We start from the raw sequence: 143,450 nt of genomic DNA on the forward strand, positions 1-143,450 counted from the left end.
CATTATCTCACCAGGGTCTTGTTACTCACCTGGGGCAGGCAACAGCAAAGGACTGGAAAGCTTGGTCTTAAAGCAGAGCTAGCAGTGCAGCTGCTTATTACAACAAATGCTGATTTTCAATATTTTTTTTAGCTGGACTTTTAAAGCTCTATGTCTTTTATTTAGCAAAATTAATATAGTCTGGTGTCCACCAATGTGGAAATTTTAATTTGTATTTTCTAAACCTGTTAATGGCTACTTAGTTACTGTATTTCAGCTCAAGTATTTAAACAAAATTGTGAGCACCTCTTCAGCTGCATGTTTTTTTCTTACATTCACTCCCAGAACAGCTGACATATTCCAGCATGAACAGAGTGGCCTCAGATGGCCTCATCAGAAAACAAAAAGGTTCAAGGTATGCAGTAATTGAGTTGTGCTAAGGGAACTTCTTGTGAAGCTGTTGCACAAATCCACTAGAGAAAGAATGACAAGAAATGAAGAGAATAAGTGATATTGACCAAATTTGGAGTAGGCTTCTTAGAAATATGTTTAATACTAAGTTGCTGGGCTTAAGCAAGAATATCTAGTTAAAATAAGAGGTGTGAGGGAGAGGGGTAACGCTGGAGCACTTCCAGAATAGGCAATGTCCTTATGATTACTTTATTCACCTTGAAAGAGGTAACTTAGGATATTAATCTGGAACTAGAAGTAAGTAGGGGCTACAGATAGTTTTATGATTTCTGTTTCTGATTACACACTTGCCTCTTTCTTTAAGTGGAATTGTTTAATTTTCCACTCACATGTCAATGTACATTCGTGCAAAGACTGCCAATTACTGTTTTTACTGTTCCAATGAAAAAATGATCCTGTGGTTCTTGTAGTTGGTTTTGATCTGGACTGAAACAAAAGCAAGCATTTCAAGGGGTGGGGGAATGCAGAAAGCCAATAGGTGATGGAAAAATGTTAGAAAATACAGTAGCCTTGTGACTAGTGAGCTGACCTTGGACATGACATCTTTGTGTTTGACTCCCTGCTTTGTATCACATCTCCTAAAGAGCTTCCTAGCCACAAAATTCCTAAATATTCTGCAGTCTTTCTCTCATTCTAGTTGGTCATTAAAAATTTTGATTTTTAATGGTTTCATCTTGATGCAAGTGGAAGTACTGAGTAATACCAATTTTTCCAACCAAGTCTGCTCCTTTGCATTTACTTCTAAACACATCAGGCTCTGGCTGGAGTGCCAGGTTTGGGATCTGGTTTTCCTGACTGAAATGGCACAAAGAGTTTGTCATGTCAGTACTTAAAGTGTCAGCATCCATTTATGGATTTAATTTTTCTTGAGAAAAGCACAGCATGCTCTAGACTCAGCAGTTCACTCTCTTCCAGTGCATCAAGACAGACTTGGAACTTACACAGTGGCTATTTCTTTAAGTACTTTTTTTTTGTTGGAAGGTAAAAACCACACTAAAATACTTCAGCCCACCTTTGCAACTTAAGACACCGCTGCAAAAATCAGGCAGTGCTGTAAAAGTGCAGCAGAGTGCTTGAATGTTTGCTCAGAAAGGAAAAAGCAAGTTGGCTATGCATGGCCTTTTGTTCTGCTGTACAACCTGTAGCCCTGCTTTTCTTCCCTCCCTTGTTGTCCTGCCCTGGCAATCCACTCCTTGAACTGGAATTCAAACCCTGTTTCCTGCTAACTATTACATTGTCAATGTTCTTCTTCACAGATCACAACCTAGAAAGCCAAACTTTGTTCTGGTTTGGTTTTTTTTTTTGGTTTGTTTTGCTGGGGTTTTTTTTTCTGCAGGTATAAATCGGTGCAAATTGCTGGAGTTATGGGATTTAAGCTGGAGAGTGCTATCAAGTGGACAGTGGCAGCACTACTTAAAATTTGCTTTTCAGATTTTTTTTCTTGTTTTGTCATTGTCCAGGTCACTGGGTCTATAGGAAATTTAAAGCAGCCACTTGAACCTCTGAATCCTTAGTCCTTACAGAAGTCAGAAGAATGGCACTTTAAACATTTAAACATGTACTCTCATACATGTCCTTCAGAAAGGCTTAGGATTGATGGAACATTGCTGAACACTCATTTTTCTCCATAGGCTAATCTGTCCAAAGTCTGAGCAGGTTATTTAAAATTTCAGCCCCTTCTAACAGAATGGTCACTCCTGCACCACCGATAGAAACATCTGGATTTTATTCAGAAGCATTTCACAATTCCGGCTGCTAAAACACCGCTTCTCGCCGGAAACTAGGCTGTGAAGGTTTAATTCTGTTCACCTGCAAAATTCCATTTGTGTGACCTTCCCATGGAAATGCACATGCAGCAGCCCTCAAACTGAGAGGGACTGACATGGAAATAAATCACAGAGAGAGGCGAGTACATCACTGCCACACTGGCGGACACTTGGAGACCTGTTGAGAGCTCTTCTCTTTCAAAGCAAAAAATACAAAATGCGCACAAAATCAAAGCCAAATGGGCAGAGTTCTGCCCTCAGAATCAATTAGGAGCATATAAATACATGTTCTGAAGTAGTCCCCTACTCTTTTCCAGAAGAAACTCACACAGTAAGTATGTCACGCTTGTACTTGCAGTGATTTGAGACAGATGGCAAATTCAATGCATTAGCCCCACAAAGAGATTAAACTGGTGCCAAACAGGAAATACAAAGCACGTCTCGCATTTCACACAGGCAGAACCATATTCATGTGTGTATATATTTGTAGATATACATTACACATAGTAGACATTTTTATGTACTGTTTGCTATATATAATTTTCTAATTTTTTATATATTTATATATATTTTTAATATATTTATATACATATATTATAAATACATTTAAGTGTATTAAGTGTATATATTTATATAAATATATAAATATTTCTATTTATTTTATATTAATATATATTAATATATTAAATATATACATATATTGTATATATTTCTATTATAAATGATATATATTAATATAAAAATATTTATATATTTTTATATATTCGTATATAAATATAAAAATATATAAATGAATATATATAATTTATATATATTTTATGAGATTTTTAATATATTATTCGTATTTTTATATATTATATATATTTAAATATAATATATATTTGTAGTATTTGTTATATAGTACAATATTGTATAGTGGACCTATGGAGTCCACTGTTTGAAGAAGTTGCAGAACTTTTCTGTCTCTGTGGACACTGTTTTTTCCGCACAGTGTCAAAAACCTTGCTGAAGTCCAGGTAGACAACATTTCTCTCTATGAGTCTGTCTACGTTCGTGTATTTAACATTATTTACGTATTTAACATATGTGCATATCCCATCTCCAGGCGCACGGAAGGATGCGCCTCAGTGTGGCGTTGTGTCAATAGTCCTCAGTCTGGCTAAAGCACGGGGAGCAAAACGGAGAGGACATGTTCCACGGCAATTCCCATCGGGATTGGGCATCGCACGGTGCAGAGGAACAGTGTCCAGGTACGCTGGCGGGCACTCGGGCAGCTGCCGGGCCCCTGCGGGCCCGCTCGGCCGTGGCCGCTGGTCGCGGCTGCCCCGCCCCTCACGGGGCTCGGCCCCTCGGCCGGGCCGCCTCGCCCTTCCGGCGTTGCCGCGTCACTTCCGCCGGGCCGGGCAGGAGGAGATGGCGGCGCTGGGCGAGCCGGTGCGGCTGGAGCGAGGTGAGCGCGGCCGCGGCCCGCACGGGCGCTCTTCCGCTCTCCGCTCGGCCGGGCGGCGGCAGCCGTGGAGCCCCCGGCCCGGCCCGGGGCCGCGGGGCGGCGGCAGCAGTGGCCGTGCCGCCCTCCCGGCCTGCCGCAGGAGCCCGGACGCGGCTCTCCGCCGGGCGCAGCCGCGGCTCGTTCGAACAGCTGATGGGATTTGAGCCGGGTGCCGTCGCTTCTGGCTCTTGGAAGCGTTTCGGTGGGGCCGACCTGTTGGGCTTTGCTTTGTGCAGCCCCCGGAGGTTTTTCTCCGTTTCGGTTTGCCGCTGAGTTTCCGTGGGGCACTCGCCTGAGGCCTTCTGTAGCTATGTTTGCTCTGCCTTGGCTGCTGTGAACGCTTCAGCCTGCTCTTACTCAGCCTGCTGTCTCTCGGTTTCTGCTTCTCTCATGGCAAAACTTCATCTGAACACAGTAGAAGTCTTAGAGTTCTGAGTTCAGTCGGTTAGCTGTGTGTTGGGTATAATCGTTTACTTCTTTTGTAGAAGACGGCTGACACATGCAGGGATCCTGCTACATTTGTTCATGGTTGTCTTCTGTTACCCTCTCATATTTGTTTTCACCCCATTTTTTCTAGTATGTAGTCTTAATTTGTATTGTCAATACAAGTGCTGTGTAACTGAAATGAAGAGAGAATTGAAGATCAAGTATAGAACCTAGTTGGGTACTTTTGTGTAGTATGTTTGAGAGATTTATCCACGGTTTTTAGGAAACAATTATAAATTTCCTTCAGTGTGATGATCGGGTACTGTGTGAGGCCCACAGATGCTTTTATAACAATATAGATGATGGGTTTGTCGGTATGGATTTAGGACAGTAGGGAGTGGAAAATGAAATTTCCATGGGAAATGATTATTGATAATTAGAAATCATGTTTTTGAAAAGGAAAACAGGTGAAGTAGAGGTGGTTGATTGCTCTGACTTTCCCCCCTACCATTCCCACTAGCACCACCGCTTTTGCTCTTGCTGCTAGATGTGTTTCTGTAGGCGTATAACACACTGTACATACCCACTTCATTTTTCTGCTGCTATTGTGTTACCTGCTGAGGAGCTCAGTTTTTCTTTTTTTGCCAGCCCTGCTTCCCATCCCACCCGGGAACCCCTTGAGCTGTGTGAGTTGGCCTGTAAACAGTGAGTTATGTAAGGTCTCTGCTTCACACAGCTCATCTACTGTCTCGGCTCAAAGCTTGTTAATTAGGGCAGCTGCTGCAGCAGTGGATTAGTCGTGCTTGGGAGGTCTGCAGATTTAAGGCTCAGGTCCCATCCTTCAGCTCATTACCCTGCCACTGTGCCCTGTCCCTGAAAGCAAACAAATCTGCAGAGTTACTTCGGGATCAGTGGAGCAAAGGAGCTGTTTGGTCTTCAGGCATATTGGTCTTTTTAAGGAAAGAAGAAAAAGAGAGCCTTATTTAAAAGCAAGAGCCTTATTTACAGAAATAGGTAACTGTTAATTGTGTGGGGGTTGACTGCACCTAAACTAATGATGAGTCATAATTAGCTAGAAAGTGAAAGTCGCTAATGTTGTTGGCATATAGCACGAGAAAAGAGAGAATAGTATAGAAATGAGCTGATTTTAAATCAGTACCTTATGCTTACCACGAGGGCCACTGGAGATTCTTGTACAGCACCTCCCCAAGTCACCAGAGGGCAGGAATGAAACCAGAGTTACCATTTCAGTCCTTCTTACAGTGTAGTGGTGATGTGCTAGCTCTACACACAGCTCAGGAACCTAGAATGCTTGCACATAAGCAGTGCAGCTAATTAATCAGGAGTGTCTGTGAGGGTGCTGTGTTTTTTCTCTTTCTGTGTCTTGGTCACACACACCATCTTGCTGGCTTTTCCCCCACCACATTCTTTTAGTTTAAATGTTTTCTTTTTTTCAGAATTTCCATCTAGCGATCCCAAAAAGTGATTTGTGAAGAGCAGGCAGTGTGGTATAAAAAGGAAGAAAAGGTGAAAAGAAATCCATTATATGTATGGATTGTTTTTTACAGTTATTTTTATGGTTTGGGTTGTTTAAATTATCCACCTCTGGAGCTACATCTGTGTCGATCCTTGTTGAAATCCATCACTGAGCCACTTGTGTGCTGTTCATTTTGGTCTCTGGTGCTGAACAGTTGGCTGAGCTCTGGTGTCTGTATTGTGAGGAAGACAGCTCTCAGCTGGTCACTCAGGAGGAAGCAAATTACCTCAACACAGTAGTCAGCAGGCTTTTCTTGAAAACTGAAAGAAAGTGTATTTTGCTCTTTATTCCCAGCAAAACACTTTTTTCCTAAAGCAGTATTGCTGGGATAGATAGAATATTCAGCTGTTGACTGGTGGTGCCCAGTGCAGTTCAGTAGAAGAAAGCTGTGCTCAGTTGCACTTCCGCACTGGTACAATGGGATCCTCTCAATAACACACAGCAGAGCAGCTGCTGGGAGCACAGTGTCCTGCTGGTGGGATGTGCTGTCTCTGTCTGCCTGAGCAAGAACTGTGGTGTGATAGATGGTTTGAGCACTGAGGATCTGACTCTCATGCCGTGTCTGACTGCTCTGAGTTTTTACTTTATACCAATACTTTGGTCCTTTGATCTGAAAACACTTTTTTTATTGGAGTGTGTCCTCTGCTTTAGTTTCACCGAAAATGAATCCAGTTCAGTGTATCCTAATCACTTTTTGAAAAGCTGATTCTGTGTTCTTAGTCTGTAGTTAATGAAAGACAGAGCTGGTTCCCAAACAAACCAATTTTACCTTAGGGTAAAAAGTGCTGTGTCATTAATGTTTTAGTCTGTTAAGAGATACAGGTAGGAGGCATATCTAACTTAATGACAAAACATGAAGGTGGAAAAAAGATAAATTATCACTTGGAATTCTGGTGCCTTCATTTCTCCCGCTACTCCTTGTATCAGTTCATTCTTGTCACCATTTAAAGTTTCTTCAGAATCCTAATCAAATTGATAGCAAGTTTGTACATCTTACATCTTCATGTGGTTCACAGACCATAGGCTCAGGAGTGGCTACATGTAGCCTCTATGTGCATGTAATAACCATTTGTCTGCAGACATCTGCAGGTACTGAAATGATAGTGGTGCTGTAGTTGGTAGATAAGTGACATTGGTCATTAATCCATGGAGTGCTGTCAGGTTGGAAGTGCTGCTGTTTCCATTTGATCATAGCTCTTCAAGTTGGTCAGTGGGCTACTTGATGAATTAAGTGTTATGTTAATCAGTACTGCTGGTGCTGAGCACAGGGGTTACTAAGAATGTTGGTGATTTTGCATCATCTGGAATGTCTTTAATTTCACCAACTGTTTTGGGTTTCGAATGAATTGCAAAATGTATATTGGGAAGTAAGCTTTAAATGTGGGGGTTTTTTTAATTTTGCAGTTATACAGGTAGTAACTGTGAAAAATGTGTTCTCTGTAGAACGGGGGATTATTAGTAGCTCATTTAGGTTTTGGTATTGCATTGCTCTGGATAGCTGATGCTTATAAAGCTTGGAAATGCTTGCCAGAAAGCACCAAGTGCTCATGGCAATATATGGCCATGTTAACTATCATCAGAAATAATTTGAGTCTTGGGGCTGTGGTACTTGAGTGTTTTCCCATGAGGGATTTGTTTCCAGTGCATGGCTGAGCAGTCTGTGTGCTTCAGGTTTGCCTTGTTCACTCAGCTGCATGGCCTGGGTGTGTCTGATAATTCATGCCATGGACAGAGCACTGCTGTGGGCTGTGTCCTGATTTCAGAGCATGCTACCTTCTCATCCTGTTACAGAACTGGTCTCTTTTTACACTCCTGTTTCAGAGGTTCATGGCTTTTGCACCTCCTCTGTGCTGCCGTGGTACTGCTGAGTAGGTGTGCATTCACATGAAAAATGAGTACCTAGAGGTTAGTTACAGAAAAAAGGAAATAGTGCCTTTGGGACTAGCAGTGTTCCAGACTTCATCCTGTTCTAAAATGATCTATGCATCATTTTATGTAGTAGATTAATCACTGCTTTTTTGTCTTTGTGATAAGGAAAGCAATCCTTTCGATCTGCTTTTCCAAGAGACTGTCCTAGTTCTGTTCAAGGACTCCTCTGTGTTTCAGAATAATCACTAATGTAACAGTTTGGAAGTACAAGTGAGGGATGTGAATGTATTCTGCTCTTCTGGTGCTGCCAAGAGAATGTCACATTGCATTTGGTGCCTGTCCTGAGTCATTCTGGTCTGGAGTCAAATCCTTCATGGAGTTCATTACACAGAGCAGCATTTATGAGAAAATGGACAATGCCAACTCTTAGGAACAAATTTCAAGGGACTGAAAGAGGCTTGGGGTTCAGGATTCTAGACTATGGAGATGTTCTCTCTCAGCTGAGAATATAAAAAGGAGTTCTGCTGGTTTTATAAGCACTTGAGGAGGGAAAGGAAATAGGCCAGATGGTTTTCAGCCCTCTTCTATGGGCAGTATTGAATATACCTTATTGAGCTGATTTTTGAATATAAAAGGGATGTTAGCATATTTGTTAATATTAAAATATTATAATATTTCATAATGAGCATATTTGATAATATTAAGTGTGTGTTAACGAAATGCCATCCATAGAGTATTTTGAAGAGTACACTCCCAATACTTTAATACACATGCCAATATTTCAGTCCTTTGAGGACAGATTGGATTGTCTTTGCAATATGCATGTCAGTGTTGTCCAGATATGTCCAGGTTGTTTTTGTGGCTGATTTATAACAGGCTGAAGTAGTGTTGTATTGTAGCCTTTTGTAAAGACATGGTTTTATGGGTAACAAAACTTAAAGCATAGTTTTAAAGTGTATGCAAGTGCATACACACAGACTGCTCCCTTAATTAAAAAAAGGTACCTTGAGATTCCTCAGGCATTCCTCATTACTAGTGCTTTATTTTTTTCATAGACATCTGCAGAGCAATTGAATTGCTGGAAAAGTTACAGAGAAGTGGAGAAGTGCCACCACAAAAGCTACAGGCTTTGCAAAGCGTTCTGCAGAGTGAATTCTGTAATGCTGTAAGAGAGGTAAGTTAACTTGATGGAACAGTTACCTTCAGTCAAAGTCCACTATGATTTACTTTTTGCTTTTTGTGCTCACTGCAGTAAGCTGATTTTGAACTTGATAAAGCAGCATTTAATTTACAGAGCTTAACAGAACAAGCCTTACTTTTAAGTAATTTCAAAATAAAATAATTAGGGACACCATAGGTGTATAAAATAATGGCTTAGTAGCAAATCACTTCTTAAAGGTTATTTTGAGAGTCTGTTCTTACTGGCAGCTAGCAGGATATTTTCCAGTTGGTTTGTAAGAACAGACCAAGTACCAATTGCCTATGTAAGGCAAAGTACCAAATGCTATTTTTAAGCCAAATCCACACCATCTTTAGGTGGAGTCTTGTGCCACCTCATCTTCATCCCAAGTATTGTTTGGGAGACTTTTAGGTGTTTGGATGTGCCTTGCTATTGCTGTTGCTTATGTTAATACTGATGATAACAGCTGGAATGATTTTTAAAGAACCTGTTTGTAGACACAGGTGTCATCTTGATGTTTTCATGCCATTGAGGACACTGTACTTGTTGCTTAGCAGGTACAAGTGGTTGGCAGGGAGATGAGATGTGGGTTAGCCTGCAGTGGAAGCACCTCCTTAGCATTAGTATCCTTATTGTCTCTGTGTTTTCAATCCTTGTTTTTCCCTGAGATGCTCAGTTAGTTGCTAAAGTTGAAGGAAACTTTGGGAGCTTTTGGGGAGGGATGGGCAATCAGCAAAGCCTTGAAGAGCAGCCCTGAAGTGTTTTTGTGTGCATGCATGTTGAACAATTCCACTTGAATCCAGCAAGAGAAAATACCTGGAGTGAGGTGTGGCAGCCCAGCCATGAGCATTCCCTGAATACTGGTGGGGCCTGGGTCCTGTGCTAGGGGGGGAGCCTTGGGCTGAGACTGAGCAGCAGAAATACAGAGAGGTGTTTCTTCAGAGAGTGTTAGATGGCCTGTTCTTGTTGTGAGTCAGGGAGCAACGTTAGAGGTGTGTGCTTTTAATGTACACAGTTCTGAGTTGCACCTGATATTTTGTTACATTACCTAAGCAGGAAAATTATCTGTTTTACTCATGCTGGAACTGTTTTGTCTCTAAAGGTGTATGAGCATGTGTATGAAACTGTGGATATCAGCAGTAGCCCCGAAGTCAGAGCTAATGCAACAGCAAAGGTAAAAGCCAAACCATAACTTGCAAAAAATGCAGTAGTTCATTACTTTAGAAGCAGAAGATGATAGAAAATTCAAAAGGCTATTATCTAGATGGCTGATAAAATGGATAAGCTTAACAGGTTATTAAAAGGTATAACAAGACTCGTGGTTTTTCATTTCTTTCATTTCAATTTTATTCTTGGAGTTGTGAATTTTTCATGCTAGTGTTGGTAGGTAGGGAGTTAATTGTCTCATTTGTCTTAACATGTGAGTACTTTGAGATGAAATACATTTTCAGCCTGCTCACTGTGCCTAGCTAAAGGGACTGTATTCAATTTCCTGTAAATGACAAAATCTTGTTTCTCACAGGCCACAGTAGCTGCATTTGCTGCTAGTGAAGGTCATTCTCATCCCAGAGTGGTTGAACTACCCAAAACAGAAGAAGGCCTTGGCTTCAACATTATGGGAGGCAAAGAACAAAATTCTCCCATTTATATCTCTCGGATTATCCCTGGAGGCATAGCTGACAGACATGGAGGCCTGAAACGTGGAGACCAGCTGCTTTCTGTCAACGGAGTGGTAGGAGCTGCTCTTCTCTTTCTATGTAGCAGTGGCTGCTTGTTTCCACTTGAGGGGGCACAGAGAACACATGGCACTAGCTCCTTGTTCTTCTGATCTTGGCAAAAGACTCTCTTTTTGCCCTCCCAAAACAAATTTGCTTAGGTTTCTGTGGAGTTGTGTGCATTGAGAGTTTTGGGGTTGTGCTTTGGTTACCTGTCTCAAAAAGGAACTGTACTGTCTATATCAGTATTTCAGATTCTGAGGGGTTATATAAATGTAGTCAGAGGATTCTGTAAAATACAAGCTGCCTTCCTTTTTAATCCATGTTTCATGATGCAGATTTCTACTAATAGAGTTTTCTGCACCTTCTAAGGTTGGGAGTAAATTATGCTATGTTGCTTTTGGCTGACCAGATTCTCATTTTTCCATAGTGAAAATGCTACTGCATGATGAAAGCTGTAATGAGATGGAACTACAAGGTGGTGTTACCTTGTATGGTATTTTTCTATCCTTCCACTTCACTATACTGAGCTTCAGAAGCAAGCTTTTTACTGTATTTTAAGAATTGTGTGTCTGAGGTGCTGATGTGAATTTTTTTTTTGGTAAGCATCCTCTTCTGAAGAACCAAAAATATAAAAAGTAAAAGGGAGACTGGAAAGGAAAGGTTATGGGCAGGCTTTGACTTGAGACAGCTTTCAGTCACATGCATGTAAATAACTCCCAAGCACTTGCTTTTATTTACAGAGAGGATCTATGCAGGCTTAAAATTACTATTCTTATTACATCTGTAAACCAAGTTTTATCTTAGGACTGAGGGTCAAGCTAGATTCTGGGGGGTTTTGACTCCTGAAAGGAACAGTGCCTGGGCACAGATCCTGGGTGTCTGTACTCAGGAGCTCCTGGCTGGCACAAACCTCTGACATACCTGACTGTCACCTGGGACTCCAGCTGTCCTCTCCAAGAGGCAGGAGAGAAATCAGCTCTACTGATGCAACTGTGCTTGCCTTTGCCTTCTGTTATCGGGGAACATTTTGGCACTGGTGCCAAACTGCCCTCAGATGGGGCCTTCCTCACCCGCAGAGTCTCTTAAGGACAGCAAAACCACCACCCCACCCAAAACTGAGCCTGATCAGCAGGCAGCTGGGACAGCTAGCAATGGCTCTCTGTGTGCATGCACGTGTATAAATATATTTGTAGCCCTGGTAAGAATGCAGCAAGTGCAGAAATTGCTGTCAAGAATGCTGCTGTATTCAGAAAATCCTTGCCATCTGGTATTTACAGGTGGAATCATCATAATACATGACAGGCATTTTCTTGTGATTGTAATTCATACTTGAGTAATAATAATAGAAAATGCCACTGCCAAGACTGCAGGGAATATGACTGAAAAACAAGTTCATGTTTTTCAGGTGGGAGATCTCTGGTGTACTTCAGAATTTAGGTGTTTTCTTAGAATTAAACAGCTCTACAAACCTTTTATTACCAGTTTTAAACAGAGCAGCCGAAACATCCGCTTGAATAACAAAAAGGAAAACTTTCAGATGTATGTGGTTGTCTAAGTCTGGTAGAAGAGAAATAATTTGGGGTTTTTTAACTGATGTTTTTCTTTCTGTAAGTAACTTTATAGTAACAGGGAAGCCCTCCAGTCAACAGGTGCATCACCTGCCCTCTAGCTTTTAATAGCACCAGTGGGAGGTGGGCTTGGAGTGGTCCTGTCATTGTGTTTGATAAGTTTGGCAGCAAGAAGTGTTGCTGATAAAATACCTGCTGTGCAGGAACGTATTGGATGCCATTTTTGACAAGTGTTGCTTATAAATTCTAATGAGATGAATCTAGATAACAGGTAATCTAATATAATCTAAGAAATTCTGAGAGTTGGTATAGGAAAGCATTTTTATTGTGGTCTTCTGAGTTGGGTCAGGCTATTGATAATGAGTTGAGAGGAAATGATCTGGAGTGGTGTGGGTTTGCTGGGAGACAAGTGGAGCAACACACTGCATGTTAGTTGCTCCATTGCAAGCAGCCAGCATGCACTGCTCTCCCTTGTTGTGATACCAGGTAGCACCAAGAGGGGCAGTTATCTCGCAGCTGGCTGTGTCAGTTTATTTAGCAAATTGAGGGTGGCTGCTAAATTTAAAATGCATGCAAAAAAAAGAAAATTAATATCAAATTTTAAGTAAGCCTTCTCCTGAAGCTTTTGGTTTTTGAGTGTAATTTCATAATCAACTAAGGTTATCATTGCAAAATTTTCAGAATTGTTCAGCATAAATTAAAGATTTTTGCACTATTCTTTTGCTAATATTAATTAGCATTTTTATCCTCACCTCACTTGGTTTGTTCGAATGTAACTCCTGAAATTGTTACATTGTCCTTATGCAGTCTTGAAAATAGAGTACGTATAAATCAATACATCAATAGAATGGCTTATGCTTACATAGAATTGTACACAGAATGTAAGAATCAGTTTCCAGTGTGTGCCTTAGTAACAGTAGCTGGTTTGTGCTTCACAGAGCGTGGAAGGGGAGCACCATGAGAAGGCAGTGGAACTGCTGAAGGCAGCTCAAGGCAAGGTGAAGTTGGTTGTGCGATACACACCAAAAGTCCTGGAAGAAATGGAGTCAAGGTTTGAAAAGATGAGATCAGCAAAACGAAGGCAGCAAAATTAACACTGTGTGCAATAACTTAAAGAGAAAATATATATTCCTTTTGCATTTTGTAGTTTCTTTGTGACTCGGTTGATCCAATGCCTGTCCTCAAACCCTGTCCTTTTCATAGCATCGTGGAACAGTTGAGGTTGGAGGGACTGGATCTAGTCCATGCCCCATTGCCCAGCTGAGAGGAGGGCCAGCTGGAGCAGGTTGCTCAGGAGTGTGACAAGCTGAGTTATTCAATATCTCTAAGGATGGAGACTCCAGAAGATGACTGGGCAGTCTGTTCTAGTGTTTTGCTCTCCCTTACACTATGAAGATCCATTCCTATGTTTAAGTAGAGCTTCTGTTGTTTCCACTTGTGCTCCCTTCCTCTTGTCCATCCCTAGATTTACTGGGAAGAGTTAGGCCCTTCCTTCACTCCTCCCTCTCAGGCATTGGCACAGACTGGTGAGATCACCTGAGCCCTCTCTTCTCCAGGTGAGAGAGACAATCCCAGCTCTCCCAAGTTCTCCTTGTCTGTAAGATACTCCAGTCACTTCACCACCTTTGTGGCCCTGAACTGGATTCACTCTCGTGTGCCCGTTTCTGTGTTGGGCTGGGGAGCCCAAAGCTGTCCCAGTGCTCAAGCTGTTCTTGGCAGGACTGAGCAGAGGTGAAGAGTGCCCTCCCTCAGCCTGCTGGCAGTGCTCCTTCAGTGCAGAGCAGGGCACTGTGGGGTTTCCTTGCTGCAGGGGCCCCTGGTGCCTCATGGCTCGCTGCTGTTCTCTGCGAGGCTGTCTGCAGCTGCTCGCTCCCCAGTCTGTGCTGCTGGACAGGGCTGTTCCTCCCGTGTAGGACTTTGCACTTTGCTGACCTTTGCCCGTTTCTCCAGCCTGCTGAGTCCCTCTGAAGGGTTTGCTGAGGGTGATGTGTGCCAGCCCCTGGGCTGGTGTTAAAAACCTGCAGAGTGTGAACCCTTGCAGGGCCCTGGCTGCTCTGGTGGGGGCCGGTACCCAGCAGGACACTTGGCCCCTGAGCACAGCAACCCTCAGCAGCTCAGCCAGTTCCAGAATGTCTGCAGTCTCCTTGTGCCCCACGGGTTAGGAGGAATGTGTAGGTTTAGAATGGCCTGAAATGCCCTGGGGAAGCATACATGGTGATATTTCTCTTGGCTTTTTCTAGTAAGTCTTGTGTCAGACTTTTAAGTGACAAAGTGATTTTACAGATTTTTTCAAAGGCATTTAATAAGACATAGTTGTACAATCAGCATCCCTTTTTTCCTGCTTTCTTTTGACATTGCTTAGCTTAGAATTGGCTGGGGGTTTTGCTAACTGACTTTTTTTTAAAAGAAGAAGATTCTTATGTAGCAGTATTTTGGCACTTTTCTTAGGGATATGTTGTATGTCAACTACAAAATGTAATCACAATCTACTGTGTAGCTGGTAACAATACCAGATTTTGTAATGGTTTTGGTAAGTACATTGTTTTTACACTTCTGCTGAATTATAATTCACTACTCTGGAAATTGTATTACCTCTCCTGTAAATAATTTACAGTTGGTGTTCTTATATAATGATGTTGTAATAGCCAACATTTACAAATTTGCAACAATCATTCCTGTAACTTACATTATTTTGTACCAATTTTAAAGCAGTTATGGGGAAAAACATGATTGCTGTTTGCAGTTCTGGATTGACTCTCTAGATGTATTTTTATATTGAGAAACAGAAGATATGTAAATGCAGTGCAAAAGAAGTCCAGATATTCCCCTGACTTTCTGCTGTGTAAAAGAATTATTCCTCTTAATTGTCATACCATTCTTGTCTTTCTATTATCTTCTGTTGTAGTCTTATTTTCATATTGAATGTATTGCTTCTGGAATTAGTACCTAAATTACTGATTGCTATTGAGTCTTATATGCCAGGTTACTGTGACATGTCAGCTTGTCTGGGGTTTGAGTACTGACTGCTTCTGACTTGGGGGATTCTTGTTTGTACTGCACAATCACAACTGCTCAATGAGGACATCTCCATCTGTGGACAACTGCTGTCTTAGCTCATGGATGTTTGATGGTGCCATGGGTTTTGTGTACCATTTGGAAAATTTCTGGACACAGATCCACTTTTGGGAACTTAGAAGGTTTGATGCTGTACTTGTGTAGTTCAGGTTCTGGGTTTGGGTCTTTAACTACACCTTTTGAAGAGTTAACTTCCTTGTCTACTGGGTATCAGTTCACTTGTATGGCAGCTATGCATACATCCTAATTGACTGTTAGTAATATGATTTTTAGAGGCTTAAACTGACAAGTGCTGTTCTTGCTGTGTGGCTAATCCCTAGTCTTATTTCACGTGAAGCAATATGTGAAAGAAGGGAAAAAGGTTAATAATCTAAAAATGACAGCTTGAAGCTTGTGCTTTGTCAGTTGATCTATTTGAACAGAAATTGTGGTTGCTATGGGCAGGTGAGAAATGTGACTGCTTTCTGCATGTCTGTAAGCATGGTAAGCCTGCAAAGAGACCTTTGGGAGATACTGGTAATTTGAAAATGCAGTATAAATATTTATCAGTTAGATGACATTGAGCACTGAATTGCATGGTTGGTTTTATGTCATAGGCCTCTTTCACAAGGCCTCATGTTGCTGATACAACCATGTTGTTGAATTGTATATTTTTATGGAACAACTTATGTTTAAAGTATTGAGACCAAAATCGCTAGTTAGACCAATTGTGGATGTGTTTTAATTTAATTGTTAATTAGTAGAGATATGTTTTAGAGCCATAGATAAATATATATATTACAGAAAGGTATGGATACAAGATAGGAATGTTCATTTTACATACCATGTCCCTTGTATTACTGAACAGGGTGTGTTTTGTTACTCTGATGAGATATTTACTTCACTGCACCTAGAGCTGCTAAATGCAGTAGCATTTTGATTCTGAATTGTAGCATTTGGTCTGGTTTGGCAACTACTACAAAATGTGGAGAGGCGTACCTGGGCATATAAATAGTATGTATATAGAGTTTGATAAAATGTTTTTAAATTGCAGTAACAAAAAAAATAAATAACAGCCAGCTAATTAATAATCATTTTTGATGCTACAAGAACCCTTTATTAATAAGGAAAGGGTTGATTAAAATATGCCTAGAAACCTGATCTCTGTTACTACTGAGCAGTGCCTGTACTGTGTTAATGTGCAGTCCCTACACACTTCTCACACATGGGTATACCAACATATTAAGAACTGTCATTTCTGCAAGTGACTTCTGCATCTGTTGCTGCTGTGAAGGATCTTTGCGTTTATCAACAGAAAAATAAAAGTTCAGTCTCACACCACTGTATTTGTGTGTTTTTCTTCTGACTGTCCATTTTGAGTCCAGGTTCCAGACTGCTTTAATTGGCTGTTTATAGTCTCTAGGGCATAGCATAAACACCTTGGGGGTGTTTGGGCATCCACAGAGAGAAACTTGAAATCTCTGCTCTGTTGTCTCCTGGTGGCTTTTGAATTGTCCCTTTTCTACCCAGTGTTTGGTCATTGGCTGGGGAAGGAGTGCTATAAAGCATCTGTAATAGTTAGAACCTTTTGCATTTTTGAGAAGTCAGCTACATAAACTCAAAGATGCATATTATTCTGAGTCAGATATTACCTTTCAGTTGTTTGAATCAAGTATCTCATTCTGGGTCAGATATTTTAATTGTTTGAATCAAGTATCTTTAAAGTTACGAGATATTGAATTTCTGTAAGTCCTTCAAAGGACAGTTCCTAACGTTGTTGGTAAAATGTTTCAAGAGTTATGGACTGAGGTTGACGTAGAGAAAATGTTTCAGTTTTGAATGTAAAACAAGTTGGGGTGTTGTTGATTTTTTTTTTCACATTTAAGTAGGCTGGACTGTGATTTGAAAATACATGGAGAAATGTTATGTGAACATTTGATGTTGATGATAGGAAATAAAAACACATTTTCTGTTTTATTTAAAAAACAAGTAGTTACAGTGCCCTGACTTACAACAGTGAAGTAAGTCAAAAAGCAAAGCTGGAATTAAATTGGTACAAGGAAAGGGTGGTAGGTAAACACTGGAATTCCAGGGGAATGGTGGATAAGGTGCAGTTGGAGTTTCTGTGATTGTCTTCTAAAATCCTGGTGAGAAGCTGATTTCAGAGGTAAGTGTGGTCTGCAGTGTTCACTTTTACAGAGGAATTGTCCCAAGTCTGGAGAGTCTTGTAGGCACAGAGTTTGTGGTGATTGGAGTGGGGCTGTGGCTGATCCCAGATTGGTGCAGCTGTGCAGGACAGGTGAATGCTATTGAAGGTGAGGGGCCATGGAGTGCCCAGGGGTGCTGAGCAACCACACAGGGAGCAGAGGGCACACAGTTTTAATTCTAAACTGCCCTTTAAAATTAAGTTAGAAATAATTTCAAGCTTTGATGCGTTACTGTTTCCTGTTGTTTTAGAGACAAGTCAGGTTTCGAGTGACAAAATCATGAAAAGTAAAACAAGCTCTGTATTCATCTTTGTTGGCATTAATTGTGTGGTTGGTTGAGATTTTTGGGGGCAGGGATGAGTAAATTGGGCGTTGTATTGGTAGCCAAAGGTTTAAAATAAGTCTGCACAGTTGCATGCTGACAACTTCTTTCCCACTCCTCAAAACAAATCCCTTCCCCAGCGCAGCTGTGCAGGTGCCTCTGCCCCTCAGGTAAATGAAGTGCCACCAGGGCAGTGGTGGCAGGTGTCCCTGTCCCTGCCTTCCAAACCATCCCACGGTCAGGCTGCCCACTGCTGCTCGGGGTTGGCTGGGGGTGGGAAGCAGGGGAAGGGGCTTGATGCTTTCTGCCTTCCTCCTGCTTTCATACGGGAACACTGAGGTGTTTTGTGCTGTCTACTTACACTGCAGTGCCTCTAAAAGGTGCAAAATACAAACGAAAGCCTGTTCTTTTATTACAAAAACTTTGTAGCTGGAATACAGACTGACATGAATATTGGACTGAACCCTGAATTTAATTTCCAGTAGTTTTGTCCTAAGTTGCTTTTTAATTCCTGTATAGCTACCTAATTTCAGCCGATGACTGGGTTAGAGTGACAAGATAAAGTTAATTTGTTATGATGCTATTACTGTGTCCCTCTTTTTTCAAGGGGAACACATGGTACTGGAGAAACTCCAGAGTAAACTCTAGACAGCAGAAGACCTGACCCATCTAGGCTGAAAAAACTCCAACAACAAAAAAAGAACAAAATAATACAAATAACAATCCTCCACGCACACTTTTTGAGCTGTCCTCTCTTTTGGCTTTGCTCTATCCAAGTGACAGAAGGTTGGAATAAGTTGCCTCTTTTAGCTGTGGTACAGTATCTCATTTCTACTGGCAGCCCAGCTTGCTGCATTTCAGAGGCATCTTTTGGAATAATGGAGCAAGGATACAATCAACAGGCCAAACTACAAAATACTTTTTGCTGTGGCTCATCCAGGTAAGGCATGCACAGGGACAGGTAATAGAGACTCTCTACCATTGGAAGTTAAGCATTGCTTACATAGAAAACTGTCATATTTATTCATAAGCAATCTTTCAATTAATTTTCTCTCAGAATTCTATTTAACTTGTATGTTTTTTCTTCAGTCTCCATGTGCTGTTTCTAAACTGTGGATTTTAGTGGTCTTGCTTGTCCTCATTAGTTTTTCTTGTTTTACAGAGGCATGAAGTAGGTATTGGCAAACAAATTTCCTGGGCAAATTTTTGACTCTACCAAATTTTTTTTTTTCCCAATAATTTTTCTGAAGCTTTAAATTGCTTCTGTATTTGTGCTATACTAAGGTTTGGCTCTTTACTATCATTTTCTTAACAAAGCTTTGAACTTGACTGAGCCTTTCTTTTGCCACTTGTTTCCAGAAGTGACTTTCAGTTCTACTTCACCTGAGTAAAAGTTTCAGCCTTTTTTGTGGCAAGAAATGTACTTCCATTTTAAAGAGAGCTTGTTTTGTCAGTGCAGCTATTCCAGAGCGATCTTTCTCCACACACAGCAGCTCTGTGTCATGTTCTCAGCATAACTAATTTCCTGGTGTCGTGGTTTAACCCCAGCCAAAGCCAGCACACCGTGGAGGCAGAATCCAAGTGCTAATTGAATTTCCCAGCAGTGTGGGGCTTAGTAGCAGCAGCAGCAGCTTTTGCTGTGATGCTTCTTTCACAGTTTGCATGAATCCTTCAGGCCCATTTCCAGCCCCTTGGAGTTTCTTTTTATCACTAGACAGATAAAATTTAAAGCTTCTCTGAACTGCATACATCTCTGTGTTTACATCTGCATAGTGAACCGGGTCTGGGCCGTCCTTAGGGAGGGGAACAGCCCTTGGGGCACATCCTGCCACATCAGCATTTCTGATGGAGGATGATTGGGATGGGTGAAACCAGGGGTGAAACAGCTCACCTTGCAGGACTGACACACTGACTGCGTTTTTATCCCAATTTAGAAATTAAAACCTCCATGCAAATCCCTGTTTTTTTCTGTAAAGTCAAAGAAATTCTTAGAGGAACACAAAGTTTTTATCACAACTATGATCTTCACATTCCCGTTCCCCTGCCATCCTCTCCCCTGCACAGCTCTAGCAGCAGGAGTTCTGATGCTCCAGACTACCTTCACTTTGTGTTTATTTTTGTGTCCATGTTTCAGGTTTTAATCTGCATGCTCTTCCACTTCAGACTCCCATTCAATCCAAATGAATTTGTGTCTCTGAAGCAGGGTTTTGTCAGAGGCAAGTACATTGCTGGACTTGATAGTATTGTGGCAATAGAAGGAAAAAAATGCCATGTCCATACTTTTGTATTTTCCCTCTATGTTTGTCAAGCTTTCCTGATGCCTTTTCACCAAAGGTCTGACAGAAGTTTCAAAGCCCTGTGCCTGTACATCAGGCACCAAATCCTGGAGATGTTTCACAGTAATAAATCAGTTTATGGTGCTTCCCATTTTCCCTGAAGAAGAACAGAGAATAGTTTCTCCACCAAATAGTTTCTCCACAGCTCAACCAAAATGAGCTAGTTTTATCTATTTTTTATTGACTTGATAGTTTGGCCCTCATCTTCTTCACCTTGTTTAAAGCATGCCTCAGGATTTTTCTCTTTTTTGCAGGTTTTTTGAGTTGTGGGTTTTTTATTTTTTAATTTAATTTAATAAGCTAAATGTTGCCTTATGCTGTATTTTGGGGGATGCTTCTTGGGATTTGTGATATTAAGGATTGCTTCAGACCAGATTTTTAAATTATGGTAATTTCAAAATCCACAGTATAATTTTTAGTTAAATAGGTAATTTAGTAAAATATGGCCATATTTTTTAAGCTTAAAAATATCTTAGCATGTAGATCTTTCTTACAAAAATAAACCAGCTTTACAGAAGATGCTAGGGTTTTATTTATTAAGGAAAATAAAATCAACAAATGCCTGCAGGTAGGTGTCTGCCTAAGCAGAAAGTGAGAGAAATGGGAGTTGTTGATGGAGAGGAGAGAGCAGTGATCCATCATCAGTACCAGCAAGGGAGAGGCAGAGGTTGAAAAACTAAAATTAATACTTTGCCAGTGTGAGTTCCAGACTAACTGGAAGCAGCAAAGCTGGATAAAAAGGATAAAAAGGGGAAGTGGATTGCCCCTAGGACAGGAGTTTCAAATGTGGTGACTTTTGAGAGCTGCACTAAGGAAAGAAATGTGAAGTGGTGCTGCTAAAAGAAAGAGAAAAATTGAAATCAGGCAAGGATAAGGAGGAAAAGCTAGACCACTCCAGTGCTTCAAAGCATGCAGGGAAATAAAAAAGCTCTGCTATTCTGCTTTTACTGGGGCCCTTTTGTCCAGAGAAGTTCTGGGGACACTGTAGGGTACCACTGCTGCTGTACAGAGTAACTCCATGCTACTGTTTGTCTTCCAAAATCCAGGCAGGCACCGAGGGCCATTTCTGCTCCCATTATCTTTGCTTAGTGAAGTGAGACTATTTGCAGAGTGAATGTAAGTGCTTTGCTATTTTTCTTTGCCAGTAGTAGAAGAAAAAGGTCACTTTTTCTTGTGGGGATTGGTTTGGATCTGTTTTGTTGCAGGAAGTTGAGAGAACTCCTTTGAGTTTTTTTTTTTTCCCCCTCTGCTCTGGCTTCTGCTCCTCCTCTGCTATCCCTGAGCACAGGCACAGAAAGTGACATGAATGCATGGTGGCTTTGGCCCTGACATTTCTTAGAACAACATGGCTTTGACAGCAGCATTTCTCTGCCAAGAGCAGCCAGGGAGGACAAAAGATAACCCAGTGTCTGTACTTACAGCAAACATTGGTACTTTTATAGCACACAGGGGTAGCTTCCACTTTGAGAACTTCGTATTTCTAACAAGGTACAGGACAAGCACACAGCCTGGTATTAAAGGGACCTCACCTTTTCACAGGTAAGTGATGATGTTCATGTAAAATCAGCACATCAGGAACAGGATTCCTAAATGCAAGAAAATAACCATTTTTGCAACGAGATAAAATAATCATAACACTTTTAGAAGGGTTGAAACACTTCAGAAAAGTTGAAAAATGATGAGAAATGTAGGAGATGGTGGTGGTGGCTGGAGGATCTGTATTCCTAGGGTCCTCACTGTGCGCTGTACTTTCTTGGGCACAGACAATTTTAAATCTTCAGGTCCTTACCATTGACATGCCTGATTTTTAATTTTCACCAAGTGACCATTTTTAAAGCAGAGACATCTTGTTTTTTTTTCCCTTGACCTCAGTCAGCTCAAGAAAGGTGTGATCAGCACAGAGCTCAGCCCTGCATGGGGTGTCCTCTGGGATGGCAGTGTTGTCACAGGGAGCCCTTGGAAGGTGAAGTGTGAGGGATGAGCTCCTCACCTCCTGGCTGAGCAGCAGTGCCAGGCCAGGGCTGCTGTGGACACTGTCTCTGCACTGTGTGACGGGGCCTGCCTCATCCCTGGCCTCTCTGCCTTACCACCTATTTGCAGGTATTCAGGATTTCTCATCTGCAACTGCAGGAACTTGAAGTGAGTGCCACCATGTGAGACCCTTGGCCAGGTGCTTTGACTATGGACTAAGGCTCAGTTACCACTGCAGATCTGCTCCTGGCTTTAGGGGAGCTGGCAGAGCTCTGTGTGTGCGGGGTGGTGGGGTTCAGCCCATTTCTGCTGTGGCAGGGGCAGGTGGTCAGCCACTGAGCCCTGTCTGTGCTTCTGTCATTTATTTACCTGCAGGATGGACAGAAGGGTGTTGTGGGATCACATCTGCAGGAAGATGGACATGTATTGAATGAACCAGCCTGATCTGTGCGATCACATCTACAGGAAAATGGACATGTACTGGATGAACCAGCCTGACCCTGTGGGATCACATCTGCAGGAAAATGGACATGTACTGGATGAACCAGCCTGACCCTGTGGGATCACATCTGCAGGAAAATGGACATGTACTGGATGAACCAGCCTGACCCTGTGGGATCACATCTGCAGGAAAATGGACATGTACTGGATGAACCAGCCTGACCTTCTGCAACTAAAGAACAAGGTCATCTTTGGGGATAAAAAAGCTGATGATGTAAGAAGAAGAGTTGCTGACAGACAAAGGGGTGTCAACCCAAGTGAAATGACACTTGCAGCTTCTACCAATTAGAATAAGAGAAAGATGTGTGCTGCCTGGTGGACAAAACAGAGCTGCCAACCAGGAGATGAGTGGACAAAGCGGAGCAACAAATCGAACAACGTGTGACCGTGTAGACCCAAGGTAAGAAGTAAATAACATTTAGAAGCACAACAAACAGCTTTTGCTTGATTCACATTGAATCTGCAGCATCCTTTGCCTTCTCTCCTCAGGGTCCCTGCCTAGCTGCTGGGGTCTGGGGGCTTTTTGGGCTGGGCTTTTTAGGCTGGGCTTAGCATCCAGCTTAACACGTGAAGCAGGTGCTGTGGCTGTGCACCAGAGCATGAGCCTGTGCCTCAGCCGGGCTTTCTCCAGCTGGATCTGCCGGCTCAGAGCAGGCCAGCACTGAGAGGTTACCCGAGGACTGCTGTGACATCCTGTCCTGGTTTAGGGTAAATCTGGGAGAAAAGCAGTGATTGTGGTGATTGCGTGCGGGGCATGGTGCGTGAGTGAGCGAAGCTAAGGCAGTAGGCTCATTGCTGGTGGTGGCTGCAGGGTAGAAAAAAAAAGCGTTTAAAAAAAAGCCAGGTGATGGAGGGCACTAAAGACGAGGTTAGATAGGGTTTCCGTTTTGTTTAGTGCTGTTTTTAAGGTAGGTAGGGGAAAAGGAGGCAGACGGGCACAGGTTTGGTAGCGATGTGTGAGCTGTACAGCAGCAGGTACCACGGCAGTGCTTTGTGCGGGAAGGGAACAGTTCTTTCACAGCAAACCGGTTCTGAGGAGAGCCTGTGCTCAGTCACCACAGCTTTGGGAACAGCAGTGAGAAGTGCTTTTGTGTCCCTGGGGCAGCCGGACGGCATGGCCCCCTGCTCCCTCCCAGGGCATGGGTGGGCCATGCTGGGAATCCTCCGGTCCCGGGCCCTGAGCGGGGCGGCTTTATCTCCTGCCGTGCATTGTCTGGGCCCGGCCGGGGTCGGTGCCTGCCGGCTGCGGGGGAACGCGGGCCCAGGCGCCCCACAAGGGCTGGAAATGGTGTCCTGAGGTGCCGGGGCCCGGTGCTGCCCTGGTTCGCAGGCCGGCCCTGCCGCGGCTCTGCCCCGCTCGCTCGGGTTTCCTGGGCCCGGGGGTCCCGGGGGTCCCGGCGCCGTGAGGGAGCGGCCCCGGGGGGCGGTGGCCGCCGGGGAGGAGGGCGGGGCTGCCCGCGCCGGCCCCGCCCCTCGCGCCCGTTGGTTGCGGCCCGGCTGTGTTTTGCATATTGCCCACCCCGCGCCGGCTCTGCTCCAATGGGAGCGCGGGTGCGGCCGTCTCATTAGCATACGCACCTCTGCCCTGGGCGCGGAGCCGCCGCGGCCGCAGGACCGAGCTGCGGGAGGGGCGGGAGCGCCAGCGGATCCACCGGGGCCGGGCCGGCACCGCCACCGGCACGGCCTCCCCCGAGCGCTGCCTGCGCGGCTGAGATGAGCGGTGGCGAGCAGCGTTGTGGGCTGTGCACGGGGCAGGCGGGCGGCGGAGGGCTGACTTCCCGCTGAGGCAGCCCCGGAGCCGCGCCGGACGGAGGAGCCCCTTTATTTTGAATTTTTTTTTTGTCGTTGTTGTTTTTGGTGGTTTTTTATACGTTTTCCCGGCGGCCGGCCGGGCTCGGTAGGCGGAGGGCGCCAGCGCAGAGCCGCAGGCCGAGCCGGGCCGGGGGGGCTGGGCGGCCGGCGGGGTCGGCGATGCGGTGCCTCGCTCTGCTTGGCCTCGTCGCCTGGGGCCTGGGGAGCTGGGCCGGACACAGCGGCGGAGCGTCCCCCCCGCCCTGCCCGGCCCCGTGCAGCTGCGACGGCGACCGCGGCGTGGACTGCTCCGGGCGGGGGCTTGCGGCCGTGCCTGCGGGACTCAGCGCCTTCACGCACGCACTGTGAGTCGGGGCCGGGCCGAGCCGGGCGGGCAGGTAGCCGGGCGGGGGGAGGCACCACCGGCGGCGGTACCCCCGGTAATTGCGGGTGTGCGGGGGTTGCTGCGGTGCGGGTCTAATAACGCGGCCGGCTCCGGCGCCGCCGCGCTCCCCGGCCGAGCCGCGGTGCGGCCTCCGGGCAGGGCCCGGCGCTGCCGGGGCAGGTGAGCTCGGCAGGGCCTGGGGCGGCTCCGGGCGGCCGAGGGGAGCCGGCCGAGCCCGAAGGGAGCGGTGTAAAGGCTGGGAGGAAGGCGCTCGGAGCCTGCGGCGGTGAAAGGCGAGGCTCGGGGGTTCGGTGGGGCCCGAGTCGATGCCGGTGCCGTCCTGAGGCGGGGGGGAGCTGCTGCCCTCGCTCGGGTGTGTGTGTGCGCCTCAGCGTGCGTCCGCGCCCCGGGTCGCCTTTCTCCTCGTTCCTCTCTAGAAACCGGTTGCCATTGCTGGTCATATTGCTCCCAGAAGTTAAAGGCGTTTTCAGCCCGAAGAACGCGTAAATCTGGTTAAATACGGTGCCTTCGCTTTTACAAAATCTTCACGATGGTAAAGCACAGGGGAACCTTGGAAAAAGCCAGCATAGCCAAACATCGGGGGTTTGTCGAGTTTTGCTCGTGAATGAAGAAAAACATGAACTCTTCCAAAAAACCCACCATTTTATCCCCTATTCTATGGTAATGTTGTAAAGCAGGCAGAAACTGGTAGGTCTTGCGTGGCGTTTTGGTAACTTTAATAATAGAATTTTAATTGAGGAATGAGCACGGTTCTGTAGAGACATGACCGGGGAGGGATTTGCAGCTTTCAATACGGTAGCTTTGCTAATCCACAAACCTGTTAAGTTTCACAATAAAACCTGTCAGTCTTGCCCCACTTCTCAGCGCAGATTTCACAGGGTGGAGCAAGGTCTGGTATGGGCCAGTGGTCAAGTCTGGTATTACTAAAGCTTTGCCGTGTTTACAGCGTGTCATCCAGCACACTACGGCAAACGATAGTGCGACGTTTCACATCGGTACTGAATCGCTGTTTTGTCAGAACACAGCAGAGGTGTATGCCTTGGAAAATTGCATTCTTTTCTTTGTCTTTGTTTGCCCACGCTTAATATGCAGAGGGAGTCTGATTCATAGTTACTGGGTGTTTAGTTTACTGAGGAGGTTTCCAATTTCTCCTACATATTTGGATTGTTTCTTTTACTTGTTCAGGCTGGGTGGAGAAAGATTACTGGGCCTTTTTTCTTGTGTACTAGTTGATGAATGGTAGAAGTTGTATCTGGTCTCAGTTGTTATCTGTGCTTAAATATTTTGTTCCTTTTTTTGTGCTTATAAGGTGTTAAGTGGGAGCTCGATTTGTGCTATTTTTCCTGTGGAAGAAATGGTGGTTTCTGAGTGTTTGGGGTAGGGAGTTAGACGCTGCCGTCATGAACCCTTGGAATTACTGCTAAACAGTCTTCTCTTCACAGAGAAAACAGGGAAGTTACCCAAATTAATAAGGTGCTTGAAGTCTCTCTGGTAAAAGCTGCATTTAAGCATAAGATTTTATGGTTCCTACATTGTCTGGCTGTCTTATAAAATAGACTGGTACATCCCTGAGTGTCTGCAACATGACATAAGTTGTCTAATGGGCACAAGTCGCCATAGCCAACACTCGTTAGAGAGAAAACTGCCGAAGAGTTTCATTTTGTAAGTTCCTTCTTACTGTGCAGGTAAATTTCATACAACCAGCTCTAAGTTCCTCCTTACTGTGCAGGTAAGTTTCATACAACCAGCTCGAAGTTCCTCCTTACTGTGCAGGTAAATTTCACACAGGCAATGTGACACTTAGGGCTAAAGTGAGAGGAGGGCTGCACACGCTGAAATGTGCTTTGGAATGAATTTTTGTAGCTTTTGATTTTATGCTCTTAAAACTTGAGAAGAATCTTTCTTGAACTTGAGAATAATCTGGTGCTGTGGCAGTGGAGGATACTCTTGATCCCTCTTTGCATTCAGTTCCTGCTTCCTTATTTACAGAAGGAAAATAATTGGTGGCTTCTTGGTGCTTCTGAGCTTAACCAGTCTCTCTTGAAGTCAGGGCACTAGAAGTTTAGGGTATGTAGAAGACAGTTTTGGAGGCAATAGAAACTCACTTCTGACCTGCTTGGACTGGACAATGTGTAGTTTTGCCAGAGATGTTTGGTTGGTTAGTGTGGAAGAAGAAGACACAAAAATAAAATCACACTCCTACGTGACATGTTTGTCTCATGGCAAAGCACCTTAGCTATGTGAAGAGAAGAAAACTTTTCTGTTCTCTATGTCAGGCACCTTCATGATGTCAGGAGAGCCCCTCAGCATTGCTGCTGGGCTAGTTTTTGATTACAGCCATGGCAGCAGAGAGCCTGTAGCACAGAGGCGGCTGAAAGAATGTTACAGGTGATGTTCTGTGATACTAAAGCAAAGGTATGCCCAGATTTTTGCTTTGGCCATGAGAGAAGAAAGCTGCTCATGACTGAAGTTGGCAGTGAATGAGTTCCAAGGCAGTTTAGAATTATGGAAGGAACCTGGTGTTTACTTTTTACTGGTTCTGTTTTCCTGAAGTCCTAATTTCTTTGTGTTAAGTCTAATCATTTAGCCTAACTTCCCAGGTGCTGCCATGAATGGTCAGACAGGGGTTTCTGTAGAGCCTTAAAGGCATATCCTTACAGAATACCCTTCCCATTCCTTACTTCTGTTTATTCAGCTCTTGATTGATCCCCTGCTGCCTCTTGCTTACTGTGGTGGTTTGAAAGCAGGGAGAGAGGGGCTGGTGTGATAGTGGGGGGTTTTGTGATTACCAGAGAATGGTGGGATCTCTTGAGGGTAATTCTCTCAGACTGAGCAGCTTGAAAACATGGAATATCTGCTCACTGCTTTTGAGTCATTGGTGAACTTTGGGTGGTGGAATTTGAATAAAGCTGTCCCAGCTGCAGTCAACTCAGTGAAGAGATTACTGGGAGATGTACAAGTGCTCAGGAAAGACAGATGACAGCACCAGGTCAGACCTTTGTGAGGGGATGGGATTGATGGGGACAAGCTCACAGGGAGTTGGGATGACATGAGCAAGGATAAATGCTTGATACTTTTACTGTAGGCAACCATTTGTATAATTTAGGTAGGTGTTTATGTAACTCTTCATTGCCATCTGCCAGTTCTTCTGTTTATGAAGGTTCAGTTTGCTTGGTTGCAAAATAACTGTAGTCTGTGCACGTTGTGGGCACAGGGTGAGTGGTGATTAGGAGTGGGGCTGTGCAGGATCCCTGATTGTCTCCAGCTGTGCAGGACAGGTGAATGCTATTGAAGGTGAGGAGCCATGGAGTGCCCAGGGGAGCAGAGGGCACACAGGGGCAGGGCATTCAAGGTGAAGGTTATAAAAGGTTGCTCTGAAGAGGAATAAGGAGCAGATCCTTTGTTGGTCATGGCTCCACCATCCTTCTGATATGAGTAAGTGGTGCCTGTGCACCATATAAAGCATATGAAAATGGGTTTTGTTTGGTTTTTTTTAATGCTTTATGCTCCTGATTTTTTGCTATGATGTTTCACATGCCATGTTCCAGAAAACTTGATGCTAGTTGAGAGGAAATTGTGGTAAGGCATGCACATGTGCTTGTGCTTCTCATGGATGTCAGTTTGAGAACTCAAATTCCAGTTAGCAAGGTTTAATACTTGTATGACTCTTGTGCAGGAGATTAGAGCAAGGAATTCTAGATAATTACTTTTGGAGAGATTTTCTATGAGCCTGGCTGACTTAGGTCTTGCCTGACAACCATGAGGAATACAGCCCCTTGTCAGTGCCTGCTATTATGTTTTAGGCAATTCAAATAAGAAAACAATACAGATAGTTTTCATTCTAGTGCTTCTTGTGTGCATTTTTGCACAAAGAAGGAAGGGTAGTGTCCCTAGCTTTAATTTTGCTTTCTTTGAGTGTGAAAGGTGGGGGGCTTGGGAGCTCTGGCTGCCCTAGACTAGGGGATAAACCTTCAGGATGAAATTGTCATATTGATCTTTTGGGTTTTATTGCTCATTTAACCTGATAGTGCTGTATTTCTGTGTGCTTTTGTGCACTAGCTTTATGAGGTTGAGATGTGGCAGTTGAGATCCTTTTTTCACTTGTTCTTCACTAGAGGTTGCTTCAGCAATCACAGAGAGCTGTGGATCTCTGTTTTGGAATACATTCTATCTGGAGGTACCTCCATGCTCTCACCATTGAGTGAGATCCCTTGCTCTGTGTATAAATGGCAAAATGATGTGGTTCTGTTTGGGGTGAGCAAAGCTTACCCATTTTTTTGTATTTTTATCTGTCACTGTTATTTTTTTGTAGGATGATGATAAAATGTAGTAGGGAGGTGTGAGGTGTCTTCTCCTGATACATCTGGTGCAAAGATAGAGATATTTAGTGTGCTGCTCTGGTCAGATGTCTTAAGTATAGAAGGACCTGGCTGAGTTTTGTTAATGCTGTCTGGTAGAGTTGTTATGGTGAAAAGTGAAGATGTCCAGATGTGACCTTGAGTCTGGAAAATGTAGCATGGTTGCAATTCTTCTGAGGTAGAAAAGCCTTATCTAATTACAGGTTTGAAGGTTTTGCAGGTAAACCATTTAGTTTTTCATTTGCTTGTGCTACCTACTGGTGATGTGATGGCAAGCAGTAATTCCATACTTCTTTTAGAAAGACATGGTCATGTCATTTCAATTTGGATAATCCTGTAAGTCAGCAGAAATACTGTTACATTTGTACAGGCTCGTGAAATCCCACAGACAGGAGGAGTATTTCAGTTTGGTGAACATTCAGTGATTCCAGCAACAGTCTTTCCAGCATGTATCACCCAAGGATTGGAGTCTTTATCTTCATTTTAAGCTGGCCAATTTATCTGTCAGTCTTGTAAAAAAGTAGATGCTTTTAGGTAGTGTACACAAAATGAAGGTGTTGGTGTTTCAGTGTTAAATATTTTTGCCTTTTTAATGTTTTTGTTGGTATCAAATTTGGTGTTTTCCTCTTCACCATTTATCCCCCCCCAGAAAAAAACCCAACATTTTGCCATAGCAGGTAATTCTCAGGTATTTGGCATTTATTTCGTACATGGAGCTGATTTGTATCATATGTAATTCCTTGTTTGATGTGTGCTGGCAGAGGCTTGTAAGTGTGATTTTGGGGAATAAATACTAAGATAAGTCTGCAGCATAGAATCGAGCTTATGCTAGTAAGGAGGTAAATAATTACCATTTCAGTTCTTGAGAGAAATTTGCTAGTAACTATCTCCTTGAGAGGGAAAATATGGAAGCTGTAATATAAGGACTAAAAAACAAAACAAAACTAAAAAAACCTCCTCTGCAAGGATCTTTGTTTGTTTTGTACTCTACATCTAAGCCAGCAATTTTTGCAGAACACAAGCTCTTATTTACCCAGAGAAAATTACTGGCCTAGATTTCCGAAGGGCTGAGCACCCATATCACATTTTAGAGAGCATGGTGGCTGCAGGGCTCTGGGAATAACTCTGGATGTCAGAGATCTTCCTCTCAGCCACCCCTGGGCCTTTCCCAAAACCTTGTTCCTAAAGATGAGCCTCTGGTTGGGAATGGGTAGGACCTGGGGTTCTGTTTATTTTGTGTGGTGACTGCCAGCAGCCCGGGTTTGCCTGCCCCTTGTTTTACAAACGTGCAGGGGAGCGAGGTGGATGGGACTGGTTCGTTTCAGCAGGGCTGCAGTTACTCTGCTCAGGGTGAGTGTGCTTCAGGCAGCAGCTCTGTGCTGCCAAACTGTGGTTTTGGGTCTCTCTATGGAAGAAGCAGAATGTCAAAAATAGCTTGAGGAAGAATCAGAGAGATTTGTATGATCCTAGAAATAGGAGACTAAGGTAGAAAGAGCAGAAGCAGCCATTCCTATTTGAAGAAACTTGTAAATTGAAGCAGCAGAGTTTTAAATGCTACAAGCCCTTTGTTTACAGAGATCTCAATAGTGTGTGATGGATTAGAGGCCCTGGCCATCCTCTCTACCTGGTGGGTTCACCATCTGCTTCACCAGTGACCGAGGATTTTGCACTGGAAAAATACTCTTCTGTAGATTTTCATGTCTGCCTTTCAGGTACTGTTGCAGTTTGGGATAAGATGTTCTCAAGCTTTGGTCTGACAAGAGCTTTGCAGTCATGTGGTGTTGGTTCTCAGTGCCCTGCCACCCCTAGCTTGCCCTGCTGAAGAAGTGGAGGGTGGCTATTGGTATTTCCTTTGCTGAGAGGTGGTCAGCTGGTGGTGTTGGCGGGGAATTGTGTGCAGGGATGGTTGTCACAGGAGCTCACACAGAGAACAGGAAGATCTTGGTGTTACTGTGTAAATACTGTCCTCACTCTAAATATGTCTGTGAGCTTTTCTTCAGAATTGCGCCCGGATTCATTCACTTTTGTTCCAAATAAAGCTGCCATGTCCAAATTGGAAAAACATGCAGCAGTAGATATAAGGGTACTTGGGAAGTATAATTAAACAATGAAAAAATGGCCTGTGATGTACCTGCAAAACATTTGACCTTTTTGCCTTTTTTTCTTTTTAAAGTTCTAAGTTCCTGTCAGTGAGTTTCACTGGAGCTGAAAGTTTCCAGTATTTTCAAATCGTGTGTCGTTTGTTTTAAAATACATACTTGACATAGCAGGATCCATTTTACTTTACTCTTGAATGATTTAACTGTTAGAGGATTGTGACAAGGTCAGCACTTTCCACTTCCCAGAAACATACTCCTGTTGCTGAAAGAGTAAGGGAAATCTGTATTTCAGCTTCACTGAAAATTTCAAGGCACAATGATGATATAAATCTCTTACAAAACCACAGAGAGGACTTGTAGTGATCTCAAAAATAACAGTTTAAAGTTGGTGTCTGAAAACTGCTGTTGAATTTGAATGGGTAATAGCCAACTTATGGCATTATGCATAATGTCAGCCAATATGGTAACATGTTTTTAAAAATACAGATAGCTATTTTTGACCAGGTGATGTTGGTATTCCCTGGTGGACTGTGGTCTGACATATCCCTGTCAGGGATATGGTTGATTTTGGGAGATAAGAATATCACTTAAACATTTTCTTAGTAAAATATGAAGGCTTTTTGTTTTTTTTTTTCTTTTAAAGTGATGTGCCTCCTCCTTTTCTCTCTCCAACCAGTTGTGGTAAAATGCTAGGTCTTGCAAGGACTTTTTTCACCTAAAACTTTTAATCAGATGTGTCTGGACTTTTAAACGGCTACAGGATTAGTAGTGAATCATAAATGAATGTGCAATTTCAGAGGTACACAGGGAAGGCCTAAACCTGTTTAATTTAGCTTCATAATGCTGCAGATTGTACATTTGGTAGGGTTGCTCTCCGAACGTGTTTAACTGGGGGGTTTTGCTGTTCCCTTGTTGGCACGTGCAGGGTTACAGATTGACAGGCTGCCCCAGTGCCCAGTGGGGAGAGCAGCATGGCTGTGCTTCCATAGCCATGTCCCTGACATGGGACAGACGGACTGCTTCACCCCATCCTGGAGAGCCCTCTGTGGGGCTGGACAGCCAGGGGGCCCAGGGGTGAGGTTTGCTGCGAGCACTTCAGCCCTTGCTGAAGCTCTTGTGCTTTGCCTGGCACTGCTCAGTGGTGGCACAGGAAGCCCAGATGTGGAACAGTGCTGGGTTGGCATTGCACTAATGCAGTGTATTGCAGGGACCATGCAGCACAGCTCACTGTGGCTGTGTTTCATTCTTTTGGGTGTGATACTGTGCAGTGCTTCTTTCTGAACCGTTTGGGCACTGGGGGGGTTGTGTTTGGTGTTCAGCAGATGCAGAAGACATGAGTGCAGATGTGGGTCCTGCTGGGATGTACCTGGGCTTGGTGTCTCCTGTGCCCATGGCTTCCTCTTTCAGAGCACAAAATGCAAATCCTGTTCCCTGCTGTCCAAGCAGGACGTGGCAGTGTGTTAGCCTGTAAAGGGAAAATTTGTTTTTCCTGCACTCAGGGCTTTAGGGTTGTGGCAGGAAAGCAGGACAGTTAGCTCCTGTTGCTGGAGGGGGAGATGGTGCAGGTCAGGAAAGGAAGCTTGGGGAAGCTGGCTGCCCCTTGCCAGTCAGAAGGAGTCGGGGGTGCATAGGCTCAGTCCTTTCTTTGTTATTAGAGTTTGATAGGTGGGATATCCTGGCTGTCCTTTATTAAACTTAGTCTCATGTTATTTTAAAAATATCTCTTACTGGAGAAGTTTCCTTGCTGTTTTCTAAATGCTGATCCAGATTAGTAGTGGATGTAGTTTGCTCATCTGGAAAAGTGAAGAGACTGAAACCTGTGACTGTGGAGTGCAGGCCCTCTCTGGTGCAGTGGGACACTGTGTCTGGAAACACGCATGGTGCTCTCCATGTGGCAGAACTGGTGCATCTGACTTTCACTCCACTCCACTCCTGCGTGTAGAAGCTGTGAAGAGGTTGCCATCTTTTTCAGGTGCCATGGTTGGAAGCCCTAGAAATATGTTGATTTTTTTTTTTGTTTTAAACTAGGGGAAACCTTTCCCAGGACGTGCCTGTAGTAGTGCACTCAGCAGTTCTGTGAGCTACTCCTGCAAATTAGGAGTCCTTTAACCTACTGCCAGGAGCCCTGCACCGTTTGGAAGGTGGTTGCTTGAGTTACACGTTCTTTAAGGGAATTTTGCAAAGCCATTGTCAGCAGCAATCTACGTATATCTTGTTCACCTCCTTTATTTACAGTTTCACTCGAGTAGCTGCTCTCTTGAGACATGAGATGTTCACTGTGCTGGGTGTCCTCTTGGGGTCTTGGTGGCCTTCCTGGAATTAGCTGGGCAGAGAGAAGGGAAATGGTTCATTGTAAAGAGTCCTACTCTGAGAACGATTTGGGCCTGCACAGGCTTCTGCCTTTTGGAAATTTTTTACTGCTCTTGGCTTTAACATTTGGGTTTAAAAAAACCATAATGGAAGTAGATGGGCTAATATTGACCAAACTGTTAATATTTTACAGAACCTAGTGTGAGTCTTGGTGGGTGTAGAAAATCCATGTCTTTTGCAAGGGCAAATCTGGTTCTGTGTTACTATTGCGAAGTGTTTACTGGAGGCATTATATCTCTTCAATATCAGGTCAGTCATTTATTTAGCATTTACTCGCTCTTGCTTGACATTTTTCTCAGAAATTTCAACTAGTTTGTTTACATGTTCTTTTTCTGTAACCTGCTTAGTGCAAAGGCAGGTCTCTAGTTTTCAGACCAAAAATTAACAATATCTCGAATGTTCAAGAGGATTAAGCAAGGATTTGTTTTTGGTATAATAAGTGGCAGTTGTTTACTTCTTCAGCAGAATACTTTGCAGCATTGCAGCAAGACCGGTTCTTCCTCCTTAAAACTCTTCAACTCTCCTGAGTAACCACGCCAGTAAAACAAGTCTGTGTATTCAAAAGAGGCTAGCATGAAAACAATAATATACCTGAAATCCCATTTAAGAGTAGGACTGCTTGCACTGTGATTGTATCTTCACTTACACAAAATAAGTTGGGGGTTTTTTTTGTCTAAAAGCATGAATGGGAGAAATTCTGTAACAAACATCAGATAAATATTCAAATACCCTTGGTGTTTGCCTCACCAGATATATTCTCTATGTCCTTCAGGCAAAGTGCATCACCTGGTCTGGGTTGGTTCAGTGCCATCAAGAACAGAGAATAGCAGAATAATAATGTAAACATGAAAAAATTTGTCCCTCGTACCATTTGTCATTGAACTTGCCTCAGTGAATTTGGTGCCCAGTCTGATTTATTTTTTTATGAAAAGGTCAGGATTGATACTGCTGGCCACTTCACTGTGCAAATTGACTTTCCCACCAGTTTGTCCTTTGGCATCTTTAGTGGGAATAGGCATTCAGTGGGAGTGTTTCGTCTCTGGCCTGCAAGTGCCCATCAAGAGATACATTTTAGAGGTACTGGAGCAACTGAGGATTCTACAGTGTTTATGATATATGTACCTCTTTCAAAAAAATCCACTTCTTTCCAAAGAGCATGCATTAGTTGCATTGTGCTGTTACTGAGAAACAGAACAAGAATTACATAGTGTCTGTCATCCCGTGTACTGAATAAGTTTTACTTGTTGGTGCCTTCCTTGAACTATCAAATGGAAAAGTAGTTCCTTAAGAGAACTTATGAATCTCAGTGTGAATCAACAGGCAAAGTGTAGAGGTAGTTTTGCACATGACCATTTCCAGCCTTACAAGTTTTTTGCATCTCTAATTTAAAGAAAAGCCATTGAGTAGTAGCACCCTCCCTTGGGATTTGAGCCCTGCTCATGTTTGTGTTGAACTAGAATGCTCCTCATGTGTGGTAGTGGTGAGTTCTGTTTAGCTCTACTGTACATCAGTGGAAATCTGCAGGAGCCCGTGGATATCTGGTTTAGCAACCTAATCTGAGGGCTTTCCTAAAAGAGTTTGGAGTGAGTGACTTGCAAAATTTTAAAGTTTGGTAAAGGAGGCAGGTTCCTGCAGCAGAGCAGTGCTAGCAGATGCTTCTTTTGAGGCTGACAGCAGATATCTTAACAGTTCATATTTGCAGAACTGTTGGGAAAGCCTTAAGATCTGTCCATGTTATAGATGTCATTTAACTCCTTTGGGAGCTCAAACATACAAGTGTAGCCTTAAATGGGATTGCTTCTTAACCTGTCTCTGTGAAATAGTCACCCTTTGGTTTATGTGTCTCTGAAGTGTACAGGGTGCTCGAAATACAGGATATTGCTCCCTATTTGCCTTGTATTTTAAAAGCAGTTAACCCATGGTATAATTTCAGAGAATATGTGCAGATCACCCAAGAAGCCTCAGCAGAGCCTCACTGCATGTGCAGGTGAAAGCACAAACAGGCCCTGTTTTTGTGCTGCCATCCTCTCAGCAGCAGCAGTGTACTGCAGATGCCTTGGGAAGGCTCTTTCACCAGCTGTGCAACTCCTTGGAAGGAGCAGATTCTATTGCAGCTCTTCTTTAGCAGCTTTTCACTGCAAATAGCTTTCATTCATTTTTCACAGAGTAGCCCAAGGCTTTTGGGGAAGGACTGGGCTGGAAACTCAGCACACTTATTGCCATATGGTGCATGCGTTTAGACAAGGTGGTGAATGAAGCACAAGCGGCATCTGAAACATTGAAAATCTTGGTCATATTTTAAGTTTTTTTTTGCTGTTACAGAGATAACATCTGTGGAGAGATTAATGAGCAATAAGTAAACTGTGTTGAATCCAGGATTGCAGAATGCAGTTTAACTGCTTTAGGTTTCAGCACACTCATTTAATTAATGGGTTACTGTAGGTTTTTTCTGCTGTGGGGAGTGTGTGTGTGTGTAAGGGAAAATGTGAACGTTTATGCAAAGAACTGTGAATGAAGTTTGGGAATGTTGCCTTTGTGTTGCCTACACAATCCCACTTTATATTATCCCTGCCTTAATTTCTTTTCAAGAAGATTGTAGATAGATTGTCTTACTATCACTTACACTCAACTATTTCAGTGTCCAGTTCCCCACGGGATTTAACATACACAAGTTTAGTTATTCTTTTCTGGCCTAGGGAGAGATTTCCTTCCAATAATACCTTTACTGCCCTTTACCCTTCTGCACATAAGTTTGTTTGGAGAAAGATAGTTGCTTGGTAAGCAACTCCAAACAAGGCAGTGCCTGGAGCTGTCTTGGAAACATAAATTATACCTTTTAAATAGCATGTTAAGCTTCATGTGCAGAAAGTAAACAACTAGATGTACTGAATAAGCGAGCTCTAAACATTTCTCCCTGAGCTATAGGCCCTGTGAGTTCATCAGGAAAGCACCAGTTCACTCTGCCCTTCAATACTCTACTTGCAGGTACAAAGACATTCAAGTTACCTAATAACATCCATTCATTCAGCCATTGCTTTCTACTGGCAGCTGTTTAGCCATATAGTATTCAAATGTATTTATGAGATGAATGTGATGCAATGCTGCCAGACAGATTGCTCCTGTGGTAGCAAAGAAATACATATTTAATCTTGTGGAAATTTCTCAGGATTATATCCTCCTGTTTGCCTTCCATGATGAACTTCTTAATACAAAGTACGGATGAAAGAAAAGAAAATATAGATAGTAAAGACCAGCAGGGACAAAGTGCATACATTCTTTGTCAAAACCATTTTTGTTTTAATTCAGTGGTAGGTAGAGAATTTCTTGAGCTGGGTGGTACAGAATTACTTCTGAAAGCTGTTTCATTAATTAATCTATATGCTGTACAAAATACAGTCTGATATGTAAGGGATGGTTGCTTCACTCTACTATGTTTACCATAAATAGTCCTTATATCTAACTATTTTGTGGTAAATATAATGAAAAGCAGGAAAAGGTTCCATTTGTCTTGAACCTTTGAATATTTAGTGTTCTTATTAAGATGGAATAATCATTTAACTCTACTGTTAATGGCAGTAAATATTTGTGAAGTTGACTATCTTTTTGTATGTGGAAAAAAGAAACTGTTTTAACTTGACAAAGCTATGGATCTTTTAAAATAAAATTGCCTTCTTCATTCTTTGTGTTTGCTGAAAAACACAAATAGTGATCACGTTTTGCCCATTTCCTCACCTTTTCCCCTAAGGTAGTCTCTTAAATCTCTAATCTGATTACTTGTCCCTCAACTAAAAATTAAAATAAATCACTGCATCTGCTCTACACTTTTTAGATTGGGTAGTGAATATAAGATAGATTGTTATTTATTGTGTCATCTGACAAATATTTGCAGAGCATAATTTAATTTGTTGCATTAAAAATAGTTTGCCAGTTTCAATAGAGATCTTTTCACTCTGTGAACTTTCAGGGTGTTTATTTTTTTAAATGTTATCTTCATAGTTTTGCTGGTGATAAATTGGAAAAAATGGGTGTGTTAATGGAAGCAAATTATTAAATTGGTAATGAGGAAACAGGGTGTCAATAGCTTAAAGGTGTCTGTGTTAGGAGCAGGTTTCAAGCTGTGTGGCAAGTTTTACTGGCCTTGGTTTACTGAGCCAGTAAAATTGAGTCTTTCAAGGTAGGAGGAACCAGACTTCTTCAAAATAAGCAAGAGCAAGACAAACCAGATCATGTTATTAAGGGAGCTTAGCAAGGATGCGTTTTGTCTACCTTGTATCGATTTTAGTTGTTTCTGTGTGAATTTACATTGGTCAGTGGTCTTTAGTTAGGTAAGAGCTGGGGTGTACTTCCTTGCCTGTGGAATAGCTGTGATGATGTGAAAAGATGCCCATGTTTGTCCTGTGGAGATAACCAAGAAGACAGATGTTCATAAGCCAAGTTTGTTTGTTGGAGTTCATCTGTAAAATGCATATTGCTGGGAAAATGCACATACTGTTTCTGTCTATAAACAAGCTGGAAATACATGCAGGTTTTGCCTTCTGTGGGTTGCTTCTTTTCACTCACACATGAATTAGGTGTGTTTGTGTAAAAATTGATTCTATGTACATGATCAAAGTTGACAAGCCTTAATCTCTGTTGCAAGGAGTGTGGACCAGCTAGTCCGTGTGGTAGGTCTTTGTTTTTCATGTGAATACTTGAAATGTTCTGTTTGCATTAAGTAAGCTGTTTTTTTCTTGACAGCTTAGTGATTAAAATCTGATTGGTTTTAAATAAGTGTAGTCATTTAAATGCTAAGAACAAAGTTAAACTGAAGAGATAACCTTTTGAAGAAAATAACTAGCAATGAGAGCTTCTTTGACCTCTTTTTTATAATTGCAAGTGAGGGCTATCTGTTCTTTTTGGTAGAGGGTTCTGTGAACCATTTCATATGTTTGTATACATTTTCCTTAAAAATTAGTAAAGACACTAAGTTTTTTATTGGCTTATATTGTTGTGTCAGCAATAGTAAATATTACTAATTTTATTCGTGTTAGGGCAGAATGCAGAAGTCCAGAGCTGAGTGTCCTGCTAAGTTTGGTTAGCACAACTATCCAGTTTGGGGTGCAATTCCTAACCAACAGTCATGTTTGTGAGTGCCTCTGATGTCTGAGCGGTTTTGGGGCGTTTGTTTGGTTTCATTTCTTTTCACAGAATTGTTATGTTTGGAAGGAGCTCTGGAGATGATCCAGGCTAACCCCCCTGGCCAAGGCAGGGTCACCTGGAGCAGGTGGCACAGGTGTGTGTCCAGGTGGGGTTTGGATGTCCCCAGAGGGAGACCCAGTGACTCCCCTGGGCAGCCTCTTGTAGTGCTCTGCCACCCTCAATGTAGAGAAGGACTTCCTCGTGTTGCTACCTCAGTGAGACTTTCTGTGTTTTAGTCTATGGCCATGTTTGCTTGGTTTGGGTGGTTGTTTTTGTTTTGGTTTGTTGGAGGGTTTTTGTTGGTTTTTGTTGTTGTTTGGTTGGGGGAGGTGTTTGTTTTTTGACAACAGCAGATTAGACATTGAGCCGTGCAGCTAGCGAGAGGCCAAGTGTGGGCCTTGGGTGGACAGGGTCTTGTTATGCTTTTCTACATTACATTGCAATGGCATATTCTCACGCTATATTGCAGTTTTACCAGATATTCTAGCAGTATTTTTATCAGCTTGATGCAAATTGATTGTTGCTGATGCATTGGATGCACTTAGGATGAGCTTTCATGCTTGGTTTTAGAATGTAAATTACTTCTCTTGCTCTTTGCTGCTAGGGAAGAGTTCCTCCTGAGCTGCTGTGGTAAATAATCATAGAAATTGTCAATAGTGTAACAGAATTTGAGTGCAGTTAGTCCTTTATCAGTGTTGAACTCTGCTGAGGTCAGGGATACGAGACATTCTGATAAAGGCCTGTGAATAGGCTTTCCAAAAATATATGCTTGGACTTAGGCCTTCAAACCAAGCCATGCAGACATTGCTGTGGGTTTTTCCTCTTATTTTTTTTGTATAGTTACATCATATTTTCTTGTAGGAGGAGGAAACAGGCACGCCATTTAGGACAGGTGGTCATCAGGTATTATTTGTTGTGGCCTTATTTCAGTGGTCTAAGGTAAGATTAGAAGGAGATTTTGGTGTATAATACCCAAGTAGACCATCTTATCTTTGAAAAGCAAAATCACTGAGTACCATTAGATGACCATTGCTGAAAGGAAAGTTGCTTCTTTGATTACGTGAACAGAGTTACCAGCAGCTGACTCTCTGATGTATTTAAAAAAAAAAAAACACAAAAAGAGTTTTTATTATTTTAAAAATAATAGAAAAGTCCATGTTGATTTGTACCCAGTTGGATTTTCATAAAATCATAGAATGGTTTGGGTTGGAAAGGACCAAAGATCACCTAGTTCCAACTCCCCTGCCATGGGCAGGCACACCTTCCACTAGACCACGTCAGACTCCCATCCAACCTGGCCTGAGCAAGGGATGTCCCAGGCACGGGGCACGCACAGCTTCTGTGGGCAGCTGGTTCAGTCTCACCACTCGCACAGTAATGAATGCCTTCCTGATATCTGATGTGAGCCTGCTGCTTTCCCTTTGATCCCATTCACCACGCTTCTGCCACGCCATGCTCTTGTGAATAGTCTTTATCCCTTGCTGTTCTAGGCTCCCTTCAGGTACTGGAGGCTGCAGTTAGGTCACCCCAAAGCCTTCTCTTTTCCAAGCTGAACAATCCCAGGTTTTGCCTGGACACAGTTTTCTTTATAGCAATATATTTCTTTATAGTTTTCTTTATAGTGGTGCTTGTGCTTGTTAAATAGTGCCTGCCTGATCCGTAGGTGGTGTAGAGGGGATTTTAAAACATCACTTTTTGCATTCACTCAGATTGGTGTTTGTAATAAAAATGGCTTTTTCTGTTCTTCATGTCAATCACAAAAAGGCTATTCCAGTTTTCTCTCGGGGAGGAGGTGCTTTAGAGATTACCAGAGCCTCAGCCTGTGGTTCTTTAATGTGAAAAATATCCTCTGGTGATGATTCTGGTAGCTTTTGGCTGGACTGGCTGGGCCAGTCTCCCACAGGGGGAAGCTGCTTGTATTCACAGGACAAGGGCATTTACAGGATAATGGAGTGAGGCAGCAGCAGCTGGAAGGCCTGGACCATCGTTGGGCAAGTGATGGCTTCAAGTGGTGCTTGTACCTGGTACTCCTTACCCACCCCTGAGCCCTTCACCACGTGCACTGGATGCCTCCCAAAAAACAGTGGCCACGTTAGTCTGCTGCTTTGGCTGGTTTGGAGTGGGAAGGGATTAGGAGAAGGAGACTTGGTCTCCTCCAACCAGCCTGCATCTGTGAGGATGATATTTCAATGGTGTTTTCTTAAAACTGTTTTGTTTCGTGTTTGTAGCTCAAATATTTCAAGTTTCTATAGCATTTCTGTCAAACAATCTGCCTGTGCTGCTGAAAAGCAGATATAATCTTCAAATGTCCTGTTTAATACACAACCATCAGTATGACATCAGTTTGGTCCTAAATAGTGAGTACAGATTCTTTATTATTTTAAATAATGAAGCAAGCAGATATTTAATTGTACGAGAGGCCAGTTAGATAGCAGGGTTTACACTTGGGCCTTGAGCACAGCTGTATTTTCAGAGCACGCAGATGTGTCATGTGCAGTGTCAGCAGTTCTCGGTCCTTTCTCAGCTGTGTGCCTCGGGACGCCCAGGGATGTTTCATCAGCGTGCCTTTTCCACATGCTTTCATTTCGGGAGCTGCTGTCTGGTGATGGCTTTGAGCGAGCTGTTGCAGATAGGCTGGGTTTCTGACTACCTGTATTAGCAGGGAGTGAGCAGAGTAAGCTTGAAGTTCTTGTTATTGATGGTAATATTTAAAAGCTCAAATGTAACAGTATTTCAGTTGTGAATACGTGGAAATTGTGTGTACTGCTTAATGTGTTTCAGAAATCCCTGTTACTTTTCTTCTTTCAATACAAGAAAACAGGCGTGTAATGCCTCATTGAAAGAAGCCTGTAGGGGTGCTTTGTGAGGGACTTAATTAAGGGCTTTGAAAGACTAAACAAAAGGAAAAAGAAAATGCTACAGGGTTATTGTTATTCCAGCCCATTGGCTCAGAGAGCTGACCATCCATTGGTGCCTTCTATCCTTTTGCGAGCTGAATGACACTTTTGTTCATGGTTAACAGAGGTGAAAGAAGCCAATTATTGGCTGTCTTTTCCACAGGGCAGCTGCAGACGGATTTCACTGCAGGCAAATATGGACTCTTCTACCGCAAGGATGGTTGTGATGACAGTTATTTTTGTGTAATTGTACTAAAGAAAACAGATCTTTTTTTTGCCTTCCAGTGACTTGTGTAGATGTTTATTGAAAACTACTGTGAATATGCTGGCAGGGAATGGGAACGTGTGAGGGACTGGATTCCCCATGCTAACAGTGTACTCAGCTTTTTCTGTGAGTGTGTGAATGAGTGAGGGTTTTTTAATTTACTTTTTTCCTCTTATTTTCTTTTTTTACCTTGAAATTGCAGCTGATTTGAACTGTAGAGTTTTTCTAATTGGTGTACAGTGTGCATTTAACTCTCTTATGGCTTGCCAGCCCAAGCTGTGCTGGCTCCTCGGTACGCAGTAATGATAGAGGGACAACCACTGCAGGTTAGTGGCAAGCCCTACAACAGCAAAGCACACCATTCAGGACCCAGAAAGTGTCTGTGCCTGAAACTTCTGAAACTTGTCACCCCTTCTCCCACATCACTATTGCTTGGTCTTTCTTTTATAATTAAAAACGTCTTCTTTTCCCTGCAAATTTCCTTTGTTTCAGTGGTTGTAGTTTAAACGTGTAAAGAGGCTCAGTGGACTAAGAAGCAGGTTCTCTGACTGCTGGGATTCTGGACAAGTCCCCTCCAGTTAGGGACAGTTTTAGAGCAAGGGCCAATGTCTCAGTCAGAGCTGATGTGCTTTTGTTACACAGCAGACTTCTTGCCGTGTTGGCTCCTCCTTGGCCTGTCACTGCTTGAGCCTGTGCCGCTTTGGAGGCCTCTCTGCATTTAGGCATCGTGCACAATTGTTAAAAATAGGTTAGAAACTGTTGTAAAGTAGTTGCTAGATAGTTAAGCATGTACCGTTGGTTTGGTTATTATATTGTAAAAGGGATTAAAAGGGTAGTTATAAGAAATGTGGTACTCAAGGTACCATAGCACACCTCAGGAAAGTGCAGCACCCCCAGGGGAAAGGAGCCAGCCTGCATAGAACTGTAATGGCCAATTGAGCGCCTTAAACCTTCATGCAGATGAAGGATCCGAAAAGAAACCAATCCAGAGGGACAAAATACAGGACAAAAAGGGGGCTTCTGACCCACTGAATCCGTGCTGCTCCATCAGGACCGTCCATCCTCGACAGGAGCGCTCCTGCTCGGCCCGGACCCCCTTGCTTTAGGCTATTCTTTTTCTTATAATAAAAGCTGAAATCACTTTAGTACCAGGAGCTTGCTCTCGTTTTTATCAACAATAACAGTATTAAACATGGGGGCAAAGGTGATGCTCCTCAATTTGTGTGGCTTTCTGCTGCAGGTGAGAGTCTGCCTTTTGTCTTCAGACCTTTGGAAGAGGAAATGCTGAGTACATTCCCCCTTCGTCTCTTGGTGAATGAAGAGGAGTTTTGATGCTTTCCTTTGGTTTCTCTTTAGCCAGACTGAATTTTTTCCTTTATAGATTTTTTTTTTGTGTGTGTGTGGCATGGCCTGTTAGCCACAGATGGGACTGCTGCTGCTGCTGCATCCTGTTGTGTTGCTCACCCACATGGAGTGAAGTTCTGAAGTGAGTTGTGCCCCCATGAGCTTAGCCCAGTGCAGGCAGCTTTGTCTGAGGCTCAGAGAATCCTCAGAGGATGTGACTTGGAGGCACTTGGCATTTGTGGGGTGTTTTGAGTTGTGGGGCTGTGCTCTGCAGACTCCTGAGAAGGAGAGATGTGTGCCAGCCATGCTGAAGTGACTCTGCTGGGGCCGAGGGAATGGGCAGGCAGCCTGGCTCTCAGGGAAGGAACCAGCAAGAGTTGTGTGTTTTTTCATGAGGCAAAAAGCATACGTGCATTTGGCTTCTTGAAATGAAATAATTAGCTGTGTGAGAAATGGGATAATAACAAGATGATTCCTAGCACTCTGTGTGAAAAGAAATAAAATGGGGTTTGAGGACTCCCTTGATGTCCCTTGTTCAGTCCTATACTATTGAAATAGGAGGGGACCCTGTGGCTCTTCTCTAAGAGTGTCCTGGCAGATGATTTGGGCAGCTTTCATTTTAATTCATGTCTAAGCTTCACTGGAAGCTAAGGTGGATGCTTAACCCATGTCTTCATGTGTATCTATAAGGAACTTGGACATAAATCTCCAATCAGGAAGAGAAATGTAGCTGAAACCATCATAACTGGACAGAGCAGGAAGGCTGCTGAGGCTGTTTGGGTTCTTGTATTCAGCTCCACTCCTTGTCAATAGGCAGCAGCTTTGCCATTTGTTCAAGGCACAGTTTCCTGAGAGAAACACAGGGTGTGTGTTAGCACCCATGAACTCAGCCACATGGGAAACTTCAGGCAGACTTTAATCCTTCAAATGTCAAAAAGTAAAAATTACTCTTATGTTAAAATGCTATGCAGTAGTTGATGACCAAAAATGTTCACAATTTAAGTTTTACATCTTAGCAAAATTGGTTGGTTTTCATCATTTTATTTAAGATACCTTGAAAATTACTACATATAAGCATGTTTGGTTCTAAAAAGGTCCTTCCAGGTGCTGCCATGAAGTCTATTTTGGCACTAGGAAGTTCTACTATGTGCTTTTAGTTTTCCCACAGTATAGATATTTTGAGTGCTTTTTGCCAGAAATAGTTTTTAGTTACATCCAAGTTACGTGTTATATGTGATTGAAAAAAAATGCTTAAATGCTAAAGCTGTTGTAGATAGGCTTGGACTAACATTTAAATTTTGTCATCTGGCATCATTGTATCAGTGACTGTGTTCATACACCAGTTTTGTTTTGCTGTTTTTTTGGTTTTAGCCTTCTAAAAATGTAGGTCTCTCACCCAGACTTTTGAGGCTCTGTTTGCTTTCAAAACATTGGGTGGGACAGACTAGAACACCAAAATAAACCAGGAAAAAAATGAATAAAATTCAAAGGACTTATAGTTACTAAAGTTGGCACTTCTATGAAATTGGATTTATAGCTGTTTATGTTCTCTTTTTGCAGCAGAGCAAAACCACACAGAGTGAAGCTGCAACAGAAGGTTTTTAGATGAATATATGTGTGAATTGGTATCACAGCTCAGGAACACGGGTAGCTTTAGCCTTCTCCTACCTCGCAGAGATGCAGAAGTGTTCTCCTTTGGACTCAAGAATTGGGAAGGAAAGGAACCTGTGTAAACCCAGGAGATCTCTCTCTGCTGGAGCAAGGCAAGGCGCTGGAGCTGGCTGGGATTTATGGTGTGAGGCATTTGTTGTTTAGCGTTGCTAGGTGGAGAGGGCTGCGGTGTCCTTAGAGTCCAAAGGGTGAGCGTGACTCCCCACGCTCCTGCTAGGGCGGGTTGGGGTTTACGGCATTGCCCTTGGAGCTGATCCTGCAGTGAAACGTGCCTGGTGGCTGCTGGGGGTTGTGCAGCAGAAACCTGAGACTCGGGGGCGGGACAGACAGACGGACCCAGATCTCATGGAACTGGTTTGGTTACATACTGCCCTCGTGTTCGTGGAGGGCCGTGATAAGGGAAAAGGGCTCCAGAACTTGCTCAGCGCTGATGAACACAACTGTGGCTGGGTCGTGTGGGAAGTGTTGGTGTCGAGTTTTGCAGTACGTTTTAACTTCAGACACAGATATGGATTAAACCTGGTACTGACAACTCAATAAAGACAAACCAGATGGCATTGTTGAAAAATGACCTAGTTAACCTCAGTGACTGGTGATTCCATTATGGTAAGGACAGTTGATGCAACTGGCAAGGCTACCCTGTTTTAACTTAGTTGCTGGTGTAGTGTTAAACTTTATTTACTTACAACATAACAAATACCCTTCCATAAAACTCCTTTAGGTTTTCTGTTGTTGATTTTATTACAGGCATGAGCTACATGTGACATTTCTTCTTAGTGTCTTCTTCAGTACTTTCCTCTCCTACTACCATGGGAGTCGCCTGCTCCATAAAAGGCAGCTAACACCATCTGATTACAAAAAAAAAAAAAAAGGCACAAAAATATACAGTTGGTTGAATTCTTAAGTGTGTAACCTGTTGCTGGATTCCCCTCTTCCCTATGTGTGGAGACTTATGGGTTAAAAGAAATAGAAATATTTCTGCTTTCCTTTACTGGCAATTACAAATAATGTCAAGTCTTCCCAAAAATCTTATTTTATGGTTTTTAGATGCATATTTTTTGAGCTAAGATGATCTTACTTCGTATAACTTATTCTTAAAAGGTCTCGAGTCGGAGGGTAGCTGTGTGTAACCATGCTGAAAGCTTTCCTGTCAGGAGTTTTGCTGATAGCAGGACATGCAAATTGGTTCCAGATCAGGGATATGCATGATGTGAGTTCCCACCTGCGTTTGTCCCTGGACCTCTTTGTGGTCTCACTGGTTATTCACATTTTGTGATGAATACTCATAGCTACAGGAGGAGTACCTTGGTGCAGATTTGCTCTCAGATTGCTGGATTAGTGTGCCTGTCACATGGTTTGATTTTTTCTGTACTCAATTCCCTGTCATTACTGTATTCCTTAGAGTAAATAATTATGAAACTGTGAACAATACATCATTTTACTCTCTGCTGTAAATCATCTCTAACTGTGTAAATCTCTGTATAAAAGAAATACTCCTGCACTGAAAGACATTTTGTTCCCTCCACCAGTTTAGAATAAGCCCTTCCTTTAGGCTGTAATCTGCTCTCAAAGTGTGTCTCTTAAAAATTAACTGATGATCATGTTAACTTGCACTATATTCCTATTCCGGGACGGGATCACTTTCATAATAATGCAGTGGAATTTTTTTCTAGGTTAATTCCCTACCATGTGTCAACAAGAGCCATTAACTGTATGTGTGATTGCTTAATGGCTGGCCCGCAGTGACTCAAATACCAGTTCAGAATAGGGCTTTGCGTGCAGGTATTGTTCTCGCCAAGATCTTGATGATGGCTTGACTGGCACATGAATAGGGTACATTAGAGCTAGTTACTGTGTCTGAAAGAAAGCTAAAACACCATGGTGGAAGGAAAAAAGCCAACAACAGGTTGATGTGACACGGGAAGGAGGAGGCAGGAGAAATAACTTAGAGATACGGAGGGAGAAAGAGGGACATGTTACTTGTCTTGCAGGAACAGGCCTGCCTGAAGTTTTGCAGGTTTTCAGTTGCTGCCAGTGAACAAGTTGCAGGTCCTGCTTCAGCAAAATGCTAAAAGCTTACTGAAATCTACAGGATGTAAATGCTGCTTTTTAAATTTTTTTAAAGGGTTCTGTGTACCACTATTTACTAAAATTTATGATAATCAAAATCTTTGTAATAGCCAGGGGTGGTAGGTGGTCTGAAGTTTGATTATTTCCAAAGTTTGATTATTTTGAAAAGGTTTTATTATTTCTGAAGTTTGATTATTATGAGAAGTCAGGTCAAGTGCTGTCACTTAGTTTCCAGTTAGAGCCACAGAAAAGTGAATGGAAACGTTGCATATAAGTCAGAGCGTAATTTCTTTCTGCTGCTACCAAATGGAGAGAGCCTACGTATCTAGCCAACAAGAAATTGTCAGAACAATCTCCTGTCCTGTTTTCCTGTTAGACAAGCAAAAGGGGCAGGGGAAAAAAGGTCATTAATTTGTTTTGGAAAGGTCATGATAGGTGGTAGCTGGGCATAGAACACGGGAGCAGCCTTGGTCACCTGGAGGGGGCTTCAGGCTCTGTAGGTGACTTTTTTTGTAGCTTACTTCAGGTAGCTGTGCACACTTGTATTCCTTGCCCTGCTGTTTGTTCAGTGCATTTGGGCAGCAAACCCCTGTAGGTGAGGAGTGTCTCCAGCTGTGTATTTGTACAGCACCAGTCCACTGACGTGTTGAGCAGGGCCCTCAGCTTCTCCTGCAATGCAAACAACAGGTGATAAGACCCGGTGCTCATTAGTGAGATAGCACAGGTACTTAGGAAATGGCGAGTGGGTTTGCTGGGAGGGAATGCTACCTGTGTCTTACTTAGCCTCGCTGCAGGTACTGACTGAGGCTTCAAATATTTGGATATTTTCTTTCTTGTAAGAGTGTTTTCCCACTTCTGGAAGAATTGGAAAATGAAGCATGCTTGTAAAGGATGTCATGTCTCATAGGCTTTCTGTTACTCCAGAATGGCCTGTGAGTACAGAACAGGTTTGTGTGCCTTTAAGTTTTGGAGGTCTCTGTGTTCTTGTCAGAGGCAGTAGAAACACGCTTAAGATTGCTGGGGAGAGATGGAAAAATAAAAAGAAAAATCTGTATTAATTAAAATATTCCCTTTTGCCGTTAACAGCTTTGTTCACATGAAAAGCAACAGTAGATAAGTATCAAAAGGAAAAAATGTGTTGGGACAGGCAGTAAGGATTGGAGATGAGGGATGGTTAATACTGCAGAGTTCTGGCTGGTGGAATACCCAGTGGACCCTTCCCACTGGAAGATGGGCACAGGTAGTTGTGACTGCCAGAAATGGAGAGAGTGCTCACTTTAAATACAATGCCAGTCTGATACTGGGGTCCTCTCACCATAGAAATGTTAGGTAATAGTATGGGTATTACACTATCATACTACTACCTTGCAGTAAGAGATGTAGGTAGTAGATAAAAGGTAAGAAATTAATTTCTCAGCATGTTACTTAAACTTTATTTTGAACTCAAACACTTTCCAAGTGTAGTTTGCTCTGTAAACATCATCTTTCCTGGTATTTCTTTTCTTGCTGTTGATGATTTCTCACTGCTGGGGCTGGCATGTCTGTGTGTAATGTGTATCCCCGGATTTTAGCTGCACTCTTTAGATTGCTAGTGCAGGCTGTTACCGTTCCAAGCATTAGTTGTGACGTGGTGCTTCTGGAAGAGAATTGTTGGCTTCTTGTCATCAGAAGGATAGAATTACAAACAACACCCTACTACCAAATTTGTTTCTTTTTAATTGAATTGAAAATTTCATGCCGATCCCCTAGGCTTTCCATGCTTTCATTACATACTGAATACAATTAAGACATAGGGCAGTATTAATGTGACTTCATTTATTCTGTCCCTTCAATAGTTTTATCACCATCCTGAAGGAACTGGCTAAATGGGAAAGAAGATCTAAACCAGAGATGTAATTCAGTTCCTTCTCTCCCATGAGACTGGCTGCTGAGGGGTGTGATTTGGATGGAAATCACATTGGTTTTCATCATGTGAACATGTTACTACAAGGAGCTGGGCACTGAATGTATTTCTTCAAGACTGTAGCATTGCAATACAACTTTAATATTGTCTCAGCTTGAGTTTCTCTGATTTCTTCTCTCCCCCTGCCTACTCGTCTTGGCTCCAGTGTCTCTGCCTCTCCCACTGCCACAACACCAGGAAGTTCTCTTGGTTAACCCCTGGATAAAACTTGAAGTACTGGCCATTGCCATGATGCAGCTGTATAAGGGTCTTTTTTGTTTGTTTCTTTGTGGGGTTTGGTTTTTTGTGTTTTATTTGTTTCTGATAACTGGTGAAAAGCCGTTGGTCTCCTGTGCTTAGAAAAATCCGTGTCACTTTGTCTTTATCCTCACCAGTGTTACTGTAATCAGGTCATGATCCATGTTATCAATGGTCCAAATGGGAAAGGATGGCTGATTGCTGCTGGGTACTTCCCAGCATCATGTCGAGGTGCTTTTGCAATATCCTGGCTTATTTAATGTACTTGCTAAAAATACGAACAGCCTCAGCTTTTCCTACTGCTGAAACTGGATCATGGGTACTACCTGGGGAATTTTATATAAGATTGAGACCTATTACCTAATGGTTTTGTACAAGTAGGTAGGAGGACTTTATTCAAATATAGATAGCTCTGCCTAAGTAATTTTCTGTGTGTTATAATTAAATAACTCAGTGGCAGACGGCCCAGACATTGGAAAAGACTGAATGGAGCCTACAGTATTACATGCTATTATCTATCAACAAACAGGTTAAGCTTGCTCAGAGGCAGCATTTTATAGGAATTTAAAGGTGCCTTGTTGAAACATGATCTTCTTTCCTTCAACCAACGCTCCCCTCTCTTTTTCTAGCTCCTTCCCTTTCTCTCTTCTTTTCTAAACTTGACAGAATCAAAAAGCCAAAAAGTAGATAGCTATTAATAAAGTGCTGGGAAGCACAGGGATGTATTTTGATATTATTTATTTTAAATTGCCAATCTCAATTTGGTTTTGTTGAGATTTAATTTTGCTTTTCTGTAGCTAGGTATTTCATGGTTTGGCTTAAGACCTTTTTTTCAAAGCAGAGATTTTTAGGCCATTAGCATGTAGTGCATGGATGTGGTGGGAAGGTGTGTGTGCCCCCAGTGGGGTGCAGAGCCAAGTGTTGAGGGAGGAGAGTGTGAGCTAGGACAGAAGGTGTAACACTGGCATCTCCTGTGGGTTTTAGGAGACATGCCAGCACAACAGAGCTGTGCAGAAAGTTTCTTTGCACAGTTTCACAGCTGTGCACACATTTGGAGGAGATGCAGTTAGGAATGGTAGGTATTGTCTTGACAAAAAAAGAAGATTGTTGCAGCTAAACGTCCCTCAGTTCACAGAGACTGGTGTTGTTTTCCTTTTCAATACCCATCAGTTATTTTGGGTCACTTGCTTTTATTCTGTGCTTATATCTTGGGCTAGTCTATCTATCATTTTGTTGTCCTCTCTGTCCTACAGGAAGTCTGTACTTCCCATTTTGTTGTCCCTTTTTGTTGTTGCAGCTTTTCTTCTCATGCCAGAATTACTGTCCCACTCCTCCCTGTCCGTCACCTCTAGTCATCTGTTCTTTCCAGCCAGAGTCATGCTCAGGCAGTTGGTGTAAGAGAGAAATCTGACAGGGCTCAGGCTCCTTTATGGCAGAGGCAGTGCTTCAGAATGACAGAGAAGGCTACCTGTGCCTGCAGGAGACACTGGGACATGCTGTGCATTGCATCGAACGCTCTTTTGTCTGATGCACTTCTGAAAGCTGGGATTGAAGCCACTATTTAAAGATTAGAGTTTCTGTTTGTAAAATATGAATCAGTAAGTTGCCGTCCAAGAGACAAAGTATTTCTGCTCATCCTGAAGCCTGGGGATGTTTGACTTTGGTTAGTGGTAAAATCAACAATCCTTTGCAGAAAAAAATAAATCCAAGTAACTAAAACCTCACATCAGGAACTGGAGTTCTTGCAGAAGGAGTTTAATGAAACGTTTAGGTGCGTTATGTTTTCTAGTTCAGTGCTGAAGTCTCCACTGCTGGTCAGTCTAAAAGTGATTCAATATCTGGCATTATGCAAGATGAGATTGTGTTTTTTGCTATGTCCAGCAAAGCTGCTTTCCTTTTCCAAGGAAAATAGACACAACAGCTTTAAATGGGGAAACCCCAACAGTTTCATATTCACAAGAACACAGAAACCTCATTTGATGCCTATTTTCAGCAGAGGGAGGGTTTCATTGCTTTTACTATGATTGCCAGTTTGTATAAGTGTTTTTAATGACTTTAAAGTGTTTCTTTGTTAGGTGAAAGCAGGAAACTCTGCTAAACTCAGCTGGAAGTGAATATTCAGGTAGTTGTCAGAATACACTGGAAGGATCTACCTGAGCAGGCTGGAGACAGCAAATGAGTGTTGGAGTACCTTGGCTTGACTTTGCACCTTTTGCCTGTAAAAATTAATCTTTGTGTTACCTGGGATGGCGAAAGCACATTCATAGCTACAAGCTACTATTTTAGCTAGTTTTATTCTTTTCTGTAGTACCTTCTTGGAAGAAGGACAGAGCTTCTGTTGGAGTGTAAGGAGCCTTATTTATCATTCAAAACTGCAGCCATGGCACTATAGGAGGGAGTGCAGCTGTGTTTATTTTCTGTGTTACCTTTCTCCTCCCTGAAATGGACATTAACTGTAAACACAAGGCTGTGATTTATGTTACCCCCAGAGATCCAGCCTCTTGCTAAAGAGGTTACCACCTTTGGCAGCTCATATCTTAGTTTCAATGCCAGCTTCTTGGCCATCCTTCTAGTTTCAGTGCCAGCTTCTTTGCCCCATCATGCCCTTCAGTGTTTGCAGGAATGGGGCATCTGCCACCTCTGCCTTGGTAATGGTTGTCAGTGAGTGAAGAGTTAGCCTGGCTCTTCAGTACAGATAAATCCAGTTAATGGCTACCTGGTGAAAGGTGCAGGTCTGCCCATGGTTCTCCTTTTTCCTGATGAATCTGCAGCGTAAACCATGGTATTACCATTATCTTAACTCTCTTAGAGCTGTTGTGTCTGTTTGGCACTTCCTGGGGAAAAGGAACTTAGCAAAAATTTCAGCTTTTTAGCAAGGCATCATGATAAGCAGTCCCTGAAGACTGATGTGATGAAGACAATCACAGTTGATATTTCTGTCTGTCCCAAGCATAAATGTGGGTCTGAGCTTAAAATTAAGGCAGAGGTGTAGTTTGCTGGGCTGACAGACCATACTGGGGACTTGTTGGAAGAACAAGTAAACTGTGACAAGCCTTTTAGATACAGAGTTCACCAGTAAAATTTAGGGCAAACATATGGAGGTTTTGGTGTTTTATTTGTTGGGAGTTCTGTGTGTTTGGTGGCAATTCAAAGGTTTGCAGGTGTTGTGCTGCTTTTAGGGCACTTAGATCTGGATGTAGTACCCCAATCCATAGCAGGTCTTCCAGCCTAGCCCTGCTGAAAAGGGGCTTTAGGCAACTCCTGGAATGATCCTTCTGTTGTGTGATAACATCACTCCCATGAACTCTGCTAGGGGTTGGGATAGTACTATTAATGGTCTTTTCTTCATTCTAAGGAACTTTTTTATATATTAGCACCCTAAATGATTTCTGGGTTTATATTCCTGAGAGATTTTTAGTAGAGAAGCAGGTGGTGTATGACAGCTTCTCAGTGGAGACTTCTTTGACATGTCAAGGACATACTAATATTGATCTTTATTAAATGGACAGCCTTCTTGATACTGCATTTTTTCTAAAGTTTAGGAGTAGTAAAATGACTATTTCAAAAATGCAAACAGTAAAAACTTAGCAAGGGCTATTTTTGTTTTGGACTGTGGTTTTGGGGATTATTTGTCATTATTTTGTTATAGTATATAGTGCTCTGCCATTTTTGTTGCTATTCTTCTATTAATTATGTGTTATGAAGAGTATCTTCACAAATTAACTACGTAAACTTTATAGAGACTAGTTATTAAGTAATCTAATTTTAGTGTCATGGGTGTTCCTAATATTGTTTGAAAATTCTTGGTCATGAACTATTTAATATTTTATTCCCAGTGTCTAGTGCTTGTGAACTCATTCTTTGAGGAGATTCCGTAGGGTGAAATGAAAAGAAAAAAACAATTATATATATCTGCAAAGCTGCTTTTACATAGTGTTCTTCATTAAACAAGAATTGTTTTACAACTTGTATGATGATCATTAGGAGACTTTCAGAGCTGGTGCTTGGATATTGCCCAAAGTTTGCAAATCAGTGCTATAATGATTGAGTTATTTATTTAGTTAGAATTACTACCACATGTAATGAAGGCAAATGCAGTAACTTTGTAAAACGTTCAGTTTTTTAGCAAGGCATCATGATAAGCAGTCCCCGAAAATTCATGTGATAAAAGACAATAGCAGTTTGATATTTCTGTCTGGATTTTTTACAAATTCAGCTTCACTGAAAATAGACTTCAGTAGAATTTGAGAATATTGATGATGGTTCTCATTATTAAAGCGATCTGTTTCATGCTTACATCCAAAGAATCTACTTCCCGAATTAAAATTGTAGAGCCTAATCCTTGAAGCTACAGGGGAAAACCATTTTTAGTTAATTTCAGATCCCAGAGAAAGCCAAAATTGCTTTGAATTTGGATGCAGCCATTCTGTGTGTCTGCATGGTTTCCATTGACTTTGTTTAGGATTGCATAGGGCACTTTTGAAACTGGGCGTTTATAGCTCTGGAAATTTCAAGACCGTTGCTTTCTGGTGGATGTTATTTCCTTGCCTCAGCTGTCAAAGAGCAACAAATGTGTGTGCAGCCACGATCTTTGCCAAAGTGATGCATAAGCATTCACACAGTGCTTTCTGATGCCATATGCTGTTGACTTATTCCTACTCCCACTATTTATTGTGGTGCATGTGGCAGTAGGGTTTTGATATCACCTGGACTCTTTTGTCAGAGATGGGATTTTCTTACACAGGTTACTGGTTCTTAAGATGAGGGTCCTCACTCTCTTCTTACTCTTCTGCCCTATTCATAAATGCTTCCCCAGCTGATAACAAAAGTGGATTTGCAGTCTTCTAAAAAGGAGAGGACAAGCCTGGATGTGTGAATTGTGTGTGTTTATGAGAATTTGAAAAATGAGTGAGAATAGGTGTTGCAGTCTCCCATGGAGCAGACAGATGAAAGGTCATGTACCTGATACATTGATTTACTTTCCTGCACAAGAAGAAAAACATCCTCAACAGCAACATTTTACTGTGACCCCGCTGCTGCCAAGGCACAAAACACTGCTTAAAGCATGAGGGCTGTGGAGTCTGGGGATGAAGCATTTGCAGTTCAGCTCCTTCTGGAGCTTGGTGAAGGAGGCTTTTGTACCATAGTGGATTTGTTTTGGCTCTTATCACAGTTGGGTTTGTTTTGTGTGTGCTGAACCTTATTTTGCTGCTCTTGAGTTGGGTTAGTGTATTATTAGCAGCTGCTGAGGACAATCTCTTAGTTTATGCTGGAAAGTGAGAAATGAAGGTTTTGGACTACTATTTCATTAACACTGATTTTAGAGAAATGGCTGCCTCTAGATTTAGTGTAAGAGTGCAGTTTTACAGAAATGGGTGTCTCGATTTAATGTGAGCATAGTTTTAGAGGAATGGCTGTCTCAGGGTTTAGTGTGTGCAGTTTTACAGGAATGGCTGTCTCTGGATTTAGTGTGAGCACAGTTTTACAGGAATGGCTGTGCTGTCTCTGGATACAGTGTAAGAGGGCAGTTTTAGAGGAATGGCTGTCTCTGGATTTAGTGTAAGCACATTTTCACAGGAATGGCTGTCTCTGGATTTAGTGCAAGCACATTTTCACAGGAATGGCTGTCTCTGGATATAGCGTAAGCACAGTTTTACAGGAATGGCTGTGCTGTCTCTGGATATAGTGTAAGAGGGCAGTTTTAGAGGAATGGCTGTCTCTGGATTTAGTGTAAGCACATTTTCACAGGAATGGCTGTGCTGTCTCTGGATTTAGTGTAAGAGGGCAGTTTTAGAGGAATGGCTGTCTCTGGATTTAGTGCAAGCACATTTTTACAGGAATGGCTGTCTCTGGATTTAGTGTAAGAGGGCAGTTTTAGAGGAATGGCTGTCTCTGGATTTAGTGCAAGCACATTTTTACAGGAATGGCTGTCTCTGGATTTAGTGTAAGAGGGCAGTTTTAGAGGAATGGCTGTCTCTGGATTTAGTGCAAGCACATTTTCACAGGAATGGCTGTCTCTGGATTTAGTGTAAGAGGGCAGTTTTCACGCTGGCAGCACCTGGGGGTCTCAGCTGTGCACAGGTGGTGTAGCAGATCGGCTGCCAGTCACTTGTTAATGTCAGCGAGGAGCTTCAGTGGTACTTGCTGGTCATTATTGAGATAAAAGGAGAGTTTGGCTTTGTTTGGTGGTGTTTTATCTGCATTGTGTAGGGGTGGCATGTAGGCACTAGAGAACAACGGGGAAGGCAGCAAGCAGGGAAGGCTCTACTGACAAGTGTTACTGAGTTGCTTATTAACTACATACTGAAAAAACCCAAACCAGCAACCCAGTGGAAAGTAAGAACTTGGATTATGTCATAAATTGTTAGGCAGTTAAATATCAAACCAAATTGTTTTCATGCTGCTTTTATTCACATTGAGCAATAACTTGCTTTAGGAGTGGATAATCTGTGATCGTTGTGTAGGTGTGAAGTGAGGTGATGGCACCAAGTTTGCCACTTACTGCTGCTTTGTAAAGAAAAAAGCTGAGCAGGTCCGCATACCTATCATGTAAGCACTTGCTGCCAGCTTCCCTCTGCTTATGGACTGAGAATGAAATCTGCTTAAAACTATTACCTCGAGGACTTTATAGGTTTTGTAGAAGGAAAACAAAAGAAAACAAAAAAAGACTGTGGTAGAGCTAGGACATGTTTCTGCTATTCTTGCCAGTTGTTCCAGAAGCGTTGTTTGCCAGAAGCTATTTATTAAGTCCTAATGCATGTATTTTTTTTTTTAAAGACACTGTGGGATGAAAATTTGCGTGGTGGGTGGTCACAATATTTTTTTTCATATGCTTGTGGTTTTAGAGTATTCTTAATCATCTGAGTTAAAACTGTATGTAAGTGTAAGTTGGTAAAAATTAGTACTGTAGATAACAATACTGTAGGGCCTCTTCCATGTATGCCTTCCCTGTAGTTTCACAATAATTATTTCTGTTTAGAGGTGTTGGAAAACATTATTTTGTCAACTTCCCATTTTCTAGGTCTTTGCTGTAACCCGATTCTCAAATTACAGTGACTTGAAAGTTTAGCATGCAAATTTCTGGAAAGAGATACTACTGTGTGATACTAGAGTAGGTTTTTTTCTGTTACCGTACTATCTGATGAGACTTGCTTTTTTGTATCCTTCTCATAAGATGTAAAAATCCTTTCCTGGTTATTAATGCATCTGTATTTTTTCTTTTCCAGAGATATCAGCATGAATAACATCACGAGACTACCAGAAGATGCCTTCAAGAACTTTCCCTACTTGGAAGAGCTGTAAGTATTCTACACATGTTCAAGTTTTGCTGCAACATCATATGGCTGTATAAAGTGGAAGGTGGGTGGAGAAACACTGTTAAGTTGAGCTGTGAACAGAAAAAGCAATTATACTTTGAAAATATAATCTTGTACATGTTTGGAAACCAGGACAGTAAATGCTACTTACAAGGGACTTTTTATAGTGATTATTTTAATCATGGCTGGAGTGATGACACTAATTACAGTGTTATCCAAAGATAACACAAGAGTTGTGTAATTACCATTGTTTCTGAAGGAGCTACAGTATAGCTGTTGCATAAGTTCCATAAAATAGGTGTTGCTTCATTTACTGAGCAGCTGACTTCCATTGTCCTTGTAGGCTGCAGATGCAATGCTCACAAGCCCATCCTGACCTATATCAGAAGTTCTGTGGTACAGGGCTATTGGAATAATTGTTGCTTCTTTTTTTTAATTTCTCTGGCGGAAATTTTTTTCCCACTTCCCACCTTCCTTTTGTCCTATTCTCATTTTAGCTTTCTTTTTTTATGTTTTACTTGCCTGATATTTGGATTTCTGAATCCTTGACCTCATGTGCTCAGTATTTTGCTGAAGTCCTAGCTAAGATGCCTTTGCAAAGCTGAAACATGCTGTCAGCAGCATTGTCCTTAATTAGGTTGGGTTTCAGAGTCAGTACACAGGTTTGACATTCACTTACTGCTTTAAGTACTGTTAGGTGACACGTGCTTTCTGTGTGCCTTAGAGTTTCCTTATCTGTGAAGAGAGGGTGAGGGTAATGGTTCAACCTGTGCAAGAGAGCTTTGAGAACTTCCAGTACTAAGCAATAGATAAGACAAAACCCCTGCAACTTGCTTTGCCTCTCCTATATTTTCAGTGACAAGGTAGGACTTTTTTTATTAAAGAGCATTTAAAGTACAAATTAAAGCTGTCTCTATTTGTGACTTTGGCAAGACTAGGACTGTGAATGCTGCTGCATTGAGAGGTTTTTCAGTAAATCACCTTAGGGAAAGAACAGCTTTCCTAAAGGCACCATCCTTATGAGGTAGGGAAGTGTTCTTCTGACTTCACCAAGAAGGAAACAAATAAAGAATGAAAACCATTTGTAGAGGGCAAAAGAATAAATGAACCCTGTAGCAAAACTGCAGATAAAGCCCTGAACCCTTTGACTCTGGTTATCTGTTATAACCAGTACAACCACTGCACCTTACTGGAACAGAGATACTGAGAAATTGATAAGAGATGGATTGCTTTCTTCTGAAGAAAGATTTGGGTTCCTGAAGGCTGCTTCTTTGCCCTTCTGCCTCACTAGTTACTCTAATAAGGTGTTCCACCTCTCCTTAGAATTTTGGTCTGTCTTACATCCTGGTGACGTAGCAGCTACCATTACCAATGCACTTAACTCCATTTTACCTGGTTTTTAAGTAGTTTTGACTCAGGTCAGTGCAACTGGGAAATGCAGTTGAGTTGATTTATGCCAGATAAATTGTGTGTGATATCTCATATCTCATTTAATGTTTAACAGGTTCTGGTTTATTCCCTCTGATTTAAGGTATTGCTTGCATCTGTGATATAGAAGAATAGGAAGAATGCTATATGAAGAAGAATAGATTTTCAGATGGTGCTTTTGTGTAATTGACAGAATTTAAGAAAGGCTCTATGGCATGAGTAGTCAGCTGGAAAAAAAAAGTGGCCTAGGAAGGCTTGGTTGGCTTCAGAATATATACTAGCAAACATTCCATATGTGCTTTATAATATGTGCTTCTGTATGTCTGTATCTTTTGTTAGACTAGATCTGTAACCCTCTTCTTAAATTTTAATTCTTTGTAGGCATGTTTCACACGAGAAGTTGAAAAGCCCAAACAATTCTGTTTTTCCAACTTAGATGACTGTGGGAGACTTCATTTTCTTTCCCCAATAAGTAATTAAGCAATAAAATCTAATGGGTGGGTGTTATTGTGTAACTTCATAAACCTTGGGGTGCGTCAGGAGATAAAGAGCAAAGGCAGAGCCTTCAGCCATCATCTGTTGTGTTTATTGCCTAAGAGCCATTTGCTGCATGTACCTCATTGCTCCCCTAAATTCCAGGTTTTCAGTTTGAAAAAAAAATAGGCTAGCATTAAGCTCAGAATTATGTGTGAACACCAAGAAGCTTTCAATCATTCTTAGCATGCTTACTTGATGTGATGTGTTAAAGCAACTTCTGGGGAAAAAAACCCCAAAACAAAAACACAATTCCAGATTCCCTTGTTTCAGTTCAAGTTATTCTTAAATGGGAATATAATGAAGTAAGTTCAAACAAAACAGCTTTGCTCCTTAATAGAAATGACCAGCAGCAGATATGACAGGTTTCTGCTTTGTTCTCCCGGTTGCCTTTTCTCTATGGGACAGGGTACAAAAATGTTTCATTCTTTATTTTTGCTGGTTATGAACAGGAGCAACTGAACTCTCATACTTCCTTTTATACAACCACAATTTTTCCTTTCTATGATTGTCACAGTTGCTTCCTGGCTTTTATTTGTAGCTGAACAGATCCGAATTCTGACTGCCAGGCCCTAGCAAAGTTGCCTTTTTAGCGCGCAAACCCGGGAGTTAGTGTCCATGCCAAAGAAAAGTGATTTAAAGGAATGACCTAAAGTGTTGGAATGTGTGCTATAAGTGACTTCTCATTGAGAAATTCTCCCAAGAATTACACTGAAGAAAACGAAAATCCCACAAACTAATGGGAATGCAGTAGGTACCCACACCAGCATGCAGTTTAGTGGGTCTCCATCAAGGAGACAGCCCCAGACACCTTTATCTTCATACCATGACACAGTCCTGCCACTGTCAAATGCTGTGTTCAATTAGCCCTTGGCAGAGTTGGCTAATTAATGTTGCAAAATAGTATCATAGAATTTAATGGAATGGAAATAGGAGACAATTAGAATGTATTATTTAGGCAACTGAGTTACATATGTGGAGAGGCTGAGATTAAAATGTTCAGTAGGAGCCATTTGAAATGGGGGTTGTCATTTCTTCAGTGAAATTATTTGGTAGTCTGCAGAGGCTTCAGAGGATCATTTTCCAAATCCTGAAAAGAACACTAGTGGAAGAGCACCAGACATGGAAAAGCTGGCTGCTCAGTTCAGAAATACATTCTGCATCACTAAAGAAGAAGCAACTCGGGTGCTTCAATTATGCATCCTGGGCTGGTTTTAGATGTTCTGGATTATCCAAGACACCTGCACCAGACTGACAGGTCTGACACAGATGGGAAACCAGTGGGTGCTGTGAATGGCAGTTTTGGGGCCAGGTGGAAGAGGACATCTGAAACGGCACTAAATGGCCAAGTTAAGGCAACTGACTCCCCAGCAAAGCATCAAATTTGCAGGAACAATCTGGGATTTTGTGACTTTGAGGTGATGTGCTATGGGAGCATTGCTCCCATCACAGGTCCAAGCCAAGGGGTTTTGCCTTGTTCAGGGGCAGGATGTGCCCGTTGGGTTGAGTGCTCCATTCACAGCCCCGTTCACAGGCTCATCATGCGCGTCCCCACACTGGCCAGATGGCAGCAGGACTGAGCACTGTTTATAAATGTTACACAAATTCTCCCTGTCTGTGTAACTGATACCCATCTGGAAGTCATTTGCAAACTATTGGAATGGCAATGGTCAGAGTCAGGGAGAAGCAGACCACCAAGGGTTTTGCCTTAGCAGTTAATGATGTGTATTCTTCAGAAAATGCTAACATAAACATGCTGGAGCCTTAAACACGATATGGAAACTAAAAATTCTTGAAGAACTTGGCCGTGGTTTTCTAACCACACCTGAAGTATTTATAGAAAGCTAGAAGAGGAAAATATAACTAGATAATGCAGTGTTTTTAGAAAGTAAAAACTATTTTCCAGTGTGAATTTTTAACTAGAATATCCAGGTTGTGTTATGTTTTGATGGCCTTTTTAAAAGGTGACAGTCCCTTCCAACATGTAAAGTTATCTAAAGTAGTTTGAAGGATTTTACACTTTATTTGTGAATGATCTGCTAGATTAATAAAAAAGGCAGTTTCTAATTGAGGAAGGCAAAATTAAAATTATTTTTATTCTTGGCCAGTTTTCTAGTCCGTCTTCAGAAACTTGAACCACTTCAATAATGCAAAAGTACCTTTGACTTAATGACCTTTTAAGCTTGTTTTGATTTCCACTCTTAAACCTTTAGAATGTTGTGATCTTGTTTGCCCTGCATTCGTGGGCAAGATTTAGATGATCAGCTTTTAGCTGTGTGGCTGCTGGTCTGTGTGGGAAGCAGAGGACTACAATCTGTTCCATGTCTGTCTGTGGGTTACTTGTGCCAGAAGGATGTGATTGTCCAAAGGGGACACAGGTAATTTCCCAGCCAGTCAGCCTTGGGCAGGGCCCTGACCTTCTCCTGCAGGGATCAGGGAGCAGGGTTTGTTGTCCTCTCCACTCTTGGACTGTTGGGTACAAAAGCCATATCACAGCCAGTAATGCTGCAAGGAGAGGAATCCTTCCTGAAAGCACCGACAGACACCAGGGCTCAGTCAACTTCCAGATGTGTACTGATACCAAGATCTGTTGTGTTTTTGTTTTTTGCTCATACGTGATATGCACTAGTCTCTCTCCTGTGATGCTACCTTCAGATACTGTTTGTTTTATCAGGCAAGGGAAAAACGTTCTTATTTAATGGCTGGTTGAAAATAATTGGGGAAATAAGTAATAAAAGGAAGAGTTAGCTCAGTCAAAGTCTTCTCTTTTCTGAAACACAATGCTAATCTGCTTTTTGAGAAATGAATAAACAGTGAACAAGAGACCACACACGTGCAACTAATTTTTGCAAGAAAATAAATAGTGCGACTGAGTATTTGCTTGACTATTTAATTATATCCATGTTGATTACAAGTCTTAAGAGGTCTTGCTTAAATATCTCCAGAGTCTCTGCTCATGGCTTTTAGTTGACAAAGTATATTTTAAGAACATAAGGAGTAATTAAAATGTATACTAGCAGTGAAAGTGAGGTGGGTTTTTGCCATAAGGTTGTAATCAGGAAATATCTGTAAGGGAGTTGTCTAGAGTTATTTTCCCTCTTGACTGCAGCTGAAGATGACCACCTGGCTGAAATGCCACAGCTGCTTATTTTTGTAGTATCCGTTTCAGTGTGTAATTTAGATGGTACCCTTCCTCCTAATTTCTCAGTCAGCCCCAAGTTGTATCATCCTTGGACAGGGAGAAGGGAGTATCGTGTCTTTTTTCTTACCTGGGTTTTATGAGTAAGACCTGTCTTGGAGCTATGCCAAGGCTGGACTGTTAGTTTAAGCTGCTGTGTCTTTTCTCACCTGGCTGTGGAACACTTGGTGGAAAGGCTTGCCTTGTCCTTCAGTGCTAGGTCTTTCAAGAGCAGTATTTTCAAGGTAGTGTGTGAAATGTGGATGAGATGGTGCCATTCTTTTATCTTTCATGGATGTGAGACATCCCAAGGTTTATAGTTAGAAACTGGTGGTGAAGACTTGCTTTGAGTAGAACAGGTAAGAATGAATGTTCATGTTGTCCTAATGCCTTGTGTTAGCTCACATGTGATAACTAAAACTGTGATTAAACATCCACTTGTAAAACAGGCTGGCACAATTGGAGGCATTACTGCCCCATTGTGGAAACCCAGGGCACTGGGAATATTTCTCTGTCTGCTCTGGGTGCCCTGACCCCCAGGGCAGCACTGACTCTGACCCTCATCCATGGAGAAAGTTTCCCAGACTTCAAGATAGACTGGAATCCACAAAAGTGTGAAATAGATTATAGAGAGCAGTGTAGGTGTATCACTGGGTGAGAAATTTAGGTTTTGGGAGTTTTAGTATGTTGTGGATGGAAGCAAGATGGAGGGCACAGGGTGTCGTCCTGGGTTTCTTCTTCATGCTTCTTCCTTGTCCTCCATGGGTTTGGGTGGCAATTTTGTAATTGGGCAGAAAAGTCTGCATTGTGGGCTCTGTGGGATCAGTTATTGGGTTAAAAGGGAGAATAATCCAGGTGTCAGCTCTTAATTGGATAATTTAGTCTTAAAAGACCTTGTAACAAGAGACTGTTGGCCATTTTGTGCCTTCTAGTGAAAAGCTGCTGAACTCAGAGTAGTGAGACTGTTTTACTGATAAGAAATAATAAACACCTTAGTCTGAACATGAACTGCTGTCTCAAGTGCCTTCAATCCAGACCCAGAGAAACCCACAACTGGAACCCCCATACCCCATATCTGTCCATTGAGCCCCCACCAGCATAGTCTGAGGAACAGGCAGAGATCTTTCTCCAGCTGCTTTTTTACAAAGGCAGCCAGTGTAGATAGCAGCTGTTGGTTCCTCAGGAAGAGCCATATGACTCAGGGTTGGAAGCCAGTGAGCGCCCTTCATCGATCTACCAGCTCTGAGTCTTTGAACAGCTGCAGGAGGTGATTTCCTCAGTTGATCCGGCCTGAATTCCAAGAGGTAAAATGTTAATGAAATAAATGCAAGGGGTAGGTTTCTCGTGTGGTAGCAAGTTAAAAGCCTAACTTGACCAGCCTGCTCACATTAGGAACGCTTGCTGCCCTGTGTGCACTGGAGCTTTACAAAGCCAGCAGCGTGTTGTAACTTGCACCTTCAAATTCTAGTCAAGACAAACCTTTAGGCAAAGACTCCCAAGTAGAATTAACCACAGTCAGCTAAGATATTTTTAAACATCACTTACTTGGTCTGCATTAAATGCTAAATGATGTTTCAAAACATGTTGGCCAACCTGTGTTTAATTAGTGTTTTCTTATCTCTGGGAGTCCTAAATCAATTTGGTTCTGGATGAGTTTTAATCATGCTGATACAAGAATATTTCTGTAGCTTAGAAGGTTCTTGCTCTGCTTGACAGCTGCATGTTTTTTCCTGTTTGTGGGGATAGATGCTAGTAGGTTGAGTAAATTCCATTGTTTTTTGGAAGATAAGGAAGTTCTTTCTTTACAGTTTCTGTTTCTACATGTTAATTTCCAAAGTTGACATGGTTGTATATAAGGATCCCGAGACTGGTTATTCTGCTGCAAGTACTTTTAGAGGACAACAAAACCTTTTGCTTGGCTGTAGTTGGTTTTTTTGAGTTTCAGTGTTCTGCTCACATGCACACACGCAGCAGCTGGCTTAGCTGAATGGCCTGAAGGCTGAACTTTGCTGTGTTACATTTCAAGACCAGTCTTACAAGCCTTATTTATTATGCTGCCTGAGTTGCCAGGCTGGGCCTGTCTGAAGGTATAAACCAGATAAGAAACTTCTGGAGGCTGAGCAGTAACTTGAGAAGCTCTTAAGCTGTGTCTCTCCAAGTACACATCTCCAAATGGTGCTCATGCCATGCAGTCCTCCCTGCTTCTCCTTTCAGTTTCAGAAGCTGGAGTGTGGAACAAAAGGTGTGTGTGTGTGTGTGTGTGAGTGATCAGGTAGCCAGTTTGAGGCCGGGGTCTCAAGAGTCATCACATGAGCTCTGAAAACCTTAGACAAAAAAGGAGAAAAAAATAAATCCTGTGTGTTGAAGGTGAATGCCTTATCCTCTCAGAAAGTAACTGGGTATTTGCTGTCATCATAGTTTCATAGTAGGATGCTGTGTGTTACCATGAGATGTGGTGATGCCATTCTTTTAGCTCCTTTACTCCCCTCTGCTTGAATGTTTGTGTTCTTGTATTTTTTTGTTAGTACAGAGGTATTCCTGGCTAATTAGCCTTGGCAGATGTCCTGGCACAGAAATAGGAACCAGACTCATAAAGTTCTTTTTCCTGCCCTTCTTATATAAAATAAAATTCTAGATGATTCTGTTAAAATATTTGGTTTTATTTTAGCTGGAAAAAAGCTAACAGTCAAGCAAAGCTGAATCAAAGAATCATACTGAAAATTACCACAATTTTTCTAAGGTGAATGTGAATGCAGAACCTGTCTTGCATGTACCCAATATGCATCTGAAGTGGTTAGAAAACCAGTAACAGAAGTTTTTAATTGCCAAATACATGTAGACTTTGCCATTTTGCAGTGTCACTCGCTAGATGCATGGTCATTCAAAGATTCCATGCCTGGATAGCCAATCAATGCCAGGAAAAGAGATATGGCTGTATGAACAGACCAAAGCAACTTTGAGAATTTGCTATATCAGCAGCAGTTTTTTCACCCTCTCTTGTCTCACCATTAACATATTTCATGATCTTGGAAACCTTCTGAACATCTGGATAGCTAAAATCACAAATCTGTAGTTAATGGAGTTGTTGCATCCCAGTTGATCAAACCCAAACATGGTGGTTTTCATCTCTGTCTCTGCTGTGCAGACCAGGTAAGTAAAATGCATTATTACCTGATGTTGAGATGGCTATCAAGAGAAAGGTCTATCTGGCCAATGGTAAAGCAAAGCAAAGTTACCACAACATAGTACAAGATGTGCAAAGGCAAACAGGGAGAGGAGAATGTATTTATAAAATATATTCTGCATTTTGCTTTGGACGTGAGAGGTAACAAAATTGCTTTCTGCAACAACTCAGCATTTCTGCTGCACACTAGGTGTTAACCAGTTTTCTAGATACCATGGTATTGTTGCTTATATTTACAACAAGTATGTCCATGTTAAAAAAGTTATGCAAACCTCTGAGGTTTTTTGCTGCAGAATACTAATTGAGATTACCAAAATCACTTGTTTCAACAACTTGTAGTGTATAAGAATTGTTTTGTGTTACATTATTTCTTTTGGTGCATGTGTTGCAGTCTGTGGGTTCTGCTTCGAGGTCTTGCCCAAATACAGATACTGCTTGAAAATGAAAGGATAGAGCATATTTTGCATGGTTGTAAATGCTTTCTTTCCTGAACATTGTAATTTATTTTTGTTTTTGATAGTCCATGAAAAGCATTACCATAGAGCATATTTTGTCTTCTGGTAGATGCTGGTGACTGTTGCTGACAATTTAGTCATAGAAGTTATGAACAAGCTTTAGACTTTTTAATCAGTCCCTTTCGTTTACTTAGCTATTTTAGCTTTTTAGACCAAAATGCATTTTGAAAACAAGCAATTATCTTAAAGCTCATTAGAACTTTGAGAAAGCTGTAAACGCTGGAAAGGGAGAGATCATGACAAGAAGTGGAGTTGGTGCCTTTTCAGTGCTGTTGTAGTTGCAGTTCTCTTTCTTCAGTCATGATGTGTCTTGGTGTAGTACGCTCACAATTTTATAAATAATGGTGGAGGTTGTGTAATACTAAAACTGCTGCAAGAAAAGGAGGAGGCAAAGGCATTTTCTATTAGCAGCAGGGAAGTAAAGTATCCATTCAGTTTTGTTAAATTGGTGTGGAGGAACTTGGGGTAACCTGGAGGCAATAGATTGGCTTCCCAGCAATGCGGCAGGCTGCAGCTGACACAAGTCCCCAAGGGGCTGTTTGCTACTCCCAGATAAGCAAAGCCAGCTTTAGTCTGGAGACCCAGATTCCATTTCCCAGCTCCTCCTTTCTGCAGCTGCCCATCTGGGCTAGGAGCTGTCTGCAGAGGTGTGTACCCTCACCAGGCAGGGCACCCAGCCCTGCACAAGGCATGCAGCAAAACCCTGTATTTTCCTGCAAATGACTGTATACCTCTCCTGTAGGGCTTTCAGCCTTGATTAATAAATTATAGCATATAAATAGGCATCATCTGTTGAGAAAAACATTCTGTTTTTCACTTCGGAACAGAAAAAAATTCTGTTCCAAAGTGGCTGCTATTTTGGCACAGATGGAAACTGAAGCTCCTTCCTTCAGAGGAAACACTTGCTGGATATTCTGGATTAAGTTATCTATGAGGCATTTCCAAAGATGACTTTCCAAAGATGACTTCGTCGTGGGAGAAACTTAAAGTAAAATTCAAGTTTGTATTTGGAAAACACAGAGAACCCAGAAAAAGTGGAAGGCATGTAAAGATAACAGAATAGTTCAATGTAAGACAGTACAAAAAGTACAGTTTCTGAAAGTACAGGTGGAGAAGCAGTGCAATATTTTCTAATGGGATGAAAATAGGTAGCTAAAAGTTGGATAGCTAAAAGTAAATGTTGGCCAGGCTGAGGAGCAGTGGTGGGTATGGAAGGCTCAGGCTTGACTAAACCTTGAACTAGGAGTCTTGGCTCTTACCACAAATCAGCTAATGTAGAAGTAAAAATAATAAATCAGGTGTTTTATTATGACATGTCAGGGTTGCAGTCTCTGACACTCTTTGAATTTGTTCAGTGTAGCCATTATATTTTTCTCAGAGACAAGAGAGACAAAAGGTTAGGAACATACTACCAAGAGGAAAAGAAAACCAACCCAAAATCCACAGCAAAAACATTTACTGCATGAGCATAAGACCTTCAGATGGATGGAAGGAGATGAAACCCTTTACTCAAGTATCCTTGGGTTCACTGCCATCTGGGATGCAGGACAGGGACAGAGGTTTCCAAGAGGTTTTATTGTGTCCTGTCATAAGAAGAGTGATGCTTTTAATTGTTACAGGCAAAAATGTATCCTTGGAACACCCTCCATGACTTTTGGAGTCACACCAGTGATTAACTTGCCTTGGTTAACATGCAGCTGGGTTGCCAGACTCATAATTGCAAAAGTTTTAATTTCCCAAAGGAGAGAAAACTGTATTGGCTGCAGCTCAGTGCAAGGACCTAGGCTTGGTGTGTACTCTGGGAATGAGACACTATGGAAGGCTAGTCTTCAGCTACATTGCATCCTGATATCTGTAATAACAAAGTGTTCTCCACATCTGGAGATTATTTACTGGGTCACTAAAATAATGATTAAAGGATATTGCTCACCTCTGTATGACAGGCTTTGTTCTCTGTGTCCTGTTCTGTTATACTGCTATGTTGAAATTGAATCTGTAGATTTGAATTTGTTGAAATTTACCATTAAAACACTCAATATTTATTTTTAAAGTAAAAATAGAAAACTACAACATTTAATGCTAAGCAGTTGCAAGAAAGATACCTACTGTGGCCATACATTGCATCTGTGACTCCACTGGAGAAACCTCCAAGGTTTAACTCAGATGCACTGATTCCAGCTAGAATTAATAATAATAATAATAATAATAATAATAATAATAATAATAATAATAATAATAATAATAATAATAATAATAGCTGCAGTCTTTGGCAGAGTCTCCAAACAAGGGGAGCCAGGACAGAGTTAGCAGAGAAACTCATGGTCAGTGTGATACACATTTATACTTCAGATGGCGCCTGCTGCTGTGTCTGTGCCTTTAGAAGTAAGAAATAGCAAAGTTTTTTGTGGCCTTATAACATGGCAGGGCACTTTACACTTGTCTGTTTAATTCAGTTTTTTTACTGTCTTTGTGGGTGAATCTGTTTTGCAGCCTGCTGCCTTTTGGAGAAAGAGCTCTAATTAATAATGATGTGCTGTGGTTCAGTGGCAGCAGGTGGATTTCAGACTAGATATTTGTAACCATTTCCACTCAGAATGAGGGGAAGCATAGGCACTCAGCCCTTGATAGTGTAAATGTGGGGCTGCCTTAAGGTACTGCTTTGTGACAATGTGAAATTGTCCCATCGTAGAGCAGGAATTTCCAGGGCTGCTCTCGAGCAGGATAGTGAGCCTTGCTGCAAGGAGATGAAAGTTGTCTTTTCTGTTGTGCTAGAGTTTTGGCCTTGGTAAAACTGTGATTTCCCTTAGCCCATTTAGAGATGTGTGTGAGAGAGAGAAACAGAGATGCTTTTAAATTATTTAATAATAAATATTTTTAAGACTTGCTGAAAGAAGGTAACATGGAAAACCTGACTGGATTATTTCAATGACAATTTATAATGCTGTACATGTGCTATACTGCATGCTATTTATTTTTCACTTCTCTCTTTAAAATGAACCTGGTTGTGTAAAGAGAAGCATTTCCATCCTTCCAGCTGCTGGAAATGTGTTGAGAGCAGTGTGTGATATACTGATCTTTGCCTGCTTGGGAGCTGCACTTGGAACCTCCTCATGAGCAGCTCCCCAAGGCTGGGATGTCAATGATAAATGTGCGTTTGGCAAACTGATGAGTAAAGCCTGGAACACTGCCAGATAGTGGAGAAATGGAAATGTAATGGATCACAAAGGTTGGGATTTTTCCGTTGGTTGGTTGGAAAAAAGGTGAAGATGCAGGAGCTGCCTTGAGGAAAGCGGAGTCCTGCTCTTTGAAGTCACACAAGTCTTGCTCTGGCTCGGCTGTCATTTGTTTCCAGTGCTCTCTAGGTTGTTGTTAGTGCCATTCAGGTTGAGGGAGACTATTCAGCTGTATTTAGTTCAGCTTTTTTAAAGCTCAAGTAACAATCCCCAGTCTCTCTGGGAGAGGGAGCAGATGCCTGACAAGCCTCACACAGAGCAGATTAATGGGGAGCCTTGGCAGAGCTGCAGCCTGAGCTGCCTGACACATTTACCAGGGCTGCCACTCCTTGAGTTGTGTAATATGTAATCATAGTAGTGTTTGCATGCAAAATGATGAGGTGCAACAGCCTCAGTTGAATTTTGTTTGATTTAAGGGTTTGTGTTATGCTGTTTCAAACACATTTTAACAGAAACGTGTTTTGCAGATTACTGGCTCTGCTGTAGAGACCCAGCATGTTTCATCAGTACTTCTTTCTCTTTACAATGAACTTGTAAATCAATTATTAGAAGGAAAGACATGAAATATTGCAAACTTCCCTCCACATCCCCCCAGATAAAGTTAATCAAGTTGATTTGGACAGCTACAAAATGAATGGCAACAAAATGAATTTTAGGGGACTGTTTAGTTGCCATGTGGAAACTTCCATTAATGTTAAAAATTCAAAGTATTTGAAAAATTATGTCCCAGCTCTGAAATTCTGAGGTTGCTTGCAGACAGGAGATTGCAAGAATACATACATAGGTTCTTCTTATTTTCCTTCTAGTTTCAGAGGTGTTTGATTATACTCAAGCATGCAGACAAACTTTTCTCAGCAGTCAGCAGATGTGGGGGTTTTTTAACATGCTTGTAGTGATGTCAGAGCAATAGCAGTTGGGGGGTGTGTGAAAATACCAGGACTAGAACCCAAAATCCACCTTAACAAGCAAGGGTAACAGTTTTCTAAGAACAAGAAGGTTCTTCTGCTGTCACCTTCTTGTTCATGAAGGTGTTCTTGTCCTCTTCTCCCTTGGTTTATAAATATAACCATTGGCATTTGAGAAATGGATTTAATAAAGATAACTAGCATCCTCTCTATCAGGCAGCATTTTATTAAGTCACTAATTCTGTTGCAAGCAGATTTATGTAAGCATTAAGTGCTTTGGTAATCTCTTTTATGTAGTTAGAGAAGGAGATAAATATGTAATAACATTGCTACGTTCTGGCAAGCTGATCCTTTAGGTGTTGCTCTTGTTATTTCCTTTGTTTGCCTCTTTGAAATAATGTTTTCCCTTTGCTGTGTCTAGCTTGCTTCACAGTGCCTTGTAACAGCAGGGATGGGTTTTGGTATTCTGTAACCTTTGTAAAAGCACGTTGATTGTTTTTTAATTATTAACACTTATTGGATTGTACATAGTATTTCCATGGGTGATTTCATTGCACAACCTTGTCCAACGTTGCTTTTGCTTAGCTGAGATATGAAACCCAAGTCTAAAACCAAATACTTTGGCTGAAACTTTTGCATCTTTTGTCAGTTATGGATTACCAGGTGTTTTGCATTATAGTCTTTACCCTTGATGAAATACAGCTATTAGCAGCTCAACCAAGGCTGGATCTGCTGGGCAGGGGAGAGGTAAAAGGTTGGAGGAAGAAAAGGAGTGGGGGAAGGGGGAATGAGCTGTTTGGAAGCAGCTGTTTTGGCTGCTGCTTCTGCTTTCCTGCTTTGTATTCTGCAGCATCTCCCATTTTGATTACTTTCAATATCACATTGATCTTTATCATTTACTCTGTGTTAATGTCTAGCAGTCCAGATTTGAAACCAGCCACATTTTGAGAGAGAATCCTATTCCATTTCTCCCTGCCCCGAAAGAGTTTCCTTTCTTCAAAAGTTCTTCCAAATAGCTGACCAAAAAGATGAAATATTGCCAGTATTATGTCTTGGTCATATCAACAGGTGTCCTGTCAATTATCAGCACTGGGTGAACATACCACTTGCTTGTGAATATTGTTTTCATATTTGGGATTTTCATAGAGACTTCTGCTGCTTTGCTGTAGCATCTAGCACCTGTTTTTACTTAAGTTCATACTTAAGAGACTGCTGTATAGATGAAAAATACATGGGAACCAGAGGCTGTTTCAGTGGAGCAATGCTGAAAGCCAGAGGATTGTGTTGGTAAATGCACTTTCAAACCTAGCACCATAAGAAGGTCCTTCATCATTCCAAGGTGTGCTTTTCCTAGCACGTTTGCAAAAGAATATCCCCAAGGCTGAGTAATGCATCCTCATTGTTAAAATGTGCTGTAAGCAAAAGAACTGTTACAAACTTGGAAGATTGTGAATGTAGTGTAATTGAATGCAAAATGCATAATTGCTGTCAAGATGTGATACTGTAGTGATTTTCCTTGTTAGATGGTTGCAGAAGTACTGTATTTTGTGGCTGAAATTATTATTGCAATTTTTTTCCAGGCGACTGGCTGGCAATGACCTTACTTTTATCCATCCAAAGGCCTTGTCTGGGTTGAAAGAACTCAAAGTTCTGTAAGTAATTGGGTTTTAGAGCTTCATAGCTTGTTCTATGCTTTCTTAGTGCATAGCCTGTTTACTGGTGGGCTGGAGGAAATTTTTTTGCCCTCTGTCCTCCTAAAGTAGAGCTCTCCTACTTTCTACTTTTTTTTTCTTTACAAAGCCTGCTGCATATGGTCAAGATGACAATGATGAACTTGACTAAACTAGAATTACTGTATTTTATTAGAACACTTATGTGTTTCTGAAGTATATCTTGTAGCAGAAGAAACAGAGGAAAAATCCTGAAAAGGACATGTAAGCTTCTGTTTTTCTCCACACCTTCAGCATACTCTGTCAGGTACCTGACATTACCAGGTGGTACTCTACTTAGAGGTTTAATACACTGCTTGACTTATTCCCTACTGGCAATAGAAAAAATTGCTATAGCTTGATGCTTCTCTAGGTGAAAACGACTTAATATTAAAAGAAAATCTTTTGTTTTTCCTTCTGAAATAAAAATTTTTATGACAGCTGTTTTTCCATACCTGAGGATAAAAAAAGCTTTCTGTTGTTTAAGGTTTTAAAAAACTCTATTTGAAAGCTGCAGCATTTCTGATGATGTAAATACTTCCAAATGCTAGCAGGGTAATAGGTTGTTAATTAAAGAGATATTAAAAAAAAACCAAAAACAGACCGTGAGGTTTTGAAGAAAAAAAAACACAGACACTATTTCCAGGGTACAGATTAGGGAGCTGCCCATTTGCAATACTATTTAATACAATATGCTGTGAATTGAATGCAAATTGTCAAAACTCTTGAAGACATATCCATTGCAACTCTAACACTGGAGGTGCCTGAAATTCTGGCAGTTCTTGGAAAAATGTGGGACGTTTCTTAATTAAAAGCTGTGACTTGAATTTTTACCCCAGTATGCACCAAAACTGAGTAAGATTTTACAAGGTCATTTACTTTCTCTTTCTAAAAGAACTCACGTGACATACATTGTCCTATAAGAGCATTTTGAAGAAACCCACAACAGTATAGCTTAATTCAGCTTGGCCCAGTGGTGCTTTGTTGTGAGCACACTTCATAAATTAGGTCGTTGATGCATTGTGTATTGATGCAACTTCAGGAAAAATTAGAGTTTGTGTGTTTTCTAGCATGTGTAAGATAATTCCACAAGAAAACAATAACATATCATCTCTTGTAGCAAATTTGTCCTAGTGCTGTTGTTTAACCTCTTCAGTGAGTTCCCAAGGGAATTTCAGCATATTGTGTCAGCTTGTTCTCTGCAAATTAATGCTGTTAATGAATGAGTTGTAAATAAAACTGAAATAGACCATTGTTTCATTGTTGCCTTTGGGCATCTGGTCTTGAGAATTCTACATGCATTTACATACACTAGAAATCTGAGAAACCATAAATAACAGGACTGTGGGGTTTTGTGTTACCTATAGCTCTGATAAAGATGATTGTCCAGTTCTACTTTATTAACACAGTGGATTTTTACAGAACCCTCCAGAACAATCAGCTGAAGACGGTACCTAACGAGGCCATCAGAGGATTGAGTGGCTTGCAGTCCTTGTAAGTTGCCTTACTTTGCTTTTGGTCTGGGATTGTGTTCCAAGTTCCACTTTCGGTCACTCTGTCACCTTTGCTTCATTCTGTAGAGTTATGAACTATAATAATGTATGTGTCATAATGTACCTGGAGTTTCTGAAAGTGCAGTTGCAACTGGAACCAAGTTTCACAATTAAAATTCATGAGGAATTTTATTTGTCATCTTTGGTGGAGTGACCCAAATGCAAAACTCTTTCAAAACTCCAACACCAGGTACAAGATTGCTGTGTGAATGCGGCAGTGTGTAGTTAAACTCTAAACCCTCTTGCACATCCTAAGCTATTTGAGCAATTCTTAAATGTTGTGCAAAAATGAATGATGCCCAAGCCTGTTGTATCCAGAGGAGGAAAAGGGATTTCTGGGAAGAAGTATAACTTGAGACATGGAGAGTATTGGTTTTACAGGAAGGTGTTGAAATCTCACAGACAGTTATGAATACCTCAGCCTTGATTGCCAGTTGCACATGAGGTATTTCATATGTGCTTATCCTATCTCATGGCTTATTATGTTTTATAAAGCATCTTAATCAGACCTTAATAGTTAGTTACAGCTCTCTAGGTGGTAGATACCTATCACTGTGAGGAGGAGGAGGTGGGAGGGGCTGCAAAATATTTTCTCCTTCCCACTTACCTCCAGAGAGAGAGGGAGGGGGAGAGAGAGTGTAAATTATCTATTCTCTCTGTGCCAAAGTTCAGGTTTCTGGCCCAAGACCTTGATTGTTTCAGATTATGGATTTTTGGAAAAAAAAAATCAGTTTTTAAAATAGATTTGCAAACTATTGCACAACTTTAGCAAAGGTGCATTACCTAATCTTGGATCTTGGCCCTGCTTGTTGCAGCTGCTTGGATATTCCAGTAAGGAGGGAATTCAGTGTCCATATTTCACTCTTGTTTTAGTCTGTGCATGGAAGAGAAAATACCTTGGTCTTGGTGCAAACACTATGCATTGTAATAAAAGCCCTTCAAATTGCATGATAAGAATAAACCTTTAGTAATTATTTAAAACAAAACAAAAACTTCTTCTTGGCTTCCAGCATTTCTTTGATGCCAAAAAGAGAAACTGCTTTAGTAAAAATGTTTGTCTACAAATCATCCATTTCATTTTCAGCGAACATTCTTTTTTCTATACATATTTACAGTAATGTTTGTTCTCCAATTAAAGTTTAAAATATTAAATCTCCAGTTGCTGGAGATGATAATTTTATGTGCAAAAGGGAAGGAACAAAATTTAAGAGGAAAAATAATGAATGTACAAATTAAGTCATTATATATTTTTTTTAAAAATCATATGTTTTTTAATATTTTTGGCAAGATGACAATGTTAGAGTTATTTTTAAAAAGGAAAACGTTTCAGTTTTGAAAAAAATGATGATTATGTAGGCTTGTAGTATGTAATCATTATAATCACTTGACCAAACATCCTTACAATTAAGATACAAGAGTAACAGTTTAAAATGTGGGGAGATTCCCCTTTCTAGGAACTTCATTCTTCAAGGGCAAATGATAAAATATATCAATTTTAGGATGGTGAAAAAGGAGGAAATTAGGTTAGTAAGTGGTAGCAAGCTGCTTGTTACTTCTTTTTCTGAGGAAAAGCAAATTGAGATTTCCAGATAACCAGTTGGAAATATGGTGGGCAAGTCCATTCTGGAAGTCACTGGTGTGAGTCAGAGTCCCAGACAGTTGTGAGCTGGAAGGATCACTGCATCCAGCTCTCTAGTGAATGCTCAGGGAGTTGAATTGAGGAATAAATGAGTTACACAGGGGTTGGAGCCATGACCTTGGTGCTATCAGCACCATGCTCTTACCAACCGAGCTCATCTGAAGCTCAGGAGGATTTGATCTTGGGCTTTTTTCCCCCATCCACTGACGTGACTCAGCCTTTGGTTTGTAATTTGTTAGAAACGGGCAGGAATTTGAGAATAAATTGGGTTTTGAGACAAGTGTAGTGAGAGATCAAAAGTATTTTTTCTATGCAATTTGTTTACTTCACCAGAATGCATTTCTGTGATTTTAATGAATTTCAGGAAAACTTTGTTAGCATTATTCATGCATAATTACACTGATTATGCATATCCCCTAGTAATGCAGATAGCACCTTCTGGCAAATGAATGTAAGAGTGATCCTCTGAATTTTGTGTCTGAACATGGAAACATAAGTGTCAGCATCCTGCTTTATTGTATGAAGAAAAAGGAAAAAAGTGATTTATTCCCCTCCCTAAGGAATTTTTGTTAATTCAAAACTCCCAAATTGCTGCAAGCTTCTTTTAAAACAAATAATTCATTGCAGAATATGTTAGAAAAACCTGCTTCTACTCTTCTATATGATCTGCATCCCAAACCTGCAAGTTTAAACATCACTGAACTGTCCCTCTTTTGGCAATTTCCCAGTTTGCTCTGAAGTATGGTTCAGGGCTATTTTTTTTCCTTGGTGAAGGCACAAATTACTTCCTCAAAACTTTACAGTATATTGATAATAATTTCATTTTAAACAACTTTACAAGTGTTTTCTGTCCTCATGTGCTCCATTTTTTAGCTCCATAGGAAGGCAGTTGCCACAATGTGGTATGTATTAACAGACTCAGTAAACATACCTGGGTGGAAATAAAAAAGATGGTTATAGGGGCTTCATGGTCTGCAGTGTTTATATTACATCTGCTGAGTAGCCAGCCTGGTTCAGAATACTGAATGGCAGCTCTTTATTTTCTGTTAGCATTGAATATTTTTTCCCAGCTCCGGCCTCCAAAAGAGAGAGAGAATAGGGCTCTTTATATGGAAGTAAAATTTAGCAAAATTAGGAAGTACTGAGTAGGGTTCTTTATATAAAGGTGAAATTTAGCAACATTAAGGAGTTGTACTGAGTGGCAGCTTGCTGTGTAGCACCCCAGGCAAGTTCATCTGGCAGGATGTGTGCTCACACTGCAGGGTGCTGTGATAGGGGTGGCTGTGGGACAGCTCTGCCGAGGGAGGAGCCACTGTTTGTCCACCTTGTGCCTCTCTCAGTAGCACAACAACCTGACCAAGAGCTTCACAAATGTAAACAATGGCCTTGGTGCATTTTGGTTACTGCAAAGCATCAACAGCATGGTTTTGTTACTATGAGGCCGTGAAGTACTTTGTGTTTTAGGTCTGCAGGTGGTGTTGGGGAGGTTTGTGGGCACTCCCAGGGTCACACAAAGAGCAGGAGGTGCAGCAGCACAGTGCTGGAGCTGCTTCCTGGGAACCACCAGGAAGCCACTGAGGAAAGTCTCTCCTCTAAGTGCCTTGGTATATTTGACTGATGATTTATTTTGTATTTATTCTGAACTTTGACCCAGAATCTGGGGATTTGTAAAATGGCAATGTGAGCTGCAGCAATCTTTAGGCTGCTCTGATTGACCACAGAAACCCAGCTACGTAGGACTAGTAGGAATATTCTGGTACAGTCCCCAATGTGTGACAAATATTGGAATTACACTATTTAAACCAAGACTTTCAGATGCTTTACAAAGGAAAGCTTTATTCCACTTGAATAAAAAACCCACAAACCGAATTGGCACCATGCATTTGCCATCAAACCCAGGAGTCTTCTGCAAGCCTGTCAATATCTGCTGATGTATTAAGTATGATTTACTGTAATTGTAGTCCCAGCACATGTGCACACTTGTCCACATGCAGGGAATACTGGAGCATTCTACAGCAGCAGTTCAAAGCACTGCAGCTTAGCAGCTCTGCCAGATTGCCAAGCTGTGGGATTTGGGATCCTGCCAGAGTGATACTGAGCTGTGATAGCTCCTGCCCCTCCTGCTGGGTGGGTGCTCACCTGAGCTGCACGGTGAGTGTCTCCATGCCTGTGGTCAGCAGGCATTTCTGCACTCCCTCAACAGCCTCATCTGTTCAGCAGGACCATAACCAGTTCTTCAGTCTGCTTCCCTGTCTTAGGAGGCTGGAGCAGCCTTGAGGCAGGATAAGACAGGAGGCACGAATGTGCTGAACTGGCATGGGATAATGTTTTCTGGGAGTGGGAATCATCTCAGCCCAGGTGGGAAACATTGGGGTCCTAATGTAGAACTGAAAGGAATGAGAGCAGAATCGTGTTTTGCAGGGTAAAATGTATGGTAAAAGCATGGGGACAGAGAATGGAGGCATATTTCAGTCATATCTAAAAATAGAAAGGTGACTGAAATATTTCTGATTATAAATCAATTTTTAATATGTCTGATTATAAATTATAAAATTAAAATATTATTAACTCAGACATATTTAAAATATATGCTATAGCACGTATCAGCTGCAGGCTTGAATTTATAGTTTTTTTGTATTTTAGGAAGGATTCCTTATACAGATCAAGTTAATATCTGTCTTTATTTAAAAAGTCAAATCTAGAAACACTCTGCTGGTAATGAGACTGCCTGATTTTAAGCCATAGTTGATGTTGGTGACAATTTCAGTAACATAAACCATAAACACCAAATGTGTCAGAAGGGAAGATCCTTGAATTTGGAGAGAACAATGCAAATATAATCTTACATCAAAATATACACAGTTCTGTTCTAATTCTGCTGTCTTCTTCTTAAAGAGTGCTTTAGGGCTCCAGCTGATAATGCTGGGATTCTGGATTACAGTTTGGAAGGACAGGACATGTCTGTAGGGACAGTGGTGTCTGGGAAGCTGTGGAAGGTGCTCAAGGACTAGATGAAGTTTAGAAGCCTTAAATAGTGTTATATGTAGCAAGCAGCCCTTACTGTGGCAGGTGTCTTTTCAGCTAAGCACCTTTTAATGCTTTGTCTTCAGAGGTTTTCTGGTTTCCTGCTTTGCTGTTACTAAGGGTTTAAAGGGCACCAGCCCTCAGATTTAGTCTGTGTTAAAGTATGGGATTAATCAGAATGAGAATGGAAGAAATTGACACATTTTCTCTTTAACCTGCAAAACCAATACAGAATTAAATGCACTGAATATGTTTTTGTTCCTTGAATGTTTAGAGTTAAGAATGTATAAGAGCTCTTCTGAGCATATCTGATTGTGCTGAAAAATCTTTAAATGTACTGCTTTGTATACTTCACATATTTTTCTATGCCATCTTTACCTTTAGAAGGTGTTCTGGTTTTCTTGCAAGTGGGGTGGGTTCTTTTGTGAACTTCAGGAATTTCTGGTATTGTTCTAGCTTTTGTTTTTTTTTTTTAACTGTCTGGGCTTGCTTAGGGAATTGCTAAGTTTAGATAAAACTTTTAGGGAATTATTTAGAAATTGAATGATCAGAAATTTAAGTGTGATGGTGAAAGTTGAATGGCATGTAGGCAAAATTAGCTGAATCCTCTGTGGGGACTTGGGAGCAAACCGTGGGCTTTGACTGGTACCATGTGAACAGATGTGGAGAAACCAGATGTGCTGGCCCATCAGTGCTGGTGGTGGGAACAGCTTCAGCATGTACCACTAGTTTCTGAGGGCTGCTGTCAATTTGTCTTTGAATCAAGCAAATCCTCGTGTTGATGCTCTCAACACCCAGTGCCCAGAGAGCCACTGCTTGATGCAGTGAGCAAGCTCTCAGTGTTCTCAAGTGCCTCTGCTAACATGGGTCACTGCCTCCCCCTGCAGCAGGATTTCCCAGGTACCAGCCTTATCGGCACTCCACTTCCCGACTAAAAACCTTCTCCACTGTTATTGGAGTGATTTCGTTGTGGTTTCTGAAGGAGCTCTTTAAAGAGCAATGCTCTTTAATGATTGCTATTGAGCAGAAGTGGTTTAACACAAGAGCTGGGAGTGATTTGCCTTTTATTAACATCAGCAGTAAACTCCTGCTGTACAAGGCTGTTAATTAGGCTATTAGGACGAGGCTGTTAAAGTTTCCTAGCGCTGAAGCCTGGAAGAGCCTGTGGTCAGGGATGAGAGCTGGTGAGGCTGGTCCTGGAGGCCTCTCAGGTGTTACCTATGGGGGATGCAGGCTGTAGGGCAGTCACCCTAAGCAGTGTGTGTACATTTGTGTGTAAAATTTCATTTATATGTCTGTGTTACATTTGGAACTCCTATTTGTTTGAATTGGGGTAGAAGTTCTTACTAATTCTGGTTTCTTTAAAGCAGAGTCAATTTTTTGAAGAGCCTGCTTTGTCCTGTTTTAACAATATATCAAATACTGATGGAAGAGCTGCTGAATGTATAGGTTTCTATCGTCCTTCTGCTCTTTTCTTCTCCTGGAGTTGGGGCTTGTGTAAGGAGGGAACATAAGGGGAATGAAAGTGAAGATGACAGCTCCACAACTGAACTTTTAATTTCTAGACTAAAATGTAAAGGTCTCTCACAAGCCAGTGTCCATAAGAAAGCTGGAATTGAAGTAGCTTCTGAAAGATAAAGGTCTAATTTGAAGAATATACTTATATCTTTAACAATGTAGTGGAAAAAGACAGTCTTTGTACAAAGTCCAGTCCAAGCAATGAGTATTGCTTGTTCTTTGTTAATTATTTCAGCTAGGGAATATGCCCCTTAAAGAAAAGTTGTGGTCCTTAATTGTTAATGTTTTGTGAAGGTTGTCAAATATTTTAGGTTTGTTTTTCAGTTGTTTCACTAAGTACTTTGTTATGTGCATTTCACACAAAATAGGAGAGTTTCAGCTGTGTTTTGTGCATTCAGTATCATGTGGATAAGCTTTGACTGTTTGGAAGAGAAAGGAAAACCATGGCATATTAGGCTCTTAGGAGAAATGAAGGAACACAAAAAATTGTGGATGAGAGCAAATAACTTAAAAATACCTCTTTCACTTTCCACACCTCCCTGGTTGTGTCAGTGGTGGGTGGTGGTGTTCTTTCCCCCCTCATCTTTGCTACTGTGGGCTGTAGAAAATAAACAGAATAGCTGGGATGGCTGTGGAGAGTCATCAGTTGAAAGTGGGGTACTTGGGTACTGGATCCTCCTGTTCTGGGGGACAGAGGGCTTGGCAAAGCCAGCTGAAAACTCAGGGTGAGACATCATCTCCATGACTGTCTCTGTTCTCCCTGGCTGAGCTCAGCTCCTCACTGCGTGTGTCCATCCTTTCTCTGTTCTCCTCTTCCTTTAAGGCTGGGAGAGGAGGAGCAGGACCAGAGGCTTTCTTGTATGCTTTTGTTTTCCAAAGTCTCCTAGAATAAGTGGAATCTAGCAAGGTGCCACTGGAAGTACAGATGGACTAGATGAGTAAGGACAATGATTGAGGCCTGTCTCTTGAGTATGCTTCTTCTCTTAAAAAAACCCAAACCAGCCCCTTCCTCCAACAAAAAACCCAAAACACCAAAAAAAACCCCCAAAAGAACCAAAAACTCAGGAAAAAAAAAGGGAGGGGAGAGGTGGGGTAAGGAGAAATTAGAAGACCTGGATATGTTTATTCCATTGGGAAATAATTCTTTTCATCTTCAGGGAGCTGTGTAAATTTAGGAGGGAAGAAAGACAAGTAATTTCTAGTTGCTTTTTTTTTCTGAAGCAGAGCCTCAGGCTTTTTTCCTCTCTCCCCCCAGCTTCTTTGTTTTCCTCCTTTATTATCATCAGACTTGGGTTTCTCTGAGATGTTCTGGTCTCCATTCAGCCTAAGAGCATTCAAGTAGAAAATCATACACACTTCTCAGACCATGGGCAAATGATGAGGGGATGCCAGTGTATGAACCATAGGAATTCACTCTGATGTACAGCTTTAGAGCTAATCTCTCACTCATCTTAGGAGAGAACTTTGACTGCAGACAATTTTATAAGTTCCCACTTGTAATAGCTTATTTGTTGCTTAATTTGGTGTATTTTTTGACTTTTTATTACATGGAAATTCAGCTGATGGCTTTTTTTCATAATAATTTGAAACATGCAAACCGCACGTATCACAACAACAAACCTCTGTTGTAAGGAAAAAGATTAAGTGTGTTAAATTTGTGATCAGGGTTGTCTTCTGCATTAACTCTTAGGGTTGTATTTTCCCTTTGAATTCTGCATGTCCTTTAAGTGCTGGAATCAGATCTGTTGTGACTGTGCCTGGGGACAAATGCAGTGAAGTCACTTGGTCCACACTGCCTGCCCAGAGAAGGACAGGATGAAGGGCTGGGGGAAATTACTTCTGAAACTAACCCAGCTAGACTTTCAAGAGCATATCTGATCATGGCTTTAGAAACTGGAGAGTGCTAAGTAATTCCAGAGCTGTGCTGATTTGTATCTTAATGAGCATCCCTGTGGAGGGGGGTGTGTTCTGTGTCCCTGCACCATGGCTGGTGCAGCAGTTGTTTCACACCACCTGTGCAAGGTGCTTTCACAGAATCACAGAATGATGAGGTTGGAAGAGACCTCTAAGATCATGGAGTCCAACCTATGCTCTTAACACCTCACCTGGACTATAGCACCAAGTGCCATGGCCAGTCTTTTATTAAACACATCCAGAGATGGTGATTCTACCACCTCCCTGGGAAGAGCACTCCAGTACTTTATTATTCTTTGGGTGAAAAATTTCTTCCTAATATCCAACCTATACCTTCCCTGACATATCTTAAGACTGTGCCCTCTCTTCTCTATCCTCTTTCCTTGTATTTGCAGGGAAGTCACCATGGTGCAGCTGTGTGATGACCTGGAGAAGGGCCATCAAATACTGCCCAGTGCTCTGTGCCTTCTCAAACCCACTGAGGTCCATGGATAGGAATGTTTTACTTCTTCCCAGCATATTGAATAACCTCTGGGTCCTAGATATGTCCCCTTGTCCACCCTTAGTTACTCCAAAGATTAACCCTGCCGTGGCTGGAACCAGGACAGTTACCATAGCTAATTTTGCAATTTGCATTCATTTAGGGGAAAAGTATGATGGCAAATCCAGGGGTGCACAGTAGGTAAAAGTGCTGATGTGCTGTTTTGCCTTTTGTTCTGGAGAATGTTAGAAAATATCAGGGGCAAGGCAGCAATCAGTTGTAGTTGAGATGTTTCATTTGTTGGGATAATTCATAACTTGACTTTGTTCACAAACAGCTTTTAATAATCTTGTTCTCTAAAGTAGGTGCTTTGTTACTGTATAGCAGTGCCACAAACCAAAGCATACAACAGTACATGATGCTATCAACAAGGGTGATGTAGGGATAGGATAATCCATTCAAATGAGTAAATGCCTCTGCAGTCTAAGCATGCTGTCAAATGACTGTTTTAAAGAATTTTTGCTGTGTTAAAAGCTAGGGGTTTTGTGGGAGATGCCTTATAGAGTTATTAATTCATTTTGATTAGCTAATTATAAGCATGTCAGTTTGTTCAAATGTTTTATTAAAAATGTCTGAAAAGTTTATTATGAAACTTTATTTTATAGGCTCTTCATTTGCCTTGAAAAAGGTTTTCATGCATCTTTCAGTAACACTCCAAACTTGGAAGTATTGAATTATTTGAAATAATTCACACTTAAGCTTGAACAGAGATGTTGATGAATAGTAAGACTTCAGCTGGGCTTTGCTACTGTGTGGTTTGAGTTTGCTGATGAATTCTTTGTTCCCCTGCAGGCGTTTAGATGCCAACCACATCACTGCCATCCCAGAGGACAGCTTTGAGGGGCTGCTGCAGCTGAGGCACCTCTGGCTGGATGACAACAGCTTGACAGAGGTCCCCATCTCTCCACTCAGCAATCTCCCTTCCCTGCAAGCCTTGACACTGGCTCTCAACAGGATAACTCACATTCCTGACTATGCATTCACCAACCTTTCCAGCCTGGTTGTTCTGTGAGTGTTTGTGTTTCACAGGGCACTTGGCTTTTATCTGCAGTTACACTTTTGGTTCATCCAGGGTGGCACAGAAAATGGATATTTTGCTGTGTTTTAGCTCAATTGGCCACTGCCAACATGAGATCATACCATGTATGGTAGAGAATCTGCTGAAGGTTTGCTAAAAACTTTCTCCGAAACAAAAAGCCACACTGTTGTGGGTAGTGAGATTTGAGTTCTGACATCTCATTATGTGATGAATACTTCAAAATAATAGTTGTCACAGAAAGCTTTCAGAGATACAGAAAGAAGAAAAAGTTATTTTAGCTGACACCTGTCTCATTGTACTCTTAAAAATCTCTGTGGAATAATAAGAAAAATATGTTTGATTTCTGTGTTTGCTATTTTTCATCACATTTCTGGATAGTGATTAAAGATTTAAAATAGGTTGTCTTGACTGCAAGCAATCTGTTCTTTTTCCATATGAGGATGAAATATTCTGTTTGGAAGTGAAAGATATTCTTCTCTGTAATCCATCCCATGCAATGTTTTTTGCTAAATTGTTTAACCTCTTGATTTCATAGAAATATCTGCTAATTTGTGAACTTATATGAAATCATTCCCTTCTTTTGGTTTTGTTTTTCAGACATCTTCATAATAATAAAATAAAAACTATAGGAAAACACTGTTTTGATGGATTAGACAACCTTGAAACCTTGTAAGTATGTTTCCTAAAATAATTTGTGGTCAGTGTTTGTCTCAGTCTCAGCTTAATCAAGGTTGCCATGCTGGTATGATGAACGTTTTGCAAATCAGGTGTGTGTGCACTGACAATTGGCTCCAGCTCAGTTTTGGAGCTGAAGGCTGGTATCAGTGCACTGCCCCACCAAAAAGGAATTAACTGCATTGAGAAGCAGGTAAATACCAGCCTGGGTGAGGTGTCATGCTGCCTGATGTGGCTGCAGTGTTCCCAGCCCTGCTCCAGCTGCTGTACCTTTGCATAGCACTCCGCTGAGCCAGGTGGACAGATCACAGGTGTTTGAGTGGCCCCATGAGTGATGAGGGACAAACATTTGTTTCTCAGGTTTCCTGTAGGGTTAAACATCTCTAAGATACGTGTCCAAAGCTGCTGTGTGACAATTGGAGCTTTCTGAGGGGGTCTCAGAGGGCTGCTGCTCCACTGTTCCTCATCCTGAACCTCCTGAGTTGCCTCAGTGGCAGGGACTGGCTTTCAGCTGCTTGGGTCACATTTCCCATTTCCCTGCAGCTCACTCAGGGAATGTCTGATAAGTGATATCTCCATCAGCAATGCCTTTTGGTATGCTTTGGGGAATGCTGAATTAGTGAAACTAATGAGGGAGGGCAAGGGCAAGCCAGTGCCAAGCTCTGTTAACGTGAGGAGCTGGGAGGAGGCCAGAGAGGCTGCTTACTTCATCTCTCTCACCCTCAATTGAGCAATGACATGCTGGGTAAAAAGATAGAGCTGACACAGGACTCTGAAAATGGCTTTGCATTATTTATTCCATTATAAGGAATAAATATATATATATAATGGAATAAATAGACATATTTATTCCATTATAAGGAATCCCTTTTGCAGAGGTCCTGACATTACTGCTGGAATATTGACAGCTTAACTGAGAATTCAACAGATCCCCATCACCAATCTGTCATGAGGTTTTTCTGTGCTTCTAATCAGTATTTATAATTGGTTTTGCTGCAAGATCTGCTTTTACATAATGGCTTATTTACTGTTTGTTTTATAAAGCCTTAACAAAAGATATTCTTAGGCAGATGATAATAAAGAGTAGTAACTTGTATCTACTTTAAAAAAAAAAACTTTGAAGTCATAGTTCATTCTTGTGTAAATTCTGTTGAAGAAAAATCTATGAGGTATTGAAAAATACTGAGCTTTGCTATATTATATAACTTAATATGAATAATCCTCTGGGTAATATTTAATATCTTACCTGAGTTATTAGCTGGTTATAAAGTATGTAAAACATCAGAAGATTAAATCTAAATTGAAGTTATTCTATGGTCTAGTTAAAGGTGTTCTGAGAACTTTTTTCTTTCGTTGGACTGTCTTAAACAAAAATTATTTTGATAAATCATGGCTACTGTTAAAAATGTTATAATGTTCTTGCTTTATTTCTTCTAGGGATTTAAATTATAATAACATGGTAGAGTTCCCTGAAGCCATAAAAGCACTTCCAAGTCTAAAGGAATTGTGAGTATTACTTACTCTTTCTTTTTACCAGTTTTCTTTCTCTTTTTCATAAATAAAAAGGGGAAAAAAGTCCTGGATTTAAGAATGCTTGCCTCATTGTGCAGGAGCCTAAATTAGGTTAAGTTATGCTAAGTGAGACTATGATTAAAAGAAAATATAATCATCATCTGGAGAGGGCATGTGTTGAAAATGATTTTGGAGTTACATAAGCAGGAGAAGCATTAGCATAGATCTGGATCAGGAGAGGGTTTTGGCCTTCAGGTTAGGTGCTCATTGATGATGCAAGTTTTCCTTGTGCCCTCCTTAAGAGATGAGTGGGAAAAGTGAAAGTACAGCATCATGTTGGGTCAAAATAATTCCTTTCTAATGAAATATTTTCAGTTTAGCTGCTGTGCAGTAGACAGAACTCATTAAAATTATTCCTGCAGGTGGACTTAGTCCTACTGCAGTCCTTGTTAAGGCAGGATTGGGAATTGAGTAGCTATGATGAAAATGACTGCTGGTTGAATCTGCTGGCAGTATAGTTTTAAATGCTAATGTTGAAGTGTTTTTCTTTGCTATTATCTTTAGGGGATTTCACAGTAACTACATTTCCATAATTCCTGATGGTGCATTTGCAGGAAACCCCCTTCTGAGAACGATGTAAGTAATTTTCATCTATCTATTTTTAGCCTTTAGCAGTCAGTGACTGTAAGAACAAACACTGAAATGTCTTCTTCATTTCCCAGACATTTGTATGATAATCCTTTGTCTTTTGTGGGGAACTCAGCATTTCAGAATCTGTCAGATCTGCATTCCCTGTAAGTACCTTTTTGACAATACTGTACAATAAATGGGTATGAAATGTTGCAGCTAAGGACTCAAAAGAAATAAATTTTCTGACTCCCTCTTACATTAGAGGGTTTTTTTTCAGTAAGTTCTAATAAATATTGTTATTGTTGGGAATATCTAGTTTCTTAAGAAGCTCTATTAAATATGCTCCACAACTTTTTTATTAAATTACCTTTCATAAAATACATAACCCAAGGCCAAATGCTCAGATTCTTAGTTAAACAATCTCCAATATGTCCTGGGTGGTTTTTTGAGCAGGGATGTACATGGTGAGAATGTTTTGCAGGTTAGTGCATGTATGCTCTTAAAAGATAGCACTTCTGGGGCTGATGAATAAGCAAAATGGAGTGAGACTTGGAACTACAGCTGCACTTTTCATGTGTATTGATAGCACTCTTTGCAGTTTGATGAATTGCAATTCTTTGCTCGTGGAGGAGTAATTTATTAAGCAAATGAGTAGCATAAGAAGCAGTGAAAACACAGCCTTTCCCACATTATTCAAGTATAAAATTTAAAAGCAGTAAGAATGTTAGAATGTCTCCTTAGTGTAAAAATCTACCTGATAATAAGACTGAATGTCACAATTCAATTTCATAGTAGTTCACACCTGATTTTCATGGGGATTTTTTCCAGGGTCATTCGGGGTGCCAGCATGGTGCAGTGGTTTCCTAATTTGACAGGAACTGTAAATCTGGAGAGCTTGTAAGTGCCTTCTGCAGAAATAAATTCATGGGTTTGCCACTTGGGAAGTAATTGAAATCTGATTAGTGGATCTGAAGAGCAACTGCATGTGTGTTCTCTTCCTGTCAATAAATGTAACAATACAGTTTTCCTCACTGTACTGATACCTGGGTGACACTTAGTGGGTTCTTTTTTAGTAGGGGGAGCTGTGAAAAGCATATGAAAAAGGCCATTGATACTAACCTCCTCTCCCAGAAATGAAAACCAGAAAAATTATCCTCTTAAAACAAACAAACAAAAAAAACCACAAAAAAAACCCAAAAAAAACCCCCAAACCAACCAAACAAAATTTGGTGGGTCAATTTAGCATCCCAATAGCGTTCTGTTCTTATATATCCTTGTTATGCCATCTGTCATAAACAAAACAAGCATTTATAGGGTTTGTTGTTTGGGTTTTTTTCCCCAGAACTCTTACAGGAACCAAGATAAACAGTATTCCTGTTAATTTATGCCAAGAGCAAAAGGTGCTTCGGACTTTGTAAGTATAATACTGTGCCTCTCTTCATGCATCAGAATGTTTTGAAAGAAACTTAAATCTACTTTAAAATAAAAGTGTTGCTTTCAATTTTTCATCCTAGTAGTTCTACCAAAGTTGGAAATGTGGTTTCTTGATTGTTTTTTGTTTGGATGCAATGCCTTACATTCCTTAAGCAGAGTCTCCTTTGTTAGGGATATGTTGCGTTTCTTTCATGTGTTAGAGAGACATGCAAGGTGGTGCTGCAGAGACCAATCTTCAAATTTGTTGTGCCACCTCTCATTGTTAACAGAACTGTAGTCAGCTGCATTCAGAGGTTAAAGAAGAGTTGAGTTACAGAGCTTTGACTTCTGGTGTTCGGGAGCAGAGGAGAGAGCATCAGGAACCAAAGAAATGGAGATGAGAGTTAGGAAGAACATAGCAATGCAAAGGCTAGACATAAAAGCCAGTGAGGATGTGTTAAAATTAATGCAAAAAACCCCAAACTGGTAGCTGAAACCATTAGGGGATGGGAACAAACCATGTTTGCAAAGGATGCATGCAGGAAAATGTGGAACAAAAACAAATCCTGAAAAAGGGAGGAGAAAAAATAGATTCTGTTTGATAGAAGAAAAATAGGAGAGAAAAAATGATGAGGTGGGATTTATTTTCTAGCAGCCATTTACCTTTCAAATAGAATTTTTAAGATATTTTGCTTGTTTCTAGTCTTTTCTTCATTGTTTCATGGAATATTCTGAGCTTTCCTATCTTTGCTTAAGCAATCACCAGCACACTAAACAAAACTGGCACCAAATTTGTATGCTTTTCATGCAATTTACTTAGTTTATTCTAAAAAAGCAGGTTATGAATAAATTTTTTAGATTATAACTCTCAGAATTCAGGGAGCACGTCCTAAATGTTTTTAGGGTATGTGTATACCAAGATGTAGAGTTCACACTTGTGATATCCTCTGTGATTTTCTCTAAACTACCCTTGGTTTCTCAGAAGAATGGTACTAACAGGATGATTTTTCTGTCAATCTGTTTAGTAGTTACAAGTGATGAGATATTTCAAGTAGAAAGGAGTTGAACTAAGCTCCCTTCTCCCATTTTCTGTTTTGAAGGGACTTGTCTTATAACAATATCAAGGACCTCCCAAGTTTTAAGGGCTGCCACACCTTGGAAGAAATGTAAGTAGAAATGAGTGTTGTTTGTTTTTATAAACTCTTTAGTATTCTGAGTCCACATCTCTAGGGATGTTTTTGCTTCATGTTTGATCCAAATTTTTAAAAATTAAGGACAGAGAGAGAGATCTCATGAGAAGTGTGCTGGACAGAGAATTCAACCGCTTGTGCCTTCCTTAATTACCTAAAATTTAATTATTCCTGTGGCACAAAAGTAATGAAAGACACAGTTTAATCCTGCATTTCATAGTAGTATTGCTATGCACATAAATGGAATGGTTAGAATATGCCCAAAGACTCCATGCAGAATGGAGAGTTGTTTTAAATTTCAGAATGACTCCTCTGGGTTCACAAAGTAGCTTGAAAGTAATTCAGTCCACTCTTAAAAGTTTCTTCTAAATTAAATGAGCTGTAAATTGGGATTGGGCAGAGGTGCCAGGAAGGTGCTCCATGAACAACATAGCTGATGCAAAACATTTGACAGTCTGTCTGGGAGGGGAAATGGGTAAAACCTCACACTGATAAGGCTAAAGCCATCCATTAGCAGACACCAAGCTACCCTTTGTATGAAATCAGCTACTAAAGTTCTGTTTCTTCTTCTTCCTTTTGCAGTTCCTTACAGCATAATCAAATCCATGAAATTGCAGAGGACACCTTTCAAGGACTATCCTCCCTTCGTGTCCTGTGAGTGCAGATGTAGCTGCATACTGTAAAACAAGATCCTGGTTTTGATTCCCATGTAAACTGATGTCAGGGTTTGGTGTTACAAGCTTGATTGATGGCAAAAGGCTAGCAGCCAGTTTCAGCCCTGTTCCTTCTATTCTCCATTTTATTTTTCTAGCCTATAAAATATTTTTATAAATATTAAGTCTAAAAAATGAGGTTTTTTCAGTGGTCCAGTATTTTGCATTGTAACTGTATTACTTCATCATATAGTATTTGTTGGAGAGATCCTATCTGTTTTCCTCAGGAGAAGCAGATAAGTAAACAATTATCTTCTCCCCTTACAACTCAAGCTCTATTAAGTTAGCAGCAAGAACAATCCAGAAATAGACAGGTATTTTAAGAAGAATGTTATAACTCATGGTGGTCCAGCAGAAGCTGGAGCTGGATTTGAAATGCAGCAAACCAGATGCTCCTCTGCTTGTTCTTTTGTTGTCTTCCCCCATCTCTGCCAACATGCCCTGCAATAGATGCAGTTGTCACCAAAGTGATCATCCTGGCACCTTCATGCTGGGAATGGGTGATGCCAGAGGCAGCCTCTGCCTTGGGAGAGGGAGCAGCAATGGGAGATGAAGTGGAGCAGGATACAGCTGCATTACCAAGGAATTTGGCTGCTATTGCACCTGGCTGAATGGGAAGAGAGGGGATATGTTCTGCTTTTCTGGTACAGGCATATGAAGTATTTGTCACCTTAGCTTTTTTTCTCAGTACAGTGGCTGTTACAGTTGGTGAAACTGCCAAATAATCTCCTTTGGCATTCATTGCAGAGACCTCAGTAGGAATCGGATTCATCAGATCCACAAGGGAGCTTTCATCACTGTTGGAGCTCTCCTTAACCTGTAAGTAGGCTGTTCTGTGCAGTCACCTCCTCTCTAGCATTCAGCTGCTGAGATAATAAATGTTTTTAGCTTAAAAGTGATGCTGTCACGGACATATTTTATGAAAAATCCTTTCGTTAGGATTTTTCTCCTGAGAAGCTGAAAGGCCTCAGAAAGGAAATGTAAACAATGATTATCTGCTGCTGTGGAATGCAACAGGGCATCTTTGATTGGGCTCATGTGGTTGTTTTTAATTAATGGCCAATCACAGTCCAGCTGTCTCAGACTCTCTGGTCAGTCACAAGATTTTATTATCATTCCTTTCCTTGCTAGCCTTCTGATGAAATCCTTTCTTCTCTTTCTTTAGTATAGTTTTAGGATATAATTTTCTTTTCATATAATAAATATCATAAAATAATAAATCAGCCTTCTGAGGTATGGAGTCATGATTCTCATCTCTTCCCTGGTCCTGGGACCCCTGCGAACACCACCACATGATGTGTTCATCATTTGTTTAATATCTGTGAATCAAGAAGGCTCCTGCTAGCTGAATACATGCAGGGCACACTTCTTTAAGTGCCTGCTGCACTGACAGGCATTTCCAGACCACAGCCTGGTGTGATAAAGCCCTTCCCTACTTTAATGAAATGTGGGCCAGAGGGTCTTCAAACTTACTTTGTAACGCGGTGTTAATGTTCACATTCCAGAGACCTGAGTTTCAACGAGCTCAGTTCAGTTCCAGCTGAAGGATTGAGTGGCCTGAACCAGCTGAAACTCACAGGCAATTCGGAGCTGAAAGAAGCTTTGGCAGCCAAGAACTTCGCCAAGCTGCGGTACGTTGGTGAAGAACACCCCAGGGTGCTTGCAGTGCCCAGCAGGATGTGCTCAATGGAGCCAGGGTGTGCAGTGCCCATGGCAAATGGTCTGTGCTGAGTCCTGCAGGGTCTCAGTGCTGCTCTGCAGAAAGGGCATCTTGTGGGAACCCAGGAAATCCCTCTGGCTGCCCTGGAGGACTCGAGACCCTGTCAGGGGGCTCAGAGACCTTGGCAGAGCCCAAGACCCCTGTGCCTCTGACCTTGACCCATGAAAAAACAATTAGCAGCCTTTATATGAAGAATTACAAGTCAAAGGGGTTTAAGTAGAATGATAGTGAATTTATCACAGGGTGAAAAAATAGATTTTTTTGGTGTTTTTAGAATGGGCGTTCAGGAGGCAAGATGGAGGAATTTGGGCATGCTCTATCCTTCTTCTTTCTTCTTCTTGGCCTTCATCTTCTGCTGGGATGTTGGCACTTTTAGATTGGTTTAGAGTAATAGCTCACTGTCTAACATAGGTGATAGGTATTGGGAAGTTATGGTAAATAATGTATGTGTAGTTTTCAGTATAAAAAGACAACACTGCCTTTTGAGGTGGGCAGAGTGCCTCTGTCTTGCTGAGCAGACCTCAGCTGACAGGAGAAAGAATTTTATAAATAAGAAACAATAAACAACCTTGAGAATGAGAACTGTAGAGTTCTGACTCCTTCGACTGCCAGGCTGGGAAAAGAGACTTGAGCACATCTCAGGATCACTCTGAGCAGCAGAGAGTCTCAGAGCATCTGACTGTTCTGGTGTACAAGCCAGTTACAGATAATTTTCCTGGGGTTGTCTAATATTCTCCACCACTGTTCAGGCAAGATATCATCTGGTTTGAGAGCAGTGCTTTGGGTAGATTTCCATTTGTTACTGAACTGAGCACATCTGTCTTTCACAGTGAGGAAAACAGGAGCAGACCGGCAGGTATCTGATCACACAATCACCATGCTTTATATATATTTTCTTGGAGGCAAATGATAAGAATAAAAATAATCCTTCAAATGGAAACCTGTAATTGATTTTTGTGGGAGGTGGATCAGACAGTGATGAACTGTATTCCATTTCTCAAAGATCTTTCTGCACATTTAGAAGAAGCAGTCTGATGTTCCTCCTAAATATTTTCAAGAAGAGAATTCAGGATAATTGATATTGTAGTCCTGAGTGAAAAAAATTAGATTCTGGTCTGCTATTCCCTCATTGTTTATGTGGTTTTTTTGCAACTCTGTGTGAAGATGTACTTCTTATCTGCCAGAATTAACAGTATGTACCATTTCTGCCAAACACACAAAAATAGAAATCTTAGTTTGATATCACAGAATGAAGAGTGAGAAGGAAAGATGGTAACACAAGGTTGTGGTCATCTGGGAATTAACTTTCTCACAAAACACTTACACTGTAATTAGCTTACTTAATTAGTATTCAGTTTAATTTCTACAGCAATGCCACAAACTAACCCTGATCAGAATTTGGTTTGTACATGGAGTAGAAAGAACAGTAGAGAGCTAAATATCATAACATCATCTTTGTACTTCTCACTTGGATACGTCACCCGTCCTTTATTTCAGTGCAAGAGTTCATTAGAAATGCTTATACCTGATCCAATTGGAAACAGCTTTTATCAGCCACTATGAGAAAAAGAAGATTTGAGTTTAGCACTGAAGTGTGCTACTGAAATATTTTTAATAGGTGGTAGTCTTACCTTTGGTTACAAAGTTTAATGGTCTTCCTTGTCCTGCCTGTATTTCAGGTCACTCTCTGTACCATATGCTTATCAGTGCTGTGCATTTTGGGGTTGTGATTCTTATCTAAACTCCAATGCTGAAGATTCCAGCCACCAAGATCAAGGTGCCTTGATGGATCATGAGAAGGGTAAATGCTTCATGTACTTAACCAGCAGTATTGTTTTGTACCTGACTAGAATAAGAAGTGTGTGTTGCCTTTGAATAAGGGAATAGGAAAAATGTAAGTCTTTATATAAGTCTCTTCAGAAGAGATCTCTCACAGTGTTTAGCAATTGTTTACAAATCAGCAGTGCCATGTTCCTTCCAAACATATGAAAGATGTGCTGGACACTGTAAGACTTGCCTGTCTGAAAAAAATTAGTAATTAAAAAAAAAGTCAAACTGCAGGTATTGCTTCTGTCATGGTTTTATTGTTCTCAGTGTTTCAGCCTTTCTATTCAGACAGGACTTGTTCTTCCCCTGACTACTTCAGGCTCCTTCCCCAGTGATCTGGTTACAAAGTCCTATGAGCAGAAATTTCTGCACTGAGCATCAGACCTTATATGGCAAACCAGAAGCACTTCACTTGTCACAAGGCTCAAGTGTCACTGAACTACTTCCATCCTAGGCAGCTTCACTGCCATTTCACTTATTTTTCTTCCTACAACTAACATGTTTTTGACTTTTACAGCTAATGCAGATATTCTAAGAAATGAGAAAAATGAGGAATTGGGACAGACTATTATTCACTGTACACCAGCAACAGGTAAATCTCATCATGTGCTTTAGCCACACTGACCTTCAGGCATGGTGTTATGCAGAGAATTATGGTGTTATGAGTGAATTAGATCTTTGATTCCTGGTAGTCATTCTGTACACAGAAGATGAAATTCTCCAGTGCTTTCAGTGAAACTTGATTTGATGTCAGTGTTGTTTTGGACAAGAAGTCACAAAGATCTGAGTCAGCTTTAGACACATAGCCCTTCATTGGAGAACTGTCCTAGGAAAAATACCAAAACCTCTTTCCATAAGCAGAATAATCAAAGAGTGTAATGCTTATATTTGGAGTCTGCTAATGCGCTGCCTCCTAATTCTGCCTTATTTCTCCAAGGAGCTGTCTGCAGCAGACTGTGTGAGTGCTCATCTGTTTCAGTGAGAGTTCAGCCAGTGCTTTAAAAGCTTAACTCAAACTGCTGTCTGTCATTGGTGGTTTTAAGGAAGCTTGATGTCTTTCCAGGAGAGAGAATGAGGAGCAGCCATAGGATCTGTTCCCCAGCCCTGCTGTAGCTGCATTAACTGTGAGCAGAGGGCTGTTGCAAGCAGCTGGAGCAGGCAGCAGCATCTTAAACTCCTCTGGACACTTGTGCAGTGAACAGTCTTATTGGCATACCAGATTTACTCCAAGTCAGGCTTGAACAGTCCAGGAGTGTTGCAAGTCTTTGATCTTGCAATGAATATTTAATTCTAGGCAGGTTTCTGCCCTTCTATTTCTCTTACTCCAAGTGCCAATTTCTGTACACAGTTCCCCTCAGCTCCTGAAGCACTTGCTGTGGTGTCTCTTGCTTTCTGCCTTTGCCTCTCCAGAGTTTCCTTCCCTACATCCTGTACCCTTTTGTTTGCCTAAACAGGAACATGCAGATACACTATGCTTCCAATGAAGTTACTCCTGGGTGAGCAGGAGTTTTCCAAGTCTTACTTCTTTCTCTTCTCCTAACTACTATTTTATGTTATGAAAATCTGTTTATCTTTTGAGCTAGCTCTGGCTTTAATATCCAGAATACCATAAGGATTTCTTGATCACAGCCAAAAAGTCCTGTAGTCACAAAGTCAAATATATTAATGTAATTGTACATAATCTAAAAGTTAATTTGTTAAAGGTGCTTATTTGCTTTTGATCTCCTGTTTACAGAATGAGAATTAAGATGGTGTGTTACATGGGTTAAATTTTTCAAGTCTTTAGCTCATTCTTTTTGTCCATGCCAGAAATGCTGTAGTAGGTCTAGAAGAAAGAGCTTGTTCTACAAGTTCACAGCTTGCCTTGGTTTTCACCCGTCCCTCTCGTAGTGAGAAGTTTCTATGCCATGCTGCCATCTGCTCATAGGATACTCCACCCACCATGTCAGTTCTGAATCACTGCTCAGCCTGGAGATCCATTTTGCACCTTGCCTAAAGAATGGATTGCTGAGCAGTGGTACTCAAGCAGCTCAAATTTGCTGAAACACCCTTCCAAGCATGAATTTTTGCTCCATCCCAGCATGGGTTGGGAATATCAGTGTGAGAGGAGGGTAACTTTTAACCCAAAGGATTTGGGAGAAAGGCAGCAAAGGGTAGTGGCTTTTATTTGTCTCAAGTACAACTCCTAGAAAAATGGCTTCAAATTGATTTTTGGAAGCACAGAATTGACATTTTAAAATTTCATAAGTAGGAAGTTGTTTTTATTTTTAAGTAGATCAGCTTAGCAGGTAGTGTTGTGTCACACAAATGTATTGTAAGGTTAATTATTTTGTCATTGATGTTATACTTAAGAATACCTGCTAAAAAGGGGTTTTACTCCTGATTTTCTGATAATCCAGTGGGCTTCATTATTTTCTGCCCAAAAATGAAGCTTGACCATTTAAACAAAAAGTTGTTGTTTTTTTTTTTGCTTGTCAGTTCATTAATTTCTGGAAGTTGCTCTAGGCCTTGGGAGATTTTTTCACTGCCATTGAATCATTCTTGGCAGTTCTGATCCTGCCCACACCAGGGATGGGTTGTCCTTACCTTTCCCCTGCCTGGAGGAAAGGCATGTGCAGCACAGAGCCAGCCCTCAGTAGTCACAGGCTGGCTCCAGCCTTTGCAGGCTGGCATTTTTCAGCTGCTCCCTGAGTGCTCCTCAGCTGCAGGGAGGGATCCTGAGCTACTGTGCTTAGGACAAATAGAGATGCCTAATGGGGATATAGGAGAGGTTAAGTTCTTGTAATTGTTACTTAAAATCAGTAGGATTTCCCTATGGAATAAATGGCAGTTAGGGGGATTAGAAGGGTATGCAGTATGTTCCTTGTCTTGTCTCCTTTATTTTGTTTGTTATATTTTTTTTATTATGTAAGCTGTTTTAAGTGACAAAAAAATAACAAAAAATCATTTTCTCATATGACTTTTCAAGCTCACAGTGCCCTTCAGTGGTGTGTCTGGGGGACAGGGCATGTGGTAAATTCCTGTCCCTATTAAAGCTGCTTAAATTGAATTTGGCTGCTGTTCTACAGATGTTTTCTTGTCACCAAAAGTTACTTCAGAAGGCATGTTTGTGAATAATTTTTTGAGAGAACATGTTCTTTCTAAAAAATTCTTCTCCCTTACAAGGGGATTGTGGACATTCACTTTTATATTTTTTGCCATCCTTTTCTATAAAGTATGAAATCTACATAAAATAAAAAAGTATTTAGGTCACACTAATAAAAGCTATTTTGAATAGCTAAAAGGTAATTAAGTTTGTTTAGCTAGCTTGTTTATACAAAATCTTCCCAAGTGACCATTCACTGCAGTAATTATTATTTCAGGCATAATTAATTAGTAAATAACTTCAGCAGAATAGTTTGCTTTCAGCTGACCTATTTAGCAGTTCAGCTGTGTATTCTATTCATGAGTTAATGAGGAGTTCACTTTTAAGACCTTCTCAAAATCTTGCTTATTAAGGCAGAATCTTTTCCTAAATTGGTTGTCCTTCTGTTTGTTTTTTGTTTTCTTCTAGGTGCTTTTAAGCCTTGTGAATATTTATTGGGCAGCTGGATGATTCGCCTTACTGTCTGGTTTATTTTTTTGGTTGCTTTGTTCTTCAACCTGCTTGTCATGTTAACAATATTTGCATCCTGTACTACATTGCCATCTTCCAAACTGTTCATAAGCCTGATTTCTGTCTCTAACTTATTTATGGGAGTCTATACTGGCATTTTAACTTTCTTGGATGCTGTATCTTGGGGAAGATTTGCTGAATTTGGCATATGGTGGGAGACTGGCACTGGTTGCAGAATTGCTGGGTTTCTTGCAGTTTTTTCATCGGAAAGTGCCATTTTTTTCCTGATGTTGGCAGCTGTTGAACGGAGCTTGTCTGCAAAGGAGTTTATTAAAAAGGGGAAAAGCAACCGCCAAAAACAATTTCAAATTGCAGCATTTTGTGCTTTCCTGTGCGCTCTGGTAGCGGGCTGCTTACCGCTCTTTTATAAAGCAGAGTACTCGGCATCACCCCTTTGCTTGCCCTTCCCCACTGGAGAAACACCTTTGTTGGGTTTCACAGTAACTCTGGTGCTGCTGAATTCCTTAGCGTTTTTGCTGATGGCTGTTATCTACACTAAGCTCTACTGCAACTTGGAGAAGGAGGATCTCTCCGAGAACTCCCAGTCCAGCACGATTAAGCATGTGGCTTGGCTAATCTTCACCAACTGCATCTTCTTCTGTCCTGTTGCCTTCTTCTCCTTCGCACCGCTGATCACGGCCATTTCTATCAGCCCCGAAATCATGAAGTCTGTCACTTTGATATTTTTCCCACTGCCTGCTTGCCTGAACCCGGTCCTCTACGTGTTCTTCAACCCCAAGTTCAAGGAAGACTGGAAGGTGCTCAGGCGCCAGCTGAGCAGGAGGAGCGGGGCAGTGGCCGTCGCCGCGGGCGCCCAGGGGGACGTGGCGCAGGACTTTTACTACGACTGCGGCATTTACTCGCACCTGCAGGGCGGCAACGTGGCTCTGTGCGAGTGCTGCGAGTCGCTCCTGCTCTCCAAGCCCGTGCCCTGCAAACATTTAATGAAGTCACAGAGCTGTCCGGCGCTGGCCGTGGCGCCGTGCCCCAGGCAGGACGGCTCCTGGTCGGACTGTGGCACGCAGTCTGTGGCGCACTCGGACTACGCGGACGAGGACGACTCCTTCGTGTCGGACAGCTCGGACCAAGTGCAGGCCTGCGGCCGCGCCTGCTTCTACCAAAGCAGGGGCTTCCCCCTGGTGCGCTACGCCTACAACATCCCCAGGATCAAGGACTGAGCGGGCTCTCTGCCCTCAGCTGTTCCAATAAAAGAGGTGTCGTGCTTGGCACACTGTCGCCTGTTTTGACCTTTCAAGCAGGAAGCACTTTTGGAATTGTTATTTAGTGTCATTTGTAAAGAAGGGAAGTGGGCGGTGACTTCTTGAGCCATACGTTTTTTAAAAAATTAAATAAATCGATTGCCCTGACTGTAAATAATTGGTAAACCGAAATTGCTACCCAATATTTTTACTCTTTTCACAAAATAGTGGTTTCTTTTATACAGTTTTTACATGCTAATAGTGTGTTTCCACATCGTATTGCAGTCATACTTTGCTTCTTCTGGTGGTGAGGTAAGTTCTTTTTTTTCCCCCCCAACAAAGCACAATATAAAGGACAGCTGTTTAATATTATAGAAATTATTTTTAAATGTGACTTTTCTATAATTAAGCAAAGAATCTATTGCTAGCTTTGTATAGTATATTCAACATTGAATCTCAGGATGCATTTTATTGCAGGGCCAAAAAAAGGGATTAATTCTCCCATATGTAACTGTGACAGCAATATCAGAATACTGTGTTTGTTTTGTATTTTAGCTAATGTTCAATTTAAAAAAAAAGAAGTTTGTTGCAGTAAAGTACCTGTAATCCAATATTCTGTAGGTTTATTGGAATCAGAATATTAACAGCTGTCAGGAACAGTAGGGTTAAACACATTTTTCCAGTGATGGCGCATCACTTCAGGTGAACCACACAAGTTTGTTCAGTATTAGGAGTCGAGTGGCAGCACTGGCAGCAGTGAGGGCTGTGGGGTGGCAGCAGAGCTGCCCCTGCACACAGCTCGTGTCTGTGCCATCAGGCTGCCAGTGCTCTGCAACCTGCTCAGTGTCACAGCACTCCAGGAATACCTATGACAGGCTGAGACTTCAGGAAATGGAGGGAAAATGCAACGCAATTTGGCACTGAAAAAAAAACATTTTTCCAATATACTTTACTGACAGTGAAGTACACTGTGCGAAGTCACTGATTTTCACCTAAATCAGTGCAATCTTTTTAAAGCATTAAAGTTCTGAGACCCAAGTGATTTAAGTACAACCAGCGATCAATTTTTTATATTTAGTTTGAAATATGATCAATACAAATTTAATAATGCATGATTAAGTCATTATGTAAGGTTTTTGGATGATACACTAGATCAAGAGTAAATCCACTGCCATCCCAGTTACTCTGGAGAAATTCTTGTTAAGATCTAAAGCTAGATTGCTGTTTTGAGAATTAAACTGTACATACTGTTCATACAATGAATTTTTATCTTTGTATTGTAAGTTATTTGATAGAACCCATGATGGGAAATGTGGCTTCAGTTCATTTTTTTAATTAAAGCTACCTCCTAAACAATAGTGGCTGCCAGTAGCAGAATGTTTAAAATGTGGTTTATGTACTTTTTTCATTGTAAATAGACGTGGTTGTATATTGTCACTATAATAAAAACAGGATCCTTGTATATCAAAATCATGTAGTTTGTACAAAGTATGGGAGGAATATTTACTGTATGCTGTTAATTTTTTAAGCCAAAATATTCGAGTGTAAAAAGGGAAGAAAACCATCCAAGAGTTGTTAATTCTTATATTTACACTCATGAATATTACATCTTCAATTAGCATGGAATATTACACTAAAGCAAATAAAGGGTATATGAATACCTGTGGTTATTTATCTCTGTTTTTCAAAAGTTAAAGCTGAAAACAGTGCACATGTAGAGTTATTGAGCATAAATTATGTCTCATCTGCTCTGAGCTACGTGTAGTGAAAGTTTCAGGAAAGAACTGCCAGAAAAGCAAGAAAGTTGCCAATTTGCAAGTGGATCTGATTTCAGAATAATGATGACTCTTGGCATGCAAAAGGTTAAAAACCTTAAACGACCTGTTGGCCCTTTTATGAAGCAATCTCTTGATTAAAGGTGTTGTGTATTGTGTTTGCGTGGAAATGTTCTTAGTATGTTTTGAATAATCATACAGATTATAGTTTTCATATTTCTACTGTTTAATGTTGAAACTGTGGGGGTTTTTTGAGCCATCACTGTATAAGAGTCACAGCTTGTCCCACGTTCCCTCTGTTGGCCAACCTGTCAGAGGTAATAAGAATACTTGTCAAAAAGGACTGTAAATGTCAGCTGCCATTTCTAATCAGTGGGGAAGGAAATAAGCCTGTTGTGTTTTCAGTGTTCTTACCTATGGATTTATTTCTTCTGTTCCACAAGCGAGCCTTTGCTGCCATGCTGTCTACAAAGGTGATATGATGCATTTGAAGCTCTGGTATTTCACTGTATCTCAGGATGTTTTTGGAGTTCAGTTATCCTACAATTAACTCTTCAATGCAGTCAGCCCAGTGCCTTGCAGCTGCTGGAGGGGAAGGAATGTGAGAGCAGCTCCTGGAGCCAGGCTGTTGAGGAGCAGTGCTGCAGACCTGCCTCTCTCTGCGTGACCTCGTGCGTGACACCCGGGGACAAGGGCCACGGGAGAATCCAGATCACAAACACCAACTTGCTTTGTGTCCCAGCCCAGGGCACAGTGCTCAGGTGTTCTCATCCACTGGGAACTGCTGCTGCTCCAAAGGAATGTCAAACACATGGGGACCCAGCTTGCATTAAAGCTGTTCTGTGTTAGCAGCCTGTGGGATTTTTGTTACCTGTGTACCAGTGGCTTTCTGAGCTGTCACCTCAGCAGTCTCTTCAGGTAGGTAGAGCTTCCTAATTCCACTTTTCAGACTGAAACAAGTGACACCCTTCTGGGGTGCCCACAGAAAATAACTCCTGTGCTTTTCTAGAGTCTAAAGCTAGCTGAAACTGTTCTTACAGCTGTGGCACATTCCTTGCCTCTGGAGCTCTCCACAGCTGCCATACTGAGCTCCAGTGCTGGGTTTAGCAGTCAAAAAGGCTGACTGAATGAAAAACATAAGGCAAGGAGAGCATTTTTCTGTTTTTCTTCCTTCTGCTGTTGGGAGGAAGCACCTTTTTGTAGGGAGATGGTCACAAATAAAATTGCCAAAGGTATTCCTTATTTTTCTTCCATTAAGAGTAATTTCTTACAGATGGGTGTTAGCCTGCTCTGTGGTAATATGCTGGTGAGAGCTCATTGTTTGAAATTGAGCTTTTTCATTCTGTTATAAAAACAATGCATCAGCTTTGCAAGTTTTTGATTGAGATGCATTTTGCCTTTTTAAATTTCTTTTCTGTAGAATTTCCTGTTTATTCATGAATTTACTCAGAAATTTCAAACTTACACCAAGATACTTCAGTAATTCTTTTCACTTTGATTACTATTTTTAAGCCTTCAGTTTCAATTTACAGGGTAACATTTTTAATTACAAGCACAATGCACAGTTTGTTTTATATGTGCTCTCAATTTTTAATTACATAAATGCTTTTGATCTTTTATTGTTAGCATAAGTTAATTTTTTTAGCAGGAGTTTTTTTTCAATATTACCTTTCACATCTTATGCTGTAGAGTCTGATTTAACACTAGGGTTCAGTTGAAGATGATTCAATAAGTGAGGAAATGAAATGTGAAATGGGATAATATATCACTGTACAGATGGCTGTTTTCTGTAAGAACTTGGAAGGTGAATGGACATATTTCATACTCCAGTATAAAGTAACAGTGTAGGTTTTCCATAAGAAATACTAGTTAGTGGTCACTGTGGTGTTGCTATAGGGAGCTAATTTTGATTTGAAGGTAGCAAAATACGAAGTGCCTCACTGGTTTCCAGTAACAAAAGCATAACCTGTGTTCTGAAAATTCCAGATTTTTTCTGATAAAAATGAGCAAGTAAATCTGTTAGTAGCTGATGCTTTTTAAAAGAGAGAAAGACTTTATGCAGAACTATTTTCTTGCTAAAGAAGTGAAGGCTGTTCAAAAGCAGGAGGTCTGTGGTCTCCAGCTAGCGTAAAACAGCTAGGTTGAGTGGGAATCCTGCTAGTGATTCACAAAGATGTGATTTTAACTTAAATGTGTTGCATAGAGCTCTTGCACATTCCCCCTGAGAAGAGGAATTCCCATCTGGAGGCCCTGTCCCTTTAAAGCAGAGCCTTGCACATCTGCAGGCAGCAGAACCTGGGCTGGGACTGGCAGTGTGTAGAGTGCACTGCAAGGAAGAGAATACATCATACCATGAAGGAAAGTGAAGCAATCCAGGACCTCTCAGGTTTCACAGCCTCTAATCAAGCAGAACTACACATCCAGGCACAAAAATAGCCAGCAGACAAGAACAGGCAGTGTTCCTTGAGCTCTGACGTGGAGGGTGAGCCAAGTAACTTTCTCCCTTGCTCCTGTGCCTGCCCCACAGTATTTTTCCTTATGCTGGAAAATCTCAAGACTTAAGGGGATTTGAATTCCAGCTATATTTGGTTCAAATTTTCTACTCTTCAAGGTTGCAAGTAAAAGTGTTTTCTTCAGACTTAAAGCTTGATGTCTAAGCCTCTGTTTCTCCCTACATTTAGTAATTATTTTTTTCCCTTTTGATTATTTTTATGCTTGTGTTCCTTAATGTCTAGTGGGGAATTAGACATGACATCTACAAGCAATCTGATCTCATTCCTTTCATTAAACCTGCCTAGTGTTCATCAAGTTGAACTGAGAAGTTTCCTTATGCTGGCTCTTGTGTTTTCAGAGACCCGAGTTCGTTAGATTACAGTCAAATGTCTAAAACTGAACGATTTCATAAACAAGAGTTGGCAAATCAAAGTGTGCTTAGTGATTCAGAGTAGTTGATTTGTGTCTAGGATATAAATATCTTCTGTGTCTGTTACATAAGGAATTGCTTTCTTGATATTTTATGTGTGAAATGCTTTTTTAAATACTGTGGGTGGCTATTGGGGAATACTTTGAGAAATCTGTCACGAGCATTTGGTTGTTCAGACACACTGATCGGCATGAGCATGCAGACAGAAAGTATAGGTCTGTGAACACATCATGCTATTTTTACTCTGAATTTTCTCACTGTTGCTAGAGAGCTCTAAGTGCCTATTCTATAGTCTGTGACAGTGAGCTAGCACTGTAAGACTGAAGATAGTTTTTGTAGTTTCTTTAGTGAAAAATTAGGATGATTTTGCACACTGGTATCAACCATAGGGGTGTGTGTGTGTCTTTATTAACTCATTCAGCTGTTTGTGGCAACTTCTGTGCTTCATTGTGGCAGTTTGATTTTGCCTATGGGCTTTAGCAGTGTTGGCATGTAATTCTTGCCAGGGCAGCTGCTTCTGGCATTCGGTTCACAGAATTGGGGATTTGCTATCCTTGCAGCATGCCATTTATCTTGTCAATCCTCCTGTGGCCATAGAAGTTGTGTACTGAACCTGCAGGATTGTTGTTTCAATGCTTTTTAACCAAATTACATTGTTTGGGCTCATACCTTTCCTGTGTTAACTAGGGCACAGTGGCTGTGGAGCTGGCTTGACAAGCTGGGCACAATGGTAAGCAGGACAGTAACCATATTATTTTATGTTTTCACATCTCTTCAAAGTTGGAGTGCTTGTCCCATTCCAGCAGCAATGCTTTAATTTCCCAAAGGGTGAACTGGCTTTTGCTAACCTCCCTTATGGGCAGTCTCAGTGCATAAACTCCACTAGCTTGTCCCAGTGCTAAGGTTTGTTAATATAAGCTATTTTCCCAAATACCTGCTCCAGCATCCTGAGAAATTCTCATATTCTGTGTAACAGGAGATGAAGGGAATAGACAAGCTGAAATGTTTGTTTGGCAAAGTTGCTGCTGCCTCTCCTTGAGACATCCATTTCACAGTTTCTGGCCATTCCAGGTGATGTAGGCCTCCATTGGAAGTGAGAGATTCCCGGTGCAATTCCTCAATTCACTGAGACAACACCGGACTTGTCATTTTTCCTAATCATTTATGATTGTTGCCACTCTTCACTGTGAGATGGGCTTTAAGGCCAGGGAAGGTTTTCAGACCTTCCTGAGATGTTTAAAATTACCTTGGTCTGCAGCCTGTTGAAATAGCTGAGGTTTTCCTGCTTGCCATGACATGGAGCTTTGCTCACAGTGCTTGGGTAGCCATGGACTGAACAACTTTGATGCTGCTTTTATTTCTCAGCTGAATGCAGCACATATACAAAAGTGCCTGTAAAACCACAGGTTGTGGTTTGTGTTGAACAAAGCTGAGGCATTGGATTGTGTAACTTGTATCCTAAGAATTCAGACCAATATCAAATTTTCTTCTTGTTGTAACTTTACTTGGTGTGAAATTTAGATTCTAATGATACTCTGTTGTCTGCAATACTTGAATCATCAAATTATTTCAACAGGTATAATTTGTTTGTGAGATACTGTGGCTAATCATACTTGATTCTTTATTTGATAATCATAAAATAACAATCAACAATCTGCCACAACTGGATGGAGTTATTTAAGCATCATGTGCCTCAGTGATGTATTCTGGGGGTGCTTAGATCAGAGATGTATTCAGGCCCTTTTTGTGTTTTTCAGCTTGCTAGAAAACAGTTCTGTAGGACTATCAGCAATGCAATAACATGTGTTCTTTTCTTACAGGAACCATAATGTTATTTCTCCAGCCTGTCAAAAGTGCAGTTCCTTGTGAAATGGTAAGCCAAATGCAGAAGCTCCACCGCTGAAGGGGGAAATCCCAAATCCCTTCCACCTCTGCCTCTCCCCCTGAGTCTGTGGCTGTGCTTCTGGTTCCTGGTGTTCCTGCTGTTGGTTGTTCCTGGTTCCTGGTGTTCCTGGTTTTGGTTGTTCCTGTGTTCCTGGTTTTGGCCTCAGCAGTTGTCTGATGCACCCTGAGCTTTAGCTTGCTCACACCACACGTTGCTTGGCCAAATGTTTTACTACCATTTTAGTAAGGTTTTGTGTGTCAGTGAAGGTCCAAAGAACAAGAGGGAGGGAGAAGTACGTGCTCCTGAGAGACAGGAGAGATGCAGTTTGTTTGTCAGAGAAATTACATATTTGGGTGTCTGTCAGTCTGCAGCCCAAGCACCAAACATCCCCTCTTAAAATTTCCAAGATGATCATTTTAGGCATCTTTTAGGACTGTTAATGATGGTGGCATTGAGATGTCTCCTCCTTCACAGCACTCATTTTTGCTGGTGGTAATGGTTATAGATTGGACAACCTTTTTATATCATTCAGCTGCTCAGATACCACAATTGATTTTCCTAATTAAGACAAAGCATTTCCAGTACTGTTTCCTATTTTTCAACTTGCCTATCCAATTAAAAATACATTTCTTGTTAAACTCACCTGAAGAATCCCCACAAGAACAATTGGTACAGCAGCCAAATTAACACTAATTTTCAAACTTCTGTGTCTCATGTTAATATCAGTAATACTTCTGCTTAGTCAGGCACAGCAAAGTTACTCAAAGTTTTATAAAAATTTACCAACTACTGATCAGCAGTTATCTCCTTGGTTGATGAAGTTTGAAGGTAATGAAAAGCTTTGGTTGTGCAAATGTTTGTTGCTGATCCTGGTCAAGATTTGACTAAAGGTGGGGGATAAGGATGGCCCAGCATAAGCAATGAAGGGGGACCGTGTTCCTGGGATTTGGAACCCAAATAGAAGGCTGACAAATAATGTAGTGGCAAACAAGGATAGGAATGTCTATATAGATGTATAATCTGACCTATTTATTACAGATAGTTGTAGACTCAGTGGAAAATTGACTGATGGAGAAGGCAAAGGACACCGTTTTCCTAGCAGACGTGTATGAAAACCAAGCTTTAGAACTCTGAATCAGAAACAAGATAGTAACGGTGAGGACTGAAATGGGATTTTGCAATTCGATGCTAGTATAGATTATAGGGGTTTGAATGTTAAGATGCCTCCTTGTGATGTGTCAGGATTGCCACCTGCAGATGAAGTTACCGGTCCCTGTTTATTGCACGGGTGCGTGCGCAGAAACGTGAAGGAATAAAGAGGAGCTGCGAGGAGTCGCTGTGATCAGCACAGGCGTGTCGGTGCTCGCCCTGGCGGTGCCAGGTGGGCGGCCCCGGCACATCCCGGCGCTGCGGGGCCTCGGCTCGCTGCCCACCAGCGCGGCAGGGGCCGCCGTTCTCACCCGCCGTCTCCCCCCGGGCCGTACAGGGGCCGTGAGGGGGCGGCCATGGCGGAGCCGCGGGGATCGTCGGGAGCGCGGCCCAAGCCCGCCCCTGCCCGCGTCGGTACCGCCCCCGCCGGTGCCCGGTAACCGCTCCCGCCGGTGCCCGCCATGAGCGGCGGGACCCGCGGCCCGAGCCCGCCGCCCGCTGAGGGCCGGCTCTCCCCCAGCCCCTCGCAGGGCTCGCCGCTCTCGCTCCCGTCCCGCTGCAGCTCCTCGGAGCGGGAGGAGCCTCCCGGAGCCTCCCGGAGCCCGCCGGGCCATAGGTAACCCCCGCGGCGGGGACCGGGCTCTGCCCTTGCACTCGCTTCCCTCCGCCGGAGACAGGAGATTATTTTACATAAATATAGCCTTGTTTGCAGAGATGAGCGCTTTAGGAGCTTTGTTCCTTTTTATTGTCTTGGGAAGTCTCCTCAGTGGACACCTGAGGATTTTTAGAGGCTACATCTTTCCTGCCTTAATTTAAAAGTGCTTGCAGACTGCAGGGTTGTTTTGCATAGTGTATGTAGCTGGGTCCAGAGTCAGTTTTGTGTTGTAAGCGTTGCACAGCTCCTCCTCCGGTCGCTTAATCTTATTCCATTTTAATTATATGCGAACATAAAATGCATTCTTTTTACTTGGGATCTCGCTGGCTTGACAGGAGAATAATTCTTCTTCCGCTTAAAATAGATGGGGGAAGAGCAGGGAGAGCCGATCCTAATCTGGAAAACCAGCTTCACGATAGAAACTTCACAGACTTGCGCATTAACTGGGGCTGAATGTAGCTAGCGAGGCTGAGCTGAGCTAAAAGTGCCAGTGAAGTAAAGGAAGGACTGCAGAGCTTCACGGGATGCAGGTTTCCAGCAGGGTTCTCAAACTTCCATGGAGAGCAGTGAAGGAATATGGACCACACTGCACTTTTCTTAAACACATTTCTCGAAAAAGGTACTAAAAGTCCAGGGAAAGAGTGTTCAATTGTAGCCAGAAGCTTCTGAGCGAAGAAACCAGCCGGTTTATGGTCCCTTCTTTCAGTGTTTCTGTTAGCTCTCTCTATACTGTTCCCAATGAGCAATTTTATTCGTGCCCTTGGGAGTTCATTGCAGTCTGTTCAAGCTGCAGCACGTCTTTGCAGCTTCGACTCGGGCCTGTTGCTGCAGTGTTGGCAGCACTGAGGTGCAGCTGAACACAGCCACTTTTGGGGCCTGAGATGGCAGTCTGACTGTGAAAAACACCAGTCACTTGTTTTTAAAATTTTAAAAGTTGAATAGAATAAAATGATTATAAAAATAGTAATGTAATTAGAGAAAGAAAAATTTGAACAATTGAGATTAGGACAATACAAGACAATGAGAACAAAGAGTTACAGATGGTCCGGGTACCTTTTCTGGGCAAAAAAAGCCTGAAAAGGGACCCACGTTAACAGAGGATTAGCCCTTAAAAGCAATAGCCTGTTGCATATTCATACATCTCATGCATGATGCATAAATTCCATTCAAACAAAGGATTCTGTCTGGGCAGTGTCAATTCTTCTTAATCCTGACAGCTCTTCAGGGCTGAGCAAGGCAGGAAGAAGTTAATTTCTTCTGATAATGGAGCAATAAATTCTTTCTCTCTAAAAGATTTGGGTGTCTTGTGGCTGCTATCTCAGTGCGAGTCCTTTCTTTAAAAAAATATCTTACATAGCATAGTTTCTACTTTAACATTATGTTATAACCTAAAACCATATTTAACACACTACTTAAGAAAATACAGCATAACTTTCTAACATAACACATATAATATTCATTTTAATATTTGCAAAAAGCCAATCATAAAATAGGCATTTTTCACATGACTGAGCAGTGGCCTAAATACACCCTGTGCTGCTGGGTAACACTGCTGCTGTGCTGCACTAAGTGCCTACCTTGTGTTCATATGGCAACTTGTGTCTGTAGCTACCAAGATACCAGAATTACAATAATGAAAGACTTTTTCTTATGCAGCTCCCCATGTATGCATGCACTTTGAATGTTGCTGTTGTTGTCCTCTTAAAACGACACAAAAATTAGCTGGAAGCAGCTACTCAGTGTGGGAAATGCAACATTTGCAAAAGAGAAAGAGTAAAAGCAAGGCCTTGTTAATGCTGTTAGGCATTTTCATACTTTGATTGTGGATCCAGTGTTATGTTTGATGTGTCACCTTAGTGAATATACAGCAAATGATAATCACTGTTCACTGTTAATCAGACTTAGGTCTAAATGCCAAATGTGTCCAGTTTGATTTAAGATACTTATTTACAGCTAAACGTGCACTTGAGAATGGGTTATTTTAAGAAGTCTATTACTTTAATTATTTTGAAGAAGTTCCTAACTGCTAGAATTTCAGAAAATGGTCCTGTGAAATTCAAGGAGTGCATGGTTTAAAATGCATGGTTGGTGTGCCAGGAGAGTGTGACTGGTGGCTGCAATGCACACCAAGGAAGCCTGGGTTCTGGTGCAATTGGAGAGCTTTAGACACAGTATTGGAGAAGTGTTTCTCCTAACAGGTCTTAATACTGAGCTTGTGTTTTCCTCAGTTTAAGTTTCATTTTGTGTTATTTCTTACTTGTCTGCAGTAAGTTTTTAATCTATTACTGTGAATAACTTTTTTTGAGAAGTTGACAGCTTGAATTTCATGAGTACTGATAGAAGAAAAGACATAATAAATCTTATTTTTCCTAATTTATTTATTCTCCTATTTGTACCTTTTCTAAGGTTGGTTTAATTTGTCAGTCTTGTTCCATTAAGTGCCATAATGCAAATCACACAAAGCAAAAGAATGTATTGAGGAAGTATCCCTGCCCAAAATGTCAAGTCTGTACAAAGTTATGGGGTTCTTTCCTGAATGTGAATGTGTAATACTTTTGTCCTTTAATGAACTTTCAGAGACTTTTTTTCTTACAAAATGTGCTATTAGACATTCTTAAGTGGCATGTCTTATTATATGTATGTGTTTAAGAGCTGCCTCTGTTAAATTTTTGGTCTTTATTAATGCTGCAGCATAAAAGCCCTGGAGTGCAGCAGAACGTGTGGGGCTGGTGAGTCTTTGGTGTGTGCAGTTCTGTCCTTGCACTGACAGGGGTGTCCCTGTCAGTTCTGTTATTTTGCATTTCACACCGTAAAAGTTGATTTGTCTGGGGAAATAAAGCTGCTCCAGGTGGGTTTCAGTGTGAATCAGTTACCCTGAGCTGACCAGCAAAGTCCTCTTGGTGCAAACACACATGGGTAGAACAACAGGGAAGAAGAGTAGGACAAACTGTAACACTGGCTTTGTCCCCAAATGCTTTCTAGCACAGAAACATACTCTGAAGATGAGTGGGACAGAAAATGTTGTGCAGTTGAGTGTTGGAGTACTGCTTTGTCATGAATATATTGTACTTTTATATTGATAAAATACAGATGCCTTACATTTACCAATTTTATTTCTGCAGCATTAGCATAATATGCTTGTTGGATGCTTCTTCTGTAGCTTAGGTTCAGCAAACAGAATTCCTCACTGTAGTGGAATATGTATGCAGGTAGGTATTTCCAGAGCCTGTACATCCATAGGAAATAGTAAAGTGAAGTCTAGTTTCATTGCTTTGTTCTCAAGAAAAAAATTCTGTGGCAGATAAAAGAAATCTTGTAAAGAAATTTCTTTACTTGTTTTCAAATTTTGCTGACTTGGACCCTAATATACTGTGTTACTTATGAAAGAGTAAATGTATAGAATCTCATAAAAGATATTTGTGACCTGGGGCTAGGAATGCTGCATTATTCATGAGTGACTTACATAGGGTATCCTATTAAATGTCTAATAGAACCTTGTATAATACCACCAAGTGTTGTATGCTGGCTTTATTTCTTCCTGGATTGAACAGATGGATTCATAATGAATGGACTCTGAATGCTGAGGTTGCCTGATACCATGGATCCACTGGTATAAGACTTGAACAAAGAAAATAACATTCTCTGCTTTTGCTTTGCTTCTGTTAAAGACCACTGGATACATGGAGCTTCTTGTGACCAGGACAGGATGTTAATGTTAAATCTCTGTTTTGCCTTGGCTTCCATCTGTGAGAAGCAAAGGGACACTTTGATGTTACGGGTATTCTTTTAGTTTAGTTCCTAAAAGGTAATGTTTGAATCTGTTCCACAGTTTGGAGTTCAGCAAGAGAAATGTAGACTGTAAGGGGGATGGTCAGAGGTGCATTATAAATGTCATTTATCCATTAGGAAGATTACTAAACAAGTAGAAAAATGATGTCATTGTTGTCACATCATGCCATGAAAGAAAAGTACTTTCTCAAAACAGTAACACTTGGACTTTTCAATCAAATGCATTATAGATAATACTCTCTTCTGTCTCTTGTTTTTAATTCAGGAAGACTGAACACTCTGAAACAGCAGGGGGGAGACAAGTGTCACCTTTGAGAGATAACCTTTCACCATGGGAAGAGTGGTTCATTGGCAAAGAGAAGGAGCTGCGTGCCCGCCTGCAGGCTAGAGCTGCACAGGTGATTACATCCAGCTCTTCTGAGTCCAATAGAAGAGAGCAGACACAGCATTTTCTTTTCCTTGTTTGTAGAAACACGAGTAGTTGTTTTTTCCTTTTTTTTTTTTTTTTTTTTTTGCAGTGTTTTAGGTCTCCATAGTGTTTGTGTTTGTCAGTGCTGGTGTGATTCATGTCGTGCATTTTCTTTTGCTGCATGTTGTACTTCATTGAACGGGTGCTGTATAGCATTTTGTTTATCCAGCTGTCAGGTAATGGTTTCATGTTAGAAGATTAAAACTTTTATATAATTACTGCCTTAATTTTCATCATGGGTACATAGGCCTGCATGTAGGTTGTAGAAGAAAACGAGGTGTGTGCTCATTGTAAGAATGCCAAGCTACTTGGTTGGTTTTGAGGAACAATGTTGTTACCTGCTCAGCATGTAATTTTACAATTCTTTGGTGTCCTTTCCCAGGAAAGGGATCCCTGTTGCTGCATTTTTTTCCCTCATTCTATCTTTTTCCCCCTTGTAGATGAACAGTTCTTGAGAACCAGGGCTGCGACACGATTAAGTGAGAGCACCCTATCTTTTCCTGATTACTCTGATTGTAGTTGCAGTTGATTAGATGATACCATTGTTGAAAATCAAATGGAAAGTATTGAGTAATGATTAGAACAATCACATCAAAATTAGATAATTTCTCACTTTAGTTACTGATTAACTATTTGACCTTGAATGTTTTCCTAGCCTTTCTGGGATTGCCTGTAACGTTTTATGTGGGCTACCTCATGTTGTTTATAGAACACCTACCACTGGAAGGCTCAGGAACAGAATTTTACAGGTCAGCAGTACTCCAAAGTAGTTTGTTAAGCTTGAGGAATATGCTTTGATCTGTTAATCCACATGCACCAAATGTTTCATGACTTCCCATTTATATTCTGGATTGGTAATGTAAATATAAGCTAGCAGATGTCTCTCAACTCAGTATTAAGAACAGTCATAGAACAAGCATTACTTAAGGCCATGTAGAAAATAGCCATATAGTTTGTAAGATTTTGAAAACATTAGATGTTAAACTGCAGCAAGACAGTGTGAAAACCTTATATTTGGGGGGGAAATATAATCAACATTTTTGTAAGATGCCAGAAGAGAATGAAATGTGTGATATTTATACAAAAGAATATTGCTCTGTTTGCATTATAAAAGTATTCTAAACTGATATCCTGAGAAGCAACAGTGAAGTTTCAGATCTTTTGCTGACATTAGTACCAAGTCTGCCCTGAATGTCAAAAAGGTGGATAAACATTTGGAGTGGAATTAGGTTGGGTCTCGTAAGGTGCTCAGAGTGCCTTCAGCTGTGGTATTGTCAGGGTTCCCAGGAGGAAGGAAGAATTGAGAATGTGACTCCATGTTCTTAGAAGGCTGATTTATTATTTTATGGTATTATATATGAAAGATTGCTATACTAAAACTATACTAAGGAATACAGAAAGGATACTTACAGAAGGTTGAAGAAGATACTAATGAAAAACTCGTGACCTCTTCCAGAGTCCCAACACAGCCTGAGGGTGCTTGGTCATTAAGTCAAAACAATTCCCATGTTGCATAAACAATCTCCAAACCACATTCCAAAGCAGCAAAACACAGGAGAAGCAAATGAGATAATGTCATTTTCATTTTTCTCTGAGGCTTCTCAGCTTCCCAGGAGAAGAAATCCTGGCGAAGGGAGTTTTCAGAAAATATGACAGTGACAATCATTTTTTACAGAAACCAGGATCCCTGCAATACAGGTGTCTTGGAACTCAAAAGAGATGTTGTTTGGGGTAACTTTGCCTCAATACAGCAACAACTGTATTTTCAAATTGTGTCTGTATTGTGGGTGTTTGAGCTTTCTGTAAGCTTCTGTTGATGTCCTACTAAACTGAAATTCTATGTCATAAGAAAGGGGGTTCTCTCTGAAACTGACTGCAGTGTAGGCACCATAAAATCAGGTTCATGGAAATAATTCAATCTGTCTGTGTTTGAAGGTATGAATTTTCATTGAAAATTAATACTTTGTGTTAATGTTACTGTTGGAGAAGGTAGACATCTCAATTGTCTCCTTAGTTATGTTTTGTCTTTATTAATTTCACTAGAGAGATACAAATGGTTGCATATATACTGTCTGTCTTATAAATATACTTGGAAAATTTCTTCTCTCAAATTAAAACTCCTGTTTGAAAATTTGCTAGAATCTGCAATAATTTTGGCTTTAGTAAGCCTTAGCTTAAGCCCTAAAGTTCTAGTAGTTCTGGAACGAAAAATCACAGGTGAATAATATTTCATTTAGCTTTTCATACCATCCACAGTGCAGAGCAGTACACAGGGTAAATTTTAAATATTGTAGGAAAGTACTGCTGCAAATTAAGAGTCTACTGGCTAAAAAGGCATTTCAATAAACTGAGGAATGATTTGATGAATTTAATTGCTTCCAAAGCCTAATTGAAAGATGTATTTCCCGTTAATATCCTAAAAATTATGGATTTTCATTAATTGTATTTCATAGTATTTCTGTGTTGACTGCTATTCTTCTTCTCCAAAATCTTAATGAAGGAAAATGTGCCAGAATCTAATGCTTATATTGTTTTAACTGCAGCACTACTGCCAGTACTGCTGTAAGTGGTCACCACAGCTTTGAAATACATGCTCTTTTTCTAATTAGGAAGTGAATAAACAGCTTGAGGAAATGAAGCAAAATCAAGAATGGGAAAGAAGAAAAAGGATAGCTGAAGAGAAACACAAAGAATGGGTCCTAAAAAAGAGAGAAGAGGTAAATATTGCTTTGACTGGAAATATTCTAGTGCATGCCATGCTTGAGTAAGCCTGTGTAAAATTTCCTCAGTCTGTTTGGCCATCCATGTTTTCAGTTTGCTGAGTAAATGGCTGCTTTAATTGAAAATGATAAAAACATGCCAAAGCAGCTGAACATTTTTTCAAGACTGATTTTTCTTTTCTGTAGGGTACAAAGGGATTTGTGTTCTGAGTAGTCACATAACTGACAGTGGGTGTACATCTTGTGCAGTAGCCTTCTGCTGATGGTAGCTGGGGTTTTGGTCTTCAGTGCACCCAGACTTGCCAGGTTCAGTGCCCAAACATTTTTGGGTAAGTGTACATCTTGGCTGTGTGCAATGTTTTGTGCACAGGTAGAGCCAGGAGAAGGGTTTAGTTAAATATCACCAGGGGCAGGCAGGGAGTATTTACCAGAGGATATGGTTTGGAGGGGGTAATTGAGGTATGGGGCCAGATGGGGGGAGTTCTCTGTAGCCCACAGTTTGCAATTGGGAATTCCTTCAGTCAGTAATTAATTTCTGGGTGGGATCAAAAGGCTCTTGAGGGAATGCCTGGGTCCAGGGTCAGAAATAGAATGGTGATCTCAGTGGGGCTGTGTGACAGCTGTGTCACAGCAGGTGAGCATGTGCCCTGGGTGGCAGCAAAGGCAGTGTGGTGTTTTTGGGGTTCTCTGTGGCAGGAAGGAAATGATGAATCTGACTCAATGTTTCTAGAAGGCCAATTTATCATTTCATGATCTATATTATATTAAAGAATGCTATACTAAAACTATACTAAAGAATAGAGAAAAGATACAGACAGAAGGCTACAAAGAATGACAATGAAAAACTTTGACTCTTCCTAGAGTTCCAACCCAGCTGGACTGTGATTGGTCATTAAGTCAAAACAATTCACATGTTGGATAAACAATCCCCAACCACATTCCAAAGTAGCAAAACACAGGAGAAGCAAATAAGAAAATACTGTTTTCCTTTTCCTTTGCAACTTCTCAGCTTCCCAGGAGAAGAATCCTGGGCAAGGGGATTTTTCAGACAGTATGCCAGTGACAATGGGAGCCCTTGGGAGCCCAGGGCATGTCCAGCCTTGGCAGTTCCTGTGTTCATATTCCCATGCTCTGCAGCAGTTCCAGCTGCTCACTGCATTGACTTCTGCTTCTGAGCAAAAGCAGATGAACATTCACCCAAAATATCAGAACAGCACTAGCCTGGGTTGGGTGGGCAGACCTCCTACATTTGTTTTCATGATTTTAGAATGCCTTCAGATTCAGCCTAGAACCACTAGAATAACATATATTTGGATCCAACCTGATTCATCTTAGTCTTTATGCTAATGTTGGGTAATTGGCAGAAACCCACTGCAGAACCTCTCCTGCTCTATTAATTTCTTATGATTTATATTACTAATTAAAGTACACAGGAGAAAGTAGATTTATTGTTCAGCACATACAATTCCATTTTCCTCTTCCAAAATGAAATTTAAATGAAAATTAAATTCTGGGTGTCTGTGGCTATTCATTGGCTTGAAGGAGTTGGTCTGCCTCTTAAAATAGTTCAAGTTCAGAACCAGAAGTTTTCCTTCTGTCTCCTCCTCACTACCCCTACCACCTCCTTCAGCTTCCATAAATTTCTACTGATTTGGGTTTTCCTTGGAACTTTGTGGTTTTACTGGTTCACAATTTCTATTCTGTTCTCAGTGGGATTAGGAGGTCTTTTTTATGGTAATCACAGCAGCCTAGAGGACAGGAGAAAAAGCCCTGTTCGTGTCTGGACTTTATCAAATTATGTTTTGGGAGCATAGGGTCATCTTTAGAGCAAGTGTTTAGAAAACAGTAAGCTGATTTTCATTTAAATCAGATGATTCATTGGCTAGTCTTTCCTATAAAGCACACTCAAATCAAGGATAAACTGAATTTAAAAGCTTAGCTGTCCATAGGATATGAACATTTGTGCTGTGTAGACTGTCCCATTTCAAGTTTCTGCAAGATTATTTGTGGATTTGGATACAGACTGAAGGACAAATAGGTCAAATCAGTGACTAAGATTTTAAAGGTGCATCAGGATTTCAGCTGTAGTTGAGGTATGAGTCAGGAGCCCTGACAGTTGATACAATTCTCTTGGGGAGTGTGTACATATCTCCTGTTTGGAAAACACTTCATTTCCTCATAGAAGTATCCAAAGATGCTTCTTGGGGCAAAGCTTGCAGTACTTTTCAGTGAAATTTGCATTAAGCACTCACCTTTTTCAAGCTGAGTGATTGATTCTGAGCCCTGTGTGCAGAGAGCAGCAAGTGCTTTATTTGGAAGAGGCAGTGCTTTAGGGACCTCACCTCTGTAATCCCAAGTCTGTGTCCTTTCCCATTGCTCAGTACTGCAGTGATAAAGAAAGGGAAGCACACATCAAACTTTTCCTTCATCTTGAGCATCCAGCAGCAGGAGACACTGCTGGAACAGTCTTTGTGCTGGGAATGTGAGAGATGTTTGGGTCAGAGGTAAAATGTTTGTGTATGCATAAAACAATTCTGGTTTTCTCTATGTCAAGCCAGTATCCTTGCATGGCAATTTTAGTTGTGATGTTAAGTAGAGTCCTTTAGGGTGAGGTTAGGAAGCAAAGCTTGAATACTGTTTTTGTCCACTATTTTTTTAAAATTATTTAATATAGATTAAAATTATATGCTGTTACAGTTTTCTTATGCTTCTAATAATTTTATAGAAGCTATTTTTGAAAGTAAAGGAATCCTAGCTGTTTAGTATTCTATGTAAATAGCTTTTGTGGTTCTTAAAGGTGGTAAATGAACTAGAAGTAATATTTTGAAATATGAGCCATCAAAGAACATTCTAAGCCATTAAATGTGTTTATGCAAATATTTATTCATGGCAAAATTTTTCAGCTCACTAGGAATTGGAAGCTTTATAAAACCAATTTTTAGGCACTATCTTGGACCTAATAATGCCTTTACAATTTTCAGCAAGATACTGGATCCCTCCTGGACAAAAATAGTCTTAGTTTGTCTCCCTCTTAAAGTTGAGCCATTTGTGGGCAGACAGTAAATTGTCTGTTGACTTTTTAGCAAGTATCAATTAAAATCTTTTAACTCTAAAATAATGCTAAGCATGCTTTTGATTCCAGAAGGAAAATGAACATAACATGATTCTTATGTAACTATAATGTTTATTTCTGAGTTAGTGTTGGATTTATTGATAAAAATGAAGTGGCTGTGGTTATAAATGCTGAGCAAGTAAGTTTGGTGTTAATTTCCTGTTTTATGTGAACTTCTGATGTGAAGTCTCTTTCATTGCTATCATCAGCTGTGGAAATGAACACTTTAGTAAGGTACCTGTAATTGTGGAGTTGCTGATTTCAAATCAAAGTATGAAAAGCTTTTGAGAAATGCATTTACAGAAATGCATTACAGTGAATGCCTGTAAACTGCCATGACAGTTTAATTCTTTATCATTGTCATCACAGTCAGAACCTCTTAGGAATTAATGCTGAATAAAATATTAGGATTAAAGCTCAGGCCTGATGACAACAGCTTTTTGATTGCATATGAAAAAAATCAACTCTGATGCAGTGCACTCTACCTTCTGCAATCTAATATAATATCTTCAAATCATATTTAATCCATCTTTACTGGCTCTGCAAAGCTGTTTCATTTTTACAGTGTCAATAGAGCGTGAACTTAGAAATATCTGGAGTATCCAATTCATATATATACCCATGTGTACATATAAATATTTATATTATTGTTGTTGTGGGTTAGCCCCAGGAGGCAGCTAGGACCCCCCTTGCTGCCCCAGCTTTTCTTGCTGAGCAGGATGGCCTGGGCTTTCCCTTGGGTTGGTGGGTGTCAGTTCTGGCTGTGCCCCCTCCAGCTCCTCGTGCACCCCCAGACTGTGCCCTGGTGCCATGGGGGGAGAGGCAGAAAAGATCTTGAAGCTTTGTAAGCACTGCTTAGTGATAACTTGTTATCACAAACACTGTTTTGTTCACAAATCCAAACACAGCACAGCAGGAGCTGCTTTGAAGAAAATTAACTCCATCCAAACCAAAACCCCACTACATGTGTTGTGCATGTGTTTGCAGCAGTGATGGAAATCCCCAAAGAGAAATACTTGCATTCCAAAATAACTGGAACTCTGAAACTCAGGTTGTTAACATCCCTGTATTTAGTCTTTGCATGTAATTCTTTATCCTGTAATAATGTGATACCTAGCTGTATATTAAAGGTACAAAACTTATTACTCAGCATAAACAGAACAAGACAATTAAGGATAAAAACATCACATAGTCAACCTAGGTGAAGCCATTCATTATATTGAACAATAAGGTTTTTTTTTTGAGAAATAAAAGAATTAAAAGACACTTAAAGGTATATCAAGGGAATCGCAGAAGTTAATAAATAACCTAAAATACACTATTAGGAAGAGCTTTGATCAGATATTTGGATAAGTTAATAAATAACCTAAAATACACTGTTAGGGAGCCCTAACTTTGATCATATATCTAGATAAGTTAACCAAAAAACACACACAGAAGAAACTTTGGAATCAGAATATTTGAAGAGGAAACATTGGAATTAGAATATTTGAAGAGAAAAGCAGAAATGGAAGCCAATAAGTTAAAGTGACCTGCCAAGCCATAGAATCAAGCCAACTACAACAATAACTTCTGCCAAGCCATGGAAAGACATGCCAAGAATAACAGGAAACTGCCCAAATTAGGAAAAGCTTAAAATTTAACTAAGGAAGACCAAGAATTCCCGGAAGACTCCGACTGTACTCCTGCCTACCTATGAATATGCATGTAATAATGATGTAATCCTTTTTCAAAATTGTATAAAAACCTGCTTTTGCTGTACACAATTTGGAAATCCATTTAGTGATTTCTCCAACGCGTTGCCAATAAATACCTCCTGCCTATAGACCTCAAATCCAGTCTCTGGGCAGCTTATTCTCGCCTTTTGGGGCAAAATTCGGCATCATTTTTGGCGACCGCGGCAGGACAAGAAGGGACAGTGGGAAGGAGAGCGAAATAAGCCTGTGGGAATACCATCCATTCGCCCCAGGACGGGAAGGGCCTCTTCCCAGGCCAAAAGAGGAACAAGGGGATCCTAGCCCATTAAAGGAACTGGAACGATGGTGGAAATCTAAGTTTGGGCACAGCCCTCAGAAGCTCGACAACAGTTGGGAGGGGGGTGGCCCATTAAAATCGGGGACTAACAAGGGGGAAAGCAGCCCACGGGGACTGGACAGTCCACAGGGGTCGGGGAGCTACAGGGACGTTGGCAGCCCACCCAGACTAGAAGTTGAGAGGGAAGGGGGCAGCCCACATGGGGAAGAGAGCCGAGGGGAGACATGCAGCCTGCCCGAACTAAGTCCATGTGGGGATGGTGGCACACCTGGGAATGGAAGTTTAAGGAAATCAGGTACCTGTAGAATGGACACCAGCACACTGAGGACTGGAGACAAAGGTGACTTACTGGGGGGCGACGTCTCTAAGTTGAAATATAGTGAAAAGAATGACAATGAGACATGCGAAAGGGGGGTGGAGAACGACTCACAGAAGCTGAATATAGTAATTCGTATAGAGGATAAGAGGGATGGAAGGGGAACAGAAGATGAGGAGGACGGTAGCCCGGAACAGGATAGGCACCGGCAGATGCGGGAAGAAAGGCGACAGATGCAGAGTGAGAGGTGGTTGGAAGATCCCGGGGAGGGGATTGGTCACTCGTATTATACCAGATCTGTGGCACGGAGGGAAGCAGAGCAAAGAGAGGAGGGGAACCATACGATAGCTCCTCTCCGACAACTTATGCCAATGGTAGGGGAGAGGACTAGAATAAAGGTGCCGTTCTCAACGAGTGATCTGAACAATTGGAGGGATGAGGCAAGGAACTTCAGGAGGAATCCAGAGGGAGTAGCGAAGAGGTTTGAATTAATGGCAAAGAATTTGGATATTGATTGGGAAGATATAGAGGTGATGCTGTCAGAGTTGACAGATACAGAAAGGGAACTCGTATTGGAAACCGGAAAACGACATGCTCAAGTGTTATCGGGGAGACTAGAAGATAATTTCCCCAGCAGTAAACCAGAATGGGACCCGGGCAATGAAGAGCATTATCGGAGGCTGGTGCAGTATAGAAAACTGATAGCGATGGGCTTGCGTAATGCGATCCCTAAGGCTATCAATTGGTCGATGCTATATGACATCAGGCAGGGAAAAGATGAGACCCCATCAGAGTTTTTGGATAGACTTCGGGCAGCCATGAGACAATACACACCCCTGGACCCAGCAACGGAAGAAGGTAAACAACACCTGTTGGGATTAATGATGGGACAAAGTAACCCGGACATTAGGAAGAGATTACAAAAGCTTGAGCATCCAGCAAACAAAAACCTGGAGGCGTTGCTGAATGAGGCGTGGAAAGTGTATAATAATAGAGAAATAGAGGAAAAGAAAAAGGAAGATAAGAGGCTTGGTCGAATAGTGGCTGCAGCAATAACAGCTCAAAATACAAACCATTTGGGACCTAATACCAGGGGTAGGGGAAGGGGCTACCCAGTGGGAGGGGGAGGGAGGTTCCAACCCCACCCAGCTAGAATAGGGCCAAACCAGTGTGCCTATTGCTTCCAAACGGGACACTGGAAACGTGAGTGCCCTCAACTAAGAGAAAGATCAATGGACACTACTACTATCGCACATCAGGGCAGTGAATGAGGGGGACCGGTGGGCCGTACCCTAGCAGACCCACTGGTTAAAATGGAGCTAGGGGAAGGTAAAAAGGAATTGGATTTTTTGATTGATACAGGAGCAACATTTTCGGTTTTAAATCAAGAATTGGTACCTAAGAGTGATGAATTTGTACAAGTTGTGGGAGCAACAGGCCAACCAGAAAAAGCTTACTTTTTGAGACCTATCAAATACAAAATTGGGAAACAAATGGGGATTCACCAGTTTCTGTATTTGCCAAATTCACCAAAGCCTCTATTAGGAAGAGACTTACTGGAGAACTTGGGAGCCGTAATAAAATTCAACAAAGACAAATTGGAATTTCAAGTAAGGGAAGAGCAACTGATTACAGCCCTAAGCCTAACAATCAGTTGTATAGAACCGAAGCCTGAAAGTCACAATATTGAGCGTATCCTGAGTGAAACATATCCATTAGTATGGGCTACTGATATACCTGGGAAATCACAACAAGCAACACCTATCATTATTGAACTTATACCTGGAGCGAGGCCGGTAAGTAGGAAACAATACCCACTGAGGTTAGAAGATAGAAAGGGAATTGAGCCCATAATCACAAGGTTTTTAGAATTGGGGTTATTGATAGAATGTGAATCGGATTTTAACACCCCAATCCTGCCAGTAAAGAAACCTAATGGAACTTATAGATTGGTCCAAGACCTGAGGGCAATAAATGAAATAACCAAGACACTACATCCAGTAGTTGCTAACCCTTACACACTCTTAACTAAATTAAAAGATAATTTGACATGGTTCACTGTGTTAGATTTAAAAGACGCATTCTTCTGCCTTCCTTTAGCTCCAGAGAGCCAAAAGATCTTTGCATTTGAATGGGAATCTGTAGATAGGGGAAGAAAAACCCAACTTACCTGGACGGTGTTGCCACAAGGGTACAAAAACAGCCCTACAATTTTTGGGAATCAACTAGCCAAAGAACTAGAACAATGGGAAAGGCCGCTGGGAGATGGTACTCTTTTGCAATATGTAGATGACCTCCTAATAGCAACAGAAACAGAAGAAGAATGCATTGAATGGACTATTTCCCTGTTAAACTTTCTGGGTTTAAATGGATATCGAGTTTCTCAACAGAAAGCACAGCTGGTACAAGAAGAAGTGGTGTATCTGGGATATGAAGTTTCCAGAGGACAGCGATCCCTGGGAGCAGCCAGGAAAGAAGCCATCTGCCAAATGCCTAGACCAGAGACGGTAAGAGATTTGCGTGCCTTCCTGGGGATGACCGGTTGGTGTCGGCTATGGATCTATCAATACGGGATACTCGCCAAACCACTCTATGACTTACTAAAGGAAAGTAAGGGTGTTCTAGTTTGGACTCCCGAGGCAAAGGGAGCCTATAAGAGACTGAAACAGGAACTCATGAGAGCACCAGCTTTGGGTCTTCCAGACGTGACAAAACCATTCTGGCTGTTTTCTCATGAGCGACAAGGAATGGCCCTAGGAGTCCTAGCACAACAGTTAGGACCACACAAAAGGGCTGTGGCCTACTTCTCCAAACAGTTGGATGAAGTGAGTAAAGGATGGCCTGGCTGTCTAAGAGCAGTAGCCGCAGTGATAATCAACATTGAAGAAGCCAGAAAGCTCACTCTGGGCCAGAAAATGACTGTGTTAGTAGCTCACACTGTATCTGCTGTGTTAGAGCAGAAAGGAAATCACTGGCTGTCACCTTCCAGATTCCTAAAGTACCAAGCTATCTTGGCTGAGTCAGATGATGTTACTATCCAGGTAACTAACGTTGTGAACCCAGCTTCATTCCTAGAAGGGAAGACTTCAGCAGAACCCATCGAGCACGATTGCTTGGAAACAATCGAAGCCGTTTACTCCAGTCGCCCGGATCTCAAAGAAGAGCCATTCGAAGATGCAGATGACTGGTTCTCGGATGGTAGCAGCTTCGTAAAACAAGGAGTAAGAATGGCTGGTTATGCAGTAACTACCACAGAAGAGGTAATCGAGTCAAACCCTTTGCCTGCAGGGACCTCAGCCCAGAAGGCAGAATTGATAGCTTTGACTCGAGCTCTGGAATTGGCAGAGAACATGCGAATAAATATTTGGACAGACTCTAAATATGCCTTTTCTGTTGTGCACGCTCATGGAGCCATCTGGAAAGAAAGAGGACTGTTGACTACTCAAGGGAAAACAGTCAAACATGCAGAGGAAATCCTACGATTGCTAGAAGCAGTCCAACTCCCAGCACAAGTGGCCATAATGCATTGTAAAGGACACCTAAAAGGTAACACTACTCCAGAAGTTGGGAATAGAAAGGCAGATGCAGAAGCTAAATTAGCTGCTGCAAGAACCGGAGAGGTAAATATAACAGCTCTAATACCAGGAGAGCTGGATGTAAACCTCCAACCAAATTATCAGGAATCAGATCATAGATGGATTCAAAGGAATAAAGGTAAATTGTTAGACAGTGGATGGGCACAATTGGAGACAGGACAGTTGATAATACCAGGGAACCTAATGTGGCAGATTGTAAAGACGGAGCATGAAAAGGCCCATTGGGGTCTAGATCCGCTTTACCAATATTTGCAAGCCAGGATAGCAGGACCGAAATTATTTACTACTGTAAAGCACGTTACATCCCAGTGCGAGCGGTGTCTGAAAAACAACCCAAATACGGGAACCAAGGTACACCAAGGAGCTATAAATCGAGGTAAATTCCCAGGTGAAGTATGGCAAATTGATTTTTCTGAACTCCCAAGAAAAGGGGGGTTTCGGTATTTGTTGGTATTAACTGATACATTTTCTGGGTGGCCTGAAGCATTCCCTTGTAGGACAAATAAGGAAAGGGAAGTAACTAAAGTACTGTTGAATGAAATTATTCCACGGTTTGGGGTACCGAAGAGCATTTCTTCGGATAGGGGTACACATTTCTGTGCAAAAGTGGTGAGAGCAATAAGCAAAGCATTACAAATCAAATGGCAATTACACACGCCTTACCGTCCACAGGCCAGTGGGCAAGTGGAAAAGATGAATCATCTCATCAAACAGCAAATTGCCAAAATATGCCAGGAGACTAATTTGCAGTGGTATCAAGCTTTGCCTATTGCTCTGCTTAGGCTGAGAGTCAAACCAAGATCAAAAGAAAAGTTAAGCCCATTTGAAATTTTGTATGGTAGACCTTATGCTATGCAAATTGTAAATGGGGACGCTATAGACCAAATCGGTAACCAGTACATTTATGATTATGTAATTACGGTGGGGAAACAGTTCGATAAGAATGCTGCTGTGGTGATAGAGCACCAACCTAAACAACCTGATTGCAAACTGCATCCGTTTAATCCCGGTGATTGGGTGTATGTTAAGAATCTTTTAGGAAAACCCTTACAAGAGAAGTGGGAGGGACCTTTCCAAGTGCTGCTGACTACTTTCACCGCGGTTCGGATCAAGGAGCGACCCACGTGGATTCATTACTCTCGGGTCAAGAAGGCTCCGGAGAATAAACAAGAGGAACAGACATCATGATCCTGACTCCACCTCAGACCTTCACAACCTTGATCATTGGACTCTCGATAAGTATAGTTCTTCCCCAAGACTCTGCCCCAATAGACCCATGGTCTAATGCACACCAGTGTATCCACCCGGAGATGGAAACGGAACCAAAGGGATCCTATTTTGAGGTTTATGCCTTACGTAACAATCAGCCATACGCGAGTAAAGCGTGGAATCAGCCCACCATGGTAGCATACAAGGGAGACCTAATCCAAATTGGGTGTCGAGAACTTGACCTAGTAGAAGGAAAAACAAGGCGGCTAGTATTAACAATTCATCCCTTGATGGCAGCCTCTGAACATAACCTAATTACTTTTAGTCCAGTGAAAATGGGCAAGCCCACCGCCTGGATTCAGCAAAAGGGCCCAATTTCATGTCAGTGGAGTGACTTCAGGGAAGATCCATCCGGATCACAACCCCGAGACTCAGTAATTTATACAGAAGATCCGCTTGGGGAACTACATCCTCAAAACATAACCCTTGACCTTCACCCTCTTCTCTTTTCTGCAGGAAAGATTGTAGCATCTAGTGGTCCTGAGGAAGGGAAAGCACAGTGCGAGATGGCATTTAGATTGGATCAGTCGATGACCTTCACATGTGAAAGAGAGTTGAAAATGCTGGAAGTGGGTTCTGGCTTCCCTAAGCGTGCTGTCGGATATAAGGTGGCATTACCAGAGGACGTGATCCCATTGTACCCAGGTCTAGACTTGCCCCAAGAAACCACTCCACTGGTGGAATGTATAGCAGTACATAACCTAACCTTTATAGGGCCTCAGGTGATACGAAAATCCAATGAACAAAAATTATTGTTAGACCCCACTTATTCCCTGAAAAAGGTCCAGATGAACATTCACACCGATATTACATATTTGCAGAAGGATTGCCAACCATTTATACAGCAAAGCCTTAAGGGATGGAATGCATGGTTAGCAACAAGATCTCATCACAGAAGAGCACAAAGAGATATAAGTGGGTGGATTGGCACCGGATTTGGTATATTAAACACGATAGATCAAGAGGTGTTAGTAAACAAATTGAGTACTGTCACGTCGAACTTGGGGAAGCTTAAAATGCCTCTCAGTTCATCCATGATCACATTAGCAGAAACACAATCACTAGTAGTAAAATTGCTAACCATGGTAGCAAACAACACTGCAGAGGATTTCGCAAAGTTTGCTGACTATACAGGGGAACTTAGCAAAGAAGTTGCACTAGCTATCCAATGCCCTCAGACGCAACAATGGGTACAATCAGTAGCGGCAGGAATAATGAGAGAAGGAACATCAGGTATATTACCTCAAGAGATAAGAGAAACAATATTAAAGGACAATCATACTACACAATTTGAAAAGGACCACCAAGCCTGGTGGCAATTAGTAAATTTCACTTATGAGCCTCAACAAGAACACATTGAAGCCTATGTCCTCACCATTAGTGCAGCAGAGGAAAGAGCTATCTTTCCTATCCTCACTCTTGGGACAATACATCAAAATGTCATTGTCAGGCCAATAGACCATAATGTCTGGGCCAGTTATGATAATACCAAAAATAGGTGGCAATCGGTTAGCACAGAAGCATGCATTCCTAGAGGACAATTAGGCTATGTCTGCGAAAACGCTGTAGTAGAAGCAGAAGATTTATGCTTAGATGCTGAAAATAGTGTATGTACATTTGAAATGCTTCCGCATAATAAAACACAATCACAAGTTTACTATATAGGGAATGGGTGCGCTTGCGTAAGGACAGCTTGTGACAACGTCACTATAGATAATTGCCAAATGGAGACTAACAATACTAACTTCTGTGTATGCAACTTCACCAAGATAGTAGGTTGTGATTTTCATTATACTGTCCCAATAACTACTCAACAGCTAATTAACGCAGATTTTAACCTATATCAAGAGATACCGAAATTACAAATAGGGATGGACGTCAAAGTTCTTAAAGCAATGCTCGCACATCCTAAAGTAAAGAAATTGGTGCAAAAGGTGAATCAAACAACTAAACGAATGGTATGGCAGGTAGAACATAATTCAGAAAAAATAAAGAACGTCCTGACCGAAGTGGAACAAGTAGGCCAGCATCATTGGTGGGATATCTTTACAGGATACTCCCCAACAGCTACACAAGTCTTCAACTACCTGGTACACCCAATGCTAATAGTAATTGTAATTCTGTTACTATTAACTCTCACAAATATTTGTATGTGGTGGAGACTAAGAATCATAATGAGAAGGACCCAAATGATTTGGGCTATGGTACGAGCGTATCAGCGCCCTATAGGATTTGACGAAAGAATTCGTAAGTTATAAGAAAAGGGGGGAATGAAGCCATTCATTATATTGAACAATAAGGTTTTTTTTTTGAGAAATAAAAGAATTAAAAGACACTTAAAGGTATATCAAGGGAATCGCAGAAGTTAATAAATAACCTAAAATACACTATTAGGAAGAGCTTTGATCAGATATTTGGATAAGTTAATAAATAACCTAAAATACACTGTTAGGGAGCCCTAACTTTGATCATATATCTAGATAAGTTAACCAAAAAACACACACAGAAGAAACTTTGGAATCAGAATATTTGAAGAGGAAACATTGGAATTAGAATATTTGAAGAGAAAAGCAGAAATGGAAGCCAATAAGTTAAAGTGACCTGCCAAGCCATAGAATCAAGCCAACTACAACAATAACTTCTGCCAAGCCATGGAAAGACATGCCAAGAATAACAGGAAACTGCCCAAATTAGGAAAAGCTTAAAATTTAACTAAGGAAGACCAAGAATTCCCGGAAGACTCCGACTGTACTCCTGCCTACCTATGAATATGCATGTAATAATGATGTAATCCTTTTTCAAAATTGTATAAAAACCTGCTTTTGCTGTACACAATTTGGAAATCCATTTAGTGATTTCTCCAACGCGTTGCCAATAAATACCTCCTGCCTATAGACCTCAAATCCAGTCTCTGGGCAGCTTATTCTCGCCTTTTGGGGCAAAATTCGGCATCATTTGACATTAGCAAAGTTGTAAGAGCACAAGTAGTGAAGTTAGAATTTTCCATTGGAAAAACCAATTATTCTAATGCCAATCTAAAATTGACTGTAGCATTTCTAATACTTTCTGCATTGTTGAATAGACAATAAGGCAACAAATTTTTAATTTTTTTTCCATAAAAGTAAATATTACCAAGCAGGCATTAAAAATGGAATTTGAATGTTCAAAATTTTTTATTGTTCTTTTTTTTTTTCAATAAGTCCCCTTTACTTACTGAAAAATATAATTTTTAATGGAAGCTAGGTACAGGATGGAAAAGTTCTGTTGGAAAGTTTTTTCACTGAAGATTTGCATTAAGGAGTATATCAAAGCCTAGAACCAGCCCAGTGTGCAGTAATGAATGACAGTGTTCTTGGAGCAGAATTCCCTTTTTGGTGTGCTGGTTCCTCCAGAAGAGACACCTGGGTGCCAACTCTTACACCAAAGGCTTTTTCTTTAATGTATGTTTCATCTCAGCATGGTTAATGCAGAGCACAGATTGTTCCACAGCTTGAGCATGACTTTCAACTTCAATAGCTGGCCTTGCTCATGCTCTCTTTCTTTCATCCAGTGGGTTGTGAATGATTTTGTGAGGAATGGTAGCACTCCCACAGAAGAGGTGGAGAATCCTGTCATGCCAGCCTGCAGCTTGGGGACATGTTCATTGGAATCTCCTCTGGCAGGAATGTGATGAAATCCAGATCTTCCCTGTCTACGTTCATGTTCTTACACTGAGCTGTTGCTGAGTCCAAGCTCTGGTTGCTGATGGAGAGCCTGATGTACAATGGTTTTTGCTGGCAATTTAGACTTGAAACAGATGCTAAGATGTCCACCTGTTTAAGACTGAACTCTTTCAAGAAGTGTGTTTGTGAGGGAAGCTTTCCAGTCATGAGAACCAACTGCATTTAAGAATGAACATATTCTGTTTACATACCTAAGTCTGTCTTTACATATCTATATTTTTTTTCTGAGTCTGGGCTTAATTTTTTAAGGATTTTTTTTTCCCACATATTGTGGGACTTTTGCTCTCTGGACCTGAAAAGTCTTTACACAGAATTTTTCTGTGCTATCATGCATGGCCCATGCCATGGTTATAATTTTAGGTTTTACCTGAATCTTAATTACCTTTAGATTTCTGTAAGTAGAATGAACTAATGTCTCATGGTGAGTGTCAGGAATGAGTTTTAGACAGAGTTTTGGAAGAGGAATCCAGTGTGACAGGTGAATGAGTGCTCATGTATTTCAGCAGCATTTGTGGAGTCCACATTCTTCTGAAGATCCCAAGAGTGTTCCAGGAATAAGTACACTGAAACTTTGTGCTGTCACATACATTGAGTCCCCACATGAAGACATTTTGGGAGAAAGATGCAACAATTCTCCAGTTCCCAGGCTGCAGTGGGGTCTGCCCTGGCTCTGTGAACTTGAGCAGTAAATTGGTATAAGCCAGCTTGTCAAGAGCCATCTGCAGCTCAGACTGTTGCTGATCTCCCTTCTAGCCTCTTGTTGTTTTCACATGGAAATTCTAGAGAGATTAAAGAAGTAGTGGTGTGGGCTAGGCCTGGTCACTGAGTTGTGTTATGGGGTAAAGTTGAAAAGATAATTACAGTTGTTTGAAGGACCCAGATTTCCAAGACTGCTAGAAGTTGATGTTCCCAATTATTATGAGGATAAACAAGTAAATTAGGGTGTGTGTTCTGATGTTGGCCATGTGGGCTTTTCCTATATTTTGCCATCACTCAGCATTAACTGATGCTAGAATATGCTGGCTAAGATGTCAGCAAACAGCTGCGAAGTAGAACACTTAGCTGTGAAAAGAAAAATGTCACATTCTGCAGATCATAAGATGGAAAAGATTGCTTTGAGAAGTATCTTAAAAATACCAAATCACATCATTAGTTTCTGGAAATACTTCCACTCAGTGACAGTCTACATAGGAAATGCAGAACAGAAAGCACCTCTGCACTTTACACATTCCAGCCTCTCAATTACTCACTGATGTGAAGATACTAAAATACAAAGTTTTAGTAGTTTTCTTCTAGCTGGATATAGTGCCTCTGTTTCAGAAGCAATTAGGGGTTTTTTCCCTTGTGTGGAAAATTATTTCCTGTTTCTGCCTTCTGTCAGGATGGAAGTGGGACACTTCTTCAGATTTTAAAATCCTTTGAGCATTCACCACATGCATGTAGGTGTGATTTTTGTGGAGAAGTTAGTAGTTAGCAGTGACTCAGTGAGACACAAGCTGTGGGCAGAGTCACCATCAGAGCTTTGTGGGCCAGGTGATTTGTGTGGGCTGGGGGATTTCCAAGGACTCACCTGAGCCAGGCTTCAGTGGGTTCTGAGACCTGATGGAATCACAGCCCAGAGCACTGAACCTTCAGGGTAGATTTGTATCCTTTCTCCTTGGTCATGTGCTGGGCCAGGGTGGCAGGAGAACAAGCCTTTCTTGGATGTTTTACAATCAATACCTTAATTTTACAATCAATACCTTAATTTTTACAATCCATACCTTATTTAGGTAATACCCACAACCATGTGTAAACTTACCGGGGGTTTAGTGAATAGGTTGTGACTTGTTTTGAACACAAGATGAAAGAGAATTTTTAAAACCCAATCTAAACAACACCAAGCATAAAAAAGTAATTTCTTCCTTCACATATACATGGAACAAAAGGAAAAGGAATGAAGAACATGGACATCAATATGCACATTGATAGCATTTTTGATGGACTTCTAATATGAGGATGGGAAAAAAGCTGGGACAGTCAGGGTGACAGAAGCTTGACATGGAACAGGTTACTAAAGTTGGGAATGTGGTCTACATTAACGTTATGAAGAAAAATCTGATTGTGAGAAAAAGAAAGCATTTCTGATTTGTCTGCAGAAAAATTTCTAGGCAGTGTAAAGTCTGGAATTCTGCAGGGAGTCCCCATGTCTTAGGGATGTCTCACTGGAAGTAAAACTTGGCAATAGTTGTGGCTTTAGTGTGTATGGCATGCTATTGTTTACATGGGACCTAATTTAACTTGGAGTCAGCCTAGAGAGTAGCTAAACTCACCTAAATATTGTGATTTAAGACACATAAGTTAAGAAGAGTCCCTGCCTTTCTTTTCTAGTATTTAGAAGGATTTTTAGTCTACTTTCTGCTTGTAATGGTTTTCCATTCCCCTAGGTATGGAAGTAGCCCCTTTTTTTCAGTTTTCTCCTATATTTATTGTCATGTCTTTTATACAATAGGACCCTTAGCTAAAGACTGTAGTTTTGGATGATCCTTAGTTTTGTAACTTTCATGTACATCAGAGGTAAGTCAGCAAAAATCAAAATGTGCAAAATCTTTGTTAGCCACCTTCTCCCACAGTTTAACTCACTTATTTCACAGATTATCTCTCATCTACATTACTGCTTCTTATGTGTCCCAGACAACCATTGTCTCAAAACTGGAGTTGTTGGTGCATTTGGGGAGTATTTAGTAACGAAGAGACAGAGAAACAGCTCTGAATAAAAGAGATTGAGATGAATTGTAGATGAAGAAGGAGGGAAAGCCTAGACAATTGGTTATTTGGTTTATTTTCAGGAAGGTGATGTTTAAATCATTTGCCAAAAAAATCTATTGTTTTTTCTTTTCAACATCTTAAAATATGGAAGCGTTTTTTTCATGTTAGGAAAGATCTTATTTCCATGCTTCATTAGCATAAAAATATGTCAGAATCTCAACTTTCTTTAGTTCCCAAAATGAAATGTATTTCTTCATTAGTCTTGGTGGTAAATTGTTTTATCACATGTACAGGCCTCACTGTTGTGAAGTCGTTTTAATAAGACCAATTGTTTTATAATTCTGCGTAGTTTTACATTCCAGAATGTGCATTGTAATTGGGATGTATTAATATTTGACCATTTTCCCTACACCACCAAACAGATTAAGCTGATAATTGCTAGAATGTATTAGAAGTGAAATGGAAAAAAACCCACCAAACAGCAAAAAAATCAAATAGAAAAGAGAGCTAAAACACTAATTGCAATTGTTCTGTGAAATTGTGTCCACAGAGAAGTCTTTGTTGTCACATAAGAATATTTGACAAGAGTATGCCAGAGCAGTACTACTGAAAGTACCCTTATGACTTTAGGTGAAACAGCATCCCCCTTGGAGTTTATGGTAAACAGAGGTGCTAAAGCCTGGCTTGGAACAGGAGGTGGGTGGGGGGCAGTCCCACAGTGCCCAGTGCAGCTGCTGATGTTCCAGCTGTAGTGATGCTCCTGCTGCTGGCCAACAGAAAAGGACTCACTCCCTCCAGTGGTTCTGTGAGCTGGCAGCAATCAGGTGAGTGTGCTGCAGAGCAACATAAGCTGAGGCTTTTATTCTCTGTGCTGCTCTATTGGGTTGCTGGTGGTTTTGGTGTGGGGGCACAAGCACTGGGCCAGCAAGTTTAGACCCTCCTGTTCAGACCAGACTGAGGGAGTTGTGCTGGTCCCCAGTGCAGTATTTTGGCTTCTGCTTCATTATGCATCATTGGAGTTTCCAGAAGTGCAGTAAACCTGGGGAAAAGGTGGGGGAGGGACAGGGAGAGCTCTAGATTTCTGCCTTTTTGTTCTTTTAAAGGAATAAAATGGTAATATATAATGGTAAAATGGGAATGTGTATTTCTGTTTTTTCTTGAGAATGTCCTTTTCCCATATTTCATTTACTGATTATAGTTTGCAGCTGTAGTTCTAAGCATTTATATCCATACTGCCAAGTGTAATAATTCTGAGTCAGGCTGAGTTTCTGCTAAGTTACCCATCTCCTTTGTTCAAGAGCAGTGTGCAGGGAAGTGTAAAAGTAGATTTCTTAAAAGAAAAACAAGATATTTTTTCAACAGCTCTTTTCTGTTAAGACCTAACTGGTCTTTGGTCTTGTGCCTCTCTTCCAAGTCATGTGCACAGCTTGTCTGGTAGATTTTTGTTTCTGCACATGGATGCAGTTGCTTCAGAGCTAAGTGAGTTAAGCAGAAAGAGAATCAATCAGTAGATTCCAGACACTTCATAAAGGTGACAAGGAACAGAAATGACAGCTATTGTCACTCTTTAAATGAAAATACCTCCCTCTCCAGATCAGGCAAAGGCCAGTGGATGTGTGGTTGTTTGCTTAGAGAAAGCTCCTCAGAAGACTGTTGTTGGCTACACACACACTGCAAAGATGTAGAAGTGAATGACACCTCTGGTGTGTTCTGTCTTCCAGATCATACAGGCAGCAATTTCACTTCAGCCTCAAGTCATGTTTTTGCCTACCCTAGAATGTGTTTTCTCATTTGCCCTTTCATAATTGGAACAGGAGGAATGTGTGGATTGATTTATTGAAGTAGTCCCTATGTGGATAAACTGAAGTGTATAAAATACCTAAGAGAATACCACAAAACATGAACTGTATTTCTATGTGAACTTTTTTTACTGTTTAATTGATGCTGAAGTGTGCTGAACAATCTGCATATCTCAATAGAAGGGGGAAGTTTACCTGACTTGAATTTGGAACTGTAGTTTGCTCTAGATTCACTGACAAGTAAAGCTAACACACCATTGTTGAGAATTGCAACATGTATTTCATTCCCAGAAATATTGAGATGTGTCTAAAGTGTTTAAAAAATCTCAGAACAAATAAAACAGAGCAGTAAACCTGAGGAGATCTGAAAGTAAAATTTTTATAGTATTTTTTTGACAAGTTTATATGTCTGTCATACCTGGAATCTAGCACTGAATAGGTTCTGTGAAATTGTGTCCACAGAGGAGTCTTTGTTGTCACATAGACTGTCCACAGAGGAGTCTTTGTTGTCAATAGGTTCTGACTTCAAAGAGCTTACAGTATCACATATTTTTTTCATGTTCATGATAATTTTCTTTGTAATTGTGTAATAAAATTTACTGTATTCCTCAAAAGGATTGCTCATTGAAATATACTCAAAAATTTCTGTTCTGTTTCCTTGATATGTTTCACATAGGAAAGAAGAGAAAGGAAACGAAAGCTGAACAAAGAACTGGCAGAAAAAGCCACAAGGGAACTGGAAAAAATGCAGCTAAAAGAAAAGGCTGACATAAAGTATAAAGAATGGTTAGAGAAGAAGAGAGCTGAAGAGGCAGAAAAGAAGAAAAAAGAGAAGGTGTTAATGAACTCATAATTTATTGGGATGGAGTTACTTAATCTGCAACTTATGGCAGATTCAGATTTGCTAGATTCAGAGCTTACATTGAATATATGGACATCAAATGGCAGTGTTGTACATGAAGAACAATCTTTCAAGAGTTACAGTGTTAGTGCATTAAAGACACTGTGGTATGGTCAGCAAAGTAAGATGCATATTAATGCATTTTTGTTAATAGCCTTTGGTTTGTTTCTTAGGGAAACACTGGATTAACATGGAAGTTGGGGGTTGGGATTTTTTTCAGTCTTAAACCAAAAAACAAAATGCATCTTTTCCATTGTTAGGAAAAGGTGCTTGTATTTGAAGAAATACTTGAATTGTATTCAGCAGTCTGGAAATCTGCAAAAAATTATTTACTGTTTTGTGTATATTGTCCAGGGCTTTGTCCAGGAGTACCTTTTATTTTTTTTATTTCTAGGAAAAAGAAAAAGAACGGGTGGCTGAGCTACAGGAGAAGAGAACAAGATCAGAGAAAATCTTTAAGGAATGGCTGCAAAATGCTAGAAATAAACCACAACCTGCTTTAAATGGTTATGGTTTCCCAAATGGGAAGTCTACAGGTTTGTACATACAGTACACAAATAGGGAGTGACTTGGGCTGGTGGTTCCTTCCTTCTGGTATTTTAGTGTAAAATGAAGGCTGTTTAAGACACTCATCTAATACCTAGGTTTTGGCACATAGGAATGGTTACTTTTACTATGCTATAAGTCAGGGAAACAGATTGAGACCTTCTGTGTATTTTTCTTAGCCTTTCTTTTTTTATTATTTGGGAGGAAAATGACATTATTTGAGATAATTATGTGGCGTACCAAAGAATGATTTTATCTGATTTTTCTTAGCAATCATAGGAATCACTAGAGCAAAGTCCTGGGTGCTGTGAAGCAAATTGGTTGTCATTGTCAAGTTAGTTTGTGTGTTACAGAAGGTGTGTGTCAGCACACCTGAATCCCCCTTAGAAAAGAGATGGGGTTTTGAGACACAAGAACTGTTAGAAGCTGACAGAAGTCCTGTCTGAAAAAGGAGACAGGGGCATCAACCTCTGTTCTGAGCTAAAATTTTGCTTTTCACCTGCATTGCACCTCCTTGGCTTCTGTAATCCTGTTCCATTTTTGTTTGAAAACATCTTATTTTTATTAATAATTGCTTCTATGTGACTTTGCAACAGAAATAGTTTGGAGACCAAAATTCTGATTTCTGAATGTTCAAGAGACAGGTATAAAGCAGGTGAACAGCCTTTACTCTTCTGCTTACATGTATTTGTAAGTAGTGATATACCTTGCCTTCCTGTTTTGCTTGGGCCTGCATTACAGACTGACAGCTGCAATCATTTATTTATCATTTATTATTTCAATGATTTTTGAAGAATATTTGTCTACTCACTCGTGTCATTCAGTGTAATGTGTTACAAACTTTGAAGTGTACCCATCCATCATGTGGTTGGGTAAAACAAAATGGCCAATTTGTAGACATTTACAGTTTCTAAGAACACAAAGGACTGAGCATTCAACCTGCTTATTATTTAAGTAGAAGTGAAGAATATACCAGTTACTGTTTAAAAAGTAAAAAGGGGGGACTGGTTATTATTTTGAGTCACTTTAATTATGTGATGTGCCTGTGTTGTCTTTCTCTGAAGGTGATGTTGTGTTGTATAATTATTGTAACTGCTTGCTTTGGCACGCTTGTGGTGTAAATATTCCTTCTAAATGATGTGTATTTTCTAACTGTTCTAGGGAGTGCTGTTAGAAATCTGTATCCAGCTCCAGCATATTGTAACCCCATTCCTTGGAAGCCAGTACATGTGTCTCCCCCAAAGGAAGACACAGTTGTCACCAGGAAGAGGAGTCAGAGACCTGGACCTTGTCAGCCATTTACCAGTGGTGATTTCTAAGCCCAGGAGTAACCCTTGTATTGGATCCCTGAGCAGAAAGAAGTTATAGTCCAGAAAAATGTTCTTACAACCTTGACCAAATGGGGCCATAAATGTGAAGTTCTGTGTAGTTATATGTCCAGTGCAGATTGCTTTGTGCCTGCCTTTTCTTTCCCCCCTTTCCCCCCCCCACCCCTTTTTTTTTGAGCAGGTTTTGTGTTTACTGCTAGTTGACCAATCAGGCTTTTAATGTTTTTTCTATATTGCATATTAGTTTAAGAAAAAGAAAAAGGAAAAGATTAAATGTAATGGGACTGTACCTCAATGCCAATAAAATGCACAGGGTTGTTTCTTCCTTTCCTCTTGTTGTTGAGGGAGAGTTCTTTTGTATATGTAATTATTCTTTTGGGCAACAGTATTAACTAGGTTATTTTAAATATAAATTTAATTTGTAACAAATTGTTTTGTTTTAATTTGTAACAAATTTTAAACCAGTTCTTGGCTTAATGCAGAAGGAATTGGCCTGCCTCAGTTGCAGGGTTATCATGTCCCTGGGATTACAGAGATCAGTGGGATGGCTGGAGTGCTGCAAGGAATGGATGCAGGCTCTTGAGGGAAGCACAGGCTCTTTGCTGGCCCTGATCTGCACAAACCAGGGAGAGCTGCTCAGGGGTGGGAAGTTTGGGGCCAGTGCTGACATGCACAGATCTGTGGGCTTTGGTCAGGTCCACCTGGGAGTGCTGAGGAAGTGCCAGATGTCACTGTCAGGATACTCTGCATTATCTTGGAGAGCTCTGGTGATGAGGGCAGGCTGCTGAGAGCTCGAAGGAAGCCAATGTCAGGCCAGCCTTCAGCAGGGGTGTGGATGCAGAGCTGCAGGCCAGCCCAGCCTCACCTCAGTCACCTGAGCTGATGATGGATGTGGTGAGTCCAGCCAGCAGCTCCTGGGCTGCCGAGGAAGAGCCCACAAAGGGACGAGTCTGTCCTTTGTACCATAACTATGTGAGACCACACTTGGAGTGCTGGGCCCGTTCCTGGGCAGCAATGTGCCAGGCAAAGAGTGAGAGTGATGCTCTGGAGCAAGCTCAGGGAAGGGCCACAAAGATGATGAAAGGATTGCAGCATCTGACAAGAATGCATCTGTCTCAGAGGCTGGGAGAGCTGTGACTGTTGAGCATGAAGGAAACGTCAGTAGTGCCTGAGCAATGTCTGTAAATACCTGGTGCCTGCAGAGAGAGCACAGACCCTCCTCAGCAGTGGCCAGCAAGAGGAGAAGAGGCAGGGAGTGCAAATCCAAGTACCAGAAATTCCATTTAAACAGGGGGCAAAAATGTTAACAGGAGGAGTCATGGAACGCTGGAACAAATTGCCCAGTGATGTTGTGGAGTTTCCATCCTTGGATATACTCCAAACTTGACATAGCCCTGAGAAACCTTCTCCAGCTGACAACAACTTTTGAACAACAGACTTGGACTAGACTATTTCTAGAAGTCCATTCCAGTCTCAACAATTCTGTTATTAATGATGAAAGGGAAAAAGCAGAACTAAAGAAGACTTTCCTGTTGTAGTTGTATCACTGTGAGAAATACCTTTTTATCCTTAAAAAGTTACAGTATTAAAAAGTATATTGCACATTATAAAATTTATGAGGTAAGAAAACACGCCAAGTCACATTCTGGAATGGAAGTGTTCTATTGATTCTAGTTCTAGGCTTAATATTATATTTTAATTTCTTCAGAGCAAGTTGTAAAAAGTACTAAACTATCTCATATCAAGTTTATACCTAATACATTACTTGTACCATTACTTTGAGTGAATCAGTTTCTACAATATGCCTGTGTCTGTTCTTTCCAGGTAGTGGCAAATGCTGACAAGACTGCAACACCTTACAGTTGCACTTAGAGATTATCTGGTTTGTGTTTGCATTTAGGCTTTCACAAAGTCTTAATTTTACTGTGTGCATTTAGAAGAAGTCTGGTGTCTGCAAAACACATGGAACATCAAACTCTGTTTGTGGTAAGCAGCAGCACACAGAAGTCTGCACATTAGCTTGAGGATGTAGAACTCTGTGTCCATCCTTGTCTCTAATGATGATGTTTTAGGCACAGAGTCTGGTGATTGGGAGCAGTGGGTGCAGCTGTGCAGGACAGGTGAATGCTATTGAAAGTAAGGAGCCATGGAGTGCCCGGGGTGCTGAGCAATCACACAGGGAGCAGAGGGCTCACAGGTGCTGTGCATCAGCAGGGGGGGATAAAAGGTTGTGAGCAGATGCTCCAAGCTCTCTTTGGTGTTGGTGGTGGCTCCACTGTGGTTCCCATATCATGGTGGCCCCAGCAGGATTTGGGGTTTTGCTGTAGGGCGAGGTGGAGACGCAGCCCAGCGTAGCCTCGAGAGCAGTGGTGGGACACTGCCCGATGGACCAGGCTGGATTTGGCACCTGGAGCACAGGTGAGCTGCTGGGAACACCATGGGAAGTAACTTCTTCTTGGGTTTCTGTGGTTAAGATGGCCCCGAGGTGTTAGAAAGTCTCTTTTTCCAGCCCTGCAACCAAAGAAGAGTTGAGATTGCTCAGCTCTGCTTTTCAAGGTTGTTTATTTGCTCTTATCTGTTCCATTCCTTCTCTGACCTGCTGAGACCTGTCCAGCAGGTTGGTTTGTGGCACACTGACTGCCCTTGGTGTGGTGTTAGCTTTTGATAACTAAGAACTACCTGTACTTTATTTACAATAATTTTCCAATACCCATCACCTCTGTTAGACAGTCTGTCTCTACCCTAAACCAATCCAGAAGTGCCACCATCACAGCAGAAGATGAAGGACAAGAAGAAGGAGAAGGACAGGACATGTCCAGATGGCTCCATTTTGCCTCTTGAACCCCCATTCTATCCCCAAAATTGTACTTTTTCACCCTGTGACAAATTCACCATCATTCTACTCAAACTCTTGTGGCTTGTAACTCTTCACACAAAGTTGGGAATTGTTTCCATGGGCTAAAATCCAAGGCACAGGTGTTTGTGACTCTGTGCCAAGGTCTCTGAGCCCCTGCCAGGGTCTCCAATCACCCAGGGCAGCCAAAGCAATGTCCTGGGTCCCAACAGCTTCAGACCATCTAATGCAACAAAAGCTGTGAAAGGAGCAAGAGAAGTTGTTAGAGCAGCAGGAGGAGCTAGAGGCAGAGTGGCTCTGTTGTTCAGTGCCACGTGTTTGTCTGCTGGTAAAATCTGTGTACTGTGCTTGTGAATTGCACTCCTTAGGATGGAACGTGCAGATTCTGTCTTATTCTTGTGTCTTACTTTATGAAGATGTGTGGCTGTGGATGGAATTCTTGAATTCTGTAATTCTTGTGTGTTGCTTTATAAACTTGTACTGCCATTGATATTGTCAAGTATTCTAGAAGTGTCGGTAGGAGGATTTTGATGATGTGAAATGAAATTTTGGGGAGTGAATCAAGGTCAGGACAGAGTCCAGAGTCAGTGGAGCCTGCACAAGGGATACTTGTACCATGTTTGCTGTTTCTTCTGCAAGGGCCCTCTAGGAGGATGGCAGACATGGCATTTATTGAAAAGGAGAAAAAAGGGGGGGAAGTGTTGTGGGCACAGAGTTTGTGGTGATTGGAGTGGGGCTGTGGCTGATCCCAGATTGGTGCAGCTGTGCAGGACAGGTGAATGCTATTGAAGGTGAGGGGCCATGGAGTGCCCAGGGGTGCTGAGCAACCACACAGGGAGCAGAGGGCACACAGGGGCAGGGTGTGTGAGATGAAGGGAATAGAAGGCTGTGCTGAAGAACAATAAAGGGCAGATGACTGAAGCCTCCTTTGGTGTCCTCGTGGCTCTGCCTTGACCCTGATACTGGGTAAGCTGTGTGAAGCTTGTGAGTGTTTAAGATAAAAGGACAGTATTTTATTGTAATGCCAATGATTAATTTTGGATTAGCTTGCAGAGATTTCTTGGGACTGATTTAGTTGAAGAGTCATACACTATTTTAGTGTTTTCTCTAACAGGTTCTCTGAATGTGTGTTGACATGATATCTGAGTGTATGCTGATGGCTTTGGATTTCTTTTTGGATTTATTTGCTTGTAGTGAAATAAAATTAGCTAGTGGACTTAGAGCCCCTAAAATAGAATGAGGCCCTTGCTGTAGCTTATCCATAGCATTGTAAAGACAGTTCTGTCCCAAGTAAATTACAGCAAAAGGTTAAGGCAAGATAGCTGCTGAATGCCCATATTGGCCCAAATTCAATCCACATAATGATTTTGCTAAAGAAGAGAAATAATATTTGGATTTTTTCCAACGAGATATCAACTACACAATAAAATGGGCTGGCCTTGCAGCATAATTTCAGAGTGTGTGCCACAGAAGGCTATAATTTTATGCTGTTGTGGTAAATAATTTACACCATTCTTTCTCAGGTGTTAGAAGATAAAATGATGACACTGGAGCAACTGGTTTAAAGGGTTGGCAGCAATGGTTTGGTTTGCTCTGCTCAGAAGGGATTTCTGTCTCTGCTGGGATCTCTGTGCCAGGCTGAGCACAGCTCACAGTGCCCTGAGGGAGGCAGGGGCAGATCTGCAGGATGTGTGTGGGTGAGCTGGAGGTCATTTCCCCACAGCCATCTCACAGTGCTGTGCTCTGCTTTGCTGGCTGGAAAGGTGCTGGTAACAAGCTTGCAAAAACAATTTCCATGGCAGGATGCAGGAAACAAAGGTGAAAGGTGGATGGATGGCAGGTGAGGCTGCAGCTGTGACTGGGCACAATTTGATGCCTCTGCTGCATTATTTATTTCCCACAATATCAAAGTTCATGCAGTCTTGCCCTGGGAAAAGTGAGTTACTGTGCCCATCCAGCACTTTCTCCTATGCCACTCTCTGTGTGCACAGTTTGTCACAGGTGTCCCAAGCCAAATGTGCCTGGCAACAGCTTGAGGTGCCCTCAGCAGCAGGATCTGGACAGGGATATTTATTAATAAGTGCCAAAGCTGCTGCACTGATCCAGGGGTGAACACTGAAGCTTCTGGCTGGTTCTTGTTTGTGATGTTCAGCCCATTGCAGCTGACATGACCTGTGTGGAACATCCTTGTACCTTCTTCAAACTCAAATGGCTTTCAGACCTTAGCTCTGTTTCATATCCAAATTCTTCTACTTCTCAGGAAGGAAAATGGGAGGGTAAAGCTACCAGCATTCTTGGTGGAGAGAAAGTGGGTAATGTAACCCAAATGAATTTAGCAAGGAATGTATTTTCATACTGGGTTAATCAGCTACTAATACAAAATGTTACAGAGAATGTAATTTGAAGAAACTCTAGGATTTAGGTACTGTTGCTGAGATTCTTCTCTTTTTTTTTTCCTTAACTGAGTCTTTTAGGCTGATGTTATTATTGATTTATTTGTACAGTCCATGCTTCAATACTGACCAGAGAACTATTTTTCTTCCAGCTTTAAAAATGGAAAATATTTTATGTCATTTCCTGAGTGAACTGGATGGATGTGCTGATCACATTTCAGAAGATTCCAGCACAAACAGATCTTTGAAAAAAAATCTCCTTTTTTTTGTTATTTCAGGTGGTGTGGGTGTGTTGCTCTTACATAAAATTATTAGGGTTCTTCCAAGACTACTTCAGAGGTGTAAGCTTTCAGGATTAAAATGCTTAAACAGGAGTAAGGACAGTAAGCTTCAATTTTGTGCCTTTGAAAACTATTGAAAAGTGTCATTGCCACTTACCTTTAAGTCTTTGAGACTTTTAAAGCATAATCATCTGGTAAAGCAGTTTAAATGGTTGGTACAGTCACTTAAAATGTTCATCTCCTTCATGCCTAGTTAAATTAAACCAGTGATTTGTTGTTAATTTACTGTCCATGTCAATAGATTTACAGAATTTAACTTCTCTCCTCTTGAAACTTTTGACATCTTCTTGCAATGGTTGTGGTTTTTCTAAAATAGCTTACAGGTAACAGTAATTCCAGAGCCAGTGGCCTAGAAAATAAGATATGTGAGTTTCAGTCTCTGATCCACAAACTTTTGGTTATACATGCAAAATAAAATACTTTGAGCAGAAGGGTTAAACAGCTCGAGGTAATTTATTCTCTCACCAGAGTACCAAGGATGAAATGAATGAAAATAGCAAGGTGACTTTTGAGAGATACTGTTCTGGGTTTTTTTTCCAGGTCTGTGAAAAATCCTTTAATCATATTTATGGTTTTTAAAAAAACTTGTGTGTTAAATGCTGAGTGGACAATATTTTAGGCGTTGGCTCTCTGTGGGAAGTTTTAGGTTGGGTTTGGATGCAGTTGGAATGATATTTCAGGGATGTGATATTTCAGTGGAAATACCTGAGGTGGGAAAATGATGATGCTGATGAAAATGATGACGCTCTACTGGTGCTGAAACCCCGATTGTTTTTATCCCTGTGTCCCTTGGTATCTGAGTTAAGCTTTTGCTGCACACAGCTGGCTTGGCAGGGCGTGGGTGTGTGGATGGTAACTCATATTTGTGCACTGCACTTGTGTTTCCTGTGTGCTCCACAGGGAGGCTGGCTGGGAAGAGAAACATTTAATTGGCAATTTGATTTCACAGGGATTGCAATACTGTGCTACTGTTTGCTTTTAGTTTTGCACGTTTTCAGTTGTAAATTTTGTGTAAGTCCTGTACAGGAAGGATTTACAGTCCAGGCTTGCTAGACCAAATCACTGGGAAGCAAAGGACACACCTCAAAGCTGCTGATATGATCTGCAAAGCCTGTCTGGGGATTGGTTTGTTTGCTCCTTTCTGCTCAGTACTATGAAGCATTTTTGTTCTGTTTTATCTTGGGACTTTTTCATGAGTAGAAACATATATGAAATTACTTTTTTGTTTGCATAAAGATTTCATCCATACTTCTCTCGTAGTCTTAATATATGTGTATATTTAAATGTATGAAAAACATTTGGCTAAGTTTTAGTATTACTTCAGTTTCTTAACACAAAAGGAAAGTAAATTGAATTATCATGTTCTCAAAAAAGAATTCTTGTCTAGGTGTGTATAGTTCATAGAATTACACAGTGTGCTCTTTAATTAACATTGAGACAATATATAATGGGTGAAAAATGCTGCCTTGTACTGAAATCCAAGAGCTTGCTTTAAAATTCACGAGTTATAGATCTGAATCTTTGCTAGATCAAGGACATGTTAAGTAACTTCTCTCTGCCAAAGCTATGGCATGTCTGAAAGGTGCTGGCTTTCAGAAATGGCCCTTTGGCTTGCCAGGTGCACAGCACGTGTGTGCTTTTCCAGGCTGTGGGAGGCTGGCTTGCCCTGCACGGCCAAGTGAGGGGAGATTTCTTGGTTTCCCATGGTTTTCAAACAATTGTTTCAATTGTCTGAAACAATCTGGCTTTTTGGTGGTGGCTGGCATGTGAAGGAGTGCTTGACTGCTCCAGTGACACATCTCTGTGAAAGGCACTGTCTCCAGCAAATGCAATTAAATATTATCTAGGAACCAGATCATGATGTGTTTTCCATGACTTTGGTTTAATTTTGTTTCTTACTTTGCTGCCATGCTGTTGTTGTTGATTATGATTAAAGGCATGCTCTGCTAGGCAACTCAATCCAATTGGAAATGTGAACTTTTAAAAATAATGTACTAAGGACTTACTGGTAGAGCAGAAACCAAGTTCAAACAATGTCTGGAACTAACATTAAAAGCCAGAAGTGATTGCCCTTTCAAAAACAAAGCCCCAGAAAAACCTTGGCAGTAAAGTAAATTAGAACTAATTATGTGTGTGCAATACCACACAAATAAATGCTCTGTACAGCAAAGTTATTACTTAGTTAAAGTTTTCCTTTCTATTCCCAGTTACAAAAGATAACTTGTAGATTACTTTTCTGCACTTTAAGTCCACCCCAAACTCCCTCAGTGGTTTTTTTTAGGGGAATCAAAAGCAAAAACCGTAAGACAAAAAAACACCAGCAGCTCAGCCAGTCTAATATGAAAGCCTGACTCCCAGCAGCCTGAGGCAGAGTTTGTAATCCAGTTTTCTGGATAAACGAGCTCTCCCTGTTCCTGGAGAAGGGAGGGGTAGGGATGAGAGCCTCTCACAGATTTCAAATGTAGCTTGATTTGTAACATCACTGGTTGCAGTGCTCTGTACTTTCAAGAGTGCTTTTAAAGGCTGTTTTTTTCCTCAGGTAATCAGTTTATGGTATGTGTCTAAGTGGGTAGATTTTTGAGAAGTTGCTCAGCAGTGTAAATCTGATAAGCCTTTCCTAAAATTTCTCTCAAGGAATGGGAGGCCAAGGGAAAACTCAAGTTACTTGGGTTGGCTTTCATCTCACCCAGCTTCAGCCCTCCTGATTGGCACGCTCAGGGTGCAGCGGTGCTCTTTGAGAAAGGCAGGTGATTCCAGAGGTGTGTGGGTGTTCCAGGGTGTTCCACTGCTCTTCTGGGGGCACTGCTGTGTGGGGTCTGCTGCTTCACAGAGCCACGTGTCCAAGATGTGCTCTGCAGCCCATGGCTCCTGTAGCAGCTGCTGTGGCTGAGATCAGCTGTGTCTGCTGTAGTCACTGCCACAGCTCCATTCTGAGCCTCACCTGTGGGATTCTTGCCTTACAATCCTGGATTGGATCCCACTGCGATTAAAAACAAGCCAAGAACAACATCTAAAGCTGCTGTGGAAATGAAGGAGGTTTGTTGTTGTGGTTTGTAAACTAATGTTCCAGCAATCTACTGAGGAATCAACTAATGCACGTTGTGCTTTTTGGTAAGCAATGCTACTGGCCAATCAAAAGCCAATTTCTATTTGTGTGGGTTCCAGTTCCCCCCAGACATAAGTTGTCCCTGTCTGTCAGATTTCAGTTGTTGGTGTCTCATAGTTAATTAAACTCTCAGTCAGATGGAGGAAACTGAGAAGCAGTCTCAGAAGTTAAAAAGACAAATTTTGTCTATGTGGCTGTGTAGGTTTTGGGTACACAGAGTATCCTGAGTCCTTGGGGAGTTTCCAGTGTGACTTGAGCAGGACCAAAATGGGTCACAGAGCAGTGGCCACTGTGGGTTGTGCATCTGGTCCCCTGTGGTATTTGTGGGGTGCCCCGTGGCAGGAAGGAAATGATGAATCTGACTCCATGTTCTCAGAAGGCCAATTCATTATTTTATGGCATTGTATTATATTAAAGAATGCTACACTAAACTATACTAAGGAATGGAGAAAGGATATTCACAGGAGGCTTAACAAGATACTAAAAAAAAACCTGTGACCCTCTCCAGAGTCCTGACACAGCTGGCTGTGATTGCTCATTAAGTTAAAACAATTCACATGAAACCAATGAAACAGCCACCTGTTGGATAAACCCTCTCCAACCACATTCCAAAGCAGCAAAACACAGGAGAAGCAATCAGATAATTCTTGTTTTCATTTTTCTCTGGGCCTTCTCAGCTTCCCAGGAGAAGAAATCCTGGCCAAGGGATTTTTCCAGAAAATATGACAGTGACAGTCCCCAGCATCATTGCCTGCTGCAACAAAATAAACAAAAGCAAAAAATAATACTCCCAAAATTTTACTCTGTCAAATTAAACTCCCTGCAAATGGTCTGGAAGATGATTTTGGTGAAGAAACCTGTAGGAGACTTCTGGAGCCTGTGCAGCTGAGACAGTGGTGAGGTAGGGAGTGGAGGATGTGCATAAATGCTTAGAGTGCAGGGTAGTAATGATATTGCAGAATTGGAGATTGTGGTATGTGAAAAAACTGGGATCTTCTAAATGAAATCTGCTGAGTGTACTTTAAAATATGTTCTTTCAGGAGAGTGGGATATCCAGTATAAAAGCTTTGGGTTTGTGCTCACTGTCGCTAAGCCTGTGACTCACTCATGCTCCTAGCTTACCCAACTCTGTTTGCTCCTGCTTTCCAGAAGCTGTGCAAACACCTTTTTAAATACAGACGTGTTGCCACTGGTGAGATGTTTAGAAATTTCT

The 143,450-nt window shown here is 41.3% G+C and overlaps 3 protein-coding genes across 3 annotated transcripts; all 3 read left to right on the forward strand.

Annotated features, from left to right (window-relative positions):
• The first annotated feature begins 3,605 nt into the window (after positions 1 to 3,605).
• Positions 3,606 to 16,395, forward strand: LIN7C (lin-7 homolog C, crumbs cell polarity complex component). The gene is made up of 5 exons (XM_066552205.1): positions 3,606 to 3,666; positions 8,593 to 8,711; positions 9,820 to 9,891; positions 10,240 to 10,449; positions 12,942 to 16,395. Exons 1-5 carry the CDS (start codon positions 3,630 to 3,632, stop codon positions 13,095 to 13,097), a joined length of 594 nt encoding a protein of 197 aa, XP_066408302.1. The 5' UTR covers positions 3,606 to 3,629; the 3' UTR covers positions 13,098 to 16,395.
• Positions 16,396 to 24,063: 7,668 nt separating this feature from the next.
• Positions 24,064 to 98,752, forward strand: LGR4 (leucine rich repeat containing G protein-coupled receptor 4). The gene is made up of 18 exons (XM_066551677.1): positions 24,064 to 24,550; positions 56,270 to 56,341; positions 70,917 to 70,988; positions 72,468 to 72,539; positions 82,027 to 82,242; positions 82,871 to 82,942; positions 84,386 to 84,454; positions 85,025 to 85,096; positions 85,183 to 85,254; positions 85,919 to 85,987; positions 86,433 to 86,504; positions 87,604 to 87,669; positions 88,276 to 88,347; positions 89,154 to 89,225; positions 89,912 to 90,037; positions 91,806 to 91,927; positions 92,471 to 92,545; positions 95,507 to 98,752. The coding sequence occupies exons 1-18, from the start codon at positions 24,366 to 24,368 to the stop codon at positions 96,784 to 96,786; spliced, it is 2,856 nt and encodes a 951-aa protein (XP_066407774.1). The 5' UTR covers positions 24,064 to 24,365; the 3' UTR covers positions 96,787 to 98,752.
• Positions 98,753 to 104,976: 6,224 nt separating this feature from the next.
• On the forward strand, positions 104,977 to 133,873 carry CCDC34 (coiled-coil domain containing 34). The gene is made up of 6 exons (XM_066551678.1): positions 104,977 to 105,155; positions 109,249 to 109,381; positions 112,062 to 112,169; positions 131,445 to 131,603; positions 132,064 to 132,205; positions 133,377 to 133,873. Exons 1-6 carry the CDS (start codon positions 105,001 to 105,003, stop codon positions 133,532 to 133,534), a joined length of 855 nt encoding a protein of 284 aa, XP_066407775.1. The 5' UTR covers positions 104,977 to 105,000; the 3' UTR covers positions 133,535 to 133,873.
• The last annotated feature ends 9,577 nt before the right edge of the window (positions 133,874 to 143,450 follow it).

This window comes from Molothrus aeneus, chromosome 6, assembly GCF_037042795.1.
Source record: "Molothrus aeneus isolate 106 chromosome 6, BPBGC_Maene_1.0, whole genome shotgun sequence".
In the NCBI taxonomy this organism is placed as follows: Eukaryota; Metazoa; Chordata; class Aves; order Passeriformes; family Icteridae; genus Molothrus; species Molothrus aeneus.

Excerpts from the sequence above, each read along its gene's own strand:
- LIN7C (XM_066552205.1), top strand. The coding sequence starts at position 3,630 with ATGGCGGCGCTGGGCGAGCCGGTGCGGCTGGAGCGAG. Across the intron at positions 3,667-8,592 it reads GCCGGTGCGGCTGGAGCGAG|ACATCTGCAGAGCAATTGAA; the intron begins GTGAGCGCGGCC and ends TTTTTTTCATAG. Across the intron at positions 9,892-10,239 it reads GAGCTAATGCAACAGCAAAG|GCCACAGTAGCTGCATTTGC; the intron begins GTAAAAGCCAAA and ends TGTTTCTCACAG.
- LGR4 (XM_066551677.1), top strand. The coding sequence starts at position 24,366 with ATGCGGTGCCTCGCTCTGCTTGGCCTCGTCGCCTGGGGCCTGGGGAGC. Across the intron at positions 56,342-70,916 it reads TTTCCCTACTTGGAAGAGCT|GCGACTGGCTGGCAATGACC; the intron begins GTAAGTATTCTA and ends ATTTTTTTCCAG. Across the intron at positions 82,943-84,385 it reads TTAGACAACCTTGAAACCTT|GGATTTAAATTATAATAACA; the intron begins GTAAGTATGTTT and ends TATTTCTTCTAG.
- CCDC34 (XM_066551678.1), top strand. The coding sequence starts at position 105,001 with ATGAGCGGCGGGACCCGCGGCCCGAGCCCGCCGCCCGCTGAGGGCCGG. Across the intron at positions 131,604-132,063 it reads AAAAGAAGAAAAAAGAGAAG|GAAAAAGAAAAAGAACGGGT; the intron begins GTGTTAATGAAC and ends TTTTATTTCTAG. Across the intron at positions 132,206-133,376 it reads CCCAAATGGGAAGTCTACAG|GGAGTGCTGTTAGAAATCTG; the intron begins GTTTGTACATAC and ends TAACTGTTCTAG.